The following is a 144,179-nucleotide window of genomic DNA, read 5'->3' as shown; positions in this document are numbered from 1 at the left end:
TATTGATGTGATATCCATCATGCCATACTGATTTCCTGCATACTGGTTGGTAATGGCTTGTCCTGTGTAGCAGTTACTGTAGCAGTAACTGTAGCAGTTAACCCATATGGTTTTTGGGCATATCAGTTACATTCCAGAGAGTTGCACCTGCCCAGGCACATACATATTGTTCTTCCCCAGAGAAATTTCTCTTATCAAGGAGATAATGTATGGCCATGACACATTGATTCCATGGGATGCTATCATTATCTGAGGGGGGATTTCCAAAAAGTGTTGTTGGGAATGTTGGCAGCAAGGGCTTCTTGAATTTGCCATGGGGGAGTCTATGGCTGTAGGTAGCATTAACTATAACTCTAAGGTTGAGGAGAGATAGCACAATGTATGAGTTATTATAGTTATCTACAATAGTTTCATTGGCATGAGCAAAACAGATAGGACAGCCTGGATTATAGGTTTCATTATCCACTATGGAGAAACAAATAGGCAGAGTAGGCATAGAAATGATGGTGTATGGTTATCTCCTGAATGGATAACTTAGGATCAATAAGGTTGGAATTATTGGACAAGAGCTTGGGTAAAGCCCCTTTCCAATTAGCAACTGCTAAAGGTGGTGGCCTAGTGACCGAAACTCAATTTACCTGGTAGGAGGGTTCACTGTTAATAGTGAGCATTGCAAACAATAGGACCATCATCATAGTCCCAGGGATGGGATTGCCACCAGGCAAAGCAGCTAATCTGGTGGCGTGGTTAACAAGATCTTTAATGCACCCCATGTTACTTTACACGAGGTTCATTTGCATTGTTGAGCCCTTTGCTTTTATGGTTTCTCTTCCAGAGTTAGATTCTTCATCTTCTTGGTTGATGATTTTGAGTGTCCAGGGCTTGACTTTCTGGCAGGCACTCAGATGGAGTGAGGCTCCTGTTGACATATGTAAATCCTCCACCCATGGTTAGAAGGGGCCCTGGACCATCCCATGCATTTTTATGGGATCCTTCCATGAGAACATAAATAGATGGGAGTGCCCTTCGAGGGGGGATCAATGCTTATGGGCTGCTATTTCTGTAGGAAATTTTGAAACTGAAAGAAAATTTAAAGTAAGTAAGATTATTTTCAAGGCATTGTGAGGGGACTTGGTATAATTTTCCCCCTGTTTTATAGCATGGTCTTTAATTCCTTGCATGTTCTTTGTATGATGCCCCAAGTCTAAAGGTTGTAGGGGATCCCAGTTAAATGCTGTATATGCCAATCATTGCAATGTGCTTGAAATGTCTTGTTAGTATAGGCTGGCCCATTGTCAGTTTTAATAGACATGAGAGCATCTATAATTCCAAAACATTGAAATAGATGGTAGATGACCATTTCTGTGATTTCTCTTGTGGAGGCTGTGGGCATTAAACAGCCTGAATAGATATCAATGATTATATGAATGTATTTGAAATATCCAAAAGTTGCATAGTGAGTGACATTCATTTGCCATAAAGCATTAGATTTTTAACTCTAGGGGATTTACTACAGCAAGCTGTAAAGGGCCAATGGGAGAAAGGGGTACATGTCTTTGCAGTCTCTGACTAGCTGTTGGAAGCCTCCTTAGTCCTGCTTTTATGTAGCTGCTATGGCTGAGGCTAGCAGAGATGCTTGTGTTCGTATATCCTGGGTGGCCAAAATCCAGTCATCCAGTGTGCCATTGTGTACTGGTGCCACTGCTGCCCTATTTAATCCTTCCCAGATCAATTCCTTGGCTAAGACCACCCTGGCTTCTTCATGAGACACTTTCCCTTCTACATCCCTGTTTACTCTGTCAATAAACTGTGGCAAGTCCTCAGTGGCTCTCTGCCTTAAGCCCTGTACAGACACTGTACCTTCCCCAGCTGATAACTTCCTTCAGCTTCTCAGAGCATAGAGTCACACCAGGTTGAAATAACTTAGTGAGCTTGTGGCTTTTACTGCAAGGGGACTGTATATTCCCTGTCCCTGCAAGCATTCAGCTGGGAGTTTAATATTTGTGGTGTGGTTATAATACCCCTGCTATTCACATTCATCATAGAAAAATGTCTTCCACTTCAAAAAATGTTGCAGGCTCAAGAGAAGCTCTGGCTAGGTCTTTCCAGTCTTGAGGGTAATTAAGTTAAAGACTGAGTGATTCAACCATTTGTTCTGCAAATGGCCCCTGGGGCCCATCCTCTTTTGCTACCTTCTTTAACTCCTTCAGGGTACCCAATGCATGTGGCTACCCATTGGCAGGACACTGTGATGTGGGGGTCATGTTGTACTCCCTTACCCCACTCTTCATCTCTTATCTTACATAGATCTTCAAAAGGATCTTTGGCCTCATGGAATGGGTTTCTGGGAGACCATGGCTTGGACCTGTCTGGAAGCCTGGTCATTTCCAAACTGTCATAGTCCTTTGCTGGCTTTGGCAAGGAGCCAGTTGCCATTGACTCAGTGAAGGATATCATCTTTGCCTGTCAGTAGAAGATACACCTGCACCATTTGTGGTCACCTCTTCCTACACCATGAAGGATAGAGTTACATTTCCTGTGTCTCTCCCTCCTGCAGCTCTTGTTGTTGTTTGCTTTGAAGTAGATTCCCCCTCTCCTTTTCAGTGCCTGTTGTGGTTGCTTGCTTTGAGGTAGACTTTTGTCCCTGCCTTTTCCCCCCGTCTGTCTTTCACAGGCTCTTCTTCCCTCAGGGCCATCATTATATGACAAGAGTCTGTTGCAGGGCCCTCTAAACTTTGCTGAATGGCTGTCACAATAGGAAAAAAAAACTGTAGTGGTAAAGTATTCCCATTTCACTTCAACTTGCCACACAAAAGCTATTGTCTTGTTTCATTTAGTAAAATCAGAAACATCAGCAGCATTGATCCAAGGTTTAGTGTATATATCTCAGAACTTCTGGGCTTCTCTCTTTTTCAGGGTTAAACCTCTAGTATCTAAGAGAGTCAGCACTTGCATCTGCAACTCTGTGATGGAACTCTATAGGTTCCCCATTTCCCTTTCTCACCACTTTGTGAGGGGCCACACCCTGTCTTATAGGCTTACCTCAGACCCCTGCTTGGGTGCCAGCTGCATGGGCTCTCTCTTGTTCAGTGAAGAGGTCCACACAACAGGGTAGAGGAGAGTATGGTTGTGGAGTCGCTAATCAAGACCTCCAGAGACCAAGCAGGAAGGAGGTCTGATTTTATTGCGCAGTTACCATGATTATATACTCAGGCAGTGGCTAAGCAGATTACAGGCAACTAACAATGCAATTTCTGCTAAATGTCCTTGCAGCAACCAAGGAGGAGTGGGCCATGAAGCAAGCTCAGGGACTGCAACACATGGCCTCATGCCCAGGGCTGTGCCTAGGGGGTAAGCGGTTTGCCACTCACAAGCCTAGCACAGGAAAGTGGTTTGCTACTCAGACGCCCTTAATGTACACCATGTATGGAGTACTCCATGCACTTGTCCCCACATCAATAGACATCAACAACATAATATCTCAGAAAAAAATCAATTTATTTAAATTACTTTTAAGGAACTTATGTATGTCTTCAAGAATAAATCCCCAGCATGTTCACCAGAAAAACTAGGGGTAGTAGGAACATACCTCAACATTGTAAAAGCTATATACACTAAAGGTCAATAGCATTCTAAATGGAGAAGAAATGAAAGCATTTCCTCTAAACTTGGAACAAGACAGGAATGCTCTCATTTACCATTCCTATTCAACATAATCTTGGAGATTCTAGCCAGAGAAATTAGAGAGAAGAAAGAAAGTAAATGAATATAAATAGGATTAAAAGAACTCAAACTATTCATTCTTATTGCTGATGACATGATTCAGTATTTTAAAGACCCCAGACTTTCACTAGAAAACTTCTAGAATTCATAAATAAATTTGACAACATAGAAGGATATAAAATTTACATGCATAAATTAATTGTGTTTCTTTACATCAGTGATGAATCAACTGAAAGAGAAATTGGGAAAACTATCCCCTTCATAATAGCCTGAAAGAAAAGAACATATTTGGGGATAAATTTAATAAAAGTGGTAAAAGTCCTCTAGAATGAAAACTACAGAACACTAAAGAAAGAAATTGATGAAGACCTTAGAATTTGTAAAGACATCCCATGTTCTAAGTTAGGCAGAATTAGTATTGTCAAAATGTACAAACTACCAAAAGCATTAAACATACTTAACACAATTCCTATTAAAATTCCAATTTTGTCATTGATACAAATTAGAAGAAAAAAAACAGCTGTGAAATTTATTTAAAAAAATAAGAGGCCCAGAAACATAGGAGAAACACCAGGTCTATGTTGAAGCACTGCTTGAAACTTTAATCACCAGGAGGCTAAGCAGCAGCAACCTAGTCAATTCTGCACCCTTTGACACTTTAAAGAAGGTAGGGTTCCTTTTTCATAGCTCCAAACAGCAAGCTACCAGTAAGTCAAAATCATAGCAATGTAGGAAGTGGGTTAGAATGACCCTTACTGTTTAGGGTACAGTAAGGGTATATTGCCCAAGAAAAATGAGAACCATAAAGTGAACATATTACAGAAGTATTTCTTACTAGTACATTGTATCAGAATAAATGAAACATTTTTAGCCACTCTACATTGCCAAAAAGAGTGTGCTTAGCAGGAGGTGGATTACAGAGTGTAGATTTCCTATGGGAAAAGCATAACTTATATTAAATGCAGCCTCAGAGTAAAATGGAGTTTGTCTGATCAAGGCAAATATAGTTTGGTCTACAATACAGTTACAGTGCTGGAGAAGTCAGCAAGACTAAGGCAGACATCCAGCTGAAATCACCAACCCTGTAGACAACTTAAGGTCAAGTGATCAAATGCAGTAGCTCAAAACCCAAGAGAACTCCCTTTAGTGCCTCATTTTGTGAGCAGTGATTGATTATAGAAATAAATCACCACAGACATCACTGAATGAGAGCAGATCTACAAAGAAGGGAAGGTTGTCTTTTCCCTGGAACTGGTTGTGTAAATGAAGTATAAACTTGGGTAAATATTTGAATGTAATAAAAGCTAAGTTTCTCTTTGGGATGGAAACAAAGGAAATAATTTGTGGCACTAATGAATATTTAATTATGGTCTTTGAAATTACCAGCATGTGGTGGCACCGGAGTGATCTGCCAAAAGGGGCTCCTGGACATGCCTATTCAGGACAAGTCATGTAACTGGATATTCTTGGCTGCAGGTGTGAAGTTAAAGCAAAAGTTTTGTAGCATTTCTCATCTTCTCTTCAACTTCCTCCTCTTCTTTTATGTATATTTTCTTTCATTTACTCTTCTCCCTAGAAGCATATTTCTTAGCCCTGTGTTTCATTGCTGGTTTCATACTAAAGTATTGGCTAGGTAGGAGGTTAACTGATAAAAGTCTGAGTGTACACAGCTACTCTGCAGATGCATTCACTAGAAATAAGAGAATTCCTTGTAAGAAAGCAATTTTTTCTTCATTATGAAAGATATCACTGTTAACATTTCAGAAAAATTTAAGTCCTTACTCTGACTATTGTTTTGAGCACTTTGGTATATTCAAAATGGTACCAGATGTATCATTTTGGAGTTTGCTTGATTTCCATTTCATAAGAAAGCATACTTATGCATAAGGAGGTTATGTAACAATCATCTAGAATATCTCAGAATTAGTGAAGAAGGTCACACGTGAAATATGCCTGTGAAAGCAGGCTTACAGTGTCCATATGTAGATGTAGATAAAGAAACTAAATCCAGAGTAGCGGGCACTACAATCTCTGAAGTGTAGGATGTGCCGCCTATTTTGAAGTCTCCAAAGATGGAGTAGATCTTCTTTCTATGTATTGACTCTGTTATTGTGTATATGACTGTGGAATAACACAAAATAATATTTACTGAATTCTTAAAGTACTTTTGTCAGTTGGTTCTGCATTTAAACTTTTATTTAATTTTCACAATTGCATAAGTCTTATGGCTATCTTTCCCCCAATTTTAAAGAGGACAATGTTGGGACGTGGGAAAAATTCATAATATCCCTGGCTTTCTTACTTACTACATATTTGACCTTAGACAGAATCCATTTAAGTCTTATTCTACAAAAGGATGATCATAACACATATATTACATGGTATTTCACAAGGAATTATCAGGCTATTTATGTGACTATGTATCATCACAATGGTGGATAGGGTCAGTCACAGCATCAGCTGCCTTCCAGGAGCTTCCATCTCCCAGAAGTGAAAGCCAAGTACTTGACTGATCTACAGGGCCTGGGTCATCTGGATAACACCAGTCTTTTTCTTCTGTCCACTACTCTTAATTCTTCAGCTTCTGAGGCCCTCTCTACCCTAACATGTTTTTCTGTAGCATCCACCTCAGAAACAATTTCACTTAAAATTGCAGCTCCTAACGTCCCAGTCCCAACACTTTCACCCCACCAATCTGTCTTAGTGATACATAGAATGTATCACTAAGACACCCTTACTTTTATGTATTTTCTATTTTCCTCCTCTATCCACCAAATTTAAGCTGCAAGAAAAGTGATGGATGAGTTTTGTTTTGTTCCTGCTGAGCACCCAGTTCATGATTATCAATTAAATATTGCAATATATTTCTCTGTGCCTTTCTTCCTTCTTCTTCCAAGGTCAAACTCTTTATTGATCAAAAGTCTTTGTCCTTTAAAGTGTAAAAAAGACAAGACAAACACTGAAATTATAAGTACCTATGAAACACATTTACAGTGCTCAGAGAGAAAAACCAAACAAAAACCAGCCAAATAACAACAAAAAATTCTCAAATAAGGAAGAAGTAATGTAGCCAGGGCTTCTTTACCTACACTATAGCTTCCAGTTTGAGATGTCTAGGGCTTTGTTTCCTTTTTCCTTTTTGTTTTAAGTGTTCATGTGGCTTATGAAGTGTAAAGTACATGTTCTCTATTCTCCAAAATTTCAGTAATGAGTATTCAATGACAGAATTCTGTGCTCTGCATATGATGTTACTCCATATGCCATGTGGCTTAGTGTCAGATAGACATTATCAGTGAGTCTCAATGCACTATAATATTAATTCCACTAAGATAAAATTATTATTATATAATTTCCACACAGGGTTCATTTAATTGCAGATGGAAATTTAGAAAAAAACTCTGAGGTGACATCTTCAATAATAACCAATTTAGTTCAAATGATAAGCAACAGAATGGAATTCCAGTCAGAGCTCACTCTAAACAAATACAGAGTTGTAATGTAACATGAATATCCAGGGAACTCAAGTGGTTTTGTATTACTAGAACATCAGAAATAAGGCTTAGCCTTTCCTACATGCATATGAAAGGGTCATCCTACACTTGTGAAAAATTAATTGATCCAAATTTTGATCTAAATAATTATACTATTGAAAATGTCTTTGATCAACCTTAATAGAGATTATTTAAAACTTTCTAAGAGAGAGGGAGTTCACTGGCTAATTATGATTGGGTGAAATACTCCTTAATTTTCAGAAAGTAACATGATGCAGGGTCATCAGAAATACATGTAACTAGGAGGCCTTCTGATAATGAGACATTTCCCCTGGTGGGATAGGTGATCTGGTCTATGACCACTTACATTTTTTACACCATGGATGATTGGGCTCCTAAGAAGAGAGAATACCTTAGCAAGAAAGTCAATTTTTAGGTTCCTTGAAAATAAAATTTACCTAAAAAGAAACATGTCAATATTTCAGAGACTTCTAACAAATGCTCTGGTAAGTAGGACACAAGTTACTCACTTTTTAGTAATTTTCTAGACCAGAGGTAGCACATTGAAAGCCTATAATATCTATCATGGTTGTCTGAAACAATCAAAGTATCACAGAAAACATGGAAAATCTTGTGATTTCTCTCTCTCTCTCTCTCTCTCTCTCTCTCTCTCTCTCACACACACACACACACACACACACACACACACACACAAGCATTGAGTTCCAGAGCTGAGAATGTAGTCCAATGGTAGAATATTTACCTAGCACTGCTTCCATCAAAGCACTGCAAAAGTTAAAATATAATAAAGTTTCATGTAATTTCAGTGTGGCTGGTGAAGCTTAACTAGTCCTATCTAAGTTTAATTGAAAAACAAAATTAAGCTGAGTGTGGTGGCACATGCATGTAATCCTAGATAACTGGGAGGCTGAGGCAGGAGGATCATAAGTTGTAGGTGACAGTCAGCAACTTACCAATACCTTTGTCAAAATAAAAATAATAATAATTTAAAATGGATGTGGATGTAGCTCAGTGGTAGAGTGATTCTCTAATATGCATGATTCCCTGGGTTTAACCCTTGGTACCACAAAAAAGTATATAAATAAAAAATGCACACAGAAGAAACAAAAATAACAAAAAACACCCCAAACAAGAACAACAAACCAAATGAGTTCCAGTTTCTCTCAGAAAAATAAAATGCCTGAAAACAGTAGCATCTCTTATTTGACATAGCAGGCTACACTGAAATAGTGGCCTTTCTTAATCTCCCCATTCTCCTCCTTCCTTTCCTCCCAGTTAGAGCATGCTCTGTTTTGCCAGTACTTATGTGACTCTTCAGCTGACCTCTGAGTCTTCAGAAGCTGACTTTAAACATTCTTGGATATCTTCCTCCTCCCTTTTCCAATATACTTTACCAGGTGACTAAACTTAAAAATTCTCCCAAGGCTAATGAATGCTACCAATATGTCCTATTCTGCTAATCACTCAATGCCAGTGTCTGCCTGGGAATGAAAAAGCCATTGGGAGAGAACAGAAGAAAGAGTAGAATCAGGTGAGGAATGGGAGCAGGCAGAAAATCATACTGGAGGCCTGAAGCCACTAGACTGAATAAACAGACAAGGAAAAGCATGACAAGGAGAGGAAGGTCATAGGGGAAATGGAATATAGTAAGTCTTGGCAGTAAGTATGGATAGGACAAATAATGATCCCTCTTCATTTCAACCCTAATGAAATATAAAATATGAAATATAAAATAGATATATAAAGATATATAAAGAATGATTAACAAGATATATAAAGAATGATTTGAAATAAAAATATTAACAGCTATGCACTTGTATATTTTATTAATAATTAGACTGAACATTCTTGGCAGTTTTGAGTGAGGTGTTAAGTGTACAGTATACTAATGTGGCCAGGAGTAAACTTCTTTCAGATCAAGATTAGTGCCCCAAGAAAAGAAATGAGAATAATGGAAGGTTTTGTACAGGTGGTTTGGTTTTTTGACATCTACAAACACTTTGAAAACACTTTAGGTATTTTACAACAGGATTCCACAAGGTAATTTGTTTTGAAATATGTGGTTTGAAAAGAACTGACATTACTCTATGAAGTAAATCTCTCTCTCTCTCTCTCTCTCTCTCTCTCTATATATATATATATATATATATATATATATAATTTCCATTCTCACACAAAAACACAAGTACTTCCCCTTTTTTACTTTTATAGGAAGTATCATTTTTTCCCCATTTTTATTGGCCTAATTCAGTCCCCAGTAATTCTACTGTCATTCTTCTCCATCCAATTCTCCTCCTAACTCTACTGATAATTCTACCAATTACCTGTCCCCTCCCAAATAAATTTATTTTGGATATACACAGTGGTGAGACTTTCTGTGTTATATATATATTTATGTGCATAGGCAAGTTATATTGAATTTATTCCACTTTCTGCTGCAGTGTGGCTGGGCACAAAATAACTGGGAGGTCAGGAGCCACTTGTAGGTTCAAACAGGAACTACTTTGTTGCCGGAACCCCATGGGAATTCTCCAGAACTCCCTGGAAACTCCCTGACAAACAATGGAACTCCACGGGAACTCCGCAAGAACTGAAAAGTAGCGGGCACCTGAGGAAGCAGGAGCTGCCCCACTGCTGGACAGCAGAGGTCCACATACACAAAGGAATACACAGCTTGTTTCAATTTAGCATCATCCAGTTACAGCAACCAGTCATTATCTTAATAATTATACACAGCTTAATTTAATTATCATCATCTTAATGGCTCACTGGCATTACTTCTTAACCACTCCTTTTGGCAAAATGCCAGGCGCCATCTTGACTTGGCTGTGGCTCTCAACATCTTCCCTCTTCTGTTTAATTAAAAAACAAGTATGTGGCTTAGGGACCTTGCCTGTCTTAGGTCGTCCAATACTATATGTGCTCCTTACCCATCATCAGATGTGTTGACCTCAAGGCATCAGTTTCCTGTCTTAGGTTGGTACCATTGCAACTAGATCTTACCCGGCATTGATTAACAGCCCAGCATTTTAGCCATGCTTGTGGATAACGCCCATACTTGTGGAGGAGGATACAAAATGCCATGACACCAAGGCAATTGACGGCTCCTTTTGGAAAAATTGTACCACCAATGACACCATCAGCAAAGATACCCTGGCACTACCACAATTCGCTGCACCAACAGATAGTTCAAAATGCATACAAGTGATACATAGTCCAGGCAAGTTTTGCAAGTAGTTCAAAGCAGAGGAATCCATTAATATGTCCATTTCCTCCCAAAGCAAATCAGCTCCTTGATTGAGCATCACTTATTGAGTTACATTATTCATTGATGCATCAGTTTATACAGTTTGTTGTGATAGCTGTCACAGAAGCTGTAATTAGGTTTTATCTTTGTCTTCACTGACACTGGGATGAAGATAGGAATTCTGGCAATGATGGCTAAAAAAATTATGTAACTTTCCAGCAGGCACTAAAAAAAAAGCAATTTTCTAAACAATTTAGTATCCTGAATAGAATTAGATATAATGAAAAGGAAAGGTGAAAGTAAACAAACAGATCTGTTAACCTCCTTTTTTGTTCACATTTTAAAATAATCCTCAACAGCTGTTTACCCAATTCAAATTAAACCATTTAAATCACGTGAATAAAAAAAAATATTTGGATCCATTTTTTCATGAGCGCTCCTCATATACGATATATGGACATACAAACATACAGACATACAACACAAAACACAAGTGTATACATAACACATAACACACTACATACAACACATAACATAATAGTAAAGGCCTCGTAGATTTTCACAGGTGATATCTCCATTGCAATGTTTAAATACTCCACAGTCAAAAAATAGAACTGATCAGAAAAACATTAACCTAGGCCTGTATGAGCTAAAAAAATAAAATAGAACTTCATGATGTGGGAGAGGGCAATAATAAAATAGATATTGAAAAAAGCACACTAGTTACAACCTAAGTTTGACTCTTCTTTTGATATCCCATCCTTCTTCCTATAACTTGCATATGGGTCTGAAGGTATTCCCACAAGTATGCCCCAAGGTTTTTTACATTTGAAATAAGCCTTAATGGTGTTCATTGTTCATTAGTCTCCAGGTGTGGGAGAATCACTTTCGAAGATGTAAGGATAGCTAAACTGAAGTTCTGGATATCAGCTCTTATGGATTTGAGCCAAGTCATCTTCTTTTTGATCTGTAGAAATCACTTTAGTTAGTCTCTCTGGAATCCAAATCAGCTGCTGTTCTCCCTGTGGAAATACACAAACCGACTCCAGACAATCACTGGGTCAGGACCTTTCCATTGGCCTGTTAGAATATCCTTCCAAAGTATCTGGGGTTTATGTACATTTTTTGGACACATGTGCCTTTCCACAGCACTAAGCCCTGATGAATCCAAATTTAAAAAGTTTAGAGTAAAAAGGGTTATTTTAAGTTTATCTTTGGGGGATATATACCCCTTCCCAATTCCCTCTTTTTGCTTTAATAAGTACATTTTAATAGTTTGATGAGCTCTTTCAACTATGCCATGTCCCTGTGGATTGTGTGGGATTCCTGTTATATGAATAATGCCAAATGATGAGCAAAATTTCTTAAAAGAGGTAGAAGTATATCCAGGGCCATTATCTGTTTTTAACTGTTTTGGAATGCCCACAGTGGCAAAATTTTGTAAGCACTGAGCTATAATATCTTTAGTTTATTCTCCGGCATGAAGGGAGCCCATCAAAAATCCAGAAGAAGTATCAACTGTAACAGGCAAATATTTTAATTTTCCAAATTCTGGCAAGTGTGTGACGCCCATCTGCCAAATATGGTTAGGTATCAATCCTCTAGGATTGATTTCAAGATTAACTTGTGGTAAAAAGGTCACGCAATTTTGACATTGTTTTATTATTTGTTTAGCTTGTTCCTTAGTTATTTTAAAATGCTTTTTAAAAGTATTTGCATTGGCATGGAAAGATTTATGAAAATTTGTAGCTTCTTCTAGTGTAAAAAAATATGTATGTCATGTGTAGTTTTATCTGCTAAATCACTGCCCAAACTAAGAGCTACAGGCAATCCTGTATGTGCCCTGATATGTCCTATAAATAATGGATCTTTTCTGTCCCAGATTAGATGTTGTATAGTGGAAAACAAAGAGAATATAGTAGAGAAAGGGGAAATCCTACCAGCATCTTATATTTAGCATTAACTATATATTGCATTAACTATATATTGACTATTATTTATTACTATATAATAATAAATTAACTATACCATTAAGTATATATTGCCTATCAGAAAATAAATTAAATACAGAATCTTTAAACATCACAAAAGCTTCTAATACTACATTAAGCTCTACCTTTTGAGCTGATTGTTTGGGTACTAAAAATGTAAAAGTTTTATCAAGGGTAACTACTGCTGCTGTACCATTATTTGACCCATCAGTGAATATATTTGGAGCATTCATGATAGGTGTATTTCTTGTCATTTTTGGAAAAACTACAGGATGCAAAGACCAAAAAGACAACAAAGGATTAGATGGTAAGTGGTTATCAAATGAAACATTAGATTTGCACATGATTATTGCCCAAGGATTTAACTCATTAGCTAACTCATTAATTTGATCCAAAGTATATGGAGTAATAATTTTATTGGGAGAAATTCCAAACACTCCCTTTGCTGCTTTTATTCCTTTGAGTATTAATTGTCCTACAGCCTCAGGATACTTAATAAGAATAGTGTTAGGAGAATAAGATAAATGTATCCATAATAATGGACCTTCTTGCGAAAATACGCCTTTGGGAATATTTTTATTGGTAGTACAATAAATAATAAAGGCAAACTTATATCAATTCTATCCAAATACATATTTTCCATATATGTTTCAATAATTTTTAATGTCTTTCTTGCTTCGGGTGTTAACATTTGGGGTGAATTTGGATCTGATGGACCTTTTAGGATATCAAATAAAGGTACCAACTCTCCTGTTGATATGCGTAGATAAGGCCTTATCTAATTTATGTCTCCTAATAACTTTTAAAGTCCTTAAGTGATTTGAGTTGATCTACTCGTATTCGAATTTTTGGTGGACGGAACATGGTCGAGGATAATAGAATTCCTAAATAATTAATTGGAAAATTTAATTGTACTTTATCTATTGCTATCTCTAGATTATAAGTTTTTAATAAAATTGTAAGTTTGGCATAACATTCTAGCAATGTGTTTTTATCTTTGTGTGCTAATAATATATCATCCATATAGTGAAATATTTGTAATTCATGATTTTGATTTCTAAGTGGCTGGATTACTTTGTTAACATCATCCCTTGAGGGAGTACTTTCCATTCATATCTCTGATCAGGACCTTCATGATTCAACGCAGAGACAGTAAATGCAAAATGTGGACTATCCTCAGGATGAATTGGAATTAACAAAAAAAAACAATCATTAATATCTATAACTAAAACATACCAGGTTTTTGGCAAAGCAGACAATTGGGGAATTCCCAATTGAGCAGGTCCCATAATAACCATCTCGTTATTAATAGCTCTTAAATCTTGCCATAATCTCCATTTACCAGATTTCATTTTGATGACAAAAATGGGAGTATTATAGGGAGATACAGAAGGTTGTATATGTCTCTCCATTAATTGTTATTTGACCAGGCCATGGACTGCTTGTATCTTTTCTTTATTCAGGGGCCACTGAGGAAGCCATACTGGTCTTTCTGATTTCCAAGTAATTTTTATTGTCCCAGTGACCCCTCTTGAAAACCCAATACATGTCTATCTATTTCTTGATCTATTTGTATTGGTGCCACTATACTTTGTCCTTTTTCTCCTAATCCTTTTCCTTTCCTAAAACCTTGTCTAGCCATAATAGTGGGCACATTTGAATTGATGTTATTTGTTAATGTTTGTCCTATGTGATCTAGGACATCTCGTCCCCATAAATTTATAGGAAGATGATCCAATACATATGGCTGTATAGTTCCTTCACATCCTTCGGGATCCTTCCAATCTAATGCCATTGCACTTCTATGGGGATTAGTTGCCACTCCTAGGCCTCAAAGCATTTGAGCGGCTTATTGTAAAGGCCAATGTTTTGGCCATTCTTGATGAGAGATAATGCTAAGGTCTGCACCTCTATCCAGTAGCCCATTAAATTCATGTCCTTGAACATTTAGTTTTAGCATGGGGCGAGAATCTAAATTTAAAGAAAGCACAGCCCAATCTATACCTGTGGATCCTAATCCTCTGGAAACTCTAGTACGACTGGAAAATTTATCATGTAGGCTGGGTATTATTAATAACTGTGCTATTCTATCTCCTGGTGAAATTACTGATATACCCCTTGGAGAACAGACTATAATTTTTATTTCACCTTCATAATCAGGATCAATTACCCCAGGACTCATCATAAGTCCTTTTAGAGTATAATAACTGCATCCTAATAATAAGCCTACTGTTCCTTGGGGAAGAGGTCTTTTTACCCCTGTGGGAATGATTTGAACGCCCATCTCTGGAGTTAGTACTGCTCTGGCGGAGGTGCAGATGTCCAACCCTGCACTACCTCTGGTTTGTCTATTGAGGGATCTAATAGATAATGTGTCCTGGGCACTACCCTGATGGTGTTGCTGGGTTCTTCCAATGCCCCGTATATTTGTGGTCGTGGGCCCTGGAGCATTGGGACCCCATGTCCTTTTTTTGGCAATGGAGCCCAATGTTTTTCTCCATGATATCATGTTTAAACACCTGGTCCTTGTTTGCTTTTTGATAACTGGGTACCCTCTATAGTGGTTTGAGAACAGCATTCATTAGCCCAATGTCTCCCTCTATGTCATCGTGGGCAAATACCCAGTATTCTACCCCTTTGATACCTAGTTTTATAAACCCTCCTCCTATGGGGCAACTCCTTTTAAAATGTCCTGTTTGTTCACAATTGTAGCATGTTTTTGGCCTGGCACCTAAAGCCTGTTGTACTGCAGCTGCCAACACTTGCCCTTGTTCATTAATGTCTCTGCATAATTTAATATATGTGTTTAAATCTCCATGTTTCCATCGTCTAATGGCCTCCCTGCACCATCTGTTTGCTTGTTTGTAGGCTATTTGTTTTATTAATGGCATTTCTTGTTCTACATCCCCAAAGATTCTGGTAGCTGTTTGTATAAGCCTATCTACAAATTCAGCATCAGGTCATTAGCTCCTCGTATTACCTTATATAATTGACCTTGTAAATCTCCATGCCCCTGTAAAGTTTCCCATGTCCTAACCACAGCTGAAGCAATTTGTGAGTATATGGCAGGATCATATCTAATTTGTTGCAGCTGACCCTCATAAGGTCCCTCTCCTAACAACATATCTAGATTTCTCTGAGGATAACCGGCTGCTGCATTTCGCCTAGCCTTCTCTGTGCAAAATTCCTGATTGGCAACCTTCCATAACAGATATTGCCCTCCATTTAGCACAGCTTTGCACATACTAGCCCAATCTGCTGGCATCATGTTCAAGTTGGTAATGGATTTGACCATACTTACAGTGAAGGGTGCTTGAGGACCATAGGTTGTTAAAGCCTCTTTCAGCTGCTTCACTGTTTTAAAATCTAAAGCATGGTGAATTCGCTGCCCTCCTGCCTCCTCAAATACAGGGCATGCTAATCTTTGAGGTCCTGTCTCAGGATCCCATCTATCAACTTCGTGGGTTGAGGGCCACTCAGCATATGTTGTCTCCGTATACATAGGTGGAGCTGTTGGTTGGACACCCACGCCGTCCGGTGATAGAAAGGTGTTAGTAGCAACCTCCCATTATAACTTCTCCCCTGATAGCCCTTCCTCCTCTAAAATTTTTTCCCTTGTGTGACTAACTCGAGAGACTTCCTCTTACTTGATATAGGATGTCTTCTCCTAGACTAAGCAAGCAAGATTATACCAACGTCCACAATGGTAATGTGCCAATTGGCAGAGTTCCTGAGCTTTCCTTTTCTATTTTTTTTAAATCATCACCATGTTGGTTCCACTGTGATGTATTTAACAATCCCTCTTTAATGAACCATGGGCTCCACCTTTGTATCGTCTTAATGTATGCCCTAACTGTTCTTGATTTTACTGAGATGCTTCCTTCTTCTAGCAATTTACTTAACACTCTTTCGATTTGGTTTTTACTATTTTTAATTCCATATTTCTGCTATAAAGATAACACAACCCAACAAGATAACACAAAACAAAACCGAAACAAAATGAAACAAAAACGGAACAAAAATTTGTTGTATCAGTTTTTCTATTTTCTTGACATGTGTATCCGTGGTCTATCTCTATCTCTTCCTCAGGGCCGAACAACTTTTCTAGCATCCTATTTATTTATAGGGGCAGACAGCTTGAAACAGAAATGTAGCAAATCAAAAGAATACACTGTCTCTTAAAATGGTCACCTATGCTCTTGCACTGCCCTCAGGGGTGAGCAGTTTACCTTATCACTTATCTTCAGGCGTTCCCCGTATGGGCCACCAAATGCTGTAGACTGGCTGGGCACAAAATAACCGGGAGGTCATGAGCCACTTGTAGGTTCAAACAGGAACTACTTTATTGCCCAAACTCCACGGGAACTCTCCAGAACTCCTCGGCAACTCCGTGAGAATCAATGGGAACTCAATGGGAACTCCTCGAGAACTCAAAAGTAGCAGGCACCTGAGGCAGCAGGAGCCACCCCACTGCTGGACAGCAGAGGTCAACATACACAACTGAATACACAGCTTGTTTCAATTTAGTATCATCCAGTTACAGAAATCAGTCATTATCTTAATAATTATACACAGCTTAACGTAATTATCATCATCTTAATGGCTCACTGGTGTTACTTTTCAACCACTCCTTCTGGCAAAATGCCAGGCGCCATCCTGAGTTGGCTGTTTCTCTCAACAACTTTCATTTTCCTATCCTTTCTCACTTCCCTTTATTCCCCTTTGTCTACTCCACTAAACATTTATTGTGTTTTTACTCCCCCACTTTAATGTGGATTAGCTTTCACAAATGACACATTCAACCTTTGGTATTTAAGAAGCCAATGAATGTCTTCCAACCTACTTCCAAACAATACACAGCTGCATTTTTTGTTATTGGTGCCCTTTTTCAGATATTTTATCATTGAGAATTTTGAAATCAGGTTTACTTATTGAGGATTTAATTTGTGTGTTTATCAGTAGATAATTTCTCTAACATTAAATGGTATAATGACTTTTACAAAGTGATTACATGTAATATCTTCTAACATAATTACAAAACTCTGTCCAGTAGTGTATTATTACATGAAAATTATTAAGAATAATTTTGGCTGAGATAAAGGTTATAACTATCCCTATATACAGAAAAGTAACCTGTGGCCTAGTGGGGCTAAGTACCTCAAAATGGAATTTTCATGAAAGAAAGCCCCTCTCTCAAGTAATCTTGTATAATTTTTTAAGATGAGGCTTACATAGAAATACATACTGAAGATGTACCAAAGATTGAATTCATGAAAAAGGAAATCATAAGCATGTCAAAATTGGTTAGAAGAACATGAGAAAATGATATAAACACAGAGTGTATGTGGAAAAAAAATACTATAAGCATACTGCAGCACACTGGTCTATTATGTCTACAAAACTGGATGATATCCTCTAAAGCAAGAAAATCCTAAACCTTGGAGTTAAGTTTTATACGAAATAGAAAATATTTGCAACTTGTTAATCTTTCTAACTTTACACTTAACTTCAGAGAGTTTGGTTACAAATTAATAGAAGTAGTAAGTCAAGTATATCTTCGCCAATAGCAGAGGTCAGCATTTTTTTTTTTTGGTATGGGTCGAGATTAAAAAAAAAAAAAAACATTGAAAACATCCCTTTCAATATCCAAAAAATCATGGCATTTAAAAAATAAATACATGAGTATAATTGTGTTCATTTTAGTTTTAGGACAAATGAATGAATAGTATTTAAGGGAATCCTAAATAAATAATGATACTAAAAGAGTTTATTTAAAATACTATAAAGTCCATGTGTAGTATTTTATCTGTTACACAGAGAAAGTAACCTGTTACTAACCAGAGGGGAAGTAGTAGATAATTTTCATTTTTATAAAAGTAATGCTTGGACACTTATATTATTAATAATTGTGATCCTTTTCAGGGTGACATATTATAGGTGATGGCTCTTTATGTCAGTCTATTTTGCATAGCACTAATTAAAATATTTTGTATTTTTAATGTTAAAGGTTTAAAATTTATAAGTGGGCATCCACAACCAGTCATTAAATAAGTGTGCCCAGTGATTTGATATGTCTATATTTGAAAAATTAAAGGTACTATTTTTTTCACTTAGCACTGTACTGCCATATTATAAAAAGGCTAATAAACTCTCAATTCTAGGGAAAAGAATAGGGAAAGGGGAGAAATGGAGGCTTTGTCCATTTTAATTATGCAAACATCTAATTATAAAAGTTCTGATTCGTATTATTGGCAAAATTAAAAAGCTTAAGACACACCCTCTGGAAATTGTCAGGCGTAAGTCACACAAAATTAACTACCTCTACATGTGAATAAGCATTTCTAAACCACAACTGTGCTGAAATGACTGATAACAACAAAACCTTCTAACACTTTTTCTCCAAAATATTCTGAAATAATCTCTAAAGGGTAATAACCAAACTACAGTGAATCAAGTTCAGAATTTTGAACTCAGAACCAAGAAGACCTGCAAATGGTTTTGCCTAAGAGGTAGATAGTCTACTCCTTGTAGCTTCACCCCCACTTATGGCCTTGTATCCTCTCTGAGAATGATTCTGAGGCAGGAATGTAAAGAAATGATGACCATGGGCTTAGGGATGTGGCATCCCCACACTTCAGGGGCATTGGAAGGCAGAGGGGAAGAGTGCTCACACCCAAGTTGAGAAACAAATCACACCCTTGTCAATTCTCATATGAAATTGTCAGGAAAAAAATTTCCAATGAATGCACATAGGTAGCTGAGCTCTGTGCTGTGCCAATACAGATGGAAAAAAGCTGTAGACATTTCTGTACACAAACACAAGGAGTCAGAAAGGCTAATGAGCCCTAAACCCTAAACATGGATAGAATAAGTTTTTCCAGACACCTGCCATACAAAGAAACTTATTGAAAATAAAAGCCTAAAGAAGACCAATAGAAAGACTTATTTAATCTGGGTGTGGTGGCACATGCCTGTAATTCTAGTGACTCAGGAGTCTATATCAGGATTGTCACCATTTTCAGGCCAGCCTGGACAATACAGTATGACCCTGCCAAAAATAATAATAGTAAAAAATTTAAAAAGGGATAAGGATTTTACTTAGTATTATAAAACCTCTGAGTTCAACTTTGAGTACTGAAACAAGAAATGATGTTTTTAAGAACATTATCTAAGTGGGGCTCAAAAGTCTATAGAGTTTTTCTCTAAAAATGTACTAGAGAAAAACTAAGAAATTATGGCAAAAGAACTCCATCAACCCCAAAACGGCATTCTTTTTGCCCAAAGAAGTGAAAACTAATTGTAACCAAATTTAAAAAGTAGAGTGCAAAGCCTACACATTCTACTATAGCTTTTTTTTGTAGCATATTTTTCAAACCATGTCTCAACTTTAACATGACATTGATGTTAAAAAAATTTCAAGTTTAAGTTTTGACTTTTAGAATTAAAGGTGGGAGCTAGTTATTCCAATCACATTTCAGTAGTAAAAAAAAAATGAACTTCAAAGAATACATTAGAAAAGATTATGTACTAAAAGGTTTTCATTCATTTAAAAATGTTTCCTTTGAAACTTTCAACTTAGAAAATTGAGACTTCTAATTTGAAAAGTTTAAAAAATAAAGTGGAGAAATATTTTTAGCATATTTATTTTTTATTTTTTATATTTTATTAGTATGATATAGGTGCACATAGTATTGGGGTTTATTCCATGTGTTTTTTCTCCATGGAATTTGGAATTAAACCTGGACAGTCTATCATAAAATTGATAAAGCCCTGTCTCAAAATGTAATAAAAATGAAAAAAGCTGGAATGTAGCTCAATGATAAAGTGATAAAGTGCCTGTGGGTGTAATGCTCAGTATTGCAAGAAACAAACAAACAAAATCCTTCTTCCTGACTCATGTGCAAAAAAGTAAATAAATGAAATAAACTGGAAAATACATTCTAGGATAGAACATATCTTTCAAGGCATAAAAAAAGAAAAAAATAACTGTGAGATCAAAAATAACTGTGAGTCAAAAATATAAATTGAAAGAATATTCCGGACACTTTGGCTTATTACCCTAAGTTGTCACTGAACAAAACACTAAAAGTGAACTTGACACTGTGCTATGACAGGGCACTAAGGAACTAAAACAGATTTCCCACACAGTTCACCTCCCAGGCTTCTGCAAATGGTCTAAAGCAGCTTTTCTTCCCCCAGTGACTTTACAGCCTCTGCAGACCCCTTATGGATATCAGGAGGAAAGACAAAGACACATTATGCATCAGTCACTGGAAATTCACAGGTAAACTACAAGGTCTGAGAGTATGCAGCCTGGAAATGTATGACCCATATGCACGCTGTTCAGCAGGTGGAAAATGAAGAAACTCAACTCAGACAGGTGGAATGGTCAAGGAGAGAAGGAATTAAGAACAACTAAGATCACAACACACTGTTTGACATAAACATTTATAATGGGAAAAACAGGTGGAAATGAGAAATAAATAAAAGGTAACATATTTTTGTAAAGATTTTTTTAGTTGTAGATGGATACATACTTTTATCTTATGTATGTATGTATGTATGTATGTATGTATGTATTTATATGTGGTGCTAGGGATTGAACCCAGTGCCTCACATGTGCTAGGCAAGTGCTCTACGACTGAGCCCCAGGAAATGTAATTTTAATGTGAGGTTCTGCATCCTTTTCTAGGCCAATCAATTCAAAAGTTGGTATAACTTTCAGGTCTATCTCTCCCAAATTTCTGGGAACTCAGTGCAGCTTAAATGTACCATAAGTTTACCCACCTATAAAAAATTACCTTATGCACAGTTATCCCATTAATAAATAGGTTGAGGAGAGAGATATATAGTATTTTAAGACACCTACAATTTAGGGTACTTTTCAATGCTATTTTATGGATTAGATAATGGAGACCACACAAGCCTAAGGATCCTGAGACTTACCAGACGGATATCAGTCTCACATAACTTTTCATATATTCACCACTAAACATGTTTCTTTTATTATCATCAGATTTTGATAAATCACCAAGTCAATCTTAAAGCAGGAGATAGACCCATCCTTATTGACAGCTAGTGGGGCACTACCTGGCAGGACAGGAGGCAGCTACAAATCTGCACTCCTCAATCCCCTCCAGGGGTTCAATCAAATCTTTTATAGTGCAAAACTTCAAGTAAACCATGTCAGTACATTAATAATAGTGATTTTTTTTTGCTATGACTCAAACCATAAACAAAAATCATGAGATCAAAAATCACAAGCAGAAGGGGAAGTAGGTCAAAAGGACCCCTGTTTAGTACAAGGTAAGAATGATTACTAATGTCTAGACAAACATTCTTTGACATTACATGTAGTTAGGGTACATTGCACAAATACAGTGTATAAGAAGAATTTTACCAATTTTACCATTTTGCATTGCCAATATTCTATGCTAAGCAATTGTTGATGGGTATAGAGGTGGGGTTTTCTCATCAGAGAAGCATTTCTTACACAACATGGAGTTTCAGAGTTAAATGGAGTTTGTTTGGTTATTGCCCATATAGCTTGGCACATAACATATTTAAAAGAGAAGATGGCCACAAAAAAATAAACAAAACAAAACAAAAAGAAGAAAAAAAGAGCTGGAAACACTCACTATGCTTCTCTCACTTTTGAGTTGGATAAGATTCTCTTTTGAATATGTGTCCCTTGTTTATCTAAATAAATCTCTGTGCCTCTACCAACACACATTGAAATATTATTTTATCACATATGTCAAGAACCCCACTTTTACTGAATTAAGGTCCCCTTTCTATATAAACACCTTAAGACACTCTTACATTAAAAAGTTTATTTTTATATGAATAAAAAAATAAAGGCAAAAAAGAATCAATATAATTTTTCTGAGAGAAATAACATTTTTTAAGAATCTCTGATAAAAAGATTCAAGCAGCTGCGCAATTCAACATGGGCTAAAAAATGGTACCCCTTGTCATGAAGATTAGCTTCACATAATGATTCTGGAGAAAAAATTAAGTTCCTTTTTTTAAAAAAACATTTTTTTAGTTCTCAATGAACCTTCGTTTTATTTTATATGCAGTGCTGAGAATCTAACCCAGTGCCCCACACATGCTAGGCAAGTGCTCTACCACCATGTGACAACTCCAGCCCCCAAATTAAGTTCATTATTTTTAAGTTTTTTAAAGTCCATTTTGAAATCATCAAGAAAACAGAAAATATGTAAGGGATTTCAAAAGAAAAGAAAAAAAAGTACAGATTATACCAAGGAATTCATGGTCACATCAACACATTGGGTTTTGATTATTAACAACAATAAAAATAACCATAATTATATATATATATATAATTTAAATCTCAACTGAGTAAAAAAAGACATTCAAAATAGAATAGTTCTTTAATTTGCTAATATATATTACAGCTTACATACAATATTGTTTTCATTAAAATGAAAAGTAACAAAAGGACCACTATCACAGTTAGATTTGTTCTGCAAATACTCTGCAATGTATTAATAAAAAGAAATAGGAAAAAATGCAATAAAGTGATCACATGCTGCTCTGATGAGAGCCTAAGAAAGTCAAGAGAATCAACCAATAAATAAAATAACAGTTTGACCAAGTACCATAGCAGAGACAGTTTTATTTTATTTAACTGGAAGAGACAAAAAAGACTCCATTTTTCTGCCCCTTTGCATCTAAGATAGAATGTGGGAGAACACAGTACTTCCAAGTTTGGCCTACAAAAATCTACCATGCATGAAACTCCTCAAAAATTAATTGAAATAAATGTATAATTAAAATAATTTTTCATGTAATCAAAGTATTTGTCTCAACAATGACTTTATATCAGCCCAACTGTCACTGTAGTTTTGTGGTATTTGCCTTTATAAACTCTGTTCTTTCAAAATTCAATTGCTCAGAGTTCTTTGTGGTGCTATCTAGCTCCCAGTTGCCTGACTGGCTTGCTCATTAAAGGATCATTTCTCTTTCAATTTGGCTCTCTATTGATGGTGGCCTGTAATTTTTTGCACACACTGAAAATGTGAAAGAATATCATATTTCCAGGCTTGGTCTAAAAAATTTTACAATGTATGAAACTATATAGCAAATTTAGAGGTACATATTTTACAGTGATGGGGATGAAATTCAGGCCCTCATGCTTGGGAGGAACAGGTTCTACCACTGAGCTCCTACTGCAGCCCAGGGTCTCATCTTAAGTCAGTTGTATTCTAAAATGGAACAAATAATCCTCAGTAAACACTTAGAAGATAATCACCTGAATACTAGCAAGAAATATATCTGTTTTTATGTTTTGTCATAGGTGGTGTCTTTTACTAACTACTCTGGGTGTGCCAGACAGTCAATAATGAGACATACAGACTGCCAGCAACATAATTGCTTCATACTTATTGCAAATCAATTAGAAAAAGGGAGGAGGAAGAGAAAGAATTTCATGTTTTTGTTCTTTTCAGTTATACACAACAGTAGAGTGTATTTTGACAAATTATATATACATGGAGTAAAATTTAATTAAAATCTCATTCTTGCTGTCATACATGATGCAAAATTTCATTGGTCACATATTCATATATGAACATAAAAAATTATGCCCTATTTATTTTACTGTGTTTTCCGTATTAGGAATTTCATTCTAAGCAGAAAATATTTTTTTTTAAAAAAAACAATAGATAAATAAATTATAGATCACATTTTAGGAAAATATAGAAAAACACTTTTATGAATTCATAAACTAGAGGTGGAGTTCAGTGTTGGAGTGCTTGCCTAGCATGTACAAGGCTCTGACTTAAAAGCGTTGAAAAACAAAATGTCAAACAAGTCAAGTTACAGATTTCTCCAAACCAACTTATCATTATTCAGTAAAATTTCCTATTTACATCTTTCAAAGTTCAAAATTGCAAAATTCTGGGGAAAATATGAGCATGGGCACTATCAGATAATTTTACTATGAATTGATTGTTATAAAAATAATAAGATCATAACAAAGGAAGAGACAGAAAAAAGATGAATAAAGGAATATATCGCACAAACTAAAGTTTCAGCATATGTTAACACCAATGAATTAATGAAAGAATGGTGGAGGAAAAATGTAAAGGGAAGTTGAGAGCTGTATGTGATAACCCATGTGTGTAATCCCAGCTACTCCAGTGGCTAGGGCAGGAGAATACCAATTTCTAGGTCACTCTAAAGTGTAAGACCTGGTCTCAAAAATTAAAGGGACTGGGGTGGGGGCTGGAACTATAGTAAAGTGGTAGAGCACTTGCCTAGCACATGTGAAGCACTGGGTTTGATCCCCAGTGCCACATAAAAATTAAAACATAAAATAAAATATATTGTGTCCATCTACAAATACAAATATTTTTTTAAAAAATTGAAGGGACCGGGGATGTGGCATGCCACCGGGCTCAATCTTTTACCAAAATTAATCAACTGAATAAAGTTGGATGTATGGATTTACTTGCTCAAATGAAAGCCAATGTAAAAAAAATGTGTGAGCTAACCCATAGTAATTGAGGGGAGAAGGATAGAAGTTCAGAGAATTAGACAAAGGAGAATTAAGGAAAGGAAGAGGGATAGGGACAGGAAAGGTAAAAATCAGATATAACTTTCTCATTTACTTCTATGAATACACCAGTGAATCCCATCATTGTACACATGCACAAGACTGGGGCCCTAATTAGAATAATATATATTCTATGCATGTATAAAGTGTGTCAAAATACAAAATAGACTCTACTGTCATGTATAATTTAAAAAAGTGTGAGTGCTGAGGTAGGGGGGCATAGTGCCCAGCACAAAATGTACATCTATCAAGGCCAGGATTATTATTTTTTTGGTCCTAACACATAGGATCACTATCTTATCTTTCTAAGGTCCCCTCTATTGCTTGGGAGGCTTCTATAGAGAAATACATTTCATTAAACTGCACTTGCACTCAGTGTAGAAGATTTGGGTACTCAACATGTAGAATAGATATACACATAATAGAAATGTCTGTGTAGAGGATCTGGTATTCAATAAGAAGCACAAGGGGAACTGATGTAAAAAATTCTGACCATAAGCTGATTTGTGGAAAAGTTATGGAAATAACATGAGTGAAGAAGTTTTGGTTGAACATGAAGAAGAGAAAGTCACACTCCATGGAATAATTCCCAAGGCTTTGGGTAACACCTAGACCTAAGGCAGAGAAGATAATTTAAAAGGTAATGAGAAATTCCTGGGATGAGTAACATTTTCAGTGAGGCGGAAATCACAGAAGCATCATTTCCACATTAAGTGTCAGGTTGGCATCATAATTAATCCCATCCTGAACCTTCTTCTCAGGCACCTCAATTAATGGTCAATTTCTGTCCATGTGCTCAGACCAAGAACTTTTCATCCTCTCATACCTGGTTCATTAGCAAACCTACTCAGCCCAACCTCATAATTCAACCACTTCTCACCATCTGTTTCCCCCACTGCCCTTATCTGGTCCTCTAACTTTAAGACTGCATAAACTTCAGTCTATTCTAACAAGGACTATCCTATACTTAGTTTAAAGCTAAATTAGATCAGTGCCACAAAAATGTAAACTGGAAAGATGGGGGTATGGCTCAGTAGTAGACCCCAGGTTTAGTGTTCATGAGGCCCTGGGTTTAATACCCAGAACACACATACATGAAGCTTCCCTCCTTAACTCAAAATTCACCACTGAGTTTCATCTACTTTAGATTAAAATCTGAAGGCCTTATTCTAGTCTATGTTGCTTTAAATGCTCTGACCTGGAAAGAAAATTCTCTTCTTTTCCCTCTGAGCCTTGGCATTGGCTGTTTATTCTTTTAAAAATACTTTCTCTACATATCAACACATCTCACTTCCTTTATTTAAATATAACTTCAGCCAGACAGGGTGGGGCATGCCTGTAATACCAGCAACTCATGCAGCTGTAGCTGGTGGATCACAAATTCAAAGTTAATGACAGCAATTTAGTGAGGCTCTAATCAACTTAGAGAGACTCTGTCACAAAATAAAAAGTAAAAGGGCTGGGAATGTAGGTCAGAGTTTAAAGTACTCTTCAGTTTAATCTCTGCTACCAAAATAATTAAATTAAAAATAACTAATAACTAGATAAATACATCTCCAACCCTCTACTCTGAACAGAATTTGTTGTGCCACCCCAAAATTTCTATGTTGAAGCCATGTTCCATGAAATGTGATTTTATTGGAGATAAGACCTTTAGGAAATGAGATCTTAAGGTGGGGTACATAGGCTAATATGCTAGGATTATATGTTTTATAAAAATGAAAAACAATAACATGAGCAAGATTCTGGGTTCAATTCTCTCCATCACAGACATAGAAAGGAGAATTGCAAATATAGCTCTAAGCAAACGTCATGGAACTCAAAGAGAATAAAGCCATGTTGGGGTAAGCCTAAAATGGCTGCAGTTAGGCTCCCCCTCTGAAAATTTCTGCAGGCTATTTTTATTTTCAGTGTGTAGCCAGGGCTGGGAAATGGCTATGCTGTGGTTAGTCAAGGCCTGAAACACTCTGATCCAGTTTATGAACTCCAGGTCATAAGCATTTACTTGTAAGCACAGTATGCCTTTGTTTGACTTACGTTTTTTGTACCTTTTTAAAATTTGTTTATTTTTATGTGGTTCTGAGGATCAAACTCAGTGCCTCACACATGCGAGGCAAGTGCTTTGCCACTGAGATACAACCCCAGCCCCTTGACTTACATTTTGTATTAAAAGGTTTGTGAAAAAGACTCAGGGAAAATGGGCTAATATGGGCAAAATGAGGACTATAATGGAACTGGCTGTGAGCTTGGTCTGAATCTGGGGGCTGGTTAAAGTCTACACCCACCTCTGAATAAAGGATGCCCAATATTCCCACTATGCCTCACATCTTCCTTCATGACAGACGCTTGATCCTTGAAACCTTCATCAATCTTCACATGACAAGTTCTTTACAAGCCAGGAAGGGAATACTTATGGTAATCTAATATGCTAGAAGCTTGACCTTAAACTTTACAGATTCCAGAATTGTGAGAAATAAATTAGTATTTTTTCAAACCACTCAATTCCATGTCATTTTTGCCATGACAACTTGATAAGACACATTTATCCTCCCTGTCTACAGTTTCAAAAATTTCTGCTCCCATGTTGTCACTTAATACCTCTGAAGGCTTCTAGATTCCTTCAAAAAGTACTAAGTCCTCTATGTTCCTTTTCACAGAAGTATAAAATTGATGTGTGCAAAGAATCTCCATGCATCATCTGAACACAAAGGATATTTATATGAAAAAGTAGCCACTCAACTAAATGGATAAAAGCATGTTGTAGGGCACACATCTATAGTCCTAGGTGTTAAGGAGACTAGAATAGGGATATCACTGATGCTCAGGAGTCTGATGTCAAGCTGGGAAGTCATGACAAAAATCTGTTTCAGAATTTTGTGGGTGAGCCAAGTGCAATGACACACACTTGTAATGCCAGTGGCTTGGGAGGATGATGCAGGAGAATTATGTGTTCAAACCAAGCCTGAGCAACATAGTGAGGCACTAAAAACCTCAGTGGGACCCTGTTTTTAAATAAAATAAAATAAAATAAAATAAAGAGCTTGGGATGTGGCTCAGTGGTTTAGTGTCCCTGGTTTCAATCCCCAGTACCATAAAGAAAAGTAAAACACATGTATGGAATATCTAGAAAAGGTACAAAATGAATAAAGACCTGCGACAAAATAACAAGGAAGAAATAGCAAATCCAGTGAGAAAATGAGATGATGCCACCACAGGACACATGAATGGCTCATTAAATTCTCAAGGCAGTAATGCACAAGGTACCCCGGATAAGAAGTAAAAGATAAAAGAAAACTCACTCAGTCCTGTTAGTAGAGAACCACTGGAAGAATGACAGAATATGTGAATGAATTCATGATGTTATCAGAATTTGAGAACCAAATAAGTTGTATGTGGGAGTATTATGGGAAAGGCCAATAACAGGAAAAATCAGAGCAAAAGTACAAGACATTTAAATTATAAAAGCCTGAGAGTATTAAATAAAAATAAATTTACTAAAAGCTCCCAGTTGCAGGTACAAATTACTACAAAATGATGTTATTATAGCAAACTATTAATTCCTTAAAAAAAAAGAGAATTTTCCTTAAGCTACATGTGGTACTAGATATAGATCCCAGATGGAGCCCAGTTTTGTATTTAGGGCACTGAAGTGGAACAATAACCAACTCAGCGTCTCCAATAACCAATAAAATACACCTTAGGCCCCTTGAGTGCAAAAGACTGGGTTTATTCAATAATAGTTGAAAAACACATGGCTCATGAAAAAGGTGGATGGATCAGTGTGTGGGTCCATGGGTGACAGGCTACTTAAGATTTCCTCTGGTATGTATCTGCCATGCTAAGATTAAGAAGCATTTCTATACAAATGAGAGAGGCAATGTGGCAAAAAAACTGGAAAATCCCTCAGCAATATTCTAGCCATGTATACACATAATCCCTTTATAAATATGTAAGTTAATGTTTAAACTCCATCTAGTGTACATCAGTCAGAAAACATAATCAGCATGCAATCATTTGAAAATAACCATGAACATGTAAATTTCCTGAAACACCTCTTTTCTTACAGAAACCATTCTACTTTTCAAGAAATAAAATAAAAATTGAAATACCCTGATATTAAAAGAAAGAAGCCAGTTTTGGCAAAGGATATCCCTTATTCCTATAAAGTCAAGTGAAACAGGTAGATGGTTGGGCACACTTGCTCCCTACTGTGACTAGCAGATGTGCTTGATGGCTCACATTGTGCTCATCCACAGATGCCTCAAAACGACTAAATTTTGGATTAGAGGTGGAAATGTAGTTGAATGGTATAGAACTTGTGAACATATGCGAGGTCCTGGGTTCAAATCCCAACACTCCAAAAAAATTTTTTTTTGGATGAGCAAAGTGTAGAAGATATTACTAGATTAACAAGTGATCTGAGAAAGTCAAACACAGCCCTGTATAGATTTCAAACATTTTTGAACTGTAAGGAATGATTATGAGCTGTATAAGGATCAAACACCTTTTGGAGCCAGAAAGAAAAGTCATGTCCAAAGGTAAGAAAGGGAGATGCACACAACTGGAATAGGCAAATTCAGAGCCCAACAACACTCAAGGAGGTAAACATGAATATAAAAATGCTCCTGCTCCTAGGTGACAGAGAAAATTGATGGGCACGTGTGGTGAAGGAAATAATTCTATTAATTGGGCCCATTGTGTTGACACCCACCTTCATTTAAAAAGTAATTTACCTTCAGTCCTGCCTGGCTTTAGCCATTAGGATATCTTACATTCTCAACAAACAACCTATTATCTGAGTAGAAATGCAGGCCCAAAATGTTCATAAGAATATATGTTACCTTGAAAGGGGGGATTTTTGACCCTTAAACAGATTAGAATCTAGAACTCAGGGAAATAAGATAATACCCTTAACCACAATATCTGAAAAAACAAGTACCAATTAGGACTGGTCAGCATGGGGCTAAAGTTACCCTGGAGTTGCTTTGGACATTTAGCATGCACAGTGAGAATTTCAAAGTCTGATGTCATTTTGCTTACAATCAATTCAACAGGTAGCCTCAGATGGATCTCTACAAATATCTGCTTCCCAATAAAATGAGAGTAGAGGAGGGGGTACACTACCCTTCTCCTTTCTAAGGACTGTCTCTATTGAGAGTGTCCTCTTTCCCTATTTTCTATCCATTTTGGTAAACTTTTCCATTATTTTAGTAAGTGCATTGTCTTGCCTGTAGTCCTCTCAAGCAAGAACAAAGGAATTGGGGCTGGTGACCTCCATATCTACCTTGCCTAAGTCTGCCACAGTCAGCTTTCCAAAACAGCCACCCTTGACTCTTGCCTTTCACTGTAGTGAGGAAAACACTAGTTGAGGATGGTTTCAGGGCCAATTAATGAGAGGTCAAATCAGACAGTTTCTGAATAATTGTCAAATATCCTGTCACATGCCAAGTCTTCTCTGGCAAGAGTTAAAATAAATGTTAACAGACATATTATCCCCACCCATCCACCAGCACTGCAAATATGAATCTAATGTTTACTGTAATTTCTTGAGCCCTAGAAATTCCTTATGTGTATCTTTCTTCTATTTGCTGTTGCTCTCATTTACCCTTTGCTAAACTTTTTCCTTCCTGTAGGCCAAGATCTTATCAGTTACAACATCTATAGTCATATAAGTAGGAAATTCTCCCACCTTAAAGCACTTACATTATTTCTCCTAAAAGGTGGTAACAAGGAGGCTCCACAACCCCTAGGTTGTAAGACAAAAATGAAAGAGTAAGCCTGGAACAGCCACTTCAAAAATTACTCAGCACAGCCTTTGCAGGACGGTAGAAAACAATGGAAAGGATATCCCCTCAATTCTGCCACCCATTTAGATGACCCTTAATCCACTAAATCCTGATGTTCCCTATTTTAATTAGGCAATGGGACTGACACTAAGTATGTGCAGAATTAGTGCATCTAAGAGAACTGCAGTAGCAAACCTGGTCCCATAGGGACACCACCTACTTTATTCAGCAATGCCAGAATCTTAGTGTACGCTCCTATAGTGGGGAGAAAAATCAATGTACCCTTTATTCGAATAAGTGGCTGTAGAACTCAGATCTCACATTCCCTTTACCTTGGGACTGTGTTGAATGTGGGATCCAGGGGACTGGACTTGAGGAAGGATGAAATAGGGATTGGAATAAGTAGGATCTGTGCCACTTCTTGATAGCTCAGGGAGAGCTGGCAGATGTGGTGGCCTAGAGACTACATTTAGGGGAATGGAATCTTATTTCTTAACTGTCCACAACTCATTGCATTTGCATTCTACTACCTATAATCCATGCTCCAGTACCAGGTGCTCCCTCACCTCAAATTCCCTAGCCAGTTACCTATAAGATGGTGACAGGGAAGCCTTGAAAGAAATGGGGATCCAAGGAGACATTGGACTGTGTAGGAATGTGTTCTACCTCTATCCACTCTGACCCTTTACATATTTCTTTCCATTAGAGTGGTTTCCACATTGCCCTAGGGAGCACTTTCCAAGCATCTACAGCTGCATGCTTGCACAAGACACCAACTTCTGTTTTTACTATCCTTCACTTTGCAGAAATCACTACAGCTTCTCAAACATTCCCAATAGAACTTCTCCTGGATACTCAGCTAGAATTCAATGTTAATGCTGGAATCTTCCCAGCAAATGCCCTTTCTACCTTGCTAGACCCTGAGCTCTGCCATCACCCCAAACTTTATTAAGCAGTTTGTGGTGCACTGGGGCTCAAAAACTGGTGCTTGAAAACGTTTTCATCACTTGTCCAATTAAGCTGTCACATTTCCCAACTCCCTGAAAATATCCTCAGTACATTACATAAACATGGTAATTCTCAGAATTGAATTGCTTGGAGACAACTGAGAGGTGGCTTCTAATTTAGTGGATCTGGAGTGTATTCTGGGATTCTGCATTTCTAAAATTTGCCTAGATGAGGTACTTTTACCACTACGTGAGTTATCCACATGTAAACAATTGGTTCTCATTCTTTAGCACATAACTGATGGTTCTTCAGGGCTTCATTAAGACACACTGAGTGGGCCCCATTACCAATGATGCGCAGGATGAAATTCAGAGTGAAGGTCTAGAAGTGATACTGATGCTGCCCCACTGGCTTATGAACCACACTTTTGGGCCACTGCTGAAACAATAAGAGAACATAAATAAACAAATAAAATCAGAAATCAAATAATTAAAATTCTCCTAAGACTTTTATTTGACAGCTAGTTTACCAACCAAGTGATAATTTGATAGCTGCTTTAGAAACACTTGAGGGCCATAAATAACTGGAATATGTCTGGATGAGACAGGAAATTTAGGAGAGAAAGGAAAAAAAATGATTCTTAAAATAGAAAGCCAATAAATCATGGGAACACAGGAATATCCATGAAGTATGCAATTGAAAACAAGCAACTCCAATATTCCAGCATTACTCTTAGACCACCCTTCTTGCCCACAAAATAGCATAACAGAACAGAATGAGCAAACCAAGAAAAACTGGTGTCAAATCATGTAATTATGCTATGAAGCTACCTCTAATCCACTCCAATCAAATGTCTCTCTTTATATATAGTAACACCACAGACCAAGAATTTGGTGACTTCTAGATCTGGAGATATTCCACATTCTTCCTTGAATGTGTATCTGCATTGTTACATAGACCTGTCCAAATCTCTGGAATGATAAATGATAAAAATCTTTTGTACCATGCACACCACTTTTTCTGAGTTGATGTTTTTATTTCTCCCTGGATTCTCCTCCCATAACATAACCTTACATACCAACAGTTAGACTTTAGCACTGGAATTGTGCTTTTTATATTTTGAATTCTAGTATTACATTAATCAACAGGGAAAGTAGCCACCAACAATGAGTATTTTAAAATACCACACACACACAAAAAATTGGTTTGGTGGCATATGCCTCGAAGGCCAGGTATTGGGAGCAGGAGTTCATTCAAGGGAAGCACAAGTTTGAGACCAGTTTGGCATCTAAGCAAGACACTGTTTAAAATTTAAAAATAAATAATAAAAAATAAAAAGGGACTAGTATTGTTGCTGGTTGTGGCCCCAGGAATTGGATGGCTGCATTGCATTTCTTGGCTCTTTTATTCTTGCAGAAGCAAATTTCAGATGAGACATAAAATTCAGTTAAAATGACAAAATTTATTAGTACAGAAAACACTAGAAGAGGAAGAGAAAATGCAATATCTCTAAGAGAGAGACCTCATATTCCCTTTGCTCTCCAGTTTTTTTTTGGCAGCATTTGGGGTACAAACTGAGGTTCTTTTATATACTAAACACATGCTCTTACACTGAGCTACATCCTCAGTCTTAGAGGATATTATTTTGTTAAAAAGACATTGCTTAATGTGTGCATCAATGCTAAGGCTTTCCTATTATCAAATTGATTGCACATACACATGTAGAAAAAAAATAATTTCCTGAATGCTGATCTAGTTCCTAACTCCCTACACTTTGTTTTGATGCTTCAGGGTAATACAGGGCACATTTAATTTTAACTGTTGTGTCATCTGACAAAATAATTTGACAATACAAAAGCAAACTTCCTGCAGGTCCCTTCATGTAACTGAGAAAGTACCTGAGGCAGAGGGGGAAAGCACCATGCATTCAAAACCTCTGTACCTCAGTCTACTGAGGTATCCCAACTCACACTCTGTACCTCAGACTACTGAGATATGACAATTATGGGGAAGCTCAGAAGCACACAAATTGATCTGAAATTAATATTATTTATGTTCACATCACCGTTGTTTCAAATAGCCCATGAAAAAATAAAAACAAAGGAACTGCAGAGAACACAAATATCTATATTAGAAAATGACAGAATGAATCATAATATAAACATTGGATGGAATACCACACAGTACCCCTTGATACACAACCATGATTCCTTCCTTCTTTAAACTTATATTTAATTTATATACCATAATAGTCATCATTTGAAATATACATTCTGAGCTAGGAAGGTGTTATAATCCTGTAGTCATGAGTATTCATAAGTTGAGAATGGAGGAATACAAGTTGAAGGTCAGCCTCAGAAATTTTGCAAGATACCACTTCAAAAATAAAACCAAACATAAATCAGTGACACAGTGCTTGCAAACCATGAACCAGATCAATTCTGAGACAGAGAGAGAGAGAGAGGAGAGAGAGAGAGAGAGAGAGAGAGAGAGAGAGAGAGAGAGAGATTGATTTAACTACAGGGTACTCTAACACTGAAATTTATCTCTATCATTTTTAAAATTATATTATCCATAAGTCACTCAGGTTGGCCTTGAACTTGAGATGCTCCTGCCTCAGTCTCCTGAGTCACTGGGCATACACTGCTATGCCTGGTACTGTCCTTTCAGCCATTTCTCTCTTTAAACCATATTAAGCATAATAAATGGCATTAAGTGCATTCATATAACTGCATATCCATACCAACGAAGTCAAACTTTTTAGTCACCCCAAGTAGAAACCCAATGAGCTCTAAACACTCTCAATCTCTCTCTTCAACCAATTTCTGATAACCATCACTTTATTTTCAATGAATAAAATTGGTATTCCATATATCTCATTTAATTTGAATGGATAGTATTTGACTTTTCCCTGACTTATTTCACATAGCAAAATGTCTTCAAGAATCCGCCCCATTTTAGCCAGAATTCCAGGCTCAAATCTGGGAATATGGAGGTAAAAAACACAAAGTGAAAACAGCTGGAAATACTGTCTCATTTATTTATATACTAAGGTTGCACAATTGGCCTGTGGAATTATACACCAAAATCTATGAATGTTATCAGAGAGATGTTATGACAATAGGTCTTGGATACTTTCTTCCTAAAGTATGCAAGGCAAGAAGTAATCTTGATGTATCTGTGCATTTTATTTTGAAAAGGGCTCTCATTGTTCCAGGTACCCAAAGACAGATGATGCCTTGCTCCCTCATTATTTCTGAATGGGAAGAAAAATTTTATTGCCTGGTAGGAAGATGTTTCTTATTTTCCACAGTGAATAAGCCCTGACTCCTCATGTCATGCTAGTCTTGTATCTCATTGTGTAGCCAGAGATTCATAGTTCTATGAACTTACCTGATTATTTTGGTTACCAAACTCAGTGGATTCACTTCTTGGGGGGGGGGGGGGTTGAATTGGAATAGTTGCTACTAGGCTGAGGGTGTACTTCAGAAATGGACCACTGGCCTAGCATGTGTGATGCCCTGAATTTCAACCTCACAAGAAAAACAAAGTAATATAAAACCAAAAACCTCCAAAACCAGAAAGAAAAATAATGTTCATATACAGCAAAGCTTATTTGTAGCAAATACGGACACAAGTAATCTTTTTCAAAGAAATGACACCTTAGTTTGAGGAGAGCGTGTACTTTTTATGGTATGATAAATTTTTTAGGAAAGAAAATTTAGTACATTTAGAGATTAAGACACATTACCCTAGCATCATTAAAAATGTTTCATTCTACATTAAATGGTATTAACATATGGCTTAATTTCTTCCATGGGTGAAGATAAAACCAATGCCCTGGTAAAGAGTGGCTCCATTGGTTCCCTTTATTTTCAGGGATGGAGACCTAGCTCCTCAGAGTATTGTGGTCTTCAGAGAGGGAATTATCTTGTCTTATCAGATGAATCAGGTTCAATCCAGGAAGGCTCAGAATAGCAAGATTCCTTTGATTACACATGACCAATTTAAAAAAGAATTCCTTGGTATTCATAAAATATGCACTATAGTTTCCTAATCTCTGGGGTCTTCATAATCCTCCTGAATGAGAGATTTTATGACTCTTCAGAATACCAGGGTTCATAACAGTCCTGTCACTCTATGAGGTAAATGTAAACTTTGAAATTCAAGATACTGATACATGGGCCTAACTTTCATGTTGATACACCCTTTCCATTCCTCCATGATTACAAACTAAGAAAAGTATAAAAATCTGGTTTATGCAAATTAAATCCTTCAAATATTAAGGTATAATTAAAATGTTGAAAATAATTAATGGAGAAATTATAACACTATGTATCAAATAGTATGCCTGTTATCTAGAGCCTTTAATAAAAGGGAATAGAGTAATATCTGTGACATAAATATGTGACTCAATACATGACAATGTTAATCTATTAAAAACCATTGACATTTATAAACAACTCACATACAAAATATGAATATGTATTAGGGAAGAATAATGTTACCGTAGATTAGGTAGAGGGAAGTGAAGAGACAGGAAGGATAGGGATGTGGGGTTAGGAAACATAGTAGAATGAAACTGACATTATTACTATATGTATATATGTGACTACATGACCAATATAATTCTACAGCATATAGACAAATGACAAATTGTATCCATGTATATATGATATATGAAATGCATTTTATTGTTATGTGTAACTAATTAAAACAAAATATTTTTATTAAAAAAATCCAGGAAAATAATAAGAAAAATTGGTAATATTGGGCACCTTAATTCTATAACACTTCACCATCATACACGATAGAGTTTATGGTAGAGGTTCTTAATAACATTCATGAAAGACTCAGTTTATAGAGACTCTTATTAGTAGCATGTGTTGAATTTTATCTATTGTATCTGATATTCACACAAAGGATCATAAATCCTTTAATCTGCATTGTGATCTACTATCTTAATAGTTTTTTCTACTCTGCATGTGTTGAATTTTATATATTGTATCTGATATTCACAAAAGGATCATAAATCCTTTAATTTGCATTGTGATCTACTATCTTAATAGTTTTTTCTACTCTACAGTACCATGGTCAACCCTATTTGGTTATACATAATCTGGTTTCTAATATACTACTAGGTTTGATAATTTACACTTTAAGAAATAAACATATTCAATTTGTTAGTGTTAAAAAATTTTTGAATATGTGAAAATACATTCTAAGGTGGATGTGGTGGCCCACATCCCTGCAATCCTAGTGAATTGGGAAGAGTTTCAGAAATTCAAAGGCAGCCTCAGCAACATAGTGACACCCTAAATTAAAAAAAAAAGAAAAAGAAAAAGAAAAAGCAGGTAATGTAGCTCAGTAGTTAAGTGCCCCTTAGTTCAATTCAGAGTACAAAAAAATAAAAATAAAAATTTAGGCAAAAAAAATATGAAATTTTGATATAATCAATTATGTGAGTACTGTTTTCTGTCATTTTCAAAAGTGGGTATTAAGTAATCATTGTTGAAGTGTAAGACATTGATATCCTTTTAGAGATTAGCTATGGGCACTCTACTAAAATATTTTTTAAAATTTCATTACTTCCACCATATCAGCTAATGATGTTTAATAAATTGGAATCAAATTGAAGAAATTAACCAATTTTCTACATTAAAACAATTTTTTCTCTTTTTTTTAATTTTTAAATTTTTTAATTTATTTTTTATTGTTGGTCGTTCAAAACATTACACAGTTCTTAATACATCATATTTCACAGTTTGATTCAAGCGGGTTATGAACTCCCAACTTTACCCTGTATACAGATTGCTGTATCACATCAGTTACCCTTCCATTGATTGACATATTGTTTTTCTAGTGTCTGATGTATTCTGCTGTCAGTCCTATTCTCTACTATCCCCCCTAATTTTTTCTTAAAAATTCTCACACACATCAAGATATGAAGTAAAGATAGAAATTTATTATGCTGTTAAAATATTTGCTAAGTTTTTAAAATTTCTTGTAAATATTTCATTCATATCTAAGGCATATATATAAGTTGAATAAATGTTGCTCCACCTTCACTATTGGGTTTCAAATGCTGAAGAAAGTTGGATACTTGAATGAAGACTTGGACACATTTAAATTTTTGCACTATGAATTTCCTAGTCTTCTGTAATGTATGAGCAATAGCTATGAACTTATAACACTTTCTCCATTTATACCTTTTCAAAACTAGGAATTATCAGTTGCTGAGTAAGTTGCCAAAAACTGATAGACTTATCTCTACTGATTCCTCTGCTTGGCACATATTCTCATTAATAGGGCTTCTCTGCAGTACAAATACTTTAATATTCATAAAGCTTAAATATTTGATTAAAAGATTTCCTACATTCTTCACATTAGTTGTTCTTGTCACCAATATGCATACTGTGGTAATGAAAAACGTCTGGTCTTTGAAAAAGAATTTTGTCACATTATGCAAATTTGTATTTCTTCTATCAATTGTGAACTCTCTGGTGGCGAATAATGTGTGTCCTTTGATAAAAAGACTTGCCAAATTTTTCACATTTATAGGTCTTTTCTCTAGTGTGAATTCTCTGGTGGCGAATAAGGTTTGATCTCCGACGAAAAGCTTTGCCACATTCTTCACATTTGTAGGGCTTCTCCCCAGTATGAATTCTCTGGTGTTCAATAAGGTGTGGCTTTTGATAAAAAGCTTTTCCACATTCTTCACATTTGTAGGGCTTTTCTCTGGTATGAATTCTCTCATGGCGAATAAGGTGTGATCTTTGATTGAAAGCTTTGCCACATTCTTCACATTTATAGGGCTTCTCTCCAGTATGAATTCTCTGGTGGCGAAAAAGTTCTGATCTGTGGGAAAAGGTTTTCATACATTCTTCACATTTGTAGGGCTTCTCTCCAGTATGAATAATCCAGTGGTGGATAAGTTGGGATCTTTTACAAAAAGCTTTGCCACATTCTTCACATTTGTAGGACTTCTCTCTAGTATGAATTCTCTGGTGTTGAGTAAGTAATTTACTTACATAAAAGGCTTTGTTGCATTCTTCAGATGTGTAGGGCTTCTCTTTCGTATGAATTATCTGGTGGTGAATAAGGTGTGATTTTTGACAAAAAGCTTGGCTACATACTTCACATTTGAAGGGCTTCTCTCTGGTATGAATTCTCTGGTGGCGAATAAGGTGTGATTTCTGATAAAAAATTTTCCCACATTCTTCACATTTGTAGGCCTTTTCTCCTGTATGACTTCTCTGGTGGCGAGAAAGTCCTGAACTACGGGAAAAAGTCTCAATACATCCTTCACATTTGTTGGGCTTCTCTCTAGTATGAATTCTCTCATGGCGGATAAGATTTGATTTTCGATAAAAAGCTTTGCCACATTCTTCACATTTGCAGGGTATCTCTCTAGCATGAATTCTCTGGTGTTGTGTAAGTACTTCCCTTACATAAAAAACTTTGTTGCATTCTTCACATTTGTAGGGCTTCTCTCTGGTATGAATTCTCTGGTGGCGAATAAGGTGTGATTTTTGATAAAAAGTTTTCCCACATTCTTCACATTTGTAGGGCTTTTCTCCAGTATGACTTCTCTGGTGGCGAGAAAGTTCTGATCTGCTGGAAAAAGTTTTGATACATTCTTCACATTTGTAGGGCTTCACTCTGGTATGAATTCTCTCATGGCGAATAAGGTGAGATTTTCGATAAAAAGTTTTCCCACATTCTTCACATTTGTAGGGCTTCTCTCCAGTATGACTTCTCTGGTGGCGAGAAAGTTCTGATCTGAAGGAAAAACTTTTGATACATACTTCACATTTGTAGGGCTTCCCTCTGGTATGAATTCTCTCATGGCGAATAAGGTGAAATTTTCGATAAAAAGTTTTGCCACAATCTTCACATTTGTAGGGCTTCTCTCCAGTATGACGTCTCTGGTGGCAAGAAAGTTCTGATCTGCAGAAAAAAGTTTTGATACATTCTTCACATTTGTAGGGCTTCTCTCTGGTATGAATTGTCTCGTGGCGAATAAGGTGAAATTTTCTATAAAAAGTTTTGCCACATTCTTCACATTTGTAGGACTTCTCTCCAGTATGACTTCTCTGGTGGCGAGAAAGTGCTGATCTGCAGGGAAAAGTTTTGATACATTCTTCACATTTGTAGGGATTCTCTCTGGTATGAATTCTCTGGTGGCGAATAAGGTGTGATTTTTGATAAAAAGTTTTCCCACATTCTTCACATTTGTAGGGCTTTTCACCAGTATGACTTCTCTGGTGGCGAGAAAGTTCTGATCTGCTGGAAAAAGTTTTGATACATTCTTCACATTTGTAGGGCTTCACTCTGGTATGAATTCTCTCATGGCGAATAAGGTGAGATTTTCGATAAAAAGTTTTCCCACATTCTTCACATTTGTAGGGCTTCTCTCCAGTATGACTTCTCTGGTGGCGAGAAAGTGCTGATCTGAAGGAAAAACTTTTGATACATTCTTCACATTTGTAGGGTTTCTCTCCGGTATGACTTCTCTGGTGGCAAGAAAGTTCTGATCTGCAGGAAAAAGTTTTGATACATTCTTCACATTTGTAGGGCTTCTCTCTGGTATGAATTCTCTCATGGCGAATAAGGTGAGATTTACGATAAAAAGTTTTGCCACATTCTTCACATTTGTAGGGCTTTTCTCCAATATGACTTCTCTGGTGGCGAGAAAGTTCTGATATGCGGGAAAAAGCTTCCATACATTCTTCACATTTGTAGAGCTTCTCTCTGGCATGAATTTTCTCATGGCGAATAAGGTGTGATTTTCGATAAAAAGCTTTGCCACATTCTTCACATATGTAAGGCCTCTCTCCAGTATGACTTCTCTGGTGGCGAAAAAGTTCTGATCTGTGGGAAAAAGTTTCCATACATTCTTCACATTTGTAGAGTTTCTCTCTGGTATGAATTCTCTCATGACGAATAAGATGTGATTTCCAATAAAAAGCTTTGCCACACTTTTCACATTTGTAGGACTTCTCTCTACCATGAACTCTCTGGTGTTGTATAAGTAATTTTCTTACATAAAAAACTTTATTGCATTCTTCACATTTGTAGGGCTTCTTTTTAGTATGAATTATCTGGTGGCGAATACGGTGTGATTTTCGATAGAAAGCTTTGCCACATTCTTCACATTTGTAGGATTTCTCTCGAGCATGAATTTTTTGGTGTTGAATAAGTAATCTTCTTACATGAAAAGCTTTGTCACAGTCTTTACAATTGTACAGGTTCTCTCCAGTATGAATTCTCTGATGGCAAGCAAGGTGTAATTTTTGACAAAAAGCTTTGCCACATTCTTCCCACTTGTAGAGCTTCTCTCTGGTATGATTTCTCAGGTGAAATTTAAGTGAGATTCTTTCATAAAAAGCCTTTCCACATTCTTTACATTTGTATGCCTTCTCTCTGGTATGAATTCTCTGGTGAAGAATAAAGTGTGATTTTTGATAAAAAGGTTTGCCACATTCTTCCCACTTGTAAGGCTTCTCTCCATTATGAAGTTTTTGAAATTCAGAAAGTTTTACATAATGACTTAAGGATTTGTCATACTCTCTAAAATTGAAGAATCTCTCTTTGATATGAATTTTTTGCTGTTTAGTATCAAATGAACTTTGAACAAAAGCTTTGTCACATTCTTTATATATGGAGGTATTATGACTGCTATGCCATCTCAGGTGTTTAGAAAGAAATAATGAGTAAGTGTGGACTTTCTCACAATTGTTAAAATTGCATGTTTTGGCATAAGCAGAAATTATTTCTTTATTGCAGAATAATGAATATTTAGTAGAGAGATTCTCAAAATGATCTCTTTTAGAAATTTGTCCTTCAGTACTAAATTTCTTGTCTATTGAAATGTTTGACTGGAAATTTAAATCAGTGTTATCTTTGAAATCAGTGAAGTTAAAAGTTGAAATGTGAACTAGATTTCTTTTCACATTTTCCACATTTTCATTAAGAAAATATATATGCTGCAAAAATTGCTGGGCATTTATTTGTAAAGATACATATAACTCCTGAAAAGTGACTGGCCTATGTTGAATTATTTTCTGAGACATTAAATGTTCTTGATGTCCCCCGACAGTGTAATTTTCATTACATATCTTTATAGCTAATTCATTTTGTCCCATATTATAAAATTTCTGACTTTCATTCTCACATTCAGTTTTCCATATTTTCCTTTTTTGTAAACAGTTAATATTATGTTCTTCATTCCTTATATCCTCTTCTGTTGAAAATTCATGGGAATTATGAGAACTCATGGCTGAAATATAAAAAAATGGTAATTATTTTACCTACTAATCAGGAATAAATGTTTTGCAAATATCACATATGAAATTACATCAATGTCTAGACACCAGGAGGGTAGCAGAATACAAAATCCAAACACATTATTATTCCTAATACATTTAAACTAAATAAAAATGTACAGACTAATTACCTTGTTGGAACTGCCCAAACCATCTCAGAGATCACAGTATCCAAAATGAGAACATTACAAAGAGAAATATATTAGAGGAAAAGAAATGTATATTTTTATCAACCACACTATATCCATGTCTATAGTATAGCATTGAGAAGGTATAAAAAAATTACCATCTCCATTTTCTGAGCAGAAAAAGAAAATATATTAAAAATGCAAACATTTGTGGTTTTCTTGGGATTGTTTGAAAGCTGGTTTCTTCTACCATTACACAGAGATCTGGAGATAACAAGAAAACAAGTTGAGAGACATTAAATACCTGGCAGACTATACCCATATTTCCTGAAGGAAGCTAACAGATGGCAATCAAGATAAATGACTAGCATTCAACAAATTGTGCTGGGAAAACTGGAAATCCATATGCAACAAAATGATATTGAATCCCTATTTCTCACCATGCACAAAAGTTAACTCAAAATGGATCAAGGATTTAGGAATCAAACCAGAGACTCTGTGTCTAATAGAAGAAAAAGTAGGCCCTAATCTCTATCACATGGGGTTAGGCCCCAAGTCTTTTAATAAGACATCTATGGCACAAGAATTAAAACCGAGAATAAACAAGTGGAATGAATTCAAACTAAAAAGTTTTTTCTCAGCAAGAGAAAGCAGTATGGAGATTCCTTGGAAAGCTGGGAATGAAACCACCATTTGACCCAGCTATTCTTCTTCTTGGACTATTCTCAAAAGACCTAAAAATGGCATACTACAGGGACACAGCCACATCAATGTTTATAGCAGCACAATTCCCTATAGCTAGACTGTGGAGCCAACCTAGATGCCTTTCAATGGATGAATGGATTAAAAAAATGTGGTCTTTATACACAATGGAATATTACTCAGCACTAACAAAGAATAAGATCATGGCATTTGCAGCAAAATGGATGGCATTAGAGAAGATTATGCTAAGTAAAGTTAGCCAATCCCCCAAAAACAAATGTCAAAGGTTTTCTCTGATATAAGGAGGTTGACTCATAGTTGGGTAGGGAAGGGGAACATGGAAGGATTAGATGAATTCTAGATACGGAAGAGGGTGGGAGGGAAAGGGAGGTGGTAGGGGATTAGCAAGGATGGTGGAATGTGATAGAAATCATTATCCAAAGTACATGTATGAAGAATTGGATGTCAACATACTTTATATAAGGGAGGTGACTCAAAATGGGGTAGGGAGAAAGAGCATATGAAGAGATTACCTCTAGATATAAAAGAGAGGTGGGAGGGAAAGGGAGGGAGAATGGGAATTGCATGGGGAGGGAAGGAGACCCCCTTTGTTATACAAAATACCTGTATGATGATGTAAGGGGGGAAAAAAGAAGTGAGCCACATTAGGTTGGATAGAGAGAAGTGATGGAAGGGGAGGAGAGTGGAAGGGGCGAATGGAAAGACAACAGAATAAAATAGACATTATTATTGCTGTGGGTATATATGTGACTGCATGACCAATGTAATTCTGCAACCTGTACATTCAGAAAAATGAGAAATTATATCCCATCTGATTCAAATGTATGATATGTCAAGATCATTGTACTATCATGTATAACTAATTAAAACAAACAAACAAAAAACAATATATTAGGAATTGAACATTATGATAGTGAGAGATGAAATTGACCAAACAAAAAAAACCATTAGAAAGATGTTTAATGAGCTAAATGCTGAGAAATACTGTTAATAGAAATAAATAAAAATTGTATTTGTGAAAAATTTCTTAAGGAACAGTGCTTGAGAGAGAGTCAGGGGTGGTTATGCATAGCTGACATTGAGACAAACAGTTTATAAGTGGAAGGCAGTATCAGAAACTTAGTGATCTCTTATAAAAAATATTTGAAAACAGCTAAGGATAGAAAGTAGTAGTAAATCAACTTTAAGTTCCACCTGCAGTACCAACAAATAGGTGTGACAAGGTTTAACTAAGAGAAATAAAACAGAAACTACAGTCCAAAATTTCAATAATCTACAAGTGTGAATACAGACAATCTCAAACTACATTCTATTCAAATTTTAAAAATTTACAAAAAGGGAATCTTGAGAACACCACCAGAAAAAACAACATATCAACTAGGAAGAAAGTCCTATGTAATCAATCATGAATTCTTTTAAAATACAGAATGGTATTTAGGAATATTATCAAAGAAGTGAAAGAATAAGATTACAAACTGCCACAGTCTGGCTGGGCACAAATCACGAACCACTTAAGCAGGAACAAACATTATTTTTGAACTTCACCAGCACACTCCACACACGCTCCCCAGGAATTCTCACGAACGCCACACAGCTCCTCCAGGAACCAACAACCCGAAAATCCCTCTTCCGGAAATCCCTTCTCACGCACTTCCCCAACCAATGGGAATTCTCCGGGAATCCCCATGAGAACTCTAAAGTAGCGCAACAACTCCAAAGTAGCAGGCCAAGGTGTACAGTAAAGGTCTAATATATAACCGAATGGCAAAATGCCAGGGGCCATTCTGACTCATCTGTGGCTATCAGCGTCTCCCCACTACAGTTTAATCAAACAACAAGCAATGTGGCGTAGTGACTGTGCCGGTTAGGTTGTCCAATACACATATGGTCCTTAGCCGTCATTGGATGAGCTGAACTCAAGACGTCAGCCTGCTGTCTTAGGTTGGTAGCACTGCAATTGGATCTTACCCATCACTACCAGTCCAGCATATAGCTGTACTTGTGGATAGGCCTTTGCACAAGTGGGGGGCAGGTGAGGTTCTTTGCCTCACCTCTGTTGGCCCCCAAATTTTAGACCATCACTAGCAGAAGGGAGGAGGATGCAAAATGACACCAAGCCAAATGATGGCTCTTTTTGGAAAAATTGTACCACCGATGACATCATTAGCAAAGATACCCCAGCACTACCACAATTCGCTGCACCAACAGATAGTTCACAGTGCATACAAGTAATACATAGTGCAGGCAAGATCTGCAAGCAGTTCAAAGCAGAGGAATCCATCAATACGTCCATTTCCTCCCAAAGTAAATCAACTTCTTGATTGAGCATTACTTGTTGAGTTATTATTCATTGATGTATCAGTTTATACTGTTTACTGTGATAGCTATCGAACGATTGGTTTTATCTTCACTGACTAGGATGAAGATAGAAATTCTGGCAATGATGGCTAAAAAAAAAATTATGTCACATTTCAATAGGTACTAAGAAAACAATTTTCTGAGCAGTTTACATTATCCTGAACAGAATTATTAAATATAATGAAAGGGAGGTGAAAGTAAACAAACAGATCTTTTTAATCTTCTTATTTGTTCACCTATTAAAACAATTCTCAACAGCTGTTTACCCAATTTAAATTAAACCATTTAAATCACGTGAATAAAAAATAAGGATCCATTTTTTCCATGAGCGCCCCTCAAATGATATATAGACATACATATAGACCTAAAACACAAAACACAAGTGTGCACACATAACATACAACACTTAAGACAATAGTAAAGACCTTGTAGCTTTACACAGGTGAAATCTCCATTGTAATGTTTAAAAACTCCACAGTCAAAAAATAGAACTGATCTGAAAAACATTCACATAGGTCTGTATGAGCTCAAAAAATAATATAGAACTTTATGATGTGGGAAAGGGCAATAATAAAATCGATATTGAAAAAAAGTATCCTGGTTATGACCTAGGTTTGACTCTCCTTTTGATACCCCATCCTTTTTTCTGTAACTTGCATATGGGTCTGAAGGTATTCCTACAAGAAAGTCCCAAAGTTTTTTACATTTGAAATAGGCCTTAATGATGTTTATTATTCATTAGCCTCCAGGTGTGGGAGAATCACTGTTGCAGATGTAAGAATAGCCAAGCTGAAGCTCTGGATATCAGCTATTATGGATTTGAGTCAAATCATCTTCTTTTTGGTCTGTAGATATTGCTTTGGTTAGTCTCTCTGGAATCCAAATCAGCTGCTGGTTTCCCTGTGGAAACACACAAACAGAACCCCTACTCCAGACAATCACTGGGTCAGGACCTTTCCATTGTCCTGTTAGAATATCCATCCAAAGTACCTTATAGGTACTTTGCATAGGCTTATGCACATTTTTTTTTTTTTGGATACATATGCCTTTCTGAAGCACTAAGCCCTGATGAATCCAAATTTAAAAAGTTTAGAGTAAAAAGGGTAATTTTAAGTTTATCTTTGGGGGATATATATACCGCTTTCAAATTCCCTCTTTTTGCTTTAATAAGTACATTTTAATAGTTTGATGAGCTCTTTCAACTATGCCATGTCCCTGTGGATTGTATGGGACTCCTGTTATATGAGTAATGCAAAATGATCAGCAAAATGGTTTAAAAGAGGCAGAAGTATAAGTAGGACCATTATCTGTTTTTAACTGTTTTGGAATGCCCACAGTAGCAAAATTTTGTAAGCAATGAGCTATAATATCTTTAGTTTTTTCTCCAGCATGAAGGGAGCCCATCAAAAATCCAGAAGAAGTATCAACAGTAACATGCAAATATATTAAAATATTTGGAAATATATATTTCCAAATTCTGGCAAGTGTGTGACGTCCATCTGCCAAATATGGTTAGGTATCAATCCTCTAGAATTGACTGCAAGATTAACTTGTGGTAAAAAAGTCACACAATTTTGACATTGTTTTATTATTTGTCTAGCTTGCTCCTTAGTTATTTTAAAATGCTTTTGTAAAGTATTAGCATTGACATGGAACCTTTTATGAAAATTTGTAGCTTCTTCTAGTGTAGAGAAAATATGTATGTCATATGTAGTTTTATCTGCTAAACCATTGCCCAAACTAAACGCTCCAGGCAATCCTGTATGTGCAATGATATGTCTTATAAAGAATGGATCTTTTCTGTCCCAGATTAGACTTTGTATAGTGGAAAACAAAGTGAAAACAGTAGAGGAAGGGGAAATCCTACTAGCATCTTCAAGGGATACTATAGCATTAACTACATACTGACTATCAGAAAATAAATTAAATACAGAATCTTTAAACATCACAAAAGCTTGTAATACTGCATTAAGCTCTACCTTTTGAGCTGATTGTTTGGGTTCTAAAACTGTAAAAGTTTGATCAGGAGTAACTACTGCTGCTGTACCATTATTTGACCCATCAGTGAATATATTTGGAGCATTCATGTCAAGTGTTTTTCTTGTCATTTTTGGAAAACCTACAGGATGCGAAGACCAAAAAGACAACAAAGGATTAGATGGTAAGTGGTTATCAAATGAAACATTAGATTTGCACATGATTATTGCCCAAGGATTTAACTCATTAGCTAACTCATCAATTTGATCCATAGTATATGGAGTAATAATTTTATTGGGAGAAATTCCAAACACTCCCTTTGCTGCTTTTATTCCTTTGAGTACTAAGTGTCCTATAGCCTCAGGATACCTAGTAAGAATAGTGTTAGGAGAATCAGATAATGTATCCACAATAATGGACCTTCTTGCCAAAATACTCCTGTAGGAATATTTTTTGTTGGTATTACAATAAATAATAAAGGCAAAGTTGTATCAATTCTACCCAATGCATATTTTCCATATATGTTTCAATAATTTTTAATGCCTTTCTTGCATCAGGTGTTAACATGCGGGGTGAATTTGGATCTGATGGACCTTTTAGGATATCAAATAAAGGTCCCAACTCTCCTGTTGGTATGCCTAGATAAGGCCTTATCCAATTTATGTCTCCTAATAACTTTTGGAAGTCGTTAAGTCATTTGAGTTGATCTACTCTTACTTGAATTTTTGGTGGATGGACCATGGTTGAGGATAATAAAACTCCTAAATAATTAATTGGAAAATTTAATTGTACTTTATCTATTGCTCTCTAGATTATAATTTTTTAATAAGTTCGTAAGTATTGCATAACATTCTAGCAATGTATTTTTTGTTTGTTTTTTTTTTTTTTTTTTTTTTAGAGAGAGTGAGAGAGAATTTTTAAATATTTATTTTTTACTTCTCAACAGACACAACATCTTTGTTGGTATATGGTGCTGAGGATTGAACCCGGGCCACACGCATGCCAGGCGAGCGCGCTACCGCTTGAGCCACATCCCCAGCCCCTAGCAATGCGTTTTTATCCTTGTGTGCTAATAGTACATCAACCATATAATCAAATATTTGTAGTTCAGGATTTTGATTTCTAAGTGGCTGGACTGCTTTGTTAACAAAAACTTGACACATAGTTAGGCTGTTAGCCATCCCTTGAGGAAGTAATTTCCATTCATATCACTGATCGGGACCTTCATCATTCAGTGCAGGGATAGTAAATGCAAAACGTGGACTATCCTCAGGATGAATTGAAATTAAAAAAAAAAAATCTTTAACATCTATAGCTAAAACATACCAGGTTTTTGGTAAAGCAGAAAATTGTGTAATTCCCGATTGAGCAGGTCCCATAATAACCATCTCATTATTAATGGCTCTTAAATCTTGCAATAATCTCCATTTACCAGATTTCTTTTTAATGACAAAAGAGGGAGTATTATAGGGAGATATGGAAGGTTGGATATGTCCCTCCACTAATTGTTGTTTGACCAGGTCATGGGCTACTTGTATCTTTTCTTTAGTCAGAGGCCATTGAGGAACCCATACTGGTCTTTCTGATTTCCAAGTAATTTTTATTGTCTCAGTGGCCCCTTCTGAAAATCCAACCTATGTCTGTCCCTTCCTTGGTCTATTTGTATTGGTGCTGCTATACCTTGTTCTTGTTTTTCTAATCATTTTCCTTTCCTAAAACCTTGTCTAGCCCTAATAGTGGGTGCATTTGAATTGATGTTATTTGTTAATGTCAAACCTAATTGATCTAGGACATCTCGTCCCCATAAATTTATAGGAAGATGACCCAATACATATGGCTGTATAGTTGCTTCACATCCTTTCAGGATCCTTCCAATCTAATACCATCGCACTTCTATGGGGATTAGTCACCACTCCTAGGCCTCTAAGCGTTTGAGTGCCTTGTTGTAATGGCCAATGTTTTGGCCATTCTTGATGAGATATGATGCTAAGGTTTGCACCTGTGTCCAGTAGCTCGTTAAATTCATGTCATTGAATATTTAGTTTTAGCATAGGGCGAGAATAATTTAAAGACAGCATAACCCAATCTACACCTGTGGAGCCTAATCCCCTGGAACCTCTTTCTATAATATGACTGGAAAATGTATCACGTAGGCTGGGTATTATTAATAACTGTGCTATTCTATCTCCTGGTGAAATTACTGATATACCCTTTGGAGAACTAGCTGTAATTTATTTCACCTTCAAAATCAGGATCAATTACCCCAGGACTTATCATAAGTCCTTTTAGAGTATAAGAACTGCGTCCTAACAATAAGCCTACTGTTCCGTGGGGAAGAGGTCCTTTTACTCCTGTGGGAATGATTTGAACTCCCATCTCTGGTGTTAGTACTGCTCTGGCGGAGGTGCAGATGTCCAACCCTGCGCTCCCTGTGGTTCTTCTGATGAGAGATCTCATGGATAATGTGTCCTGGGCACTACCCTGATGGTGTTGCTGGATTCCTCCATGGTGTTTCTGGGTTCCTCCAGTGCCCCGTATATTTGTGGTCATGGGCCCCAGAGCATTGGGCCCCTTGTCCGTTTTTCAGCAATGGAGCCCGATGCCTTTCTCCATGATATCATGGGTAAACACCTGGTCCTTGTCCGTTTTGATAATGGATTACCCTCTATGGTGGTTTGAGAATGGCATTCATTAGCCCAATGTCTCCCTCTATGGTATTGTGGGAAAATACCCAGTATTCTACTCTTTGACACCTAGCTTTGTTAAACCCTACTCCTATGGGGCAATTCCTTTTAAAATGTCCTATTTGTTCACAATTGTAGCATGTTTTTGGCCTGGCATCTAAAGCCTACTGTACTGCAGCTGTCAAGACTTGCCCTTGTTCATTAATGTCTCTACATAATTTATGTGTTTAAATCTCCATGTTCCCATGGTCTAATGACCTCTCTGCACCAATGACTTGCTTGTTTATAAGCCAGCTGTTTTATTAATGGCATTGCTTGTTCTGTATCCCCAAAACTCTGGTAGCTATTTGAATAAGCCTATCTACAAATTCAGCATAAGGTTCACTAGCTCCCTGTATTACCTGAGATAACTGACCTTTTAAATCTCCATGTCCTTGTAAAGTCTTCCATGCCCTAACTGCATCTGCAGCAATTTGTTAATATATAGCAGGATCATGTTCAATTTGTTGCCGTTGACCCTCATAAGGTCCTTTACCTAACACATATCTAAATTTCTTTGAGGGTAACAGGTACTACATTTCGCCTAGCCATCTCCATGTAAAATTCCTCATTGGCAACGTCCATAACAAATATTGTCCTCCATTTAACACAGATTTACACATGCTAGCCCAATCTGCTGGCATCATGTCCATGTGGGTAATGGATTTGACCATGCTTACAGTGAAGGGTGCTTGAGGACCATAGATTGTTACAGCCTCCTTTAAGTGCTTCACTGTTTGGAAATCTAAAGCACAATGAATTACCTGCCCTCCTACCTGCTCAAGTACAGGGCATGCTAATCTTTAAGGTCCTGTCTCAGGATCCCATCTATCCACTATAGGGGTTGAGGGCCATTCAGCCTATGTTGTCTCCATAGGTGGAGCTGTTGTTTGCATTATGCCCTCTGGTGATAGAACGGTGTTAGGAGCAGCCTCCTGTTGTAGCTTTTTCCCTAATAGCCCCTTTTCCTTTAAATTTTCTTCCTCTGTCTGACTCGCTCGAGAGACCTTCTCTTTTGATTGATCTAAAATGTCTTTCTCCATTGTCTGAACCTCTAACAATTTACTTAACACTCTTTCAGTTTGTTTTTTTACTAATTTCTAATCTACTATAAAGATAAAGCAACCCAACAAGATAACACAAAACAAAACTGAAACAGAATGAAACAAAAACGGAACAAAAAATCCTTGTATCAATTTTCCTATTTTCTTGAAATGTGCATTTGTGGTCTATTTCTATCTCTTCCTCAGGGCGAACAACTTCAAACTTTGAGCATACCATTTTTCCCAGTTTGCCTGAGAACGTTCTAGGGATAGGCAGCTTGAAACAAAAACAAATCAAAACAAGAACACATTGTTTTTTGAAATGGTCACCCATTCTCTCACCTTCCCGTAGGGGCGAAAAATTTCATTTACCTCCTAGCTTCAGGCATTCCCTGTATGGGCCGCCAAATGCCACAGTCTGGCTGGGCACAAATCATGAGCCATTTAAGCAGGAACAAACTATTTCTGAACTCCACCAGCACACTCCACACACGCTCCCCAGGAATTCTCACGAATGCCACACGGCTCCTCCAGGAACCAACAACCGGAAAATCCCTCTTGCGGATATCCTTCCTCCCGCACTTCCCCAACCAATGGGAACTCTCCGGGAATCCCCACGAAAACTCCAAAGTAGCAGGCCGAGGCGGACAGTAAAGGTCTAATATACAACTGAATCAATCCAGCATCATCTTAATGGCTTACCTCTCAACCAATACTGTTGGCAAAATGCCAGGGGCCATTCCAACTCGGCTGTGGCTCTCAGCAACAAACCAAGAATATTATATGCAGAAATACTAACTTTGAAAAATAAAAATAAAAATCAGATATATATGCCCCAATGTTTTTTACTTCTATAACTGTCTTTTAAAAATACTAAATAAACTTCTTCAGACTGAAAAATAAATTGGCAAGTAATATAACATAAAATTTTAAAGTTTTCTTGGAAAAGTCACAAAATAAATTCTAAATTATTATAATAGATCATGAAATAATTAATTTCTAATAGATTTTGAAAAAAAAGCATAATGCTTTATCTGAGGTGCATGTGGTAATGATTTTCTTCCAATCTGTAGGGTCTGTCCTTACTTTATTGTTTCCTTTGCAGACAAAAAGCTTTTTAATTTGAATTCATCCCATTTATTAATTCTTGATTTTACTTCTTAAGCTTTAGGAGTCTCGTTAAGGAAGTCAGATCTTAGGCCAATGTGCTAAAGATTTGGGCCTATTTCTTCTATTAGGCACAAGGTCTCTATTCTGGTGTCTAAGTCTTTGATCCACTTTGAGTTGTTTTGTGCAGGGTGAGACATAGAGGTTTAATTCCATTTTGCCACATATGTATTTCCAGTTTTGCCAAACAATTAGCTATATAGGCTATCTTTTCTCCAGTGAATATTTTTTGCACTTTTGTATAGTATGTCATAACCATATTTATGTGGGTTTGTCTCTGTGTCCTCAAATCCATACCATTGATCTACAAGTCTATTTTGTGCCAATATCATGCCATTTTTATTACTACTGCTCTGTAGTATAGTTTGAGATCTGGTATTGTGATGCTTCCTGCTTCAATTTTCTTGCTTATGATTGCTTTAATTATTGTTAGTCTACTATTTTTCCAAATGAATTTCATGATTGCTTTTACTATTTCTATGAAGAATGTCATTGGGATTTTAATCAGAATTGCATTAAATCTGCATAACACTTTTGGTAGTATGGCCATTTTGACAATATTAATTTTGCTTATCCAGGAGCATAGAGATCTTTCCATCTCCTAAGGTTTTCTTCAATTTCTTTCTTTAGTGATCCATAGTTTTCATTGTAGAATTGTAGAGGTCTTTCACCTCATTTGGTAGATTTATTTTATTTTATTTTATTAGGCTATTGTGAAGGGAGTTGTTTTCCTAATTTCTGTTTGAATGGATTCATCAATGATGTTTAGGAATGCATTTGATTTATGGCTGTTAATTTTACATCCTGCTACTTTGCTGCTAAAAGATTTCCAGTAGAATTTTTTGGCTCTTCTATATATAGAATTATGACATCAGCAAATAGTGATACTTCAAGTTCTTCTTTACCTAATTTTATCCCTTTCATTTCTCTCTTTTGTCTAATTGCTCTGGCTAGAGTTTCAAGCATGATGTTGAATAACAGTGGTCAAAGAGGACATCCTTGTCTTATTCCAATTTTTAGTGGAAATGCTTTCTTTTTTTCTCCATTTTGAATGATGCTGGCCTTGGGTTTAGCATATATAGCTTTTACAACGTTGAGTTATATTCCTAGTATCCCTAGTTTTCCTAGTGTTTTGAACATGAAGGTGTGCTGTATTTTGTCAAATCCATTTTTTTGCATCAATTGAGATGATCATGATTCTTGTTTTTAAGTCTATTAATATGATGTATAACGTTTATTGATTTGCATGTTTTGAACCAACCCTGCATGCTGGAGGTGAATCCCACTTGATCATAGTACATTACCTTCTTAACATGCTTTTATATAAAATTTACCAGAATTTAATTGAAAATTTTTGCATCTATGTTCAGCAAGGATATTGGTCTGAAGTTTTGTTTTTTTTTCCTTTGATGTATCTTTATCTTATTTTTCTGTCAGGGTGATATTAGGCTTAAGTTTGGGAGTATTCCCTCTTTTTCTATTTCATGAAAAACTTTAAGGAGTGTTGGTGTTAATTCTTATTTGAAAGTCTTGTGGAACTAGGCTGAGAATCCATCTCGTCCTGAGCTTTTCTTGGTTGGTAGGATTTCATTATTTGAAATCGATCTTTTTAAATCATTCAGTTTGGGTTGAAATTTGTCGATGTTTTTGATATTTTCTATTTTATTTGAGTATAAATTTTCAAAATAGTTTCTAATTATATTCTGTATTTCAGATGTCTCCATTATGATATTTCTTTTTCCAACTTGTATTTTAGTAATTTGAGTTTTCTCTCTTTTGCTCGTAGCATGGCCAGGGGTTTATCTTTTATTTATTTTTTCAAAGAACCAACTTTTTTTTTTGTCAATTTCTCAATTGTTTCTTTTGTTTCAAGTTCATTAATTTAAGTTCTGATTATTATTTTCTGTCTTCTACTGCTTTTGGTGTTGATTTGTTCTTCTTTTTCTAGGGCTTTGAGATGTAGTGTTATGACATTTATTTGTTGACTTTTTATTCTTTTACTGAATGCACTCAATGCAATAAACCTTCCTCTTAGTACGGCCTTCATAGTGTCCCAGAGATTTTGATATGTTGTATCCATGTTCTAATACTAAAACCCCCACAAATAATGAAATCAACAAATGGGCTAAGGAACTGAACAGACATTTCACAGAAGAAGAAACAAAACTGATCAGCAAATATATGAAAAGGTGTTCAACATCTCTAGCAAATAGAGAAATGCAAATCAAAATTACTCTAAGATTTTATCTCACTTCTGTCAAAATGGCAATCATCAAGAATATAGGCAACAATAAATGGTGGCAAGGATGTGATGAAAAATGTACACTCTTACATTGCTGGTGGGATTACAAATTGGTGCAACCACTATAGAAAGCAGTATGGAGATTCATCAGAAAATTGGGAATGGAACTACCATTTGACCCAGCTACCCCACACCTTGCTTTAAGTCCTAAGGGACTTAAAATCAGCATACTATAGTGATGCAGCCACATCAATGTATATAGCAGCTCCATTCAGAATAGCTATACTATGGAACCAATCTACGTGTCCCTCAATAGATGAATGGATTAAGAAAATGTGTTACATATGAACAATGGTCTATTACTTAAAGTAATAGGAAAAATTATGGCATTCTCCAGTAAACCTTTGGAGTTTGACAATATCATGCTCAGCAAAATAAGCCAATCCCATAAAACCAAAGGCTGAATGTTTTCTCTGATATGCAGATACTAATACACAGTTAAGCAAGGGGCACTAGGGGGAAAAAAAAGCATTACATTAGATTAAGTAGAGGGAAAGTGATGGGAGGCAAGGGGAGTTGTGGGGATAGGAAAGAGAGTAAGATGAAACCGACTTTATTACCATATTTATATATGTGCCTGCAAGACTAATATGATTCTGCAACATATACACTCAGAAAAATGAGAAATTATATCCCATCTATGTATAATATATCAAAGTGCATAAATGCATTCTACTGTCATGTATAACTAATTAAAACAAATAAAATAGTTAATGGAAATTAGCTATAAAAGTTATAAATCAATAGAATAATTTAAAAGAATATATAAAAATGCTAAATTTTATAATAAAATTTCAAATTAATATTTACCAGGTTAAAATAGTGCAAAGTTACAGTGGTCTTTATAAAATCTCAATGTAAATGATAAAGTAAACACTCACAGAATATTATAAAAGCAAGTGGGAGAGGAATCAAAGCAGGTCACTATAAAAACAAATGAATAAGAAATTACAGCATTAAAAAATTACAAAAACAATTATAAGAAATAAAAACAACTTACAAAGGAGGGCGACTATATTCTTCACTTTTAAAAATTTATTGGATTAAAAATGAATATTTGACTTTAAATGCATTATTACAAAACAGCAATCAAAGCAAAACACTTGGTTACCACAATGGCATCTAACAAAATGAAATATGTAATCTGCAAGGGACTCTAAATCTAAGGCCACAGCAGGCTGAAAACAAAAAGATACAAGAATGTTACATGAAGTAAAACCAAAAAGATAGGCTGGCAAAATTATACTATACAAAACACACATTACAACAAAAAGTTATGAGATATTGTTTTAAATTAAGAAATACTTCGAAAAGAGTCAAAGGAGAATATTATAAAATGATAAAAAGAAACTTTCAGAGGGTGGGGTTGTGGCTTGGCAGTAGAGTGCTTCCCTTGCACTTGTGAGGCACTGGATTTGATCATCCGCACCACATCATACCCCTCGAATAGAAAAACTAAGGTTGAGAAAATTGAATAAGAAAATAGAAAGCAACACTATAATACCAGAAAACAAATACCCCCACTTACTCTAAAATAAAGTCAAACAAAATGATAAGTATAAAACGAAGACTTTGAAAACGATTTGAAACAAATTAGACTTAAGTACTCAATGTTCTCAATAGCAAATGCATTATTATGCTGAATAGACCAACTTTTAGGGATTAAAACAAAGGTAAACAAATATGAAAACATTAAAATTATGTTCTGAACATCAGAGAATGAAATTAGAAATCCTAAGTAGAAATGATGCTCAAAAATCAATAAACATGCGTCAATTAACTGAATACTCTTGAACATGATTATGTTCAAGAATCAAAAGATAAAATTAAAATGTTTGTATTACTCAAAGTTTTATGGAGACTTCAGGTAATATCTATCAAACTCCCAATGTTATTTCTTGCAGAAACAAATAACATTTTTCTAAAAATTGCATTGAATCTCTAAATTGTATGAATATTTTTGAAATATTCAAAATTCAAACAAAGTGAAATTAATGCTGTTTCATAACTTAAAAGCTTATTAAAACTTATGGTTAATAATAATAATAATAGCTTATTCAGAAAAGAATATAAAATTTTGCATATGGTAATAAGCCCTCACAAATATTTATACACCAATGTTTGTTACAATATTATTCAATAGATCCATCATGTAGATGCCAACCAAACATTCCTTGAAATGATTGGAACAACACTAAAAGACCAAACATAAGAATAATTGAGATAGATAAAGCAGCACAGATACAAAATAAAGGGATGCATAATCTTTTCAATGACATGATATCAGAAAATTTCCCAAACATAAAAGATGAAATGGAAAATCAAATACAAGAGGCTTATAGGGCTCCAAATGTAAAAAATTGAAGCAGAATCACATCATGACATTTTATAATGAGAATAACTAAGATACAGAACAAGGATAAAATCTTAAAGCCATGAGAGACAAAAAGCAAAAAAAAAAGACAGAATGAAACAGAAATTATTACTGTATGTATACATGTGACTACATGACCAAAATGATACTGTAACATGTCACTCAGAAAAATAAGAAATTATATTCCATCTATATCAAAGTGCATAAATTCATTCTATTGTCATGTGTAACTAATTAAAACAAATAAAAAATAAAAAATTATTTAAAAAATTATGTATTGGGGTAAATTAGTTTGACTTCTTACCACAGACTGTCAAAACTAGGAGGTCATGGAATAATATATTTTGAGCTCTGTAAGAAAATGGATTACAATGAAGAATTTTATATCCAGCAAAAATAAGTATCAGATTTCAAGATAAAATAAAAACCTTCAATGATAAACAAAAATTAAAATAATTTATAACTAGAAAGCCTGCAATATAAAACATTCTCAACAAAATATTCCATGAGGATAAAGTGACAAAAAAGTGAAATCTATCAAAGGGAAGAGCTACATTAAAGCAATAGCCCAGGGCTGGGGTTGTGGCTCAGTGGTAGAGTGCTCGTCTAGTACATGCGAGACCCTGGGTTAGATCCTCAGCACCACATAAAAATAAATTAACAAAATAAAGGTATTATGTACAACTAAAAAATAAATATTAAAAAAATTAAAAAATAAAGCAATAGCCCAACAAAAGGAAAATTAAGACAAATTAAAAACCAGAAATAAATCAAAATGCCAGGAAATACAAATCATATCCCAATAATAACCTTGAATGTTAATTGCCTACATTCATGCATCAAAAGGCATAGAGTGGGAAATTGGATTAAATAAGACCCAATGAAACACTGTCTCTAAGACACTCATCTAACAGGCAAAGACATTCACAGACTGAAGGTGAAAGGATGGGGAAACACATATCACTCATATAAATTACGTAAACAAACAGGGGTTTCCATCTGTATTTCAAATGTCTTCAAGCCAAAGTTAATAAGAAGGTACAAAGTAGGACATTTCATACTATTTAAAGGAATCATATATCAGCAAGACAACAATTAAAAACATTTATTCCCCAAACAATGGAGTATCTAGCTACAAACCAATCCTTCTCAATTTTAAAAATCAAATAGAGTATAACACCATAATACTGGGTGACTTTAACACATCACATCTCATCACTCAATAGATCCTCCAAATAAAACAAAGTCAAGAAGCTATAGAACTGAAAAATAAAATTATTAACATACACTTAATGGATACACATAGAATGTTTCATCCATCATAACCTGAATATACTTTCTTCTCAGCAGCACAGAGTTCTTTCTTTAAAATACACCATATCTTATTTATTTATTTTTATGTGATGCTGAGGATCAAACCCAGGGCCTCACATGTGCTAGGCAGGCGCTCTACCACTGAGCCACAACCCCAGCCCATAAAATACACCATATCTTATGCCACAAAGTAACTCTTTAGTAAAAGATAATAATATATATCTTAGTAAAAATAATAATATATAAAATAATTAAATAAATAAATAAAGATAAAATGGAGAGAAAACAATACACTCCTCAGTAATACACTATTGAATGATGAATGGATAGTAGAAGAAATCAAGGATGAAATAAGAAAATTCTTAGATGTAAATGAGAACATTGATTCAACATATCAAAAACTCTGGGACAATATGAAGGCAGAACTAAGAGGAAAGTTTATTGCACTGATCTCAATCATTATATGAAAAGGTAACAAATAAGTGATATAATATTATATCTCACAGACCTAGAAAAAGAAAAGGCACTCAATGCCATAAGCAGTAGAAGACAGGAAATAATTAAAATCAGAGCTGAAATCAATGAAATTGAAAAAAAAATAAAACAAATGAAAAACTGACAGAACAAAAGGTTGTTTCTTTTAAAAAGAAAAATTGGATAAACCCTTAGATATTCTAATGAAGAGAAAACTTAAATTACTAAAATATGTGATAAAAAAGGAAATATCAAAATGAACATGTCTGAAATACATGAGTATTTTGAAAATGTATACTTCAATAAAACAGAAAATCTTAAAGACATCAACAAATTTCTAGAGACATATGACCTACTCAAACTGCGTGAGGAGGTCATAAACTATATAAACAGATCAACTTCAAGTAATGAAATAGAAAATGTCATCAAATATCTACCAAGCAAGAAAAGTACAGGACCAGATGAATTCTCAGCTGAGTTTTATGTGATCTTCAAAAAAAGAATTAACACCTATACTCCACAAAGTATTCCATGAAATAGAAAAGGAGGTAAACTTTCTAAACTCATTCTATGAGGCTAATATCACCCTAATATCAAAACCAGTCAAAGTTGCATCATGGAAAGAAAACTTTAAGCCAATAACTCTGATGAATATGAATGCAAAAATACTCAATAAACTGGCAAGTTGCATACAAAAACATATATAAAAGATAGTGCACCTGGATCAAGTGGAGTTCATCCCAGGAATGCAGGGTTTGTTCAACATATGAAAATCAATAAAAATAATTCATCATATCAATAAACTGAAAAACAAGAATCATATAATGATCTCAAGAGATGCAAAAAAAAAAAAAAAAGCATGTGAAAAAATACAGCACCTCTGCATGGTCAAAACACAAGAAAAACTAGGGATACTAGGAACACTATCTCAACATCATAAAAACTTTATGTGCTAAACCAAGGGCAGTGCAATTTTAAACAGAGAAAAATTGAAAGCTTTCCCTCTAAAAACTGGAAAAAGACAAGAATGCCTTCTTTCACCACTTTTACTCAACATCGTCCTTGAAACTCTAGCCAGAGCAATTAGACAGAAGACAGAAATTAAAGGGATACATACAGGTAAAGAAGATCTCCAACTATCACTATTTACTGATGACACAATTCTATATTTAGAAGATCCAATAAATTCCACCATAAAACTACTAGAACTAATAAGTGAATTCATCAAAGTAGCAGGATATAAAATTAACACCTGTACATAGGGCATGGTGGTGCAAGCCTGTAATCCCAGTGGCTTGAGGAGGCTGATCCAGGAGATCACTAGTTCAAAGTCAGCCTCGTAAAAGAGGCAACTCAGTGAGACCCTGTCTCTAAAGAAAACACAAAATAGGGCTGGGGATGTGGCTCAGTGGTTGAGTGCCCTTGAGTTTAATCCAAGGTACCCGACCGTCACCCTCCAAAAAAAACAAAAAACAAAACAACAAATTAACACCTGTGAATCAAATGTGTTTGTATATATCAGTGATGAATCCACTGAAAGTTAAATTAGAAAAACTAACCCGTTCACAATAGCCTTAAAAATAAAAAGTACTTGGGAGTCAATCTAACAAACGAGGTAAAAGAGCTTTACAATGAAGACTAAAGAATACTAAAGAAAGAAAGTGAAGTGGGACATACATGATGGAAAGATCTCCCATGCTCCTGGATAGACAGAATTAATATTGCAAAAATAGCCTTATTACCCAAAGCATTACACAGATTTAATGCAACTCCTATTAAAATCCCAATGACATTCTTCCTAGATATAGAAAAAGCAATCATGAAATTAATTTGAAAAAATAAGAGACCCAGAATAGCCAAAGCTATCCTTAGCAAGAAAAGTGAAGCAGGAGGCATCAAATACCAGAATATATAGTACAGAGTGATAGTAACAAAAACAGCATGGTTTTGACACCAAAACAGACACATAGACCAAAGACACAGAATAGAAGACATAGGAATAAAGCCACAGAAATACAATTATCTCATACTAGACAAAGGTGCCAAAAAGTTTCACTGGAGAAAAGATAGCCTTTTTAACATATTGTGCTGGGAAAAATGGAAAGCCACATGTAATGATATAAAATTAAAAATATCTCTCTTACACTACACAAAACTCAACTTAACATGCATCAAAGACTTAGGCAGTACAAGAAAGAGACCCATAGCCTACTAGAAGACAATGAAGGCCCAAATCTTCACCATGTTGGCCTAGGATCTGACATTGTAAACAAGACTCCTAAAGCATAAAGAAGTAATATCAAACATCAATAAATGGTATTGTACTGAACAAAAATCTTTCTCAGCCAAAGAAACAATGATGTGAAGACAGAGCATACAGATTGGAAGAAAATATTTACACATGCACCTCAGGTAATTAATCTCTAGGATTTGTAAAGATTTCAAAAAAAAAAAAATGAACACATAAATAGATAGATAGATAGATAGATAGATGATAGATAGATAGATAAAACAGCCCAATTAATAAATGGACTAAAAAACTTAACCAACATTTCACAGAAGAAGTATAATCAATCAACAAATATATGAAAAAAATTCAGCATCGCTAGCAATTAGAGAAATGCAAATGAAAACTAATATTTCAACCCACTCCAGTCAGAATGACAATCATCAAGAATACAGACAACAATAAATGTTGAAGAGGATGTGGGGGAAAATGTACATTCATACATTGCTGGTGGGATTGCAAACTGGTGCAACTGTTATGAAAAGCAATATGGATATTCCTCAGAAAACTTGGAGTGGAACCAGTATTTGACCCAGCTATCCCACTCCTAGGTTTCTACACACACACACACACAATAAAAAAAAAAAACAACAACTTTAAAATCAGCATACTACAGTGACGTGGCCATGTCAATGTTTACAGTAGCTCAATTTACATTAACTAAGCTATGGAATCAACTTAGGTGTCCTTTAATAGATGAATGGATAAAGAAAATGTGATATTTGGTGGAATATTACTTAGCTTTAAAGAAGAATAAAATTATGGCATTTGCTAGTAAATGGATGGAGTTGGAGAATATTATGCTAAATGAAATAAGCCAATACAACAAAGACAAAGTCCAAACATTTTCTCTGATATGCAGATGCTAATTCACAATAAAGGGAAAGGGTGTGTTAGGGAAGAATAGAGTTACTTTAGATTAGGTAGAGGGGAGTGGTGGGAAGGAGAGGGGATATAGGGATAGTAAGAATAGTAGAATGAAACAGACATTATTATGTCATGTTCCAATATGACTGCATAAGCAATGTGCTCCTACAACATGTACAATCAGAAAAATAAGAAATTATAACTCATTTATGTAAAATGTATCAAAGTGCATAAATGAATTCTATTATCATGTGTAACTAAAACAAGTTAAAAAAAGATTATATGTAAAAAATAGAATACCTCAAAATAATTTCTTCCTTGACAGAAAAAGAATGCAAAATATTCTGTGAAAGAAATCACTTATAAATACGGCAAAATGATTCTTCATGTACAAGCCTACATCCTTGTGGGAACTGCTATGGTTTTGATAGTCAGTGTCCACCAGAAGTTCATAATAGAATGTTTAAAAGATGTTTAGAAAATGTTTAGAAAAGAAATGATTGGGTTTTAAGAGTCTTAACCCAATCAATGCATTAATCCCTCACGGGATTAATTGAAGGCTGTAGGGTGTGTCTGAAGGAGATGGATCCCTAGAGGGTGTGAATTTGAGGTGTATATTTTTTATCTGGAGAGTGGAATCTTTTTGTTCTCTCATCATCATAAGAGCTATTTCACTCCAAATGATATTCTGCCTCACTATGAGCCCCAAGGAATGGAGCTGGATGTCTATGGACTGAGATCTCTGATACTGTAAGATCCTAAAAAAAACTTTACTTCCTCTACAAAAAAAAAAGTGTATATGTGTATATGATAATAATCCCTCACGTATATTGCAAAATAAGAAATATTTGCACACCAATATTTGTTACAATATTATTCTACAAGTCCATCATGTAGATTCCAAACCAATATCCTTTGAAATGATTGGATAAGGCAATTTGGAACATTGAAACTAGAAAATTTCTTCCATGTCAAGAAGGAAGAAATTTTGCAAAATATATAATAAGGATAAATCTAAAGTACATTATGTTAAATCAGGCACAAACAAAAAGATACATAGGACAGCATTCTGATTAAAAGATATCAAAACTAAAAAAAATGATCATAATAGAATTGAGGATGATAATTATTATGGAGGAGACAAATATAAGCCCATGTTTCCATGGTAGTAGATTTTTTTTTTTTTGCCTTTTCAGGTGCAAACTTTCTTTAGATATATTACATAATGATTTGAAATAAGATTACTGGAAGGTACACTTGAAATCCTGAAGATGGCATTTTATTTTATTTATTTTTTTGGTGGGGGGGAAGAGGAGAACTCAGGGGCAAATGACCACTGAGCTATAACCCCAACCTTATTTTTTATTTTCTTTAGAGACAGTGTCTCACTGAGTTGCTTAGCACCTCTCTGAGGCTGGCTTTGAACTTGCGATCCTTCTGCCTCAGTCTTCCAAGCCACTGGGATTACAGGTGTGTTCCACCAAACCTAGATATTTTATGGTTTTGATCAATCGATCACATTAAAATTTCAAAGAAAACATAAAAGAAACAGAATTGCAAATTTTTTAAAAGCTACATTTAAAGAGCTATGGTCTTCATTCTATAAATAAGTAGAAATTCATGAATGTATAGATGATACTTGCATGTATTCTAGGTTTTAGCAATTCTGAGGCAGGATGATTACAAATTCAAGGCTACTTTCAACAACACTGTGAGAACCATTCTTCCAATATAAATGCAAACACAGTTCATTATTAAACCATCCCTGTATTCAATCTATTACATTTACATATAAACAATTTCCATGGATATGTACATTGGCAGGACAAAAAACCAATCTAGATGAAATATATAAGTTATAAACAGTTGTAATATTTATACAAGCAAGTAAAAGCACAGGTAATTTTTGACAACAGAAACAAATATCATGCATATATTAATTTCAACTTATATCATCCTAACTTGTAAAGTCAAGGAAGTTGCCATTAAATCGATGTGAGGAAACCTACTCTACAACATGAATCCTACTCTATAAAATGACATAAATAATTTTTAAAAAGAAAGAAATTTTATCCCATACAATTGCAAATATCCACGGATATATTATTTTAAAAAACATTTTATATAATGACACCTATGATTATTGACCCCAAAACAGCAGCACTGTGAATGTTCACATTCATTATATGGCAGAAAATATAACAGGAATAGCATTAGAAGTATTCACTAAGAGCTTTGATCAATAAACATAAATAATATCAAAGAAACTACTTTATGAATATTAATAAATTTCAAAGTTTTGACTTAGAGATCTCTAGAAATGTAGATAGATTCCTTAGAAACCAACAAATAGTGGAAAAACCTGTTAGACCATGATGACTATAATAAGCAATGGAGAATGTTTTTGTTGTTAATTTGAAAGTACTCAAAGGAAAAGGGAGAGGCTTTAAAGAATTTGAAAGCATGATAAACAAGGGGAGACATTCCATGATAACAAGAGAAACAAACTTAAAATTCTGAATATTTTATGTTTTCTGCTGGATAAATTCTCAATAAACATTTAACTTCCTCCTTGATGTTGGGATTCTCAACCTTGTCTTTGACTATGTAAGGGCCACAATATTTTACATCACTGAATTACCACTTATCTAATATGGAGAATATACCACTTATCTAATATGGAGAATATATATCACACCAAGAAAGGAAAAAGAATAAAGACTCTGGGAAATATAATTAACATTTTATTTTCTGTATCAAAACATGCCCAATCATTTTCTTTTTTGAAAGCAACAAACTGAATCTATTCATGCAGACCAGAAACTCCCAAGATATATTCTGTGAAGGAAGGAAATTAAATATTGATAATTAATTGGAAAGTATGAAGATAGGCTTACCCAGGAAGACCAGGTTTCTGTAGTTCTCTAACATCACCTCTCTGTATAAATTATGCTGAGCAGGCTCAAGACACTTCCATTCCTCCTCAGAGAAATAAATGGCCACATCACTAAATGTTAACCAAATCTGAAATGGAAACAGGCAAATAAATTACACATTGAGCAAATGATCAGTCACACAGGTTTTAATTTGACTGAAGTTGAAATGAGATTTAATAGAAATGGATTGCATGCAGGAAAGTGATTTTAATTATTCAATAACATATTTTTAAACACTGTCATAGTCCATTAGCTAACTCAGTGGAAAGAGAGCAGATAATTTTCTTTGATGAAATATAATATAAAATTAAAGCATCAACAAAAGAGTATACATTTAATTGCTTTTTATGTTTTAAATTGTATGATCCTCAGAAGAAGAAATTATGGTGACCAAGGGCAATTCTCAATTTTTAATTGTAGAATGATGAATCAAAAATTTACTAAAGTGCAGACTTTGATTCAATGGTTCAGTCATGGGGCTTGGATTTATGAATAAGTATCAAGTTCAATAATAATTACAATAACACTGAGACAAGAGAAACTTTTGAATTACAATAAGGGAGATCACTAAGGAAACATTCATTGATACTTGAGTTCAAATATTTAATTGGATTTATGTAAATCATTAAAATAGCAAACACCAAGAAACACCCACTTAGATCATTCAAATGTATACATATCATTCAAAGAGATTTTCACATTTTATTCTGTAAAACCCTAAATGATGTGACAACAATAATGGTTTCTGTATTTCTTCATATTTTATGAAACATTTTCAGTAAATTGTAAACCTTAAATAATACCCAAGGTTTTCTTTTTTTTTTTTTAAAGAGAGAGACACAGAAGAGAGAATTTTTTAATATTTATTTTTCATTTTTCGGTGGATACACATCATTATTTTATTTTTAAGAGGTGCTGAGGATTGAACCCAGCGCCCCGCGCATTCCAGGCGAGCGCATTACCACTTGAGCCACATCCCCAGCCCACCCAAGGTTTTCTGATCTGTAATTCAGAAGAAAAGGAACATTAATTCATAGGAAACAGTGAATTTTAAAAGAATTTACTGAGCATTACAGTTAAACTGAAATTATTTTTATTTTATGTTCACATACATTAAATATCAATATACTATATAGTAAAATGACAAATTTTCATGTAAAAATAATAGATATATTTTTTGAAAATTTGTAATCATTTTCAGGTTGTGACTTTTTTTCTTTTAAAGACGCTATTTAGATAGACACATTTAAGGATAATAAATGACAATATAAAGTAGGCACTACAATTTATGAATCTTGTATATTCTTTGATTTCTCCCTCTTATTCATGAGTTGTTATGAGTTATAGTTTATAATTTTGTACACTTAGAAAAATATGAATGTTGTTTCTCTTACCGAACATGCAAGGAGCTTATGAGGTGTACATGTGTGAACAGAAGATAGAGTAAAATAAAATCCTGTAGGACTGTGGTCTGCTTCAGAACCAACACCTATGGTAAAGCCAACACCTATGGTAAACAAAAGTGACAGCCTCCATTCTTCAAAGCAAGGGAAAACAAAAATATGAAGAAAAAACACAGTTTCTGTATCAAATATGGTTTTTTAAAGATAATTTAGGGAGATCTGCCAAGATTCTTATTTATCAAGACAAACCAACCACTGTTATAGGGAAAAGTCTGGCAGAGAACATCTAAATCAGAAAATGTTAAATCAGCTATAATAGAGCAGACTAATATAAAATGCCAATTAACATAGAAGGACATATCATCACTTCTGTGATATGAGGAACCCAATTACACAAATTGAAAAAAATACACTAGTTTTATGTAATTTTATAATTGTATGTCTCCCATATCCATACTCAGTAACCTCTAATAGAGTGTTCCAATATATGTTCTTTAGCATTATAGAGAATGAGATCTTCTAATTTTTCTGCTCTTTTAGGACTTACTAAGTTACCAGGAGCAATGGATGTCGATTTTATTTACAGTTTGTACTTATGAATGGTGGCATCCAAATAGAATATAAAATGCAAGGAAAGGAAAAGGAGACAGTAGAAAGGTGCAGAGTCAAAGCAAGAGGTGTTCACATGAGCCAGCTAGCTTTATTTATATCAATAGGTTACTTTAGGTCATTGGCATCATTAGTACATATTGTTCATTGTATTACTAGGCAAGTTACAGACTTAGTATGTAACTGAGGAATAAGCTGCATAATGTTGCTAGGTTGCAATGTGCAATGTTAGGAGCTTTGAGAAGCTCTCAAGAAAGTCCACTGTATAAAGTTACCATTATGTGGATAGGTTTAGGAGCAGTAAAATATGTGGTTGTCTATCAAGAGTTCCTTTATACCCAGTAGCTGAGGGTCTGAGATTAAGTTCAAGGCTGATAAGACTCTGGCACAGAGCTTCCTCATGAAGAACATTACCATAGCAGCAGCTAGGCACTGCATTTGTATTAATTATCTTAATAGTTCCAGAGAGAAACTGCAGAATATTCCAAGTGTGGAAAACAGTGTTCCTGCAACCCCCTGAGAATTTGCTCAGAGGAACACTACATTGTACACTTCCAGAACCAGAATCCTTACAGTATACAAAGTATGGTTCTCTTCTTCAGCAATATCTTGTGACCCCAAAACATCCCCAGTGGAAATCAAGGATACCAAGAGTTTGGGATATTTACTTGTCAAAAAATTGTTTTCAATATTGCAGGTCATAAATTCATGACATAATTTAGATGAAAGTGTGAAAATAGAAGAAAGAATATAGGAGATCTGTTTGAACATATGTTTTAAAGAACTAAAATAGACTATTTTTTAATCATTTTTTTCTTTTTAGTTATACATGATTATATTCTGACTTTATATGCACAAGGATTATAACTTATTCTAATTAGAATACCATTCCAGTGGTTGTACATGATATGGAATTTAACTGATTATATATTCATATATGAACAGGGAAGTTATATTTCATTCATTCTATTGTCTTCTCTATTCTCATCCAACCTTCCACTTTTAAAATTATATATATATTATATATATATATAACTTTTGTAAGATATCTATGATTTCTTTAACTTTTTTTTTGTATTTGTAGATGAACAGCATGCCTTTATTTTGTTTATTTTTATGTGGTGCTGAAGATCGAACCCAGTGCCCCACATATGCAAGGAAAGCATTCTGCTGCTGAGCTACAGCCCCAGCCCAAGGTATCTAGCATTTTTTATGTGAGTTATTTTTAATTGATCAGTTTTTTTTTAAAGACTTGCATGTTTGGTTAGTATATATTAGTTTTGTTTTATATTTTTATTTTATTACTTTTTATTTCTAATTTTTAAATTTTTTTGAGAGAGGGAGGGAGGGAGGGAGGGAGGGAGGGAGGGAGGGAGATTAATATTTGTTTTTTAGTTTTTTCGGCGGACACAACATCGTCGTTTGTATGTGGTGCTGAGGATCGAACCCGGGCTGCACACATGCCAGGTGAGCGCGCTACCGCTTGAGCCACATCCCCAGCCCTAATTTTTAAAATTTTTAGTGTATATATATATATATTTATCCCACTTATCAATTTTCCTTGATTCTCTTAATATCTTTTCTTTTGCTAACAGCCAATACTTATTGTTCTCTTTCAATCATCCATTGAATTTTTTCTTCTATATTTTCTCCTTCTCCCTTGTAATCATCACATCCTTCATTCATCTCTTTGGTTCTCTCCCTATCCACCAAATTCTAAACCCTTTTGCAAACTTCTTGTTTTTAGTGTAGAAAATTACTGAGCATACAATTTCTGTTTATTGTCACAACACTTCAGCTATCACAGGAGAAACTATTTGTTTAATTCTGAATATTCTTTGCATTGATTGTTGTGTTATTTGTCTTCTCCTAAAAGGTGAGTAACTAGAAACATTCAGGGATATTATAAGTCTACAGAGGAGAAACTCTACTGCTTCAGAGCCATGTTATATGAGTAGACACACAAACAACATGGAAAAGCAAGGAAACAAATCGCCAGAAATATACCAAGGTAATTCAATAACAGAAGCCATTGAAACCTCAGGGGAAGTAATGTCAGAGAATGAGTTTAAAATGTACATAGGTGACCTGATCTGTGAGGTAAAACACAATGTAACGAGTAAAATCAGAAAGAAAGAAAAAAAAAAAAAAAAACCAAGAAGTAAAAGAACGCTTCCATAGAAAGAAATTCTGAAAAAAAAAAAATCAAGCAGAAATCCTGAAAATATAGAAACCAATAAACCAAATTATAAATTCAATGGAAAGTATCACCAAAAGACTAGAAAACACTTGCAACAGTTTCAGGCAATTGATACAAATATATACTCCAAAAAAATAAAGTTGACCATGGAGAAAAGATATTAGCAGACCATGAACAGAACTTCCAAGAAATAAGGGATAACATGAAAAGACCAAATTTAAAATTTATCATGATACACAAAGGTGCAAATATACAAACCAAAGGAATTTACAAACTTTTCAAAGAAATAATATCAGAAAAGTTCCTCAACCTAAAGAATATAATGGGAAATCAAATATAATAAAATTTTGTTTATTTACAAAATTCTAAGTACACAAAATTACAACAGACCCACATCAAAACGAATTATTATAAAAATACCTAATATATAGAACAAGGACATAATTTTGAAGGGTTCCAGAGAAAAACAATAGGGGACACTCAGAGGAAAACCAATTCAGATCTCACCTGATTCACATACACCTCAATGCTCTGAGGTGTAGGAATAACATGTGCCAACATCTGAAAGAAGGTGGATGCAAACCACGAATACTATATCTAACAAATTATGTTTCAGTTTGATGATAAATTAAAAACTTTCCATGATAAACAAAAGTTAAAAGAATGTACAACAAGAAAGTCTTCACTACACAATAAACAAAATATTTCATGAACAAGAAATAAAGAATAAAACTGAAAACCAGGAAAGGAAGGAACTACACTAGAATAGTAAATCAAAGGGAAAAATATTCCAATAAAAAATAAATCAAAATGACAGGGGAAAAAAATCATTTCTCAACAATATTACTGAATGTAAATAGCCTAAACTCAGTGATCAAAAGATAGCCTAGCAGATGGGATTAAAAAACAAGAACAGCAACATGCTATCTCCAAGAGAGGTAGCTCATTGGCAAAGACATGCACAGATGGAAGGTAAAAGGATGGAAACAAAACACATCATTCACAAAGGACATTTCACACTTCTTAAGGGAATTATACATAGATCATAAAGACATAGTAATCATGAATATATATGCCCCAAACAATGGAACATCAATATACATCAAACAAATCCTTTTCAATTTCAAGAATCAAATAAACTACAACACAATAATACTGGGTGAGTTTAACACAAGTTTCATCACTGGATAGACCCTCCAAATAAAAACCAAATAAAGAAGTCATAAACAAGACAGGGATGCCCTCTCTCACCACTTCTATTCAACATAGTTCTTAAAAACACTGGCCAGAGCAATTAGACAAAAGAAATTAAAGGAATAACTATAGGAAAAGAAGAACTTAAACTAGCACTATTTGCTAGTGGCATGATTCTATAACTAGAAGACCCAAAAAACTCTACCAAGAAACTTCTAGAATTAGTAAATTAATTCAGCAAGTGGTAGGATATAATATCAACACCCATAAATCAAAGGTATTTCTGAATATCAGTGACAAATACTCTGAAAAGGAAATGAGAAAAACTACCCCATTCACAATATCCTCAAAAATAAATAAGTAAATAAATAAAATACTTGGGAATCAACCTAACAAAAAGAGGTGAAAGATCTTTACAATGAAAACTATAGAACCCTAAAGAGAGAAACAGAAAAAGACCTTAGAAGATGGAAAGATCTACCTTGCTCATGGATAGGCAGAATTAATATTATTAAAATGACCATACTATCAAAAGCACCATAGAGGTTCAATGCAATTCCGATCAAAATCCCAATGGCATTCCTCTTAGAAATAGAAAAAGCAATCATGAAATTCATCTGGAAAAATAAAAGACCCAGAATAGCTAAAGCAATTTTAAGCAGGAAGAGTGAAACAGGTGGTATTGCTATACCAGACCTTAAACTATACCACAGAGCAATAGTTACAAAAACAGCATGGTACTGGCACCAAAACAAGCTAGTAGACCAATGGTACAGAATAGAGGATACAGAGTCTAACCCACAAAATTACAACTACCTTATATTAGAAAAAGGTGCCAAAACTATGCACTGGAGAAAGGATAGCATCTTCAACAAATGGTGCTGGGAAAACTGGAAATCCATATGCAACAAAATGAAATTAAATCCCTATCTCTCACCATGCACAAAAGTTAACTCAAAATGGATCAAGGATCTAGGGATTAAACCAGAGACTCTGCATCTAACAGAAGATAAAGTAGGCCCTAATCTCCAGCACATAGGGCTAGGCTGCAACTTCCTTAATAAGACGCCTATAGCACAAGAATTAAAACCAAGAATCAACACATGGGATGGATTCAAATTACAAAGTTTTTTCTCAGCAAAAGAAATAATATGTGAGATGAATAGGGAACCTACATCCTGGAAACAAATTTTTACCCCTCACACATCAGATAGAGCTCTAATCTCTAGAGTATATAAAGAGCTGAACAAGATAAGCACCAAAAAAATAAGAACCAAATAATCCAATCAATAAATGGGCCAAGAACCTGAACTGACACTTCTCAGAAGAGGATATACAATCAATCAAAAAACATACAAAAAAATGCTCATCATCGATGGCAATCAGAGAAATGCAAATTAAAACTACTCTAAGATACCATCTCACTCCAGTCAGAATGGCAGCCATTATGAAGACAAACAACAAGAAGTGCTGGTGAGGATTCAGGGGAAAAGGTACACTCATACACTGCTGGTGGGACTGCAAATTGGTGCAGCCAATTTAGAAAGCACTATGGAGACTCCTTGGAAAACTGGGAATGGAACCCCCATGTGACCCAGCTATTATTCCCTCTTCCCGGACCATACTCAAAGGACCTAAAAACAGCATATTACAGGGACACAACCACATCAATGTTTAGGCAGCACAATTCACAATAGCTAAACTGTGGAGCTAAACTAGATGTCCTTCAGTGGATGAATGGATAAAAAAAAAATGTTATTTATAAATAATGGAATCAGCACTAAAAAATAATAAGATCATGGCATTTGCAGAAATGGATGGCATTAGAGAAGATTATGCTAAGTGAAGGTAGCCAATCCCAAAAAAACAAATGCTGAATGTCTTCTCTGATATAAGGAGGGTGACTCAAAATGGGGTTCGGAGGGAGAACAAGGGAGGGAGATTACCTCTAGATAGGGAATAGGAGTGGGAGGGAGAAGGGAAATAAAAAAAAAGAACATGTATGAAGATTTAAATTGGGTGTCAACATACTTTATATAGAAACAGAGATATGAAAATTTGAGGTATATATGTGTATTAAGAATTGTAATGCAAAAAAACGTACAAGGTACATAAAAGCATAAATTTGGTGAACATACTTCATATACAGAGATTTGAAAAATTGTACTCTATATGTGTAATAAGAATTGCAATCCATTGCACTGCTATTGTGTATTTAAAATAAATAAAATCAATAAAAGATTTTTTAAAAATTTTTCGATTTTTGGGCTGGGGTTATGGCTCAGCGGTAGAGAGCTTGCCTCGAATGTGCAAGGCTCTGGGTTCGATCCTCAGCACCAAATAAAAATAAATAAAAGTTACTGTGTACAACTACAAAAAAAATATATTTTTTTTTAAAAAAAGAGGTTCTGTAACTAAAAAAATACAAGTTTTTAATATATACTCATAAAACACATATAGAATATTTCATCTGTCATGAAATAAATACACTGTCTTCTCAGCCACACATGGATTCTTCTCTAAAATATACCTTATCTAAGGACACAAAAAAACTCTTAGCAAACACACACAAAAAAGTTAATATATTGAATTCTATCAGATCATAATAGATTGAAATTAAAAATAAATTATAATATAAAAAGGCTACTTTATTTCCTGGAGACTAAGTTATATGCACTTTATAAAAATACGTTCTCATAAGTTATACATGACAATATAGTGCATTTTGACATGATGTACATAAATGGAGTATAACTTCTCCTTTTTCTGGTTGTAAATGATGTATATGTACATAGGGTAATAATGTCCTATTCATTTTGTCCTTCCAAACCCACACTTTGCTCTCTCTGTGAAATCCAATGTCCCTCTATTCTTCCCTAGCAGCCCTACTCTATTGCAAGTGAGCATCTGCAAATCAGAGAAAACATTTGACCTTTAGTTTTTTAGGACTGAGTTGCTTCACTTAGCATGATATTCTCCAGCTCCATCCATGTACCAACAAATGTCATCATTTCATTCTTCTTTTAGGCTGAATAATATTCCATTATGTATACATTTTACATTTTCTATATGCATTCATCTGTTGAAGGGCACCTACAGTAGTTCCACAGTTTATATATTGTGAGTTAAGCTGTTATAAACATTAACAGGAGTGCATCAGTGTAGTATGCTGATTTTAAATTTAGCAGGTATAAAAGAAGGAATGAGATAACAAGGTCAATGGCTGTTGCATTCCAAATTTTCTGAGGAATCTCCATACTGCTTTCTATATTGGTTGCACCAATTTGTAGTCCTATCATTAATGTATTAATGTACCATTTTCCTGAAATCCTCACACACATTTATTTTTGTTTGTATTATTGATAATTGCCATTCTGAATTCAGTGAGATGAAATCTCAATGTAGTTTTAATTTGCATTTCCCTAATTCCTAGAGATGTTGAAAATTGTTTCATACATTTGTTGTTCTTACACAAAGTGACTGCTATGCTCCTTAGCTCATTTATTAATCAGGTTCTTTAATTTTTGGTATTAATTTTTTTGAGTTCTTATATATCCTGGAGATTAATGCTCTTAAAAGACCAATGGATAGTAGAAGCAAACAGGCTTGAAATTAAAAATATACTTAGAAATACATGAGGTGGCAAGATTTCTTATGTTTTAGGGTAGGTGGAATTAATATTGCCAAAATGCACATACTACCAAAAATGCTATACAGATTAACGCAATTCCTATTAAGGTTCTGATGATGTTCTTCACAGAAATTAAAAAAAAAAAAGCCATCATGACTTTCATTTGGAAAAATAAGAGGACAAAAATAACTAAAGCAATCCTCAGCAAGAAAAGGGAAGCAGGAGACTAGATCTTCAATTATATTACACAACTATAGTAAGAAAAAAAGTATAGTATTGGCACCAAAATAGGCATGAAGGCCAATGGTATGGAATAGAAGACACAGAGACAAACCCTCATAAATACAATTATCCATGCCAGACAAAGGTGCCATGGACATACACTGGAGAAAAGATAGCCTCTTCAAAAAATATGGTGCTGGGCAAACTGGAAATCCATATGTAGCAAAATAAAACTAAACCCCTATCTCATCCTGCACAAAACCCAACTCAATGTGGATCATGGACTTAGGCATTAGACAAAAGACCCTGCACTTGCTGGAAGAAAATTAAGACCAACTCTCCATGATGTCAACTTAATAACTTTCTCAACAAGACTCCTAAAGTTCAAGAACTAAAATCAAGAGTCAATGAAATGTGTGCACCTTAATATTTTACAAGTTACAGAGATAACATTGTTTAAACTTAGTAATTTAAATATATAAAAACTTTACCTCACAGGTTATGTTCTTTACTTCTTTGTACAACAATTAAGTTTTGTATTCACACATTTTAAATCCCATAATACGACATTTCAATTTTTCCCTAAATAATCACAGGTTTTTCAAAGAAATTAAGAGAAAACTGTACTAATAAATGTATAAAATGATTCATATAAGTTAGTCAATGTAATTTTTTCATTTGGTTAATCCACACGTTTTTTATTCATCTATGAATATTGTTTAGACTAGCTATTATTTTGTTAGCCTACTCATTACTTTCTACTTTGTATGATCTCAATATTTAGAATTTTTTCATAAGGAGGATTTGTCCCCACTTTGCTTTTTTTCTACTTTCATTATATATTTTCTCATTTTAGATAAATACTAGCTCAATGATATTTGCTTTTTGGGGTGGTAGTAAAACAATGCTATCATTATTTTACATTATTATTTAATTATCATTACATTATTATGATGATTTACATTATTATCATTTTAAATTATTTTACATTATTATTTATATTATTATTATTATTTCAAATTATTTTACATTGGGCCACCGGGAGTATCTTTAGATTTACTTTTTTATACGTACCAAACTTTTTGTCTTCTTATTTTAAAAAGAACTATGGTATTTTCTAGCAGAAGTATTCTAGGCTTGTGTTATTCATTGAATTTCCACAATTTTACACTAGAACAAAATGGAAAATATTTCACAAAAGGAAGGCTGATTCTAAATTCAACTATCAATAAAATTCATCACATTAACTAGTTACAAATAAAGTCATAGCTCATATCAACAGTTACAGAAAAGTACACAAAAAAAAGAAAAAAGGAGAAAGAGGCAGTTAATGAGAAATAAAAGACAAAACTTTTTTTCACCGACGACTTAATCATGTATGTAATACCAAAAATAGTTAAAAAAAAAAAAAGCTGGACCATGATTATACCAAATGTGCAGAATAAAGATTAAAATGCAAAACACAATACTACTTATATAGAACCAAGAAATAAAAGACAGAAAAATATGAATCTAACAAAAACCAGTGTAACAACATATGCAAATTTCAGAAAAATAAAGAACATACCATATTTATTTAAGAATGTAAATAAATGGTAAAGTAACCAATCTATGGTTATTAATAAAAAGCTCCCATACCATGAGTATGTCAGTTATCTCCATTTACAAAACCATATTAAACACAATCATGATTATAATCCCAATAAGTAACTTCACAAATACAAAAACAAATAATTCTAAAGTTCTTCAAATTACATAAACCACTGAAATTCTCATACACTTGGATATTAAACATTTTATGAGATATATGCTTAGCAGATATTTTCTGCAATCCATTGTCTATTTTTATATTTCATTGATTGATTCCTTGTTATATGAAAATATTTTTGCTTTATACATTCTTACTTGGTTTTTATTTATTTATTTATTTATTTGTACATTGATTGGATGTCCTATCCAAAAGCCCTGCCAACACCAATGTCAAAGGATTTTTTCCCATTTTCTTTCAGAAGTTTTATAATTTCAGGATATATCACAATAGTGCATGATTACAACGGGTATTATCAAAATGATTGTAGGAAACCCACATACTGCAGAGAATGTGCAGAAAAGGAAATTCATGGACACTCTTGCAGGAATATAAACTGGTACAAATATCATAAAAGACACTATGGGAATTTCTCAAAAACTAAAACTAGAAATAACATATGACCCAGATATTTTCCTCAGTACATATTTGCATAACTCATGATCCTTTAGAAAAACAGAATCATTGAAACATACAAATGTATACGTACAAATAAAGGGAATTTAAGAGATTGATTCTCATGATGATGAGATGAATAGTCCCAAAATTGTTCCCTGCAGACTGGTAAAACTGGGAAACTGGTAACAGATCAGTTCAAGAAGCTGGAAGCCTCAAAATTTGAGGCAGTCAATAAAGCAGCTATAGTTCAAGACTGAGGGCTGAAAAGAACCCTGTAGAGGAAGAGGTGCAAGTTCACTTTAAAAGGCCAAGTATCTAAAGTCAGATGTCTACAGATAACACCATCATAAAAAAAGTGCCCATTCAAAAAGCTTTGTGCATAAGTCATGGCAGCTTCTCTTTGTTCTTTCTTTCAAATTAAAACTATTGGATGGTACTCTGTTTATTCAAATTAAAATTGTAATCCTCCTGTCTCAAGTTCCTGAGTCCATGGGCATACAGTTATGTAATACCACACCTCTCATTGAACTTTGTAAAGAAAAATGTTGTAGATGGCAGTCGTGGCAAAACTACAAGGCCAGCCTTAAGCAATTATATATCTGAGGAAACTTTTAATATTGAATAATTGGCAGGTGAATCAGTACTTGGTTGTCACAAACCATCTACAGGTTATGTTTGGCTTGTGTTGCACATTGCAGCCTCCTGAGGGGATAGGTCTGGCACTGTGAATACCCTGTCAGGGATTGACTGCATGATGCACGTGAACCTCCCACTCCAACTTTGCCTAAGATCCCACACAGCACCTGAGATGGGTATGAGCTGCCAAAATATCAATCTGCTCACTACAAGACATCAGGAACCAAGACTCCATTCTTGAACCCTATACCTGCCTTTGATGTCCCCATTATAAAATAAATCACATGTGGGTGCACTCTCTCTTTCCAGCATGGAAGGTTGACTCATAAGGTCAAAGAGCCATCTTCCCCTGCTTCGTGGATACTACTTTCTGTGTTGTGTGATTTTTTTGCAACCACCTTCTTAACTTCATGTTGCAGCCAGCCCATTTAAACCCAGTTTATCTCATCTGTGCAGGATGCAGTCGAGACTTGATGAATATTCCTTCTCTCGGTGGTCTCTCTCTTGTAAACACAAAAATGAAGACACTAATACACATTTGCAAGTCTAGACCTCATCTTGAGCCGACCTGTAATAATATGAAAGTCAATAATGCAATATCTATCAGGGGTGGTATCACAAACATGTAATGTCAACTGCTTGGGAGGCTGAGTCTAGAGGATCAAAACTTTTGACTCTAGTCTCCGTAAATCAGCAAGATTCTGTCTTGAAATGAAATAAAAATGTTGATGATATAGCTCACCAGTAAAACAAGTATGTTCTACCCTCAGTACTATTGGAAAAATGCAATTTTTTTCCGCATTTCTCTGAAGTTAAAAATCCTCACAAACAAGGAGGAAGCATAGGGTGATTCTAGGCTCAAGATGCCATTGCACATTCACCATTTCATGGCTTTGAGGATCCAGGCCTGCTCTTAAAGGATCTTCAGAACCTTCCCAACATAACAACCTGACTCCTGAGCATAAGAGAAAAGTCTGGAGCCCCATCACAACAATGGCATGCTCTGAAGAAAATAACCTTGATAGATTGCAGAACCCTGCCCTCTCCTCACTGGCTGTGCATGGGTTTGGACCATTCTCATCAACTACTTTTGACTGGAGAGGGCTTCAGAGCCTGCCCCAAATCTGAGCCCAATGAGCCTTCTTTATGAGTCACAGATGATATCATTTCAGCAATAAATGAGGCCAAAATGACAAGTTCCTGTCTTTTTATTTTATGTCTGGAAATTGAAGCCCAGAACCTCAGGCTGCACCTATTTTACAGTAAATTTTTTCTCACAGAAGGGGTAGTTGCCCAGCCAGCAGGACATTTACATTTAATCCTATATATGGGGTAATATCAATTTATGCGTTACTTATGCTTATTTATTATTTATAGATAAAAACATAATGACAAGGTAAAATTTTACTTAAAATTTTTGTTCTCCAAGCTTGTGATAGACAGTTTATACTGGGAAGCAACCACCTAAGTCAGTAATGTCTAATTAAAACAACAGACACAGCAAAAGGATAAATTAAAATTTTCTAGTATTCACATTAAAAAATTAAAACAGATAAAATTTGTTAAGACAATATAAGCAAATGTATCCAGAATATTATCATTATGTGACCAATGTAATATTAATAATGAAATATATACATTTGGAATTATATCCTAAAAGTCACTCTATTTGAAGCCTCAAGTGTGTCTCAATTCAGGGTAGCCGCATTCCAGAGTTGAGAGCTATGACTCCCCTGACCTAAAGGAGGTATAGAGCCTGATCCCACACTTTTTTATTCTAGAGGTGTGGGATATAGTTTCTTTCTAAAATTTCTCCTCAGGCCCAAATAGCAGGAGAAGCAATGCCCCAAGTGACAACATGTACTTTTAACCACAAACTGTCTAAAACTAGATCAATCTTTCCCACTCAATGCTGATCAAAGTCCATTCCCTTGGGCTGGGGATGTGGCTCAAGTGGTGGTGCACTCGCCTGGCATGCATGCAGCCCGGGTTCAATCCTCAGCACCACAAACCAACAAAGATGTTGTGTCCGCCGAGAACTAAAAAATAAATATTAAAAATTCTCTCTCTCTCTCTCTCCTCTCTCACTCTCTTTAAAAAAAAAAAAAGTCTATTCCCTTTGCAGCTATTAGATAGCAAACAATGGAATTTGGGATCCCAGATATTGGGGAATACGTATCTTCAGATTTTTCCAGAGCATAGACTCTATTGTTGAAATATATGAAATAAAAACTCCTTATTTGGCAATTTGACCTTGGAACCAATGGGAAGGCTTATAATATCTGTTTCCACCTGTGATCAAAGCCCCACAACTAACAATCAGCTTGGCTAGAACTCAAAATAAACTGTCTCCTCCCAAATCCAAAACACCTCCACCAGCACACAAGACTAATGCAAAATTTATTATCAATCATCATCAGACTTGGAATGTAACAATTATTAAAGAAAGCAGAAATTGTTATATATGTATATATAATACAGTACTATATATTACATATTTTAAAATAAGAAGAGTTTTCTCATAAGTCTGAGTGATCTTGGGACTCCAATTCCAGAATCCAGGGATCCGGGTTTAGCATACACCAAGAACAAACACCATCTAGAACCCCCAATTTATCAAAATGTAGGCTGACACTGGAAATTTAGTAAGTTTAATCAGAGTTTATCATTTATAAAGCAGGCTGCTCTAGAGGGATATAAAGGACCACAAAGCCTTAAGTTTTAAAAACACAGATGAGCATGCTTTATAAAGGCATGCAGTACAAAACTTCTTTATTAAGAGTATATGGTACATGATAGTCAAGGAAGGACATATGATTATTGGCAGTACCAGCAATCATCAGAGAATTGGAATATGGAGGTCAGACAAGGAAGCTCTATATTTTATATTTAAGCATATGATTGACATGAGTGCCCATGATGACAAGATTATAAACTTTCTGAAAGAACATTAATGTCGGCATCAGATAATGGTTAACCAGTATATACAAAGTAAATTCAAGTTTGTTTGTGAGCTGTGAAGCCACAACATCTACTTGTCTCAATAGCCACCATGTAGCTATTATCCAACTGAGTCCTGTAAAAACATCCAATATAATGAGAAAATAAGGCTTCTAGATATCAAATGGCTTCTAAGGAGCTATGTCAGATCTGAAGTCTGCCCACACAATAGAACTGGATGAAATTCCTTCTAAGCTCCTGAAAGTATGTTTTTTTTTTCTTCTGATGTTCAAGACAAAGAAAAATAAGCTCAGGAGGAAGGAAAAACTGAGTCCCCTAAAGAAAACAGCTCCTTTCCTTCAAAAAACAATACCTGGGATCATGATTCTGATCATCATTAGTCATAAATCACCACAATCTGGGAAGATGCTGGATTGTTGGCACATCTGTGCTCAGATAAGACTGTCTATAGAAGCTTAAGACACATTTCAGAAATAGGACTGAATTACCAGGGTCTCCAATGCTGACAGAGACCCTATTTGGCCAATAAGGACTGACCTGCCCCAAAGAAGGACTTATGCCTGCAGGCTGGAGAAATGCCATCAAGAGTTTCCAGTCCACAACTGCTAGGTCCCACTATAGGCAGTGCAGCCTGTTTCAAGCAGTTTCACCCCTCCAATCTCAAGGTGTCACTGCACACTCACCATTTTCTGGCTCTCTAGGTTCCCAGTATTCACCCTATATATATATATCCACAGCAGGTGCTAAAAAAAAGAGCAAACCATGCCTTCTGTACACAGGAGAGGAAGCCTAGAAATGAATACTAAGAATGGGAGGCTCCAGAGACAAAAGTCACACTGGACTATCAAAGCCTGCTCCTCCTCACTGGCTCTGTGGTAGAATGGACAGTGATTACATAAGGGCTCCTCACTGAACGCTCCTTAAGTCATTACCAACTCAGACTGAGCCTAGCAAGTGTTCTGACAGATGACATCAAATGTAGGAACAAATGAGGTCAGAATGATAGGTCCTTAGTGGTAGCTTTTTCTTTTTCTGTCTTTTGAGGTGAGGGTAAATGAAATCCCAAGTCTAGACTGCAGCTAATATAAGGCAATTTTTTCTTGTAGTAGAGGGGTCCAGCCCAGTATGGTAAATATTAGCTTTTTTTTTTTTTTTTTTTTTTTTTTTTGTGGTGCTGGGGTTTGAACCCAGGGTCTTATGCATGCTAGGCAAGCACTCTACCAACTGAGCTATATCCCCAGCCCTAAATATTAGCATTTAACATTGAATATAAGCTCACTTTAAATTCACATGGATGATAAATGTTCGTATATTATTCATGAATGAAAATGTTGTAATTACAATTACTATAAAATTTTATTTAACTTTTCTACTCTGTTCTTATAAGAAGCCAGATTAAAGTTTGAATGGGGAAAAAATCTCCCAAAGCAGCACTGTCCAATGAAAATAGTATGTGAAACATATGGGTAATTTAAAATTTTCTAGTATTTTAATTAAAAATATTAAAAAAAAACAGTTGAAATAGATTTTAATACCATAGCCCAATATATCCAGAATATTACCACTATGTGAGTAATAAAATATTTCTACTGCAGTATATATATTTTTGGAACTATACCCTCAAAATTCTCTATTTCAAGCCTTTAGCAAATCTCAACTTATAGAACTGCATCCTAAATTTGACAGCTATCTCTCCCCTAACCTCAGGGAAATGAAGACCTTGACCCCTTCTTTTCTTTTCTTTTCTTTTCGAGAGAGAGAGAGAGAGAGAGAGAGAGAGAGAGAGAGAGAGAGAATTTTTAATATTTATTTTTTAGTTCTCAGTGGACACAACATCTTTGTTGGTATGTGGTGCTGAGGATCGAACCCGGGCCGCACGCATGCCAGGCGAGCGCGCTACCGCTTGAGCCACATCCCCAGCCCTTGACCCCTTCTTTTCATACTAGAAGTGAGGGATAAAATTCCTTGCCAATATTTCTCCTCAGGTCCAAAGAACAAGAGAGGCTCTCCTGTGACAGCAAGAAACTCCAACCAGAAGTTTCCAGAATTAGACACTTTCTCACCTAATGCTGGCTATTGTCCATTCTATTCCAGATATCTGACAGAATCAAAGACGAAGTTCCAGGATATAGTACCTGACACCTTCAGATCTAGCCATAGCTTTTATTCTATTTTTTAAATGCATTAAATGCAAACTTCTTAATTTACAGTTTGACCTTTGAACTAATGACCAGGCCATATTATTTTTTCTCCTTGACCAAAGCTGCACAATTAATAAGTAAATGGGCTGGGAATTAAGATTAACAGTGTCTCATTTGAAAGCCCAAACACCTCTACTAGACCATATGACATGCAGAACTTTTCTTATTATTTTAAGATTTTGTGGGGCTGTGGTTGTGGCTCAGAGGCAGAGCGTTTGACTACCATGCATGAGGCACTGGGTTTGATCCTCAGTGCCACACAAAAATAAAGATATTGTATCCATCTATAACTAAAAAATAAATATTAAAAAAAAGATTTTATTAGTTAAAATTATTTTCAAAATGAAAGATTTGTGTCTTTGTTAAGGTCTGTAAACAAGTCAAAATAACACCTGGTATTTTGCCAGGGGAATGTTAGAGTTTGTAAACAAGTCTGGATGGTGCCTGGCAAAATGCCAAAGGGAGTGGTTTGAGAAGCAACAAAAGCGAGCCATTAAGTGTGGAGATTCCTTATTGGTTGACTGATGTATCTAGTTTATGCTAATTAAGATAAGCTGTGCAAAATGTATAAATAGCTCTGTTGCTCTACAATAAATGGCTCCCTCTCCTGCTGTATCAATCTACAGAAGTTATTCATCACCCCCCCCCCCCATTCTACTGCAGCCGGACTTCGGCATGTCTTTATAATAAATATTGAATATTATAACACAAAGAAAATCTTTTTCATATATCTGAGTTGTCATGGAGCTCCCATTTCAGGATCCAGGGAGGTTCTTTTTCCGTTTATAACAAGAACAAAAAACAGTCAATAAGGATGTGGGGGGGGGGGGAGGAGGAGGAGGAGGAGGAGGAAGTTGCTAATAGGACATGCAGAGAAATCTCTGCAAAGATATATATATTTTGACCCAAATTGGTTTTTAAATACAATAAAACATCATACACCCAACGATCATATAACCACCTCAAAAGAAAATCATACAATGAAAAATAAGTTAGAAAATAAGCAAACACAAATACTTTTACCTACTATACTACATTATAGCATATATGATATATAACTTTACAAATGTTTCACAAATAATGTTATCAGCTATTATTTAGGTATGAAATAATTTCCAAGTTTTAAAATTAAAAGTAATATCGAATTTGGGCTGGTGTTGTGGCTCAGATGTAGAGTGCTTGCCTAGCATACACTGAGGCACTGGGTTTGATCCTCAGCACCACATGAAAACAAAATATAGTGTCCACCTATAACTAGAAAATTTTAAAAAAATGTTAACTTAAAAAAAAAAGAAGTAGTAACCTTAACCTTCATTTACAAATAAGAAAATGATCCAGATTTCTACACAGTTTTACAAATATAGGTGGATATAATCTGTAGAAGCATGGAACATAGAATTTCTTTATTGGGGACACAGTAAAAGGAGAGAAATGAGAAGAATGTAATTATTTGCAGAACCTTGAATCATCAGAGAATTAGAATCTGAAATTCAAACAAGAAGGACTCAGCCTTTTGAGTTTGGGCATGTAGATGACCTGAGTTCCTATGGTGAAAATGTATATAAGATTATAAAATTGATATGAGTGGGAGGTAATGGTTAAAAATTGTCCGCAATGTGTCTTCCAGTTGTTTTGTTAACTGTAAAGCCACAGCACCTACTTGTCTTAATGATCATCATGAAGAGCATTATCCAACTGGGTCCTGTGAAATTATCTTCTTTGTAAGGATGAGAAAAAAAAAAAAAAAGGTTTGTGGATATCACATGGCAACACCACAGTATGCAGAGAACTACCAAAGTTACAACTCTATGAAATTCCTTCTAAGCTCCTGAAGAATAGTTTGCTCCTAATGTAGATAATGTCAGTCTAGAGAAATATTATTTCTTCACCATGATGAACACAGTGCCTGAAGAATACATCTGACAAGGAGCCTTTGACTTAAGCAGCACAAATATTTTTTCCTCCTTTCATGTTAAGGGGAGTCTTTTGAAATAGAACTCTGTCAAGTCAGATTCTTTAGAGGGGGCAAGTGCTTGCACAAAAGCACATCACTAGGTGCAGAATCTGAGTATGACTCAGAGAAGGAAAAAAACTAGGTCACAGAAAAGAAATTGAAAAGAAAAATTATGCATAAGAAAAATTAAGTAATTATTTCAGAAAATAAATATGTCATTTTGCTTTTATCTCCAGAATATATTACTTAGTAAGCAATAAGTCATATGTAACTATTTCTAAGATTTACTAAATTGTATTTTATATTATTAAGAACTCAATTCCCAAGTCCAGAAAATAGGATGCATGATAAACTATAAAAATCTTAAAAGGAACAAATGTTTTAGTAAATATGTTATTTACCAATATATTTGTCAAATAATTTTAAGAAAATATATCCATTTTTCTGAAGCCATAAAGAAAACAATAACTTATTTATTTTTTCTGTTAGAATTTTGGAGGATAAGTCCTAGAAGTCCATTTAAAATAGTCTTCAAAACAACCAAAAATAAATAAATAAATAAATCTACAATACACTCAGGGACAAAAAAAAAGCAAATAAAATATTTTAATAATTAAATTTAAGACCATTTTTCCCCTGAAATATAACTCTTTCTTGCCTTTTCAATTTGTTTGTTTTTTGAAGCCAGAAAGCACAAAACAAAAGCAGGCAAGAGACCTGAACTGTCAACTTATATGAGAGTTATCTAAGTGTTTAATAAATAAATAAATAAAAACCTTAAGAATATTAAGAGAAATGAAAAGTAAAATTCTATCATTGACAAAATTAAATAGTATTTAGAAACGTATGAAACAACAGAATACTGATGAACTGAAAAAGGAGTTTGTTATTATCTATTTGTGGAAACTGTTTTCCTATTGTAGATATACAATATTCTCTCACCACAAACACAGACTTACAAAAATTGTAGCACACGTGACCACAATAACATGCTAAAAATATAACAGTATTTATCCAAACACTTGAAACCCATGGGGATGATTTAACAGGATGTGCATTTTGAAAGACATAAAACGTAAATGGTGGGGGAAAATGTTGCTAGGGGCCAGTCACATTTTTGGTCATATTATATCCAGCCTAAGAAATAGTATAAAACACCATGAAAGTACATATACTTATATATATAAACTGCTATAGATACACATATAAATTTCATACGTGTGTGAGTATATAACCATATATACATTTATGTGGTAATTCACATGTACACATGACAATCACCACACAGTCTGGAAAGACCCTGCCTGGGCTGCCATCACACATCAGCCAGACAGGACTTGAGGCTGGAGCTAAGGATGCCCTGAGGGGATAAGGATGGCTGCACAGAGTCTCTACTGATGGCATTCTCCCCATTTGGCTGGCCAGTGGGACAGAGGGGTTCATTGCCATGAGGCCAGCAGACTGAAGGGTTCACTGCCATGAGGCCAGCAGACTGCAGAGATTGTGTGGTATTCCCATCAGTTTCTGTTCTTGCCACAGCCAGTCACCTTGGTTCCAAAAACCTCTCTCCTCAGGTTCAAGATGTCACTTCACAGAGATATTTTAGTAAATTTCCTACCACTGGGGAGCCAGGCCTGCTCCCTAAGTTTCTTCAGCACCTGCACAGCACAACAACCTGGGATTCCTGATACTGCAAGAAAAGCCTAGAGCTGGATGAATTAAATGGAGGCCAAGGCAGAGAAGTCCAAGGCCAAATTGCAAAAGCCCACCCCCTTCCTCACTGACTATGCAGTGGATTGGAAAGTTTTCACCATGTGTGTTAAAGCATATGAGTTATCAAAATATACATTTACACAAAGCTGTTTTCATTTTTGTATTTTCTAAATATAAAGAAAAGTTTCTATTTGGTATTCACTTCCTTCTCACAATCAATACCATGCATTTCTTGCCTTTCTATGTGGCAAAACTATGAAAGTTCAGGAGAGAAAGACTATTTACATTACTTTCATCTAAAGAACCAATGAATAAAATACTGTCATCCTCTTCAAACATAATGGTTTACCCAGAGGTCAGGTTGATAACATCTCTGCTGACTCAGATTTGAAAATTTGAAAATGATTAAAATTTCACACTCAGAAGTAATCCAATAGTCTTAGGATTTAAAGTTTTTTGGGGAAAAAAAGTAGAAGAATGTGAAAAAGTGAAAGATAAGGGGTTTTTTTTGGTTGTTCTTGTTCTTGTTTAGGATAAAAAATTTTAGTAAATGTCCATGCTGGCCTTTTATATGTTTTGAGTTCTTTTTCATGAAATAAGACATTATCACTAATATCTGGAAATTAGCCATGATCTTCCCCTTTTTTTTAGTTAAGAGAAAAACAAATTCATACTCACACATTGGATATTCACTTCGTTTCTGCATAGTATTTAATTTTACTATTGTTACTAATTGAGAATTTTAAACAGCAAATAGAATGATTATAACAAAATATATAATTGTAACTTTAGGACATCTCTTAGATCAATAAGTGAGAATAACTTCTGAAAACTTGGGAAAATTTGTTCTATTTGAGATATTTTAACTTCTCCCTGCTTCAAACTAGGAAAAAAAGAAAGAAAGAAAAAGAAAAAAAGACTTCTTTCCAGAAAAATCTTTTTTAACAGATAATTTTGAAAGAATAAGGAGGAAAATTGTATCATTGGAATTCATTTGATGAATTCCTACGAATTATTTAGAAATGCTGTCCAAAATATAAAGGTTTGGCACTTTCCCCTGGATTCAAAAATGAAAAGAATGGGTGGTAAGATAATTAGTATTTTGAAACCCAGAGAGGAAAAAGAGGAAATGGGAAATAAGTGAGAGGAGTGGAACCTCAGACTCCCACTGGGAAAAAACCTATGCTTTGCTGAATGCTTTGTGGACAGACACTTCTTTTATTAGATTGAATGCATACTATTTTGACCAAGTTAACTTGTCTTTTTAATGTGCACCAGGACACTAATTGCCTTTTGAGAATGACTGTAAAAATAAAAATTAATTTCAAGGCTTTCATTGTGTGTGTGATTTTATCTTTATTTAACATGTTAAATACTATCTTCAAATATGTTCTCATAGTTAATGTTGTTTATAAACTGTGTAGGTTGTCTTTCTATATTGCATGTTTTCTCCACTTAAAGTCTTTTAGTAGGCTTTCATTGTATTCTTCTGCTATGGCTGTAGCTAAACCAGGTACTTCCAAAGCAACAAACTGAATTTTAAGTGGAGAGAAGATCTACACTGAGTACTGAGCAACTAGTTGTGTTCTGCATTTTGTGGTTTCTAAGAATAGTCCTATGCACTTTTAGAGTCTAGATTTTCATTTATTTCTGATCATCCTTTTAAAGTTTTGTTTGGAGCATGTTTTAAATGAACAGTTAGGCAGGAATTGTGGTGTATAACTGTAATCTCAGTGCCACTGGAAGTATAGTCAGGAGAATAATAAATTTGGGGCTGACCTTGGCCAATTAGTGAGACCATGACTCAAAACAAAAAGTAGAATGGAGGGTGGGGAATGTGGCTCAGTGGTAAAGCACTGTGCAGCATGTGTTCATCATGGGTATAATCCCTGCCTCTACAAAAATATAAATTAAAAATAAAATAAAATGGGCTCTGTGTATAACTCTGTGGTTGATTGCCCATGGGTGTGAGCACCAGTATTGTCAAATAATAATAGTAATAATAATAATAATAAAGTGGTGGTGGTTCATGCCTGTAATCCCAGCAACTCAAGAGGCTGAGGCAGGAGGAATACAAATTTAAAGCCAGACTGAGCAACTGAGTGTAGCCCTAAGCTACTTAATGAGACCCTCTCTCAAAATAAACAAATAAAAAGGGCTGGTGGTACAGCTTAGTGATAAAAAAATCCCTGAGTTCATTCCCTAGCACAATAAAATAAAATAAAAATAACACATGCAATTCACTAGGGTAGTATATTTACACACACACAAACATATATATATATAAACATGTATATTAATATATATTAATATTCTCCTACTATATATGTATATGTCCTGTCATATATACTATATACTATATGTTATACTATATAATATAAATATATTGTATAGAGTCTATTAGTACATTATAGTGTACAATATATATAGTATATTCACTATATTGTGCTACACATGTGTATATTATGGCCTTCTCTGCCTTGGCCTCCATTTAATTCATCCAGCTCTAGGCTTTTCTTGCAGGAATCCAAGGTTGCTGGGCTGTGCTTATGCTGAAGATCCTTAGGGAGCAGGCCTGGCTCCCCAGTGCCAGGAAATTATGAGTGTGAAGTGATATTTTGAGCCTGAGGAGGGAGGTTTTTGGAACCAAGGTGACTGGCTGTGGCAGGAACAGAAACTGGTAGGAATACCACACAGTCTCTACAGTATGTTGGCTTCTTGGCAGTGAACCCCTCAGTCCCACTGGCCAGCCAAATGGGGAGAATGTCAGCAGTGGAGACCCTGTGCAGCCATCCTTATCCCCTCGGGGCATCCTCAGCTCCAGCCTCAAGTCCTGTCTGGCTGATGTGTGATGGCAGCCCAAGGGCATTGAAGACTGTGTGGTGATTGACAAGTAAGATAAAGCTTGAAATCACCTCTCCCTGGGCAGTTTTCCTTCAGAAGAGCTGTAGTATATGTATATATACAAATACATATATATGTGTGAGTATACACACATACACACACACACACACACACACACACACACACACACATATAAAATAGTAGCATGTATATCTAAGTCACTTTATTTATTTATTTACTTACTTACTTACTTATAGGCATGTTTGAACAATAATTTTCATAGACCTATGGGTGTAGTTAAATTCCCTGATGGAATTCAGAAAGAAAGTTTAGAGATAAATGACACAATTTATTATTATTTCATGGTTTACAAAAGATAAACAATTATAATAAAGACACAATTCTTTCTAGTTAAGATTATGAAAACTGTACTAATGTACTACAAATACTTGATGAATTTACTCTCAATCACTTTTTGTAAAAACAAAAAAAAAAACAGGATTACTATTTTTCACTATATGCAATAGAAAGCATTGTTTTAAAAATAAGAAAAATCTATTTGGATTCTTTTTATTATTTAAGCCCATTTCTTTCTAATACTATTAACCCAAAACTATCAGTTATGACCTATTGCATACTTACTGATCTTAGCACATATTATCACATTAAACATATTTATATGAACAGTAAGTGTGTAAAAGAATAATACCTACAAAGTGATTGAGAGAAAATAACAGATTTGAGAAATAAACTACAAAAGTCTGATCAATCTAGTTTTGACATGGTCTTCAGATTAATTTACTAGAGAAAAATTTTTTTTTCTGTAAGTAACAATGAGATAATTGCATAATCACATGGAAAAAAGTGTTATTCCATTCTAAAAGAGATTATATACAATCATTAACCCAAAAGGAATTGCAGAATTGTACATAAAACAAAAATTTAGAAGTAGAATTAAATCTTTGTAACTTAGATTTTGCAGTAGTCTTAGATATGCTACAAGAGTATATGCAAAAAGAACATAAGCTTTACTTTTTATTAAATTGAAAACTGTACAACAAATAACATTATGAGAAAATGGAACAGGCAATTTTAACAAAATTTTATTTATCTTTTGAAGAACTTTCAAGCTGTGCACGGTGGCACATGCCAGTAATCCCAGTGCCTCCAGAGGCTGAGGCATGAGGATTGCAAGTTCAAAGCTAGCCTTAGAATTTAGCTAGGCCCTAAGCAACCTACAAGATGCTATCTCAAAATAAAACATAAAAAAAGGACTGGGGATGTAGCTTAGTAGTTAAGTACTCCTGGGCTCAATCCCTGTACCAAAATAAAAAAGGAACTTTCATGATCCAGTATTTTAGTCCTAACTAGATAACGTGTCAGTTTCCCTGTTTGAGAAGTTAATAAGTCCACACCCCAGTGTCTTGTATTTTTAGGGTGTCACACTCTACTGTCACTATGTACCACCCAGAATTATCCCAGGAAAAGAGTCCACACCACAGAGAAAAATGTATACAACCCAGATTTCCCTCCCAAATTATTCAAATTTTGAGTACAAGTTTAGTTGATCTCATACCATTTAACATGTATACATTACCCCCTGTAGCTATAATTTCTTTTTATCCTACCTCTGGGTAAACCCCCCCGCCCCGAATATAGTTCTATATAGCAGTACTCTATTGTTCACAGTCATAAGCAACAAATAATTAGGGGTTTTATCTATCCAAATGTTATTGTGTTTTGTCTGATAAATTTTTAAAAATGTCAAAATTCATTTTGAAATCCCTAAAAACGGGATAAAAGAGGAAAAAATAAATGTCAAGGCTATGAAAAATCTATACATTCTTGGTAAGAATGTAAAATGATTCAATCACTATGGATTGCAATTTGGTGTTTTCTCAATACAATAAACAAAAATTTAGTAATTAAACCAGCACTCATTCTGTGCCAAAATTAACTGAAAACAATACTTTTTTAACACAAATATTTACAACTGAAGTATTTATAAGAACTAAAAGATAAAAATACCTCAATGTCCATCAATAGATCAATGGATAATCAAAATTTGCTGTGCAGTGGAATATTATTTAGCAACATGTTTCATGGAAGTACTAAATCACATTGCAATAAAGATGCATCTTGAAAACATTGTGCTAAGGTTAAAAAAAAAAGAGGGAGAACATGCCTCATGTTGTATGGTTCAAATTCAATGTACTTTCCATAACAAGCAAATGCATAAATCATAAAAAATGATTAGTCATTGCCAGGAGATGAGGGAAGAATAAATAAGCAATAACTATGGTTGTTTTCTATGTCAAAAAAATTTTGGAAATAGATAGTGGTAATGATTTCACACAGTAAACACACTAAATTCTACTGAATTACACCCTTGAAAATGGTAAAAAGTAAATTTACTTTTATATGTACTTTTTAATAATAAAAAGATACGTTTTACAGGATACATAAAGCCAAGTTAAAGATCTAGCCAACAAAATAGTACAAATTAAAAGTGAAATTGATGAGAAATAAGAAATATAATATCTCATAATGAGAAAATTATATTTACATCAATTTGCTCTGGCTGAAAGTGTTTTCTTCATTGCTTATTTACACTTGGATACTTGTGTCAGAAAATAGATGCCTATTTAGCTATTAACATTGGAAATTACATATACATTTCTTTCCTTTCGTTTTTTTCTTCTGTTTTGGAAGGGCTGGAACCAAACACAGAACCTTGCTCAAGCAAGGCAAGTGGTCTATCACCGACTCAAATCCCCAGCACATATGTACATTTCTAAATTTGGGTGGTAAAGAATTTGCCTAGCATTCATGAAGCCCTGGGTGAGATCCACAACAGGCAAAACAATGTTTAATAAATAATGACTTTAACTCACTTCAGAGTATTTTTTCCTCACTCACCTTCACAGCAAGGTCAACACAAGGTGCATGCTATTCCAAGGAATCTCAAAGAGTTAGACCATTGATGGTGCCACTGTATTTTGAGGGTTGCTGATCCCAGCCTCCAGTGTGTGGATCCTCAGTGACTCATGTGAACAATATATGGGGTATTCAAGGGAATGGAGAAGAGTTTAGCTTTTTAGTGGAGAAGTACTGAGAGAGCTGTACTGATGTTGATTAAATAAAGTTCTGAATGAAGGGATTAGAAAGTTTATGCTACCGGGTGGAGAAAATTTTTGTTTTTAATCTGAATTGTCCATAGTTGTTATTTTATTATCAAGTGCCTGAGCTTCTGTCAGCACCTCATTGTTAATTCTGTAAAAGTCTTAAGATTTAAAAGCAAAAGATAATTTTGGAGACAATCTTCATAACTTTTTCATTAAAAATATGTTCTTCACATCAGTTATTTAGTGTCATAAAATCAAAGAATAATTGTTATAAAATTTTATCAGCATTAGAAATTCTGTATGTCAATATTGATAAAATTGTACAAAGGTAAGATGTAGAGTGGCAGAAGATGTTTACAACAATTATTTTTAGTAAAGTGTTCATAGCACTGAATATCTGAGGTAGTATATATATTCCTAAGGGGAAAAAAAATCTCAACAAAGAAAACATGCCAAGAAATTTCAAAAAGGATGAAGTTTTAAAGTGACAAATAACAATATGAAAATTCATCAAAAACCAATAAATTTAGCAATGTTAACATTCAAACTGCAGAGACTACTGTATACTTACTTGACAATGACAACAAAGGAAAATAAACAAATAAGTCAATGATAAACAACAGATGAAAGGTTACAAATATGTTAAGAAATTAGAGTTGACAAACACTGTTTGTGGTCATGTAAACTGGTAAAGCCACTTAGGAAAATGTTATGTTACTCTTGACTCAGGCATACTCTATGAACCATCCATCTATTCCTAAGTAGAAATGAAAAGTAACAGAAGTTTCTATAAGAATGCTATTAAAAGGCTGCTGCCACAGGTTCTTTCTGTGTCTAAGATTCTGTGTCCTCATAAGCTCTGGCCAGGCCAAACACCATAACAGATGAAATTTTGGAGAAAATGGCTAAGTTGAGCATCAAGGACCTGAAAAAGGAGGTGGACAAGGAGAAAGCCAGAAAGAGTGAAATGCAGTGAAGGAAGAGTCGAGAGTTGAGAAAGAACAAGAGAAAAACTTCCAGGGGTGATGGAAGAGAAGAGGATAAAGGGCATGAAGAAGATGAGGAGCTAAGAGTTTGACAAATGACTCACTGAAGAGAGCTGACAAAGAAGAGGATGAGCTAGATTTCAACTTGAAGACAGAAAATAATGTGACAGCATGAGCTCCCTGACAATGAGGTGGGAATGTCAGGTCCATCAGGGCCTAGAGGTGAGGGTGGCAACACTCAAAAGTGGAAACCCTTCACTTCTCCCGGTTCTGGGAACTGCACCAGAGATTGCATCTTCTTCTATCTCCCTGACCTTATGATTTCCACCTCTCCCTACACAGCCCCTCTATCCTGATTACAATTATTCCACCTTCAAATCTGCTGTAATTGAACTCATTTCCAGGTTGCCCCTCTCGTTTCCTTTTCGCTTCCTCTATACCCACACCTATTTCCCCAACCATAAACACTGTTAGTCAACATGTAAATTGGTAAAACCACTTAGGAAAATGCTATGTTACTCTTGACTCAGGCATACTCTATGAACCATCCATCTATTCCTAAGTAGAAATGAAAAGTAACTTATCATTGTGTTTACCTTCTTAGTAAGTATACAGCAGTCTCTACAGCTTGAATGTTAACATTGCTAAATACTATTGGTTTCTGATGAATATTCATATTGTTATTTGTCACTTTAAAACTTGTTCCTTTTTGAAATTTCTTGGTCTGTTTTCTTTTTTGAGAACTTTTTTTTTCCTCCTAGTTCCCAGTTGCCCTCAACCCTCCCTTTGTTCTCTTCCTCCCTCTACCCACTTACACCCCTAGTTATGTTCTTGCATAGTCTCATCTTCCTGCACCCTTCTGGGGTACAGCATAATGTGGGGGTAGAGCTTCACATTCTGCCTGATAACTGCATTTCACTTAGGTATTCCCCTCTGACATCACAAATCAAAACTGAGGTCATACTTAGCACCTGTTAGCATAATTGCAGCCATCTTTTTTCCCCACTCCCACTTTATGAATACTGTTTTATTCCCAAGAAAGAGAAAGTAGCCTGAGTAAAAACCTACCAGCCTGGGGCTGGTGAAGTGGCTCAAGTAGTAGTGCGCTCGCCTGGCATGTGTGGGGCGCTGGGTTCAATCCTTAGCACCATTAAAAATAAAAATAAAGATATTGTGTCTACCAAAAACTAAAAAATAAATATTCTCTTTCTCTCAATCTCTCTCTCAAAATAAAAAATTCTCTTTCTCTCAATCTCTCTCTCAAAATAAAAAATTCTCTTTCTCTCAATCTCTCTTTACCAAAAAAACAATAACAACAACAAAAAAAAAACTACAGCCTGGACATGTGCTGGTCTCTCCCTTTTTCTCATTAAGAGGCAACTTACCAGCCCCTGAGATAGGGACATATTAGTTTCCCTGTTCTCTCCTTGTGAAGATAAAGGGACATGTTGGTTTCCCTGTTCCCATTCTGAGACATAGGAAAACTTTCTGTCTCTGTTCCCAAGAAACAAACTTGTCTTCCACAAGATCAGGGGATTCTTATTATGTCACTCAAGACTAAACCCACCCCTAGGGCACAGCTATGATTCTAGCCTATAAAAGGAAACACTCAGCAGGAGTTGCTCTGCTGTTCCTCTCCTTGTGCAGAGAAGCTGTGTCAGGCTCCTGACAATAAACTTGCTTCTTATCCCAGGTGTGTGTGTGTGTGTAATTAGTCCTGTACCACTTTTCTTTCAGCACCTAATCCTAGCTGCCAGGTTTCCCCCCACTTTGGTACATTTGGTAAAGAAAACTGTCACACTTCTCATCCTTTTTAAAAGAAAACTCAACAGCACTACATGAAACAAAATTATTTACCAAGTTACTGTTGTGGAAAATAGAGAGAAAGATGGCATAGAGTGGTTGTTTGGGGAATCATTAATACTCTACATATTTTTAAAATTTTTTTTAGTTGTCAATGGACCTTTATTTTATTTACTTATATATGGTGCTGAGAATTGAACCCAGTGCCTCACACATGCTAGGCAAGTGCTCTACCACTGAGCCACAACCTCAGTTCAATATTCTATATCTTGATGCAGGTAGTAGTTACATTGTATGTCACCTTACTAAAAATTCATTGATCCACTTAACTTTGATGCTTGTCCTGTTTTGATTTTGCTCAGTAAGATTACATTTATTAAATAAAAGGTGTTGAGAAGAAACGGAAGAGACACTTTAAAAGGGTTTTGACAAAAACTTTGGGATAAAAGACATGCAATTATATTTATGGAGTGCATATTTGTTAAAATATTTTTAAAAGTTTATAAATATTATTGTATATAAATTATATCTTAATAAAAAAATCAGTAAAAAGTGGGATGAATCTAAAGTTGGTGTTAAAGATAAAAAGAATGTTATTTAGGTAATATTATTTAGGTAATAATAATAGGCAAACTAAGAACTCGTTAAATAATCATCAGTCTCAGTAGTTTGAAAGAGACAAATTTTATAAAAGGAGAATAGAGGAAATACAATACTAAGCAATAGAGAAAAATTAAGCCAAGCACAATGGCACATGCCTGTAATCCTGGCAGCTCAGGAAGCTGAGGCAGGAGGATCGAGAGTTCAAAGCCAGCCTCAGCAAAAGTGAGGCACTAAACAACTCAGTGAGACTCTGTCTCTAATTAAAATAAAAAATAGGAATAGGGAAGTGTCTTAGCAGTTGAGTTTCCTTGAGTTCAATATCTAGTACCCCCTAATAACAAAGACAAATTAAATAAAAACAATCTGATAAATTTGATATGTAAAAATCATATCAATTAAATACCATATAATTCCAATACACATTTGTATATATAGTGATTCTTCAAAGATTAGGATAAAGTTTGGGAAATACAACATAAGGTGAATCTGCCATTTTGCAAACTTCCTATACTATTTCAACACCTAGATAGTATAGATTACAACACACCTAAATTGCTTGCTGTAGCCATTTTCTATAGGCAATTTATTAATGACCAAAATATCATTAAGCCACAAATGGCTGCATATAATAAAATTATAGCAATCCAGTGTAGACTTCATAATGTGATGATCCAAAAAAAAAACAGCAATCAAAGGGGGACAATTTAAAAAAAAAAAAAAACACTTATCATTTAAAAGACCCTTATAATGTAGACAATGATAAAGAGAGAGAATACACTGAAGGGTAGTATAAATATAACACTATTTTTAAAAATCTACTAGGACAATGTGGTGTCTCTGTCAAAAAATAAATGTTAGTATACCTTTTCTCATACCATGTAAAAAAATATTTTAAGAGCAAAATTCTATAAGGTAAAACAGGATTTGTTAAACTTGGTCCCTTGGACACTGGTGGAATCTCAAGGCTGGAGAATTGCTGACACTTAGCCCCATCTTTGTAGTGGATCATACAGTGCTGGCCATCAACAGAATTGATGGGAATGCCAAGTACATAGCCAATGGAAAGAGAGGATGGAGAAGTATCTTCATAAATCTGGTAATTACCTGGCGTCCATTTCATGTGGCAGCCCCATATTACCTCCAATGAGAAGCTTCATGTTTCATTTAAATCAAATTTGTGATGTTGGTACATCCTAAGCAATATTCAATAGATATTATTCTCAAAAAAATGTAGGAAACTTACCCAGACTTTATCCTGAATAATTTATTCTACTCCCTGGAAATGCCTTTCAGAATCTTATTACATAAGAGTGCCAGACCAGTCCTTGTACCAGGCCAGTAAGAACCAGAACAGAGCAAAGACACTATGGAGACTCAGGGAAAGACTAAATTGACTGGAGCAACCAGGAATAGTCCAGAAGAGAAAAGCAAGTGAGTATTCATCTGAGCAGACAATACCCTTTTCCAAATCTTGCTGATTACAGAGGTCACAGACTTGCTGTGGTTTATGAGCATTTAAGTGGAGGAGAGTGAGGAGAAGGTATGATACCTGGGGGGTTCGGTGCAAAGCAGAGGCAAGGAGGAACAGAGGAAATCATAACATTAGGTGGGTAGAGGGGCCAAGGAGGGTAAGACTGGTTCCTTTCCAGAGGAACAGGAAAAACGTGAATTGCAATCTTGACACTCTCATGAGTGTCATGGGGGCAGCTTGCCTCTGCCATCTCTTGCCTGCCCCATCAGCATAAATGGTCAGAGTCTTGACTCAAATCCCAGCATTTAAGAGAGTTCCAGCTGCAGCTGTCAGAACACAAGAAAAAGCAGATCTTCTTCCTTGGTTGTTCTATGCCTAATTATTTACCACTCTCTGGACCCTAACACAAGGCATCTAACTGTTCAGTTGTCCCCCTACCCCCACCTTTCAAACCTGGGTGACTCAGAATCAAGTTGCTTAATCCTCACAGAGGGTGGCAGGCCCTACCAAATGAAATCACTGTGCAACTCCCCAGTGTTAGATGACAGTAACAGAACTCACATTGCAGTCTCAGCATGAACCTACACAGTGTGCAAACCGTGCTTAGGTAGCACCCTCAAACCTACTCACTATAAAGAGTATCTCTAAAGGAACATGGAAGTCACAGGCACACACATATCAGGTGAGCAGCCTTCATCTATCCTTTATCCACCCCCATGCACATACACCTAAAAGCTCTTTATTTGGTTCATGCTGACTGACCACAGCCCTGCTATGCAGACTCCTCATGCACACCCCATGCTTACACACACTGCACTGCCAAAAAACACTAAATATTTCCTCCTGATTTTGTGTCCACAGTCCAGTACCCTGCCTTTCCAATGTTTACCCAAATCATTCTTGTCCAGAGAGATCTCTTCCACCAATAACAGCATGATAAAGAAGAAATTTTGAGTACACACTGTAGGCCCCAAACATGGCTGAAAATATCATAATGTGATAATAGCTACAGCTTTGAATTACTATGATAAAAAACAGCAGACTTGTCTCTAGGACACAAAGACTCTGACTTGCAGCTATCTTATTGGCCAGATTTCCTGGGTGATTTTTTTTTTTCTGCTTCTTCTATACCAGGACTTCCAGGCCTTTTTCATAGCTTCGTTGGGCAGTCATTAAGTCTGGCGCAGCTCCTAGTGAAGCCTTGAGGGAGGCAGAAAACAGGAGATTACTGAGTTCAAATTTGGGGATATCCTGAGGGTGGCACACCTCTGAGCCAAGCCAGCAACCTGTGTTCTCAGAATTTCTGCATTGCTCACCTTTTCCATGTCAACCTACTTATGCAACAATTGATTAAAGACAACCTAATTACTTTTGTCTGCATGGAGTCAGGGTAGGAAGAACATATCTGCCCTTCATGAGGCCCAGTTCCCTCAGTCATGAAACCTGTCCACTCTGTCATGAAAGGTTCATTAAGACTTTATTTGTTGCTAGGCACTAGAGTAGCACTAAAATCTCTCTCTCTCTTTCAATAAGATATATTCCCAAAAACCTGACTCAAGCCTTCTGGAGCTTACCTCACCCAAAGCTTAGCAGACAATTGGCTGCACTCATGTCCTTATATATTAGACCTACCTTATTCTCAGGGGACACATTACAAGACAAATGCCCTTGAATAGTACTGAAATTTAATATATAGTTATACAGCTATGATAACATTTACTTTACAAATTAGGCATAGTAAGAGATTCAAAATTGTAATACAATAAAATAATTCTAATCCTATAATAAAATTACATAAAGTAAAAAAACTCAGAGGTAATAAATACTTAGATATTAAAACAAAACATGAAATATTCTCAAGTTACTATAAAGGAGGGAGTTACAGGGTGGATATGGTGGTGCACACCAGTGGTGCCAGATCCTTAAGAGGCTGAGGAAAGAGGAGCTCAAGTTTGAAGTCAACCTGTGAAACTTAGTGAAAATTTTAATATTTAAAAAGGGCTGGGTTATGGTTCAGTAGCAGAGCACTCACCTAGCACATGCAAGTCCCTGGGTTCGATCCTCGGCACCATATAAAATTAAATTAAAAAAATAAAAGTATTGTGTTCAACTACTATTAAAAAAAACTAAAATAAATAAATAAATAAAATTTAAAAGGGATGAGATGTACTTCTAGGTTTAATCCCCAGAACTGCTAAAGGAAAAAAAAAAAAAAAGTGAAAGGATGATACAACCCATTCTAAAGGCTGATATTGAGGGTGAGGCTCAATTCACTGATAAAATATCTGTGCAGAACATGCAAGGCAATAGGTTCAAATCCCAATAGCACAACCCAAGGAAAACGTTAAGGGGGATTTATATTGCAGTTACAGAATAGGAAGCTCCTGAATCTCCCTGCATCCACAAATACACTGAAAAAATATCTACTCATATTTCAAGTCCTTTCCAGATAAAGTCATTAATGAAAGATACATGCACCGGACAACTGAGAAATTATAAAATTACTAAGAAACCTGGGGTAACTTAGACAGTAATACTACTTAGGAAAATGTACCATAAAACAGAAACAGAATCCCCAACATTTAATGTCACCCTAAGGAGAGTAAGACTGTGTGTGTGTGTGTGTGTGTTTGTGTATGTGTCTATATCCCCATCTCTAAAGTCTCCTGTTGTTTGCATATTAATTTTTTTCATTACTGAAGAAGACTCAAGATACACACAGATGTCAAACCACAGAAAATAGTGGGGGTTTTCTATGGTATTAAATCTATACCTCTTGATTTCTCTATTAGGATTTTTTTTCACAATATTCTGTGAAATGCTACTGATGACAGTTGAGCTTTTATGTATCCTGCACTGCAGAATTAATAAGGGAAATAAAGCAGATTTCTGGCAGTCTGAGTGAAAGTTCAATATATCAGATCTCTCCACTATCTTTTGCCTGTAAATAACTCCACTCCTACCAATTACTGCAGGATTTTTTTTCATGTCTCAATTTTCACATCTTCCATTCAAGGAAACACTTCCTAAATCCCCAAGCTCTGGGAGCATATGGACATGACTGAGCATAGGAAAATCTCCTAGATGACAAACAAGTGGTTTTACATTGGTGTGCAAGCACTTCCATGAGCTACAGTCAGTAGTGCAGGAAGGGTTAAAAATAACAGATCATTGTTCCCAAAACTCTTTTATATCACACTCTTCCAGTGGCTACTTGATAGCCTGAAATCTAACAAACTTGAATCAGGGATTTATGCAGCAAAGAACATACTCTGCAGCCTGTGTACAACTGTTACAGCAGCCTATGTACAACTGTTACAATGACTACTGTCAAAAAAACTCAAAGAAAACTAATTGCTTAGTGTCAGGTCAGTGGAGGTGACAAAGCAGCCCCCTCAGGAAAGAAATGTCAATCAGGGGCCAACAGAAACACTGGGATCTCCCGGTTAATGCCTGTCAATCAGCAGGGTCTTCTGACCAATCCTGGATTTCAGCCAGTTCCCCCTGACCAACTCCAGCTGGACAAGAGACTCTAAAACACCTTTTCCTGTCCCAAGAACCTTTCCTTCCTGCCATAAGCCCCAGGAAATTCCAGTCCAGTCGAGTTCCCATGCAGTTTCCACTCAGACCCTTCTCAAATAAAGCCCCGTTCATCGACATTTTTAAATCTGCCTCCTTTGGTTGCTGCCTACCTTGCCTGATCTCACCCTTGGAGTATATGAAAATGGGAAAAAAAAGAAACTCTTGTACACTTGGAAAAATATAAATTTAGTACAGTCACTTTAAAAATAGTATAAAGGTTCTAACAACAACAACAAAAACAATTTACAAAATGAAATAAAACTACCATATAATCCAGTATAAGTAATTTCGGGCCTACATCCAAATAAACTGAAATCAACAGATCAAAGAAATGGCTGCATTTCCACTTTCAAGATAGCACTATTTATGACAGCCCAAATAGGAAGCAAACTGATAGGGGACAGAGAGACTTCTGTAGTGGGAACAAGAGGTTAAGGGAATAATTCTATTAAATTAACCAACTGTGCTAATCCCCACATGCCTTAATGTTTAAAAAAGGAATTTACCTGCAATTCTACCTAGTTTAAGACAACAGTGTAATCACATCACCTTTCTCCACAGAAAAGCCTTAACTGGGCTTCTCCAGAAATCTTTCCCATATATGATTTTGGGACTGTCAGCAAGAGTCTCTGCAAAAGAGTTCAATGTAGATAAACTTCTATTTTCATATTGTCCTATCTTACTTGGCCACTGGCCAGGAAGAAATCAGCACTCCATGGTTTTTCACAAACATATCCAGTATAGGAGTTTGTAGAAATGTGCAAACAATGCCTCTGGCCTTGAGCTGGGCTTCACAGAGATGTCTACATTTTTAAGATAAGTTACAAAATGGGCTCCATGGTAACAGCTGGCAGAGGGAGGGAAAAAAGGGAGAAGCCAGCTCTTCCCTTCTCAGGTGTTGTCCTTGAAGGGATAACTTGCCCAAAACAGTGGGGAAAAAAGAAAAAAAAAGCTGCTTTTATGTGAACTTCTGCAGACTGTGAACTTTTGAGCCCCTCCCCTTACATGCTGGATATAAAGTTCTGAAACTACCTGAACTCAGGGTTCAGGGGATACATTTGGCTGCAGCCAAATAAAACTGTTTCCTGCTATTGGTGTCTTGCCTCATTTGTCCCTACAACAACAAGATAGGTTACATTACTCACAAACTAGCTATTATCTGCAGAAGATATGCAGGCCTAAAATGCAGATAAGAAAAACAAGTTACTCTGAAGGGGAAGAGACTTTTGTAACTCCCTCACAGACCGGATCCCTGAACTCAGGGGGAAAAGGATTATTTCCCTAGTCACAAAATCTGTAAAACCAAATTCCTAATAGAACCAGTCAGCATGGGTCAAAGTAACCTAGACATATTATGCTTACATCTTCTTAAATACCTTTATTTTATTTATTTTAAGTGGTGCTTAGGATCGAACCCAGGGCCTCGCATGTGCTAGGTGAGTGTTTTACCGCTGAGCCACAGCCCCAAACCCATAACCTAGACTTTTTTTTTTTAATATTTATTTTTTAGGTATAGATGGACACAACACAATGCCTTTATTTTTATGTGATGCTGAGGATCGAACCCAGGTCTTGTCCATGCTAGGCGAGCGCTCTACTGCTAAGCCACAATCCCAGCACTAACCTAGACTTTTTATGGCAGTATGGAGTTGAAAATTATTATCTTGCTGCCAGTCAAAATTCAAGAAGTGGGGCTGAGCAGTGACACACATGCCTGTCATTCCTGTGGTTTGAGAGGCTGAAACAGGAGAATTAAAAGTTCAAAGGCAGCCTCAGAAGCTTAGTGAGGCACTAAACAACAGCAGTGAGACCCTGTGTCTAAATAAAACATTTTTTAAAAAGGGTTGTAAATGTGACTCAAGGGTGAAGTGCCCCGGGTTTCAATCCCCAGTAAACGCATCATTAATTCTACCACCCACTACACACACACACACACACACAAAAAAAAAAAAAAAAAAAAAAAGTCAAGCGGTGGGGCCTGGAGGAGAATGAAAAATTCCCTGAGATGCCCAATAAAACTGGAATGCAGAATAAACACACCAATCCTCTTTTCTCTGAGAGGACAGTCTCCACTCTTTTCTACCCCTTCTAAAAACGTATGCCTGTAACTTTAGGTAGCATGTCTAAAATCTTTCTGACTCCATTTCAAGAATCAGGATTTAAAGGTGGGCTTCCTGCTGCCTAACTCTCCCAGAAGTCGTCATCCAAAGTCCAGGGTGAGCCAGAAGGTCCAGGGAATCCCGGCAGTAAGATAAAAGCCCTGGATGCATCAATTAACAACTCTTAAAACTCCTCGCAGAGAGAATCATACCTGAAGCAGGTTACCTTTCGCAACAGGTTGGAGGCAGATGGGAGTTTTGGGAGCATGACGAAGGAAAAACGCCGCATTGGATTTTCTTTAATTTCCTATCAGCCCACACCGTCCCCGATCGGACCCAATTATGTATTATCTATATTAACTGTCTTTTTGCCTCGCTTCTCCCAGAAAGTCCCAGCCCTGTAACAAAAGGAAGAAACTTTAAACTGCCCCAGAAGACGACTCAGGCCCGCAGGCACTAGAGAATACGGTAAAGAGCGCACCATTTGTACCTTAGCCGGTTCTGCCAGTTAAAACAGCCTGCCTTGCTCATCCCGCCAGTTAAAACAGCCTGCCTTACTCATCGCAAGATGCCTGCTACACACTCACCATCTGCTTGTTTTCAGGATGCCCGGTGTACTCCACAGGGATCTTTTCGCCCTTGAACGGCTGAGCAACGTGGGACACTTGCGAACAGGAAAGCGAGTCTCCCGGCAAATCCCAAGATGGTGGATTCCAAAAACGGAAGCCCGCCCCCTCTTCAATAACAGTGTCGTCATTGGACAGTTCTCACCCAGGCGCTCCTGATTGGATCCTGCTTCAGACTCTGACCCCTGAATCTGAACCTAAGAAGCCTGCAGGTGAGTGCCGGTAAAAGGAATTCAACACAGAAATGAATGAGGTCAGTGATAGGTTGATGACTGCAACATGTTTCCTTTGAGTTGCTGGGAATTTAGGTTAAAGCTGTTTTAAGGCTGGGATCCCTTGCAATACTGGGATCTAACACAGCGAAGAGAACACTTGAATTGGATTTTGCATACATGGTCACATCAATTTACGAATTATACATGTGTTTACATTATTCATGAAGAGAATTTCATGAATTCTCATAAGTTAGAGAATTTCATGAATTCTCATAAGTTAGAAAATTTAGATAAAATTTCTAAAATTTAATTTGAAAATTTAACTAACTTTTCTACCTTCAGACCTTATGAGAATGCATCTTAAGGTTTGAACTGGGAAACAATTTCCGAAGACAGCAAAGTCCAATACATACAAATTATGAGGCACAGGGGTAAATTTAAATTTTCTAATAATCAGATTAAAATTAAAGAATAAAAGTAAAATGAATAACAAATGTATCCAAAATATTATCATTGTGTGACAAATATTAAATTACTAATGAAATATATACATATATAACTGCACTCTCGATTTAAGATTCCAGCACATCTGTGTTCACAGCAGCCACATTCAAAATTTCAGAGCTCTGCCTTCCTTGACTGTATGGAAGTGAGAGTTCTGGCACCCTTCTTTTTATGCTAGAGGTGAGCAAATTTACTTTAAATTAATATATCTCCTCAGGAACAAAAAGAAGGAACTTTCAACCAGGACATCTTAAAAAATAAACCACTCTTTTTTGCATGGATGCCGGAAACAGATCCATTGCAATTCTATATGTCAGGCAGCAAATGAAGAAATATAGAGTCCCAGGAGGTAGAGGCTCCCTGACTTCAGATCTGTCAAAAGTCTATATCTTAGAGTTTAAATAGATTCAAGGCAAATTTCTTATTTTTTAATTTGGCCTTGAGCCCAATGGCAAGGTTGTGATGTCTATTTCCTCCTGATGTATGGAGTATTATCAGGATTAGCACCAATCATATGCATAGATGTCTACATGCATTTCTATATTTCAATGCCATCTAAGAGATCAAATCTTCCATTGAAATTAGAAGAGAAAATCAGCACCTGTAGAGTATCTGCTCTTCTTTTGATAATTATAAATAACTTGAGATTGAATCCTGGAATCTTGCTTTTATGAAGGGTATATTAGTTAACTATCATGGGGGAATAAGCCATTCTAAAGCTTATTTGCTCATTATTGAGTGGTTATTAGTTTAGGCTGGCTCAGCTCGGGTGCTCCCGCTGCATGTAGTTAGCTGATGATTGATGTGGTTGCTGTGCTTCAGAGGGTGAGCTCTTAACTGGGGCACCTTTATTCTACACAGAATATCTCACCCTCCAGTAGCCTAATATTGGTTTGTTTTAATGGTAATAGTAAGGTTCTGAAGGCAAAGCAAAAGCATTGAAGAGCTTATGTGTGTGTGTTTCTAGGGATTGAACTCAGTTATGTTTTACCAATGATCTAAATCCCAGAATTTATTATTATTATTATTATTATTATTATTATTATTATTATTATTTTGAGACAGAGTCTCCATAAGCTGATGAGTTTGGCCTCAAGCTTCCTGTCTTCCAGCCTTAGTTTTCAGAACCAATGGGACTGCAGACATGCACTTTTGCACTTAGCCCAGTTAAAGGATTTTTTTTTGCAGTACTAGTTATTGAAGAACTCAGAGGCACTTTACCATTGAACTACATCAGCAGACACTTTTTTTTTTAATTTTGAGAGAGTGTCTCAACAAGTATCTAAAGGCCTCATTACATTTCAAGATTGGCTTTTAACTTGGAATCCTCCTGCCTCAGTCTCTCCAGCCACTGGCATTAGAGGTGTGCACAACAGTGCCTGGTCTTAGTCACAGTTGTATAGGAGCCATAATAAGGAGACTCCAAATCCAAGGACTGGTAAACACATTTGGCATTCTTGATATTTTGGCATTCATTATTACTTGGCCTTTTTTTATTGATGAGTTTTATACAAATCTGTGCAGTGTTTAAAAAAATAAATGTTCAAAGCCTCAGAACTACTAAGCCACTTGTCTGGGTTTCAGGATCAACTCAGTCTGACACTTCCATTAGACCACATGGCTCCTTGAAAAGTTTTTATTCCTTTAGGTTTAAAAAATAGGATTTCTGTCCATTTAGTGATCATCTCTAATGGGCGTTATATTCTTGAAATAATGCTTTTGAAGCCTCTAGGAAGGACTTGGAATAATTTTGAGAAATGTCTGAGGAATGATTTGAGGACTTAATGTACCAACAATGTATTTCTAATTTCTCTTCACAGGAGAAATTTGAAAATATGCACAATGCACCCACGGGCATGGTAATAAACATTGTGCTTCTGGAAAGTACAGTAAAAAGAAGCCTGCACTGTGCCCAAAAGAAAGCGTAGGAGAGCAGAGAGTAAGTAAAAAATTTTAAACAAATTTAAAAATATCTCTCAAAAGAAAATGAAGATCCATGCTACTTTATTTAATACAGAAGTATTTATAACACCTCAAACTATAAAGGGATTTTATGAGTGCAGGATACATTCACTGATAGAATGCATTCTCAAAATTGATACAAGTTTGTTAATAATTATCTCCATTTATGAGCTATAGTGGAAAAATTACAAAGAATGAAAAACCATGTAAGACACACCTATGATAATTTGCACAAAAATGAACACTAACTGGGATTATATTATATAGAAATTATGGATAAAATGATTTAAAAAAACATAGAAAGGGATTATAAGAAAACACAATTATCCTAAATCTCTCTGATTTTGGAGATCCTGTGCCCCTGCTGGCTCTGAAAATCAATTGTCTCTGAGATTTAACGGTCTATTATTTGTAGGCCTGAGTGTTTGCTGGTCTGCTGGAATCGGGGATCCAATAGGCAGGACAGGTTGTAACTGAAAGACAGTGAGGCAGCTATGAGTCTTCCTAGAACCACATCTCAGGTGTCTTGACTAATGCCTGCTCAGCAGTTGATATCCTGGTGCCTGAGCATTCACCCATGCATAAGCATCTATGGGTAACAACTCATGCACTCTAATCTCAAGCAGGGAGAACCACTCACACCTTGGACTTTCACACAAGCCTTACTTGGCCCTCATCTTTTATTTTCTCACTATGCTGCTCCATGAAATACAATCACACCTAAAATTGATACTCAATGTGAAAATTATACTTACCCAGTGCAACCAGTAGCATATAGATTAAAACCATGACTTGCAAAATGTGATAGTTAAAAAAGCAAGATAATGTGATTTAACTCCAGTTAATAGCTTATTTGTTTAATTTTGATATTATTGTACCATATTTTTTTTCACCAATGAGAGATTGATTTTGCCATAACAGGCTATGATGGTAATTTTATTATCCCCAATAGTAATTCTCAAAGTCAGGTTTACTATCTTCCTGTTTGGTACTATATGCTGCTGGTGGAAATGGCTCTAGAGTACTATTTTATTTTTATTTTTATTTTTATTTTTGGTATTAGGGATTAACCAGGGATGGTTAATCACTGAACCATGGCCACAGATCTTTTTAATATTTTATTTAGAGACAGGGTCTCTCTAATTTGCTTACAGCCTTTCAAAGTTGCTGAGGGTGGCTTTGAACTTGTAGTTCTCCTGTTTCAGCCTCTTGAGCCACGTGGATTTCAGGAGTATGCTACTGCACACCCCATTAATTTTATTTTTCTATTTTCTGAGAGAGAGAGAGACAGAGATAGATAGATAGATAGATAGATAGATAGATAGATAGATAGATAGATAGATAGATAGATAATACATACATATATAAAGATATTCCAGAATGACTATTACTCTCTGTTACCTTGAATACCTGGAATAAATTTTGGATTGTGAAATTTAGGCTCCAGGAGGCCTTAGATATATAGATGCCTGGACTACAAAAAAACCTATAGTTAATAAATCAGGGGAGAGTATGTGAATTGCACCTGGGCTCTATGTCTTTTGGGTTGGAGCAAATAAAAAAAAATTATGAAAGTGGTTGGAGTGTTGATAAATAATTTCATAAATACCACAGTTTTAAATAAAAGAAGGAATAATGACATTTTTTAATTTTTATGTGAAGTATGATAGTGCAAGGTCATCTTAAATGTAGAGACAAGTTCTGAGAGAAGACAGAGATGCATTCAAGTGTTTGTGTCCTTTGGAGTAGTATTTGAAAAGAAATTGAGGAGATCATCATGTCTTTCAGTTAAACCTGATATATTGGATTTATAAGGAGGCTGATGAATTTATTGAATCATTTTTAATAGTTAAATTATGTATGATAAGATGTGAAAGGTGTTTTAGTTAATACCACTCATTTTATTTAACTTTCCTTTCCTTTAATCTTTTTCTTTTTTCAAGTACAGAGGATTGAACTCACGACCATTCTACCACTAAGCCACACTCTTAGGTGCTTTAATTTTTCTTTCTTTCTTTCTTTTCCTTTTTTTTTTAGACAGAATGCTACTAAACTTCACAGTAAGGCCTAAAATTAAAATCAACCTGTGTCTGTTTCCTGAGTTTCTGGGATAACAAGCATGTGCTACCATGCACAGCAAAATTTTAGTCTAGCATGTTCTTAATGAATGTGACAAAATTATTTGCTTAGAGGAGGATGTCATCAGTGTAATGTCATATCTGTACTTCTGATAAAATATAGATGCAAAGATCATGTGTGATGGTAAAGCAATTTAGACTGCCTCATATGTATCCTCTAAGAGTTATATTATATCATTTTGAAGTAAAGGCAAACTGAGATGTGGTTGTTGAAATAGACAGTGAACAAAGCACTTTAAGAATATCTATGAAAAGGGCTGAGGTTTTGATTCAGTGGTAGAGTACTTGCCTAGCATGTGTGAGGCACTGTGTTCGATTCTCAAAACCACATATAAATTAATAAATAAATAAAGGTCCATCACAACTAAAAGAAAAAAACAAAACAGAATATCTATGACAAAAAAATGTGTACTCATTTTTTCATCAAAAGGATCACCAGTGTTTATATTGTGTATGAGGGCATGTAAAAATGAGATACAGTATTACAATGGTCATAATCTGCCATGATGTGCCATTTTTATTCATGTTGCAGTAATTCACTTGCAGGTCAGCATGGGAAAAGAAAGAAGAAGCAGAGCAAGCAAAGCAGCAGTGGGAAAAAAAGTCCTTTATCGTGTACAAGCAATCTTTTTATAGTATTGTGAACAAAGAAGGCAGCCTTCCAACATCAAAGAATCAGGTCTTTCAGTTAATTAAACATAACACACAGAAGTTTTACTTTCTAATCAGAAGTGACCCACTTCTCATGGCTAATCTACTCTCGGCCTGGAGTATGCTGAGCTCTGCTCTTTGTTTAGAAGAGATAAAAAATTTTTCTCAGCGCCCTCCTAGCCCACTTGGCAGAACATCTCGTTTGCAGGCAAGTCCTCCCAAGGACAGCAGACACCTGGTTTTCAAGCATGTCCGCTGTTGCCTTTCTATATCTTGACAGAATATCCTGTTTGCAGGCAAACTCCATCAAGGACAGTAATAGTAACACAGACAGTCACATCTGACTCTCTACAATTCGCAGAATTGGAAACAGCAAACATTAGGATTTTAAGGAATGACATTTTAAAAAATTGAGTCCTTTACACGAAGTTTTGGTCCTTGAAGGTATGAATTTTAAAAGCTACAAGAGAAAGGAAGCAGATTACATTTAGGGGTAAACCAATCAGGATAACAGCTGATCTCTCAACACAGACTCTGAAAGCTAGAAGATCCTGGAATAATGTAAATGCCCAAACTTGATTTAATTAATACTCATAATGTTAGAGCATCAGTGCCTCCTATCCCTCTTTCAGAATGATGGGTATAATATTTATGTAAAATTAAGATGAGATTATAGCTGAATGAAAGTCTATATAATAAATGAAATGTTAGTATTTTTTCTGGTTTATATTTAGTAAGGCTTAATTTTTTTAACACTGGCATTTGAACACAAACACTTCCTATCACTAAGCTACATCCCCAGTATGTGTGTGGAGATATATATATATATATATAGTATTTTGTATGAGGGATTGAACCCAGGGGCACTTATCCTCTGAGCCACATCCTCAGCCATCTTTATATTTTTATTTTGAGACAAGGTTTACCTCAGTTGCTAAGGCTGGCATCAAACTTTAAATCCTCTTCTCTTATCATTCCATGACACTGAAATTACAAACATGTCTCCACAGATATTTAGTAACTTTTTTTTAACATTGAGGTTTATATGTTGAAGTTTGATGGACCACCCAGATATAATTGTTGCTTGATCCTAAGAACAGAGTTTCCAAAAGGGCATAAAGACATTCTGGCGCTAATGTCTGAAATCTCATTTTCATGGGACATATGAAATAATGGAAGTTCTTTTATTACCAAACTAGAAGTAAACACTTTTAATGTTGTGTTGTAGAAATAGCTACTTAGTGCAAAAGCACAGCTCACTTAAGATTTCTTTTGAAATTGCTAAAATAGTGTGATGAAGAGAGGATTTTTAAAGTTATTCTTTGTTCTTTGATAAAACTCAGAATATCTAGATGAGCAAGCATCATGCTTATGATCCCAGTAACTTGGGTGACTGTCGAAGGAGGATCAAATGTTTGAAGCCTGCCTCTGCAACTTAGTGAGGTTCTAAGTAACATAATGGAACCCTTTCTCAAAATAAAATATACAAAAGGGGTGGCAAAGTAGGCCCTAATATTTATCACGTGTGACTAGGCCCCAACTTCCTTAATAAGATGCCTATAGCACAAGAATTAAAACCAAGAATCAACAAATGGGATGGATTAAAACTAAAAAGATTTTTTTTTTCTCAGAAAAAGAAATAATCTGTGAGGTGAACAGGGAGCCTACATCCTAGGAGAAAATTTTTACCCCTCACACATCAGATAAAGCACTAATCTCTAGGGTATATAAAGAACTCAACAAGCTAAGCACCAAAAAAAAAAAAAAAACCCACCCAAATAATCCAATCAATAAATGGGCCAAGGACCTGAACAGACACTTCTCAGAAGAAGATATACAATCAATCAATAAGTATATTAAAAAAATGCTCAACATCTCTAGCAATATATCAATAAATATATTAAAAAAATGCTCAACATCTCTAGCAAGATACATCTCACTCCAGTCAGAATGTCAGCTATTATGAAAACAAACAACAACAAGTGTTGGCAAGGATGTGGGGAAAAAGGTACACTCATACATTGCTGGTGGGACTGCAAATTGGTACAGCCAATTTGGAAAGCAGTATGGAGATTCTTGGAAATCTGGGAATGGAACCACCATTTGACCCAGCTATTCCTCTTCTCAGACTATAACCAAAGGACTTAAAAACAGCATACTACAGGGACACAGCCACATCAGTGTTTATAGCAGCATAATTCACAATAGCTAAACTGTGGAGCCAACCTAGATGTCCTTCAATGGATGAGTGGATAAAAAAATGTGGCATTTATACACAATGGAATATTACTCAGAACTAAAAAAGAACAAAATCATGGTAATTGCTGGCAAATTGATGTCGTTAGAGAAGATTATGCTAAGTGAAGTTAGCCAATCCCCCCAAAAAAACACAAATGCCAAATGTTTTCTCTGATATAAGCAGGGATTACTCAAAATGGGGTAGAGAGGGAGAGCACAGGAGGAAGATTACTTCTAGATAGGGAAGAGGGGTAAGAGGGAAAGGGAGGGGGAAGAGGAATAGTAAGGATGGGGAAATGTGATGGTCATCATTATACAAAATTATTACAAAATGTAAGAAGATTTGAAGTGGTGTCAACACACCTTACATAGAACAGAGATATGAAAAATTGTGGTATATATGTGTATTAAGAATTGTAATCCAAAAAAAGGAGTACATGTATAATGGCATAATTTGGCATGAACATACTTTATATACAGATTTAAGAAAACTTGTGCTGTAAATGGGTAATAATGAATGTAATACACTCCACTATTGTCATGTATATAAAAAAATAAAGAAAAGGAAGGAAGGAAGGAAGGAAGGAAAGAAGGAAGGAAGGAAGGAAGGAAGGAAGGAAGGAAGGAGATTAAATTTGGAAAAAAATTTAAAAGGTGGGAATTAGTTCATTAGGAAGCCCCTGGGTCCAATCACTGCTACAAAACCAAATTACCATTCAAAGTAATGTTTTCTACTGCTTATTTGCACTTTAATCCATTCAATTATTTCTAAGTTCCTTTCTTTTAAAGTTAATTAATATTCTCCACCTATATCTTGCTTATACCAACTAAGGTATCCATTAGCCTCCTTTTAATTGTTCTGTAACTTTTATTTTTGTGTATGTGATACTGGGGTAACCCAGCCTTCCTATTCTAAGTAAATACTCTAGCAGAAATCTACAGCACCTGTCCTACTTTGGCTTTTAGATAGAAGGGATTTTGTTTACTGTTCTTTATTTCTTTCAAAAGTGTATGTTTTTCTGTGTACCTATTAGTCATTTGACCAAAGCTAACTCCAAATACTCTCTGGGAAATGCCCTTCTTATTTTAGCTTCCTTTTTTCTCCAAGTTGCTTTGAAAAAAATGCCTTCAGAGTAATGTTGTTTACCAGGCACTCTTAATGTATTCATGGTTGATTTCTGAACATATTATCTCATAGCCTTCCTCACTGCAAAGTTCTGCTGAGATACCTTCTGATGATGTTATGGACACTCTCTTATAGTGACTAACTGTTTTCAAAATCAGTTGGTTGTATCTCAAGTCCCTTTATTTCTTTTGTAAAAATTGATTTTGATACAGTGAATCACAAATTTTGCTGAGGGTCTTTCTAAATTGTTGGTGTTGGCCTCAAACATGTGATTCTACTGACCCACGATCCTGAGGCACTGGGATTGCAGTTTTGTGCAACCATCAACAGCTTACAAGAGGAATTTCTCTAGATTCTTTCCACTGCTGCATTCCTGCACTATGCCCACATTCACTCATTCGTAGAAACAGATGGACTCTTAAGCAAATACATAGGGATATTTGATTATTGATTTCAGTCACCTTATGATCCTTGAGAAGAGTTCTAATGAGCATTAAAATATCCCTCAACTTCCCATAGAGATTTTCATATAGCAAGTCCATTTATTGACACTTTTCACAGTTCAAATTGCAATTGCCTTCCTGCTTCAGCATGAGATTGGCCCTTAGGGCATTGCCCATTTTTTGGTAGACACTGAAACATTATAGCAAATAGCATGAAGCTCAACACACCCAGCTGATTTGGTTTTTTGTTGTTGTTCTGTAAGAGGAGTAGCAATCTAAAATCCTTTTAGAGTATAATGTTATCCATTCATTAATACAATTTAATTTTATCTGTGATGGAATTTTACTTCACTGAGGAATAGATTGTGGTGATAACAACATGATGGCACTTGTTTTCTAAAATAGCTACAACAATTTTTCTTTTTAGCCATTTAGATTTTTGTCTTCCCTAAGTCATACTCAGATTCTGGGTCCTGCAATGTGCTTTTCATGTCCTATAGTCTCTAAGCATTTACCCCTCTGAGGAATCTGGATTGACATTGCTGTTGTAGAGTGCTTCCTTTAACATAAAGGACGGATAAATATTTGTATTACTTAAATCACAGGGTCTTCCCTGGATGTCTTCTCTAGGCACTTTCTTCATAATGGTGGAAAATAATATCTCAGACTTACATCACCTATCAGGAACAAATTTAACTTCAGGAGTATAGAAAAAAAGTTTATATAATTCTGTTTTTCATTAGTTCTCAGTATGATGCTGAGTTGCCATTTGACATCCAGAAACCTATGTTTTCTCATCTCTACAAAGGGGATAATTTTAGAGGACAAAGTTAGATAATATTTTTCATGGTGACTATTAATAGAAGTTATGTGCTGTGGCTCTATAGCTGATAAAACACCTAAAAGACAGAGTATAGCTATTAATTGTTTAACCATTATCTGCCTTTCACATTAATTTTATTTACAAAGCTTGTAATAACATTTTCACCATAGTCACACATGTCATCCACATCAGAATTCCAGATTCCAATTCTCTGATAATTTAAGATGATGCAACTAGTTATATACTTCTCATTTTTTTCTGCTTACTCTATGTCTCCAATAAAGAAATTTTCTGTTACATGCCTTTATAACCATGTTCACCTGCTTTTTAAAAACTATGTAGAAACCTGATGTTCTCAAACTATCATTATGATTTGTAATGAAGGCTTAAATTTACTTCATTTTTTTAAATTAATATTTATTTTTTAGTTATAGGTGGACACAACATCTTTATTTTATTTTTATATCATGCTAAGGATTGAACCTAGTGCCTCACCCATACAAGGCAAGTGCTCTTCCTCTGAGCCACAACCCCAGCCCTTAAATTTACTTATGACTGGGGCTGGGGAAGTGGCTCAAGAGGTATCGCGCTCGCCTGGCATGCGTGTGGCCCGGGTTCGATCCTCAGCACCACATACAAACAAAGATGTTGTGTCTTCCAAAAACTAAAAAATAAATAAATAAATATTTTTAAAAAAATTTACTTCTGACTGATATTTTCATTCTCATTACAAACTGAATTAAGATTTCCCTGGGTCTTGAAGTGGGAGCCCCATTACCACTGAGATATAAAAGAAAGTTTTCTTTTTGTTTATATATATATATATATATATATATATATATATATATACACACACACACACACACACACACACACACACAAACACACACTCACAAACCATACTATTTTGAATAAGTGTCACTAACCAAGTCTTAAAATAATAAGAAAAGCTGCATGAGTCATGTGGTCTAGTAAATTTGTTAGTCTTTCCAATGAGACACAATTAAACACAATTCCCAGCTCATCTCCTTATTAATCATGGAACTATGGTCATATGAGAAAAAAAATCATGGCCTCGTAATTAGGTCTAAAGTCAGATTATAAATTAAGAAATTTGCCTTTAATTAATTTAAACAATAGAATCAAATCTGTGGATAGATCTGAAAACATGGGACCCTATATCCTTGGATTAATCTTCTTTTGCTTCTTGTCTGAAGCCTGGAATGGAAATGGACCTATGGCCAGCATTAGGTGGAAAAGACTGGTCTACTTCTGGATACTTTCTGGTTGGAGTTTCCTGCTCTCACAAAAGGCAGTGTCGTTAGTGTTTGTTGGACCTGAAGGGAAATATTGGTAAGATACTCATTGATCTTGAGCATAAAAATTAGGGTTTGAAAGCTTCATCTTCCTGAGGTTAGTAGAATTAAAGCTCAGATTTGGAATGTGGGTGCTGTAAATTGAGATATGCTGGAAAATTGACATAGAGAGTCAGTTTTTCTGATGGTCCAAAAATACCTATACCTCATTAGTTATACTGTTGGCCAATTAGTGATAATATTTTGGATATCTTGTGCTATGTCATTATAATCTCTTTCAACTGTGTTTTTTTTACTTTTGAATTTAAATTCTAGAATATTTTAAGTTATTCTCATGCTTCAAATTGTATTTTCAATGGAGATTGCTGCCTTAGGTTTTCCTTTACAGTTCAAAGCACAATCTGTTTCCTTAGAAGACCATAGGGCACAAAAGTTAAATGCAATTTTACAGTAATTGACAATATATTATTACCATTCATGGATAATATACAGACATATATATTCCATAAATTGCAATAAACTTGCAATTGCAATGGTAAATGATAAATGGTAAACTTGCATATGCAATGGTAAATGCAAATGACCTCCTGCATGGGTTGGATCCAAATATTACAAGAGAAACCTTTCCTAAATTATCTGCAGCCAGAGAATCTGCATTTTAACTCCCATCACCACAAATACAAAAAACTCCCATCACCAGAAAATACTTGTCCTTCTGATTTCATTCTTTCATTTCATTCTTTCCTGCCTTTCATATCATCTGTCACTCAGAAAACTCACCAGTCTCCTCTCAGAAGCACTTAGGTAAGTATTGTCAATCCTACACACAGCTAGTAAAGAGGGGCAGGCTTTCACAGTCCCACGAAGCTATTGTCTCTGGAGCCTCCCACTCTTAGTATCCATTTCTAGACTCCCCCTCCTATGGTCAGGAGGCTTAGTTTGCTCTGTTTTCCAGGTGCTGAAAGACCTGTGGGGAATACACTTGGTACATCAAAAGAGAGCAAATTGTGAGAGCACTGTTACATCTGGAAATTAGGAAGCAAGTCTCTTTTTTTTTAATTTTTTATTTTTTTATTGGTTGTTCACAACATTACAAAGCTCTTGACATATCATATTTCATACATTAGATTGAAGTGGGTTATGAACTCCCAATTTTACCCCAAATGCAGATTGCAGAATCACGTCGGTTATACATCCACAATTTTACATAATGCCCAATTAGTAATTGTTGTATTCTGCTACCTTTCCTATCCCCTACTATCCCCCCCTCCCCTCCCCTCCCTTCTTCTCTCTCTACCCCATCTACTGTAATTCATTACTCTCCTTGTTTATTTTCCCATTCCCCTCACAACCTCTTATATGTAATTTTGTATAGCAATGAGAGTCTCCCTTCATTTCCATGCAATTTCCCTTTTCTCTCCCTTTCCCTCCCATCTTATGACTCTGTTAAATGTTAGTCTTTTCTTCCTGCTCTTCCTCCTTGCTCTGTTCATAGTTGCTCTCATTATATCAAAGAAGACATTTGGTATTTGTTTTTTAGGGATTGACTAGCAGGAAGCAAGTCTCTTTGAAACTAGCTGCACCCACCTGGCGGACCAAGGTGGTCTCTGGAGACTGCAGGACTGAATTCTCTTCTGGAGCAGGTCAGCCCTAAGTCCCTCTACTGGCCAAATGGAGCATATGTCAGCAGTGGAAAGCTTGGGGATCCTGTCCTATCCCTGCAGTTTATCAGTTCGTGGTATCTGAAGTAATATCTGAGCATTTATGTGCCAGAAGCCGAGAATCTTCTCCGATTGTGGTTATTTATGTCTAGGGTGAATCAGAATCACAATTTTATGTATTGTTTTTCTGAATGAGGGGAGCCCTTTTCTGCTGGGGCTTCAGTTCCTCCTATCACCTGAGGTTGTTTTTCTTCCTTCTTTTTTTTTTCCCTTTATTATTCAGTGTGTGGGGGGGTGGTTACTGGGGAATGAATTAAGAGGTACTTTACCATTGAACTACATTCTCAGTTTTTTAAAGTTTTGTATTTTTAGAAAGTGTTTCATTAATTTGGTAAGGTAGTTCTTGAACTTGTACCTCACTCTCCTGAGTTGCCACCTTCCCTGAATAATCCTGAAGTTTCTAAATGTATGGGATGTAAAACATCAAATCCAGAACACTCTTTTCCAGACTAAGTCTTTATACATTTGTCACCTAATTTTTAAAATTCCAGGTTCTTTTCCATAATGCCAATGAGAACCCCTCTCTCCATAATATTATCAATTAGTTGTTTCCCATGTTACATTTCAAATGGGAATAGTACTTTTTAATGGTTTCACCTAAAAATGGATAAAAATTTTAAATAGTTTATTTTTTATCTAGGTGCAATGACACATGCCTGCAATCCTAGAGACTCAGGAGGCTAAGGCAGGAAAGTTGTAATTTCATGGTCAACCCAAAGTACTTATTTATGTACACATTCAGCAATTTAGCAACTGTCTGAAATAAAAAATAAATAAATAAAGGATCACTGCTTATGTAACTCTGGCTTAACATTCTGCTGTGTAAATTCTCCACCACCACAGAAATCAAAAGAGAGGCTTTGTTTTCTACTTATTAGCCATTCTCATAAGAGAAAAATCACTTGAATTTGAAGAATTATTAGTGCTTTTATCCTCCCTTTGTCTTTCTGAGGCCAGACACTTTGTGGGTCTGTCTTTGGACTGAGAATTACCCCCTATAGACCAGCCTATTTTACAGTTTAAGAACACTGAATTAGCACATCATTTTAGAATTTATTTTCAAAGGAGAATAGTATTCACGTGGACTTCCCCCCACCTCATTCTTTGAAAAACTGCTTAATATTCAATCCATTGTGAAGAACCTGATTTGCACTCTGTAGTATTTGAAGAAACAAAGAAACACTAATATTGACTCTCTTAAAGTTAGTGTATATAAACAGCTTACAATATGTATTGTCTAAATGAATTTAAATATATTATTTAAAGAAAAGCTGGCTACTTAGAACAAAGCAGCCCCACGCTGGCCAGAAAAGAACATCAATCAGATGGGGAGGGGGCGGGGGGGGGGGCGGGGAATGCCTGTCAATCAGCCAGATCTCCTGATTAACGGCTGTCAATCAGCAGGACCTCCTGGCCAATCCCGGAGTTCAGCCAACTCCCCTGACCAACTCCAAGGGGGCAAGGGACCCTAGAGACACATTTTCCTGTCCCAAGCCTTTCCCTTCCTGCTGTAAGTCCCATAAAAGTCCAGTCCGGTGGAGCTTCCATGGGGTTTCTCCTCAGACCCTTCTGCTGTCCCCTCTGTGGGTCTGATCAAGTTCCACCTGGGAGTGATATCTGAATAAAGCCTGTTCAGCTGCCCTTTTAAATCTGCCTCCTTTGGTCGCTGCCTGCCCCACCTGATCTGACAGTATTCACGTGGGCTTTTTCCCCCTCCTCATTCTTTGAAAAACTGCTTAATATTCAATCCATTGTGAAGAACCTGATTTGCACTCTGTAGTGTTTGAAGAAACAAAGAAACTCTAATATTGACTCTCTTAAACTTAGTGTATGTAAACAGCTTACGATATGTATTGTCTAAATGCATTTAAATCTTTTATTCAAAGAAAAGCTAAAGCAAAAAGACTGGTATGTGATCATACCACACAAGACTGTCAGGGCCAACAAAGATAACACTAATCAGCATATCCTACATTGGATTGCAGTGCTCTCCAAATTATTTGAAGAATGCATACAGACAACTTGCCCGATTTTTAAAATGAGCATAAAGGCCCTTTAACCTTTGCAGGTTTCCCCATTATGCATATAAAAAATGCTTGTGTGTTTTGCTCACTTCATATGTAACAGGTGCCCTTACCTTGTGATGTATCCTGTGCTTTTTCTGTGGGACCATTCCATTCAGGAACAAAGAGCACCATGATTCCAATCTTGTGTGTATTTACTAACCCTTCCCCTGAGGTTTGTGTATGTTGGATATTGTGGTGTTTTAGATCACTGATTGTACAGAAGAGAGAATTCAAACAAAATATTGCTGTTCTTCAGTTTTGTTTGTGGAATTTGAAATTACTCCAATTTAAAATAAATTACTGGACTGTGGAAATAAAAAAAAACAGCAACAAAAAAAAACAAACACTGACTTAGGTTTCAAAATATTTTCCTGTGGCACATCAGCCCCATGTTTGTGGGGCTTTTGTTTGTTTTCAGAAGAGTCTCACCAATTACAACAGTGTGTTTTAGTAGCATTTTGGCCTTAGTTGCTTTCGGAACTGCTGCCTTGAAAACTCTTATTTGAAGGTGAATCATGGCTTGTTCTCTTTGTAGTTTTTATTTATTGAAGCTTTGTGGACCAGAGTTTTTGTTTTGGGGCAAACCCCTAGACAGAATCTTTAGCTTTGGTTGTCACCAAAATGGCCTCCAAAACTTTGACATGGTTGAGATCTTGTCATGAAAGTTGATTTTGCACTTGGCTTTTTGTGGGGTGGGAAAGGAGGGGGATTTACCACATGACCTCATTAGTAAGTGTTAAACAGGTGCCATAAAGCATCTTTTTAAGTTCATGACTGCACAGGAAGATCATGGCTACTACCAACAGATGCTGATTTAATATCATGAGAGGCTGAAATGCATTGTGGATCTGTTAAGAGAAAATTACTTTCTTTTAGAACATGTATATAAAATTTTTTGATCATCCTGTCCTAAAGTTTTGCATTTTTATTCAAATGTTATTTCCTTTTTTCCTTTGAGTAACACTGTTAATGTGGTAGAATTCTTACTTTATTCTAACATATGCCTAACATGTATATCTAAAAGAGATTGTGTAGCTTATGTGTTTCTACACATTTCATCATTTAAAAATTGTTCAAAGGTTGTATTTACATCCAAGGCTGGAAATCAAGGGGGACTGTCCAGTTTCCAGGTTTTCTACCATAGGATTTTGTAAAGTGGGAAAAAAGTCTCCTTAATTTGTATGTGTATACACATATACACAAATTGTGTTAAAGATCTGTGTACTGACTTTCATCAGACAATGTTTTGTGACGTAAATGTAATACCACATGATGTGCAAAGGCCTCCTGGCATCTGAAGAGGTTTTCGTTTATGTATTTTGGGGATTAAAAAAAAAACCCTAGTAAACATGAAAAAAAAGAAAGAAAGAAAGAAAGAAAGAAAAGAAAACATAAGACTTGGTGATCCTTTCCCTCCTTCTAGAGCAACCTGTTTTATAATTGATAAACTCTAATGAAATTGACCACATTTTAAATTTCAGTCTATCCTCTGATTTGTAAAGGGTGTTAAAGACAAATTCTAGCTGGTGTTTGCCCTTGATGTAAACTAAACTAGGATTTTATGTATCCTGGAATGAGAGTCCAAAGATCATTTGGATATATGAAAAGATTCTGTTTGTATTAAAATATGTAATATATAGTACTGTATTCTATGTACATATATCACAATTTCTGGTGAATAATTGTCCTTTACAAGTCAGAAGAGAATAAGAAATGTTGCATTAGTGTTTTATTCTGGTGGGGATGTTTGGGCTTTAGAATGGATTACAGTTCATCCTGCTTCCCGCTCCTTATTAGGTGTGGGACTTTGACCATGGGAGGAAATAGATATTATAGCCTGACCTAAATTATCTGTAAGGCAAAATTGCCAAATAAGGTGTTTGCATTTCATATATTTAAACAATAGAGACAGGGCTGTGGACAGCTCTGAAGTTATGAATCCCCTGTCTGAAATCCCATCTTCTTTTGCTTCCTGAATGATATCTGCAATGGCAGTGGATCTGTGACCAACATCAGTTGGGAAGACTGATCTACTTTTGGACACCTCCTGGTGGAAGGTTCCTGTTCTCACTCATGGCAGTGTCTCTTCAAATTTGGGGGCCTAATGAGAACTATTTATAAGAAACTGTATCCCTTACCACTTACATAAAAAGTAAGAGATCAGGCCCTGTACCTGCCTGAAGTCAGGAGACCCATAGCTCTCAAATCTGGAATGTGGATGTTGTGAACTGAGATATACTGGAAGCTTTAAATACAGTGAGTTTGGGAATGTAGTTCCAAGTATATAAAAATTATATAATTCTTTATAAGTATATAAACTATATAAATATAAATATTTCATTAATAATATCATATTGGTCAAACTGATAATATTCTGGATATGACATTTTGGCTTATATCATTACAGTCAATTTCACCTCTTTTAATATTTTAACGTGAATACCAAAAAAATCTAAATTACACTTGTGCCTCACATATTATTTTAAATGTGCATTGCTTATTAAGAGGTTTGCTTTCTAGTAGAAACTCTCTCCTTTCAAGAAAAGAGGGCAGAAAATTTAAATGAAATTTTACATTGATTACCATTATGTTACTTCCATCCATGAATAATATATAGATGTGTGCAATCCATACATTGATTTGACCTTATATTCAGGGTTAAATGCAAATTTCCTTCTGGCCGGGCTAGGTACTTTCTGTGAGAAAAACTGACCTTAAAGAACTTGTCATTTTGGTCTCATTTTTTCCTGAATTGTATATCATCTACTGTCACTCAGAAAGAAGGCTCACTGGGCTCAGACTGAGCAAGGACATGAATCAAACTTGGTGAGAATGGTTCAATCCCATGCACAGCTAGTGAGGAGGGGCATAATTCTACAATCTGGTGAGGACATTTTCTTCAGAACCTTTCCATTTTCTATTTGGAGCTCTAGATTTCTTGTACAGATTTAGGAGTCTGAGTTTGCTCTGCAGTGCAGGTTTTGAAGATCCCTAGGGAGCATACCTCCACAGAGTGGATGCTTTTCTGACTTTCACAGCACTAGGAAATGGTGAGTATGCCAGAAATTCTTGAGCCTGGGGAGGCATTCTGTTGGAATCAGGACTCTCTGTGGAGGAAAAGGAGCTGGCTGAAATTCTTCGAATTTTCTGGAGTCTTCAGACTTTCAGCTCCTTGCAGCTCCCACTGAATTCTACTGCCCAGACAGGTGGGGAGCATATCAGCTTCGGAGACCCTGGACAATATTCTTCAGCATCCATCTCAGCATCCATTTGGCAGGAGTGTGCAGGCAGCTCAGGATCTTCCCAGATTATGTGACGATTGACAACTACATTATATGTAATCAACATATTTTTCAGTTGTCAAATTTACAAAAGCTATTTTAATTTAATTTGCTTTTAAAAAAACTCTAATATTTGGGCTGTCATTGTGGCTTAGTGGTAGAGTACTTGCCTAGCACTCATGAGGTACTGGATTTGATTCTCAGCACCACATAAAATTAAAATAAATGTATTGTGTTCACCTACAATTAAAAAAAAAGGAAAAGGAAAGGAAAAAAAAGAAAGCTCCAACATTTGTGATTCTATAGCATGTACATTCTCAGTACATTTAATTATGTTTTAATCTCTTTTTTCTTCTCTACTCTTATTTTTTAAATTTACCTTTTCTAAACTATTGAGACTAATGTTAAGCTAATAAATTTGTAGTTCTCTTTCTAGTTTACTGATTTAGGCCCTTTGTTTTCTTTTTAATCTCAGCATTAATGAATTCTAGTTTTTACAAGTTTGTAGAGGTTTGCTTTCCTCTCTCTCTCTCTCTCTCTCTCTCTCTCTCTCTCTCTCTCTCCATATATATATATGGTATACATTTTTTGACATATCTACAACTACCTGAAACCAGCACCACAAACAACAATATTAACATATCTGTTATTATTGTGTTCCTAGTGCTATTTTTGGAATTCCTCACAACTTTTTGAGTAAAATAAAGACATAGTAAACATTCAAGATATATTAATTATTAATCCTGAATTACCCTAAAGAGAACACGTCATTTATTTATTGCCTATACAACAAAATAAAACATTAATGATTCCTCAACAACTCCTTTATGCCCTTTTCCTTTTACTATTCCCTATATTTTCCCAAGTGGTAGGTAACTACAATTTTTTCTTTTTTAACTAGTGCTTTTAAAGTCATATTAGATTATTATTTTAAAACTTTATCAAAATGTATCTGTTATATATAACTAAAATTAAACAATAAAAAGTTGAGTTCTTTACTAATTAATACAAAAAGGATGAGAGAACAGGGCAGGCGTGGGGTTTGGCTCCAACCCTAACTCCATCCCAGCCTGGTTCTCTCTGATAAAAGGTGATGTGTAGTAAGTCCAGAGATGAAGAAGGAGACAGCTGGTGCACAAACTGAGGCTGGGGGTTGCTAGGAAAGTCTAACAGACTGCAAGTAGGAGGAGGGAGATGTCGGGAACTAGAAGGACATTCTCCTTCAAGGATTAGCCTGACAGCCCCCTGGGAGACATTCTGCCCTGAAGGCATCCTGCAGCTACCTATCTCCCTGGAACACCCTGCGGTTATCAAGATCATCAGACATCTTGCAGCTGGCAGTTTTACCCACCCACATCCAGCAATTGCGAGGAGTTTCCCCATCCCCAGCATATAAATACCCCTGTGTGAACAATAAAAGTTTGCAGCTTGATCAGAACTTTTGTCTTGCTGTCACCTTTCCTGTCTCTTGTCCCTTCATTCCTCCCCATCTAGGTTCGCTGCCCACGTTGATGTGTCCTGCCGGACGGGACAGGGAGAGAAGGAGCAGTTAAGTGGGATGGGGCAATTGTGTAATAGTTGGAGGATCAGATGGAGTAGGCCAGAAGGTGTAGCAATGGCAGAACAAAGGTGGAGTGTCAGCATCCTGACAGGGGGAGATAAGAAAGCTAGGGTATAAATAGAGTGTGGCATCTCTAGTGCAGTTCCCAGAACTAAAAGTATATGAAGTATTCACACCCAAGTTTTTCCCATTCTCACTTCCTAAGGGGCCTCGTATCCTATGCCCATTGGAAATGTTCTCCTATTGTCACCCCAATTTCTGTCTTCTCCCAATAGAATTCAGTTTATTGTCTTTGTCCTCTTCTTCCTTATTTTCTGCATCCCATTCATTCTCCTCATCATCCTTCAGTGGGTTCTTTTTCTTCCTGATCTTTTTTTCTCATTCTTCTCTATCACTTCTTTATTTTGGTCTTTACAGGTTGTCTTATCCTCCACTTTCTTTTTCTTATCCTTCAGGTACATGGCATTAAAGTTGACCTTTGCCTCATGCTCTTCTCTGACATAATACTGTGACAGGGTTGGAACTGGTGTGTAGACTTGGTTTCAGGGCTCCTACTGAAGGGTCCTGAACTGCAGAGTGTGTGACAGCTACAAACTTGCACAGTGGCAAAGGTAGCCATTGTGGGGACTAGAGCATTCTCATAGAATCTTCTGTTGCACTTCTTTTTTGTTTAGTGTAGAATTAAATGTCCATAGTGTATGCCTCTATAGATCGCACCACACTGTATTCCATAGAAGCTCTACAGTTTTACCTTGAAACAAGCAGATTTGGAATTCCAATCACAAAACATCTCTGTGATAGTTGGTCTGCGTTTTTATTTTGGCCTTTACCCCCTTCCTTCCTCTGAGTATAAAACAGTTTCTACTAACTTGATCATTGGGGAATCTGCCATTTTGTGTGCTAGGGGGCTTAGCCTGTGTTATGAGTAGCTGTTGGGGCACCATAATCTTCTACATAGTAGGGGGGCTATTATTCTATTGTCAACATACTTAAAACTTTCATAACTATAAAAGAATAAATTCCTATTATTTTAAGCAATTGCATTTATGATGATTTCTTTTTTAAATATCTATATTTTAGTTATAGATGGACACAATACCTTTATATTTAAATTTTTATGTGGTGCTGAGAATTAAACCCAGGGCTTCACATATGCTAGGCAAATGCTACACTTTACCTCTGGACCATAACCACAGCCCTTAAGATGATTTCTTTCAGCAGCAAAAGCAAAAGTTTGTCCTTTTTTTTCCCTCTGCAATTTACCTTAACCATGTGGCCAAATGCTAATGTGGTACATATCACACACGGCACGAAAATCATAAAACAACAGTACTGTTGGCTGAATATACTAAGCCATTTTGTTAACAGTGAAAAACCAGCCTCTACCTCAGAGCAAAACCTGTCCAAGAAAGGGGCATGTCCTTTGTCCTTGAAAAGACCCACAGAGCACTCCTAGGCACATTTCCACCCTGCTAAGTTGTTTATCTATAAATAACAGGAGAGATCTGCTGCACCAGGTGTCCCTGACTCAGTCAGGCTAGGTAGGGACCCATAGCAACCCCCTAGCAGCCACCAATCAAAATGAGACAGGGAAGTACCTGGGATGCCAGATGGCCCTCCCAGTAGTTTATGGTGGTTGATAACATGTTGGGAAACCATGTAGTTCAGCATGAACACCCCTCTTGGCTTAAACCAATCAGTTCAAATGAATCCCCTCTTGTAGTAACCAGTCACCCCTACCCAACTTGTTCCCACCAGTGAATGTGCTAATAATGTTTTAGAGTTGTTGTTTGATTTTCCCGCAATGTGTGATGATTTGCTAAGAGATGCTATGGTGTATGTGGGGTCCCTGCCTTCCCCAAAGAGTGTATAAAACTGCTCCAAACCCTGGGCTTGGGGCCTCTCAGCATCACCAGTTGCTGTGTGCACATGGAGGATGAAGCTAGCTCTCAATAAACATCTCTTTTCTGCTTACATCAATCTTGGTTTCTGGTGGTCTTTTGGGGGTCCTGAATTCGAGCATAACAATAACTCTCAGGTCTCACACCAATTAGTATTCATCAGTGTGAAGTTCTGTGTTTTTGTTTTAATCAGGCAGAACTAGATTATTGTAGGAAACTTGGTAAATCCAAGTCAATCCATGTTTTAGGAGCTTGGCTGCAAATATCTGGATCTGTATCAATATCTATCTATCTATCTATCTATCTATCTATCTATCTATCTATCATCTATCTATCTCTCCATGAATTGTTTTCTGGAATACTTAATCACTGAGCCAAATCACAGACATTTTCATTTTTTACTTTTTAAGATGCGTTCCCCAGATTTGCTTAGAACCTCACTAAATGTTTTTGCTCCTCCTGATTCACCTTCCCAAGCTCCTGGGATTACAGGCTAGTCCGTACATTTTTAGGGCCCTGCTTCTTTGAAAAGCTCCAGGTTAAGAAGCATATTCTTTGTCCCGTCCAGCAGGACACATCAACGTGGGCAGCAAACCTAGATGGGGAGGAATGAAGGGACAAGAGACAGGAAAGGTGACAGCAAGACAAAAGTTCTGATCAAGCTGCAAACTTTAATTGTTCACACAGGGGTATTTATATGCTGGGGATGGGGAAGCTCTTCGCAATTGCTGGATGTGGGTGGGTAAAACTGCCAGCTGCAAGATGTCTGATGATCTTGATAACCGCAGGGTGTTCCAGGGAGATAGGTAGCTGCAGGATGCCTTCAGGGCAGAATGTCTCCCAGGGGGCTGTCAGGCTAATCTTTGAAGGAGAATTTCCTTCTAGTTCCCGACAATTCCTGATAATTGGAAACTCTAGGAGGCCATTTTACCTGCTCAGCTCTGTGGAAAAAGTTAGGGCTATCTCCAGAAGTGTCTGCTGGCAGACAAAAGCTCTGAGGTTCAGAACACAGAAGATGGGGGTGGAGTTTCACTGGATGCCTTGCCTCTACTCTACCTTGTCCTCTGGTTAGAGTCAGGGCCTGGGGGTTTAATCTGGGTTCTGAGGCCAGAAGGATGATTCTATTTATCTTTACATAGGTATTGCTAATTCTGTTTGTGGTGCAGTTGTTTTATATCCTGGGTAGTGTAAAGGTAAAATTTCCAAGCTGATTCTAAGCCGCAGAGCCTGAGTTAAAGTGTAAAAGACCAGGCATCCTAAAGTTTCCAAAGTGCAGGGATTAGGTTAAAAAGTAAAAGACAATTGTTACAATCATACAAGTCTATTGTTACAATTCCTCTGCTATCCCCGGAACTTGTAATCCCTGTAAAGTTGTTAGAACAATGAGGGAACTGCCTAGTAAATGTCTCCATTGATTCCCTGGTTGATTAATAGCTAAGGGCTCTAGGTAGCATGGCACTACGCATCTAGGCCCCAGAACCAATCAGTTTAAATGTGTACCCCACTTAGAAATGACCAATCATCTCTGCCCTAATTGTTCCCGCCAATGTATGCACTAATCCTGACTCAGGGTTGTTGTTCAATTTTCCCGCGCCTCATGATGATTTGTTCTGATGTATGCAAAGCCCCTCACCCTCTCCAAAAAGTGTACTTAAGCTCCACCTGACCTCCGCTCTGGGCTCTGAGCTGCTCTCCCTTCTTGAGTGGGCACAGAGTCCCAGCGCGCTGGAACAGGATCCTCAATAAACTTCCCCCCTGCGATTGCATGAAGTGAGTCTCTTGTGTGGTTTCTCCCCTCCGTCGCTCCGCTGCACCCCAACAGTAGTCTTGGTACTTTAGGGTTTTAAATCAAAATATAGGACCCTGTACTTTCTCAGATAATTTTTCATAGCTGCTGCTTTTGTCCAGGGCTGAAGAGTTGCATTTTTTCTCTAATCTAGCTATCTCATTTTGACCCACAGATTTTTTTTTTTTCTTTGCTGAATTTAGTTTTTAAATCCTGCCATTTCCCCCTTGTGCATTAAGATTGATGCCATATGGTTATAAGAAAAACTTCTCTGGCCCAGTGCTGAGTGTCCTGTGACCAAGTTGGGTGTCTTGTCAAATCTTAAAATGAAAGACTATCAAGACTATCCCTGTCCCCAAGTCTTAATGTATTATTTCCACCACTTATTGCCATATCCTTTTGTTATGGAATCCTTGCTTCCACAATTTTGAAGTATAACACCAGAGAAGCATGCTGAGGCAAGTTTAGAGTTGAAAGTAGAAGCTTTATTAAGGACAGCAGAAAAGACTTCTCCTGGAGGAAGAATGGGACCCAAGAGGTGGAATCCATGGAAGGGAGATATCTTCCCCTTTTTATAGCTAAGGTCTTCATTCAGCTTTTCTGCATTCCTGTCATATTCCTGTCCTTTGTTATCTTTCAATGATGGAATGTAGATGGGAAGGCCCAAAGAGTGGGGTACAAGTAGGCCAAAGGAGTAATCTGGACATGAAGGACTTTTGGATTAGCATCTCCATTTTGCTGAGAGATGTTTCATTAACATTTCTTTGGGATGGGCTCTGGGCTTTAACATTCCAAGTGCTGTTTTGCTTTCCTGGACTCCATTCTCAACACGGCCTTCATTTTCGATTTTACTTGATATTAGCCCTGATTTACCTAACTACACTAACTACTTAACTTTAAATCTGGCTTCAGTATCATGATTTTACTGCATTCAGTTCCCTTTTTCTCAAAGTATACCAATGGTGGTCCAACCCTTGTCATAAAAGGAGAGAAGGCAAACATCTTCTGAGGCAAAAGCAGCCCTTGAGCTGTTAGAAAGGTCCACCATTCCTTAAAAGAACAGTTTCTCCAGGACAACCTGAGACAAACCCACCCCATCTGCTAATTCTCCAGTGGTCAGCATTCAATAAACCTTTCAGCCAGCTTGCATACTCAGCATGGAATCAGGGTTTGTCAGAGCACCAGACCTTTTACACTAGCAGAAGCAGGTTCACTCCAAGATACCTTTATTATCATTTTTTCTTTACAAAAACTGGTCTTAGTCCTTAATGCTAATCAAATAGTAAAAACAAAATTTTGAGAAAAAGAAATTAGTGGTTTTATTGCTTTGCTACCCATGGATAAACAGGAGATTTTTGTCCCAGAGAGAGTGTTTCTGACTGCCGGGGAACAGTGGGCCATTAAAGAGGTAATTCAATGGCTACACTCCAGATGGTCCCAGCAGGGGTCATAATTCACTTGTGGCCTGAGCTCTTAGCTCTTATAGAACTTTTAATTCTTAGCTATTCTGTTTCCAGCCTTGAAATTAGGATATTCATTTCTACAGTATAGGTCTGAAGGATAAATAATTTGGCTTGTTATGCTCAATTTTGGGACCCCCAATAGACCACAAGAGACCAAGATCGATGTAAACAGCAAAGAAGTGTTTATTGCGAGCTAGCTCAGTCCTCCACGTGCACACACAGCAACTGGTGACACTGAGAGGCTCCGAGCAGAGGGTTTGCCCTGAGCCCAGGGTTTGCAGCAGTTTTATACATTCTTTGGAGAAGGCAGGGACCCCCACATACATCATACCATCTCTTAGCAAATCATCATACACCTCGGGAAAATCAAATAACAACTGTAAAACATGATTAGCACATTCACTGGCAGGAACAAGTTGGGTAGGGGTGATTGGTTACTACAAGAGAGGGATTCATTTGAACTGATTGGTTTAAGCCAAGAGGGGTGTTAGTGCTGAACTACCTGGTTTCCCAACATCATAAACTACTGGGAGGGTCATCTGGCATCCCAGGTATTTCCCAGGCTCATGTTGATTTGTGGCTGCTAGTGGGTTGCTTTGGGTCCCTACCTAGCCTGACTGAGTCAGGGACACCTGGTGCAGCAGATCTCTCCTGTTATTTGTAGATAAACAACTTAGCAGGGTGGAAATGTGCCTGGGAGTGCTCTGTGGGTCTTTCCAAGGACAAAGGTCATGTCCCTTCCTTGGACAGGCTTTGCTCTGAGGTAGAGGCTAGTTTTTCATGTGTCTAATAGAAGAAAAAGTGGGACCTAATCTTCATCATGTGGGATTAGGCCCCAACTTTCTTAATAAGACTCCTATAATGCAAGAATTAAAACCAAGAATCAATACATGAGATGAATTTAAACTAAAAAGGATTTTTTCTCAGGAAAAAAAATCAATCTGTGAGCTGAACAGAGAACCTACATCCTGGGAGCAAATTTTCACCCCTCACACATCAGATAGAGCACTATCTCTAGGGTATATAAATAACTCAAAAAGCTAAGCCCCCCAAAAAAACCAAACAAACAAACAAAAAAACCAAAAACCACCCAAAACAACAAATAACCCATCAATAAATGGGCCAGGGACCTGAACAGACACTTCTCAAGAAGAATAAAATTATGGCATTTGCAGGTAAATGGATGGCATTGGAGAAGATAATGCTAAGTGAAGTTAGCCAATCCCCCCCCCCAAAAAAAGAAAAAAACACACAAAAAAATGAAGAATGTTTTCTCTGATGTAAGAAGGCTGATTCATAGTGGAGTATAGAGGGGAGCATGGAAGGAATAGAGGAACTCTAGATAAAGCAGAAGAGAGTGGGAGGGAAATGGAGGGGGCAGGGGGTTTTCAAGGATGGTGGAATGTGATGTACATCATTATCCAAAGTATATGTATGAAGACACGAATTGATGTCAACGTACTTTATATACAACTAGAGATATGAAAATTGGTGAATATGTATAATAAGAATTGTAATGCACTTCACTGTCATTTTTTTAAATTAAAAAATAAAAAATAAAAATAAAATAATACACAGTGACAGAGAATCAAGGGTTATGATCAAAGTAAGCAGTAGACCCGTGTTTTATACATAAGGAGGAACAAATAGAACACTATGAATGTGGGAGTGGGGGGGGGGACCAATGAAGGATAAAAATTCATATGGAAATGATCAGAGTGGCATATCCTGGTAATACCAAGTGGGGTATTAAATACTCAAAGTGGGGGCAAGAATGTCAAAATTTCAAGGTCAGCCTGTGGAAATGAGTGAAACCTGTCTCAAAAGAAAAAAAAATTAAATGGAAAGACCTGTGGAAGTAGATTAGTGGTGAAGTGTGCCTGGGTTCAATCCTCAGTCCTTTGGTGACACTGGAAGAGGGACACAACATCAAGAAAAATGGATATAGGCTGGACCTCACAGAATTTTTTCCTGAGCTACTTATGATTTACTCATTTCTTATATATGAACCATGTAGGGTTATAGCTTTACAGTGAAAGTGCTCCTGAAATTTTGGAATATGTTAATATTTTTGATTATTGACAAGGGTGTCAAAAACTTTTAGAAATTGTCTTGACATTTGTACAATCATGGAGTATATCTGAGAATATATTCATTCCAATGTGTCAATTTCCTTGTGAATTGTGAGTACAACAAACTATTTACATTATTTGTTTTTTCTGTTGTACCCTTTATAAATTCTTGGTGCCGTATAATTATAGTTTTCACCAGTTTTTTAAATATTTATTTTAACATTTAAGTTTTTTAAATTTATTGCTTGAAAATCAGTGTGGATTGGTTGATATGCTCTGAAGAAGCAAAGTTAATTCTTTCAATAAAACAAAGGTATGTATAAGTAATGACAATCTAAACACCCATGGAATCCTCCTTTATATAAATATATGGCTTATTGGGAGTGCTGTTGTATCTCACTGATCTCATCTCCCATGTATTTTGTTGTGCTTCTTTTTACTTTTTAGTAACTCATTCTTACCATTCTTTTCTCATGGGGATTATGGTAAATTCTCTCTCTCTCTCTCTCTCTCTCTCTCTCTCTCTTTCTCTCTCTCTCTCTCTCTCTTTCTTTCTTTCTCTATTTTTGAGATGATTTCTTTGCCTCAATCTGTTGAACATCTGCTGCTGTGTTGCTGTCAGGGGCTTTACTATACCCAATATATCCAATCATTGCACTGCGTATGGAAATGAATTCTTTCAAGTTTGTCTTCTGTTGATGTAGAGTGTCATTTTTTTGTCCCCCAATATTAATATTTTATGAGTACTTTACACATTGTTACAAAATAGTGGGTTGTATAAAATGGATTAATATTAGTAACTGTCAGAAAAATGTATCAGCCATCCTACCATTCATGTATGTCTCTTTATTCCTTATTAACATTTATCCTTACTTATACTCATGTTATTGTATGTTACTTTTTATTGATAATTCACAGCATTTAGCATTTTCCTATTGAAAGACCTAAGCAATCTCATTATACTTGGGACCTCATTTTGCTCTGAAATTTAATCCCTGACCTACTGCCATCCTAAAGTCAGGAAAATACCACAGAAAAGCTCTGTGGAAACAGTTCTTGGAAAAGCTGCAGATGGTGATCGCTTTAAGATAGGCCAAGACATCGAAATATCTGAAATTCCAGATGGCCCCCACTAGGTGTGGTGACCAATATTTAAACTAGAAGCCCTGCAGCTTGGCATGTACCCCCTTGCGACATCCTCATGGTTTAAACCAATCAATTTTAAGTGTGTCAACCCCTTGAACTAACCAATAATTCTTTCCAGATTCTTTCCTGCCACTTGATATGCTAATCATGTTTTAGACTCGTTATTTGATTTTCCCGTGGTGTGTGATGATTTGCTAAGAGATGCTATGATGTATGTGGGGGTCTTTGTCTTCTCCAAAGAATGTATAAAACTGCTGCAAACCCTGGGCTCAGGGCCTCTCAGTGTCACCAGTTGCTGTGTGCACGCAGAGGACCAAGCTAGCTCAAAATAAACACTTCTTTGCTGCTTACATCGATCTTGGTCTCTGGTAGTCTTTTGGGGGTCCCAAATTCGAGCAAAACACCTATGTGATCTTTCAACTCTTCAAAAAGTTTTCTATTTTTCTACACTTAATTAATTTATGTTGATTAATTTTTCCTCTTTTAAATTTTTTACTGACAATTAATTTCTATTGATATTATTTTCATACTCATATTTATGCTCAGGTATCATTATATTTTTTCACTCCCTTCTATTTTTTACAGATTTTTCTAAATTTTAATGGAGTAGAATTTGTCAATCTATTCTTTGGGCTTGCTTTATTTCTGACATATAAAAGATTTTATGGGACAGGAGGGGATGTTGGGCTTCCAGAGTTAAGTCCTTAATATTATATGCCTCATTTACAGAGACTAATTTGTTTGAACTATATTTCATCAGAGTCTTGTTTCAAAGCTTGTGAGTATGTTTATTCTTCTGCAGCCAGATTATCTTTTTGATATAGGGATCAAGCAGACATTTTCCCTGTATGAGATAATTTTTTTCCCTCTTATAACCTCCTTTAAAAATATTTCTGCTGTATAACTCCCATTTTTATATGTGTTTAATAATTGTTTTCCTCTTGTGGAATCTTTTATTTTTCTTTGGTGGAAATAAATAGAATGAGAGAAAAAGTTGTAGAAGCCTTGGCCATGGACCCACCAGCCACAATGGGCGGCTCCTTCCTATCCAGTAGACAGGCCTAGCTTATGCAATTCTGGTTGAGGCTAGAATTACCTTGCTTACACACTGTATCCATATCTAAGGTGACATATGCACAATTGTGATTCTATGCCTAGAATGAAAATAGAAGAGTAGCCTACTAAAGAAAGGAGAAGGAAAACTTTGTTAGCTCTTGAAAGCCAAGTGAAGATTTGCCAAAATCCAAAGCCCCCTTGTAAGCAAGAAACTGGCTGACAAGAACTGCATTCAAGAATATATCTTATTCTGATATCATTGAGCCAGAGTTTGCATGGCATCTTCTATTACTCTCTCCCTATGTGAGGCGTGGAACTCTGTCTAGTCATGAAATCTGGGCAGTAACTGCTCAATGAGGCCTGTAGTCAGAAATGAGGTACTGTCCTTCTGCAATTTCAAAGCATATTGTCTGGCTTGCTCTTAGAACTCTAAAGTCTCCTCTGCTTGTGAGGCCTAGTTTTCTCTACTTGGGCCTCTGTCACCCTGTGAAGTGCAGGTCATGGGAGTACTCTAGAAAGCATGCTGGAATACCAAGAATACCAGGAAATGAAGAATATACTGGCCTGGGCTTCCTGAGATGGTGAGAACACTTGTGAGAAAATGATAGAATTAGCTGTGGAGACTGTATCTCGCCTAAAATTAGCTCCAGATTCAGCTAATCTGACCACATGTACTTTGAAGCCTCTGGAACATGAGTGTTATAGTTTGAATGTGAGGTGTACCCCAAAACTCATGTATGAAACAATGCAAGATGGTTTAGAGGAAAAATGATTTGGTTATGAAAGCTTTAACCAATTCAGTTGAGTGGGACCTGAATACATGTAGTGTGTGACTAGAGGAGGTGGGTTATTGGGATATGCCTTTGGGGTACATATTTTGCATGTGACAAGTGTGTTTCTCTTCTTTCTGATCATCATGTGAGCCACTTTTCTCCATCATGCTCTTTCACCATGATACTATATCTCACCTTAAGTCCCAAGGAATGGAGCCTGCTGTGTATGGATTAAAACCTCTAAAAGTGTGAGTCCCCAATAAAATTTACTTTTCTACAGTTGTTGTGGTTAGGTATTTTAGTCACAGCAGCAAAGAAGCTGACTAAAACAATAAATATTACTGAATTTTATGTCTTCAGAGTTTGTGTAGAGAATGTAAAAACTCAGCTTGGTAGAAGCCAACTTAATATATATGGTTTCTCCCTAGGAGTTACTTTGTTGATAGAGTAGATCAGTTTTTCCTATCTCCCCTAGGTTCATTCATTTCCTCTAACTTTTTCACAATGTGAAAAGCATGATATCTAACCTTAAGACCCTGTTCCCTCAATCTAGCTACTCACAACAACAATAACTTCACTTTTGAGATTGTTCTATAGATCCCCAAATTTCTGTTTTCCTTTCCATTTCATAGGATTACTAACAGTTTTCCACATGCAATATTTGAAATTGATAGGATTTAATTTTCATCTCCCTCCAATTAAAGAATGATCCTTTTGATGATATTTGTATTCTGTAGATTAATATTTCTCATGGGTAGAAAACAAAGAATAATCACTGGTCTGTGCTTCTAAAAATATATTTTTTTTGCATCTTCTCCTTTTGTTTTCTTGGGCACAGTCACCATGTTGGAATATATTTGAAAATTCTTAGGCTTTGTTTCTTAAATGTCCCCCTGATGGAATAGTTTAAGTTTGAGATCTGTGGAAGTTCTGCAACTGTCTAAGGGTTAACATCCTCCAAGCGCTTGGCACACTGGAGTGAATAAGAACAGCACACTGTTCTCAGGACACACTCTGCTGACAGAGTCAGACTTGCCACAAGTTCCTCTTGAGCCTGAGACTTGCTTCACATTCCTCGTGGTAAAATTGTTTTGGAAATATTTTTGTTAATTTGTTCCCCTTTAATTGTGCTTCATTATTGGGCTTAGATCTGAGACAGAGATTAAGAAGTGGCTCATGAACATTGCATTATTTTAATGTTATTCTTGGTATCTTACTTTTGTTAACCTCAAAGAATTTGCTGAACTATAAGATTAACACAAGGAATATATGATAGCTGGGCTGTTTAAAATAAACATCCATAGCATTCCACAACTTTGGATCACCTGCATCTTGTTTCTTGTCTTGCTCAGCTCCTGGGCACTGATCTTCAAAATCCTCCCACATTGAAAATTTGAAATCATGGTATTCAGTTGCAGCAAAGTTGAGAGATGAGCTTTTGCACAATGAGAGAATCTTGAGGGCTCTGACTTATGCAGTGAATTAGTCCATTAACAACTGAATGAGGGTCTGAGGTTGTGGCTAAGCCTTAGAGCACCAGCCTGACATGGGCGAGTCCCTGGGTTCAATCCCCAGCACCACATAAAAATAAATTTAAAAAGATATTGTGTCCAACTACAACTAATATATATATATATATATATATATATATATATTTTTTTTTTTTTAAACAACAACTGGATGAACGTCTCCAAGGGGTGAATTAGTGGGAGAAAGTAGATCACTAGGGTAGCCTTGTACTTACTTGTTTTCTCTCAGCAAGTTCTTTCTGTGCTGTCTCCCATGAGCTGACCAGCTTTTCTCCATACCTTTCTTCCATAGTATTTGTGCCTTGGAGTGAGCCCACCATAGACTGAATTCTCTGAAACTGTGAACTAAAATAAATGTTTTCACTTTTATGTTGTTATTTTTAGCTATTTAGGTCATAGAAATAAAAAGCTCACTAAAGGAGAATTTTATACTAAGTGGAATGTCCTTGTCCACTGTCCTCTCTATTTTCCTGATGTTGGATTTGGGAACTGCCTAGCAATGAGCCTTGGTACCCCCAGGGGCCATTTCACTTGTATTGTCTCTAGACCATTAGCTTCCTATTCACCTCTTCCTAGAGGGCATAAGAGTACTCGAGTATTTAACCCACAACCTCTATTTCATGGAGATAGATATTTAGTAACCCACAAATTTGATTTTGGTGTTAAGAGGGAAATATAAAATCCATCTCCTTGGATTTTCTCTGAGTTGTGAATGCAAGGAGATTATTCCAAAATTTAAGAAAACCCACCACCACTGCTTGCAAATAAATGAACATTCTTTTCCCTTTTTCTCAAACCATGTCCTCATTGGCTTGGCATCAGGAATAAAGACTGGGTTTTCAGCAAGAAATCTGGCCAGCCAGATGGCACCTGAAAGTAGCCTCTACTCCAGCTTTCTTTGGCAGGCATGGCTCTCCAAGGAACTCCATTTTTATGCTGAGGATTCATTGTGTTGGCCTGGTGCAGAGTAGGTGCTTGGGAAGCGCTCGTCCATCCGTTCCAAGAATGCGTGCTGTTCAGATGTCATAGCCTCATGTCCCTGGGGAAGGAGGGGACTCAGGGCAGCCATTCCAGGGTGCTCATGTTGAGAGCAAACTGAGGCTGAAGCAGTGTCTTGAGGAGGGTGGACGGTGTGGATGGCTGGAGAAGCTCCCGGTTTCCCTCTGTGTGGATGTAGCCACCGAGCAGCCTTAGGAGACACCAATGTGTGATTACAGAGCGTCTGCAGGTGTGCCATGAGGAATGGCCTGGTCACAGATTTCAGTGCTGAGGTCTCCTCCTGGCTCATTGCAACTTGGGGCTGGAACAGTTTCTTTGGAACCTCATCCTGGGACCTGCAGTAGAAGGTCCTGCTCTGAGAAGTGAGCCTGTGCTGGGACCCGAGTGCTCGTTCCCCACATCTGCATGTTGAAACCCAGTTCCTGTGTGATGGGATTCGGAGGTGGGGGCTTTGGAGGACAAGACCAAGAGGAGCTCTCTTAGGAGGTGCTAGGCACTTCCCATCGGCCTGAGGAGCTGGTTCCCTCCCAAGAAGCTTGATCTCGAGAAGGCCCAGGGCGCTTGTTCGCTATCTGCCACGGGTGGACAGAAGGCTGCACTATGAGGACTGCACTTCACTAGACCCAAAATCTGGTGCCTTGAACTTGACTCTAGCCCTCAAGGCTGTGAACAATACACTGTGTTGTGCATAAAGGACTCTAAGTGCCAGGTTACCTGCTCCAGCAGCCTGCACAGACTGAGCAGGTAAAATGATGCTTGTGAGTCCTGCAGTTTTCTGTTCTGCAAGGAGCTGCTGTTGAGTGGAGGGAGTCACCTCCTGCTGTCTCCAGAGAGAATGCCCCTGACTTGCACAAAAGGCAGCAGCTTGGCCTGTCCCTGGGCTGGGACTGAAGTCTGTCCCAGTCACCTGTCCTCACTCTCCATGTTCCAGACTGCTGCCTTAACTCCTCACCTCACTCTTCTCTTTATGCTCAGCTCTTCCCACCTCGGGGCACTTGCTGCCTCTGCAGGGGTCCCGCCTGCCCTCTTCCCCCTCTGACCCAGATCCTTCTACGGACAGGGCTCCTCAGACACTTTCCAAAAGCCTCCCCCACTAACATTCTCGAGTGCCCTCTTGCATGCCCATGACATTGGCCTCCTTTGTGAATCCACTACAAAGTCCACCTCCCACAGGGCAGGTAGCAGGCTGCCTCTGGAACCCCTGAATCTGCAGCAACCATCAAAGTATGTGGCCTTGCACAGGTGCCCAGGACAAGCTGGCCGACTTAATTAATGAATGGAACTTTTCATGTTGTGCAGCTGAAGACCCCCATCTGATGCCATGTCAAGAACACAGTAGGTGCTCAGGGCCTGGCTGATGGGTACGAATAGACCTCACAGTGTTCAGGGTCTTGTGAGCTCCTGGTCATGTGGATTGCTGGTGTGAGCATTTCTGGAAAAATTTTCTCAATAATCTGGAAACTGCATTGAGAAGAGGCTGTGTCAGTTATGCTGGCCGCTGAGAGCACAGTTGTTAAAATAATAATATTAATAATAATGAATAATAACTAGTATCTATTATGATCAATGTAGTTTGAGACTTCTTCCACAATTCTGAAACTATTTTTTGTGGAGTTACATTTTTAAAAAGAAAAACAACAACATAGTTGCAAAGCTTTAGCAGGATGTGTGCTACCTGCTTCCTCTACCCTCTTGTTCTTGACTTCTCAAGACCCAATGCATTTTAAACTAATGACATACTGGGAAGAGAAATTGCTTCTGCTCGGAAGGAATTATCCTGATCAGAAGGCTGGAGAATAATTAGAATAACTATTAGATCAATTCAAAGAATAATAACAGTTAGAATAATTAGAGAAACAATACAGAATGATTTAATTTAGGTGGGAAAATTAGGAGTTGAAGGTTTAGTGTTTCTCTATTAAGCATTATTGTTTAGGAATTGTTCTACTTATGTGTAACAACTTTTTAGCACTGGGAGAAAAAAAATTAAATCCACTAGTGTAATTTAAAGGCGTCCAATTAACTCAGAGAGCAGTTTGTAGCTTTGTTTACTTGCTAATAACTCTATTCAGCTGTTGGGTCATTTTTGGCTGAAGACACTTAATCACATTGTGAGTGGGCTTATCAACATACATTAGGAATGCACTACCCGATTGTGCAGCAGAGGAATTGCTGCTAATTTAGGTATACATTCAACATTACATATGCAGCGCTGCCACAAATGTATATATCTTGTTTCCCTGTGTTTCAAAATGAGATGGGCTCTTTCTGTGGTATAAAGACTGAGAAGACATAACTTGGGGAGACAGGTGAAGATGACATCCCCGGTGTCTGGTTGCTAACACCGAGACTGTGTCTAATAATCATTTTAGTGAGCTTTTTTTGCCAATGTGATGAAAAGATCTGAGAAGAACAATTTTAGAGGAGGAGGGCTCATGGCATCAGTGGTCTCTGTCCATAGCTTTGGGCCTGAGATGACACAGGACATCATGGTAGAAGGGTATGGTAGAGAAAATGAGGAGAGAGGGAAAGAGAGAGAGAAAGAGAGAGGGAGAGAGAGCTCCCTTCATTATAGATAAAATATACACCCCAAAGGCATATCTCCAGTAGCTCACCTCCTCCAGCCACACCCTACCTTAATACAGTTATCTCTCAGTTAATGGCTATGAGCATATTTAGGCATTGATTAGGTTAAGGCCCTAATAACCCAATTATTTCACCTCTATACTTTTTTGCATTGTTTTACACATGAGCACTGGAGGAACAGCTCCTACCTAAATTATAACATTAACATTAGTGCTATTCCTGGATTTCCCCTTCCTCTGAGAGGGCTAAAGAGTGATTGGGGCACATCAAGTCCATGGAATAGAGAGACCACTCCTGAGTAATAGTCATAGCTCAGTCAAATAACATCAAATCTCACTCCACACACAATCTAGACCCACCCAGCCCCAACAATACTTCAACACATAGAACTGGGGAGACAAAAACCCCAAACCCTCAACCAGACCCCAAGGAGGAACAACCTGTGGAATCTGAGCTGTCCACTCCTGGACATAAACTCATACATCAGAGAGAGAGAGAGAGAGAGAGAGAGAGAGAGAGAGAGAGAGAGAGAGAGAGAGAGAAAGAGAGAGAGAGAAATTCCAGAACAAAGAAGATAACTACATTCAAAAGGACATGCATATAAAAGTGGAAGCACACTGAGCTATAACCGTAAGACCTTGGAAGAGACACGCAAACAAATCTATCACTTCAAATTCACAGTCCCCTAACAAAGGAACCTATAGATATGTAAGGGGTTGAAATTCCAGAGAAGTACTAAGAAAATAACTGATTTTTAAAAGTTTAATGAACTAAAAGAAGATCTGAGGAACCAACAAAGAAAACAAGAAATAAAAGACAATTTTAATGGAGAAATAAAGATATTGAAAAGACACAAGTTAGAACTCCTAAAGACAGAAAAAGTCAAACTAAACATTGACTTGAAGGCATCCCCAACAGAGTGATTGCATAGAAAATAAAACTTCAGGCCCTGAAGGTAAGTATGAGAATTTGAGTACTCAGAATGTGATAAAGGGGGGAAATAGCATGATGAGAATAATACATGAATATTGTGTCAGCATTCCGAGAAAAAACCCTGAGAGTCATTGGGATAGAGGTGAACATGGAAATATAGGATAAAGGTATAAAGATTATTTTCAGTGAGATGGCAATATGAACTTTCCCCATATTAGAAATGAGATATATATCCAAAGGCAGGAGGCATATAGGATCCAAAATGGATGAGAGTAATAGAGAACCTCTGCAAGTCACTTTTTAATCAGAATGTTTGATAAAGAAAATGATAAAAGCCAAGTGTGGTGGCACTCACCTGTAATCCCTGCAGCTCATGAGGCTGAGTCAGGAGGATTTTGAGTTCAAAGTCAGCCTCAGCAGTGGTGAGGCGCTAAGCAAGTCAATGAGACCCTGTCTCTAAATAAAATACAAACTAGGGCTGGGAATGTGGCTCAGTAGTTGAGTGTCCCTGAGTTCAATCCCCAGTACTAAGAAAAAAAGGAAAAGAAAATGATAAAAGAATTTTAAAAGCTGTGAGAGAAAAGAGAAAAAACATCAGGTGACATTCAGAGGCAAGATGATAAGGCTCACTTCTCACTTCTCAATGCAGACCCTAAGATCAAGGAGGGCCTGGAATAAGATATTCCAAGCTCTGAAAGAATTGCCAGCCAATTACTATACCCAGCAAAGGTATCTTTCAAATTTGGTGCACAAACAACAACAAGATAAACTATAAGAATTAATGACCATTAAGCCAACACTAATAAGAATACTCAAAGATATACTGCACACAAAGGAAGCCCTAAAGAAATCCCAAATAGATCAAGATCACTAGAAGAGCAATCAATTATATTAAAATCAAGACAATTAAATACAGCAAACAAATCAAAATGTCAGCGAAAGACAAACACACATCCATAATTACACTGAATGTAAAGGATCTCAACTACCCCATTAAAAGATGTAGATTAGCAGAATAGATTTAAAAATCTAAGATCCAATGATTTGCTATTTTCAAGAGATTCATTTCATAGGAAAAGATACAAGTAAATTGATGGAAAAAAAATTTCATGTAAATGGAGCCCAAAAGCAAACAGAAGTAGCTTCCCTTATATCTGACAATGTAAATCTTAAGGGAAAAAAAGAAAAAGAAAAAGAAGAGGCAAAGAAGGTCACTACATACTGATAAAGGGGACAATCCAACAAGAAGATAGAAAGTTAGTATATAATATATACACTCAAATGTCATTACACTTAATTACATAAAAATACTTCTTGATATTAAGCCCAGATAGACCACAATACAATAATACTAGTTGATTTCAACATATCTCTATCACCAATAAAAAATAGTAAACATAGTTCTGACCTAAATAATACTGTAAGTCAAATGGATCTATATACAACTACAGAATAATTCACCACAAAACAGCTGTATTTACTTTCTTCTCAGCAGCTGATGAAACTTTTTCAAAATAGAGCATATTCTTGGTCACAATGTAAGTCTTAGCATATTCTAGGTCACAACAAATCTGATATAATCTTGTGTGTCATATCAGATAATAATGTAATAAACCTAGAAATCCACAGCAAGAAAAACAATAGAAACCACATTAACTTATGGAGATTGAACAATGTTCTTTTAAATAAACAATCAAAAATAGAAGAAATGAGAGGAGAAATTAATAAATTCTTAGAAACAAATGAGAACAGAGATGCAACATATCAAAATCCCTGGGACAGTATTAAAGCAGTTATAAGAGGAAATTTTATACCATTGAATGCTCACATTAAAAAAATAGAAATGTTCCAAATAAATAACCTAATATTCCACCTAAAGGTCTTGGAAAATGAAGAATAAACTAATTCCAACATCAGTAGAAGACAGGAAAAGATTACAATCAGAGCCAAAATTAATAAAATTAAAAATTAAAAAAATAGAGTGGACGGTATAGGCAGCTTTAGGCCGCCATGAACCGGCTGCAGGATGACTACGACCCCTACGCGGTTGAAGAGCCTAGCGACGAGGAGCCAGCTTTGAGCAGCTCTGAAGATGAAGTGGATGTGCTTTTACATGGAACTCCAGACCAAAAACAAAAACTCATCAGAGAATGTCTTACTGGAGAAAGTGAGTCATCTAGTGAAGATGAATTTGAAAAAGAAATGGAAGCTGAATTGAATTCTACTATAAAAACAATGGAGGACAAATTATCTTCTCTAGGAACAGGGTCTTCTTCAGGAAATAATAAAGTTGGAATAGCTCCGGCAAAGTATTATGATGATATATATTTTGATTCAGATTCTGAGGATGAAGACAAAGCAGCACAGGTGACCAAGAAAAAAAAAGAAGAAACGACACAGGATTCCAACAAATGATGAATTACTATATGATCCTGAAAAAGATAACAGAGACCAGGCCTGGGTTGATGCACAGAGAAGGGGTTATCATGGTTTTGGGTTACAGAGGCCACGTCACCAACAGCCTGTTCCAAATAGTGATGCTGTTTTGAATTGCCCAGCTTGCATGACGACACTGTGCCTTGATTGCCAAAGGCATGAATCCTACAAAACTCAATATAGAGCAATGTTCGTGATGAATTGTTCTGTCAACAAAGAGGAGGTTCTAAGATATAAAAACTCAGAGAACAGGAAGAAAAGGCGGGGCTATAAGAAGATGAAGTCTAACCATGAAGACTCTGCAGAGCAGGCAGAGACAGAAGTGGAAGAAATCTATCACCCAGTCATGTGTACAGAATGTTCCACAGAAGTGGCAGTCTACGACAAGGATGAAGTCTTTCATTTTTTCAATGTTTTAGCAAGCCATTCCTAAACAGCTCAGCTGGCGTGCATTACCTAATACTGTATTTAAGGCAAATATGTACAGTTATTTTCCTGTCTATCCATATCATTAATTGATGTTGAGTTATATGAGGAAGCAGTATTTTATCTTATGAAGAATGGTTATTAAACTTTATCTCCTCACCTCTTTTTTTATTTTCCTTTAGTTTTCTTACAAATACTGATGGAACTGATTATTCATTCCCTTTTGAATGGACATTTGGAAACTGGGGTTTTTGTTTATTAAGGCTCTTTAAAATTAAAATGTTCTGGAGTTATAACTAAAAAAAAATTAAAAAAATATATAGGATCAATGCCACAGAGAGTTGGATCTTCAAAAAGATAAATAAAACAAATAAATTCTTATCCAAAATAGACAAGAGAGAAGAAAAAGCAAATATTACCAAAGATACTTCTGAAATCCAGAGAATCATTGGAAACCATTTTCTAATATATTGTTTCCTATAATCCAACATTTATATGCCAATAAACTAGAAAATCCAGAAGAAGAACATTGACAAATTTCTAGATACATATGGCCTGCCCAAATTTAATCAGGATGATATTTAAAAAAAAAAAACCTAAACAGACCAATATTAAGCAACAGAATTGAAACAGCAATTAAAAGCCTACCTACAAAGAGAACCCCAGGACCAGATGAATTATCACCTGAGTTCTACCAGATCTTTAAATAAGAACTAACACCAGTTCTCAAATTACTCCATGAAACTGAAGGAGAGAGAACACTCCCAAATACATTCTAGGAAGCTAGAATAACCCTAACAATCAAACCAAACAAAGACACATCAAGGAAAGAATACTGTAGACCAATATCCCTGATGAACATAACTGCAAATTTGTATCATAAAATATGAGCAAGCCACCTTGAAAAACATAAAAAGAACATAATATACACAAACAAGCGGGTTTCATCCCAGGGATGCAAGATTTGTTTAACACACAAATCAATTAATGTAATTCACTACATAAATAGAATTCAGTAGATGCAGAAAGGACCTTTGATAAAATATAGTACTCATTCATGTTAATAATGCTGGGAAATCTAGGGAAAAAAGAAACTTTCCTCAACACTCTGAAGATTATATATGACTAATCCAAAGCCAAACATCATACTGTATGGTGAAAAACTGAAAGCATTTCTTCTAAAATTAGGAACATGATAGGAATGTCCATTCTCACCACTACTATTCAATGCAGTTCTTGAAATTCTAGCCAGAGCAATCAGGCAAGAAAAGTAAATTAAAGGAATACAAATAGAAAAGGAAGAAGTCAAATTATCTCTGACATGATCCTATATCTAGAAGGCTCAAAAACCTCTATTTGGGGATAATAAATTCAGTAAAGTAGCAGATTATAAGACCAGCATTCATAAATTAATATCATTCTTATAATCCAACAGTGATTCTACTGAGAAAGGAATCAGGAATAAATCCCATTCACAATAATTTCTAAAATAATTGATGAATTCATCTAACAAAGGAGGTGAAAGATCTCTACACAGTGGTGTACACCTATGATCCTAGTGACTTTGGAGGCTGAGACAGGAGAATTGCAAGTTCAAAGTCAGCCTCAACAGTGGAAAAGAACTGAGCAACTCAGTGAGACTCTCTAAATAAAATATAAAATAGACTAGGGATGTGGCTCAGTGGTTGAGCGCCCTTGAGTTCAGTCCCTGGTACCCCCCCCCCCAAAAAAAAAAGAAGAAAAAAAAGAAATTCTAGAACACTGAAGAAATAATTGAAGAAAACCTTAGAAAATGGAAATAACTACCAGGATCTTGTATTGGTAGAGGGCCCTGACCACTGTAGGTGAAGGACAAGGGCAGCCCCTTTGTGAGCCAGGCTGGAAGGGTGCAGGGGAGAGAGGTGTGGGTGCTTGGCATGGGAAGAAGGATGCCCTCATTGAAAAAGAAGTGCAAACTTAAGCTCACTGTAGGTAGCTCAGAACAACTCATCTAGCTCCACCCCGCCTCACCTGGGCCAGCAGTGCTGTCCTATCTTTGGAATTTGGAAGCTGGAATGATCTAGAAGGCCCTAATTGCTCTCGTGTTGACTGCTTGATAATTGCCTCATTTACTTGTCTGGTTGTTACTATTAGCTTGCTAACTGTCTTCTCCCTGCAATCTGCCTGCA

General features: G+C 36.1%; 2 protein-coding genes and 1 long non-coding RNA gene across 6 annotated transcripts; 2 read left to right on the top strand and 1 right to left on the bottom strand.

The window, feature by feature from the left end:
• Positions 1 to 35,457: 35,457 nt before the first annotated feature.
• LOC101968493 (uncharacterized) lies at positions 35,458 to 102,956 on the bottom strand. The gene is given in 4 exon segments (XM_078023539.1): positions 35,458 to 38,364; positions 38,366 to 42,072; positions 64,753 to 64,879; positions 102,822 to 102,956. Coding segments are annotated over 4 exon segments (4,182 nt in total). The 5' UTR covers positions 102,825 to 102,956; the 3' UTR covers positions 35,458 to 38,019.
• On the top strand, positions 102,724 to 118,387 carry LOC144367410 (uncharacterized). Of its 4 annotated transcripts, XR_013426770.1 has the most exons (6): positions 102,724 to 103,072; positions 105,400 to 105,518; positions 114,178 to 114,313; positions 115,048 to 115,080; positions 115,817 to 115,919; positions 116,638 to 118,387. It is a non-coding gene; the product is annotated as an uncharacterized LOC144367410 (long non-coding RNA). The 4 variants fall into 4 exon arrangements; XR_013426767.1 differs by having other exon boundaries at positions 115,817 to 118,387; XR_013426768.1 differs by having other exon boundaries at positions 102,724 to 103,113; positions 115,817 to 118,387.
• A 22,748-nt stretch (positions 118,388 to 141,135) lies between these two features.
• Positions 141,136 to 142,063, top strand: LOC101963012 (E2F-associated phosphoprotein-like). Its single transcript, XM_013364969.4, is given in 2 exon segments — positions 141,136 to 141,525; positions 141,527 to 142,063. Coding segments are annotated over 2 exon segments (858 nt in total). The 5' UTR covers positions 141,136 to 141,159; the 3' UTR covers positions 142,019 to 142,063.
• Positions 142,064 to 144,179: the final 2,116 nt, after the last annotated feature.

The sequence above is a fragment of the Ictidomys tridecemlineatus genome, chromosome 10 (genome assembly GCF_052094955.1).
Source record: "Ictidomys tridecemlineatus isolate mIctTri1 chromosome 10, mIctTri1.hap1, whole genome shotgun sequence".
NCBI classification, from domain to species: Eukaryota; Metazoa; Chordata; class Mammalia; order Rodentia; family Sciuridae; genus Ictidomys; species Ictidomys tridecemlineatus.
Note: the sequence above shows the minus strand (reverse complement) of the source record. Positions and strands in the feature narration are given on the sequence as shown.